The sequence below is a fragment of the Crocodylus siamensis genome, chromosome 15 (genome assembly GCF_052110815.1).
Source record: "Crocodylus siamensis isolate JL-2025a chromosome 15, ASM5211081v1, whole genome shotgun sequence".
In the NCBI taxonomy this organism is placed as follows: Eukaryota; Metazoa; Chordata; order Crocodylia; family Crocodylidae; genus Crocodylus; species Crocodylus siamensis.
In genome coordinates this window covers 7,338,528-7,482,706 of record NC_143409.1, presented here as the reverse complement: position 1 = coordinate 7,482,706, position 144,179 = coordinate 7,338,528, and the positions used below count along the sequence as shown (strand labels likewise).

Here is a 144,179-nt window from a genome sequence, read left to right as displayed (position 1 = left end):
AGTCCAGCCCCATGCTCAAGGCAGCAGCATCCCTGACTAAATAAGCAGCATCCAACAAGGTGTCTCTTAATTAATTAATTAATTTTTTGCAACCAAGAGTTTAACCTGGTATTTTCTTCTCTTGGAAATCAAGATCAACATATTCAAGGAAGAGCTGGCTGCTAAGGCAAATACAATCCTGTCTCAAGGATCTTCTGCTTAGGAATAACAACAAGTCACAGTAAGGGGGCAAGTTTGACTAACATCCACTGTGTGCATGCACACATAGGTACTACATTAGGAGGGTTGGGATCCCGAGTTAACCAGTCACAATTTGGTGTCACTAGTAGGATCCCCAATTCCTTTGGTACAGAAAGAAAAGGAACTTTCAACCATTTGCTTAAAAGGGTCAAGTCTACATTTAAAACAGACGTAAAGAATTGATTAGCCTAGTCTCAAGATGTAAAAGATGGCTTTTCCCCATCTAATGTTGGCAGGTTTTGGAAATGTAATTAAGATGTTTTTAAAATGCAGTTGAATTAAAAAAAAAGAAAGAGGAAGAGGCAAAGCAGTTTTGTGGGGCATTTCTCTCTGCAACCCTGACTGTACAGCATCGTGCTGTGCATGAAGGTCACGATGTGAGGTTAACGGAGAAACAAAAGTGAAAACTTCCCAAGAAGAGAGAAGCAAAGCTAAACAACACACAAGTGCACTCCCGTCTTCACTTAAGCAACCTCAGGGGGCTTCTGGAAACAAGAAGGTGGTTTATTTTTTTAAGATGTATTGACTTAACCTTCACTGGCTTTTTCTGACTCCATCATGCTTGTCTGAGTTTTGATGCTGCAGCAGTTTTCCACCCATTTCTTAAGCAGCTTCGCCAAATGCCTGATGGCCCCAGAGCACGGAGGTGAACGCACAGAGCAATGAGCCTTTGTGCCCTTGGTTTGCTCCACCTGCCTATCAAGCTGCTCATGGTGAGAAGTGAAGCAGGTCCAACATGCATGCAACTCGTTACAGCTCGGAGCTGGGCTTTCCAAGGACCAGGCTTCATCAGTAAAGTATTGCTGAAGAGGTGACTGCCAATCGAGGTTCACTGAATACCCTACTTAAAAAGGAGCCACTGCAGGAAAAAAAGGTGCAGGGCATGCAAGTGCAAGTGCAGAGGTGCGATTTTGCGGTGGTGGCGGGTGCTCCTACACGCCAACGGAACAGCACCTGCCACCTCCCTGGGCACGGACCCGCCGCCCGTCAGCTACCTTGCAGTGGCCCTTTTCACATGCACAGCTCCAGATGACTCCCCAAACGCACCGAAATCCTGAGGCTCAGTTTAACTCCAGAGATTTTTTTGCACCTTGTCCCCACTCCTCATGGCAGTTTCTTTGGCACCTAGCTGGGAGAGAAGTAAGGCAGGTAAAGAAACTCAGCAACTTGAAGGATCAGCCCTATTATCATCCTTCATCCAAAAGACATTGGGATTTTTCCTGCCCTGTCTATACCCATTTTTTGCCCCGATTGCTTTACAGCTCTACTATCTGCCCAGTCCCAAGGGCAATACGGGTTTGCTCTGCCCTGGTATCAAGGGAGGGAGTGGTGGGAGGGACAGCAGCACACAAGCCGGTGACAAAGTGAAGCATAAATAAAGTCATGGGGGAAAAACGGCCCGAAGGGATCTCGGGAGCCCATCTAGCCAAACCCCCCTACTGAAGACAGGATCATCCTTGTTCGGTCAAGGGGTTGACTAACCTGCTCTTAAAAGCTTTGAAGGATGGACTCCACCACCTCTCCAGTGCTTTATAAGATCTTCTCAAGATCCTACCTGCATCTCCTTTGTTGCACTTTAAGACTTATTTCCCATCACACCCCTACAGACACAGCAAACAGGCGGTCATCTCCTCTTTATACCCATCGGGTATTAGAAGACTTAGCAAATAGGGAAACTTTTGCTGAAAGGATAATTACTCCAACTGAAATATGGCCAGAATGCAGCAAAAAGCACCGTGACTCTTGGGAAAGTGCCCATGACCCTCCACAGTCTATGGGCCAGGACCTCGTCTTCATGACTCAGCTACAGGACAGGAGCAGGATGCTTATCATCCAAAAAGCACCACCACTTCACTGCAGGAAACTGGCTCAGCGGAGAGTCAGACTGCCACACCGCGAGTAACTAGCACAGCTTCCTCCTACAGCACCAGGATTTGCCTTGAAGGCCTCCCAGCCAACTAGCGACTAGGCCTGATTTATAAGAGCCAAGTCAGAAGAGGAGACGCATTAAGTGTACGCTTCATGGGGACGTGCAGCCGTGTTTACGGATACACCATCAGACCGAGAATCAGAAGAGTATTGCTGGCTCTGCTACTGACCTGCTGCTTGACCTTGGGCCAGTCACTTTGCCCTTCTGAGCTTCCTTTTCCTGTCCCACTCCTTCTCTACACCAAGTAATTGGATTGAAAAATGGGACTGAAAGCTGCATGGGGCAGAGCCAGAGCCTGGTCAGGGCCACTGGGAGCTTAAATAATCTTGCATTAAATCCTAGGGAAGAGAGCTCTCTAGACACGAGTCGAAAGTGACCTGTGAGGATCCGAGGCAAATAATAAAGCACATTAATAGCTTGCTTTAGTATTGCAACGTGAAATTATTCTCAAGAAATGGTAATACAGGCTTCCAGGTTCATCTTAATGGGTCTTTGTAAAGAACCGTTTTAGGACTGCTTGCCTGGCAATAGCTTGGCCAAGCTAGCATCCCTCTTGCTGAGACTGCAAGATCTTAAAGCGATTACACCAAACCCAGAGTCCCAGCAATGCAAACAAGAACGGCATCTGGTCCCTACGATCGCATGTCTGCTGCCACCTCGTCTGCGCCAAGGTCGTACGGGTAGAATGGAAAGCTTGAGCTGCGCTGCGCAAGCCAGCCGAGAAGCCAGCTCGTCTCCCTTTGCTTAGTGCTGCAGAGCCAGCACGGCTACGTAAAATATAGTGTAATAGTTATTTTAATCCCTAATGTAAGCAGATATGTTGGATTACACAGGCAGCAGGTCGGCTGAGAAAGAGGCTGCCAATTCATGTAGCAGCTTTCCAGAGCCAACTTCAACTTTACGACACCCCTGCCAGGGCAAAGTTATTAGTCCCACTTCACAAATAAGGAAATTGTGACAGAGGGAGAGGTTAACGTCCAAATTTTCAGGATGGCCTCCAATTTAGAGTACCTCGAATCTGCGGAGTGCCCAACTTCAGACACCAACAGCTTCATTTTACAAAGTGCAGTGATCTCAAACCAGCACGGGCATCTTTATGCTGATACACGGGGTTGGCCAAAGTCATGGGAGCTGTCACTCCTCGTATGCATCTTACTTGGCAGCTGCCCCACATTTGCTTCCTGCGCCTTGACTGGAGATCTTCTAAAAGTCAGTATGCCCAGTAATTGCCTCTCCACCCATGCTTGGTTTTAATTACGGGCAGTAGAGATAGGACGCAGGGTGCAGAAGGGCAGGGGTCGTGGGCCTGCTTCTGCACTTACAGCCTGCAGCAACCCAGTGAGCTCAGGGTGAGCTAGCAAGGGCTCTACCTCCAGCCCTGAAAGTAGGAAGGGCTTCTGGGTTTAGGCTGTACTGCTGTTGGGGGTCTTTAAGGGCTTTCATGCCCGTACACACCAGCTGTATACATTGAGAGTGGCCCTGATACCACCCTTAAGTAGGGTGACCACATGTCCCAGTTCGGCTGGGACACTCCTGGACTCCGTAGCCACTTGATCAAAAATCCCTTTCTGGAGCCTGGCAGAGAGGTGGAGCGGCATGGCACGCCGGGCAAGCGGGCAGGCAGGCTTGGGAGTCTTGGGAATAAAGGTCCCGTGGGAGCTGAAGTCATGGGGCATTGGCAGAGCTGGGAACAGGATCCCACTCCCAGCCTGGCGCTTCCCAGCAGCTCCGGTGACAAAGTGCAGAGATAGAGCATTGTTCTTCATCTGTTGAGCGATACCCAGGAGCCTCCCAGGAACCTTCCTTCCCAGATGGACAACAGGAGCACCATCAACGTCCTCAAGAAAAGGGCCTCGTCACCACACGTCTTATTTTGTTGGCAGCTGCCGGGTTAGATTTTATTACGCTTTGATGCAAACTAACACTAACTTCTACCAGGAGCCAGAAGATGTAGTAGAACAAAACCTTGGGAGAAGGAAGAGCGCTCCAGCTGATGCGCCTCTTCTGCATCTGTCCGCTCAAGAGCAAAAAAAAGTACAGCCACCCCCTGCACAGCAAGCTACAACTACTGCCTCGGAGCCAGGAGGGGCCAGCAACGATATCCTCTCTGCAGTGAATGGAGAAAGAAGGTTCCCAAACCAGCAGCAGGTTGATCTCGACCAGCGTGACCAGAGTCCCTGCTCGGAAAGCCAGCATTTCAGAGAGACCAATGAAACGCTGAGTGCAAGTAAAGAATATTCCCGTGAGAAAAAGGTCTGCGTGATCTGGTGAGGGATAAGGCAAGTATTTGCAAACATTTTAATTCAATTACACGTTCTGCGCTGCCCTTTGTTAAATCCTCTCTCTAATACTTCAACAGATACTTCCTAATAAGGACCAACACAGGTTGCATTACATCTCACTATTTTTAGTGCGCACGTTTTGGCCATATCAACTGTTATTCCAGGCCAAGTCAAACCTGCAGAGAAAACATGGCAGGGAGACAAAGATTAAATATGGGGAAATGCAACATGACTTGCGTTACATTTGGAATTTATACCTGTTGAGGGAATATGTTCCCTTCATCCGATACCTGCAAACTAGCACCTGGCGCAACGACCACCAGCCTTGAACCACTGGCAAACCCGGCTGGCTGAAAATACCGAAGGAGACTAAAAATACTGACGTTCCTACGCTTTCCCAGCTTGCTTCTCTCAGTGCAGCACTTTGACATTAGAAGAAATCTATAGCTCAGATTAACTGACAAGAGAGGCTCCCAGTTAGGGGGTAATTTATGGGGTCTCTGTCACAAATATGAAATAACGCCTTCTTCCCCCTCCAAAAGACACCCTGCGCTTTTTCATGCGCCCAAGCATGTATTTTATGTCAGGGCCAGTATGTAAAGGGAGCGTCATACATCACCAGAGACCTTTGGAAAAGTTATTAGAGAACTTCACATTTCCCAAAGAAACAGAACATTTTATAACATGGTTAAGAAGGGATGGCTTTGCTTTCATAATGCGGTTTCATTTGTCCTTTTCATATTGATACTTCCCCCCACTAAGAAACAGAAGAAACCCTTTCCCCAAAGATTTGGGGTTTTTGATGATGTATTGAGACTGGTCTTCAGCTAGCACAGGCTGGTGTCACTGCCTCCAGCCCCAGCTCGGGACTCTCACCCCCCAGCCCTGTCCCCCTGCCCACACTCCCTATTTACTAAGGAGCCTCCATGGGGTCTTGAGTGATTCAGAAGGGAAGAGACTATTCTGCACTAACCCCCTAGTTAGTGCAGGGCGCAGATCTAGGGGTCATGGCCAGGGCCCAAGTTTAACATAACAGCGTATGTGAAGCAGACTAAGAATGCTTCAGCGTACACACATTTTCATGTATGCATATTAAACCCCATTAGAAACGTCTCCCCTCAAATGCAGCTGCTCCTCCCAGGCCTTTGAGAAGGAAGCGCCTGAACTTGCCTAGAAGAGCATCACCTTTAGGAAACAGAGCACTTCCCTGTAGAGGCCTCCGGGCCACCGACGCAGCCCATGGTACGCAGATGAGAATGGATGAAGCATGCTACCTAGTAGTGTGGAGCCACCATGCTCTTATACAAACCTGCCTTCCCTTCTCTCTCCCCTCTGAGAGCAAAGCATCCAAGAGTCTCTTTGGGGGACTTCTGTTGACTTAACAGAGGCTCGCGTTTGTGCCCAAGCAGGAACTTGCCCTATGCCTTGGATAATTTCTTCTTTCTTCAACCCCTTGCAGGGTGGTCCCAAAGAGGACGGAGCTGGACTGCTCTCAGTGGTGGCGGGTGACAGCACAAGGAGCAACGGGCTCAAGTTGCAGCAAGGGAAGTTTAGGTCAGATATTAGGAAAAACTCTCTCATTAGGAGAGAAGTAAAGCATTTGAACAGGTTACCCAGAGGGTTGGTGGGATCTCCATTCTTGGAGGTTTTCAAGACCCCAGCCAAAGCTTTGTCTAGCCGGATAATCTAGTCGGAGACAGTCCTGCTTTGAGCAGGGGTCGGGCTGGGCGTGACCTCCTGAGCTCCCTTCCAGCCTTCCCGTGCTAGGATTCTGCTGGGGAGAAGGCGATCTAAACACGCATGACTAAAAACAGCTGCTCATCCAAGCTGGGAGGACCAGTCCCTGCCACTGAAGCACCTCCAAAAAGGTGAGAAACACCAGCTGTAAGTATTGAATCTCCAGATCAACAGGGACTAAGGGCATCTCAGGCCAGTAGGAAGCACAACCCGGTCCGTACCTCTTTAAAGCCCACTAGCACAAAGCTTGCGGGCTCCCAGCAAAGGAGCAGGTCTTTGGGAAGGACAGGGCCTACTGCCAGCACAAAACCCCAAAACTGGGGCACTCCACTACTTTTATCTACTTATTTTACTTTATTTTGTTGTAACTTCTGTTTGTGCTGGTTAAGGGCCTAGGAATGTATGGACACAATCAGCAGCTGGGATTTAACCATCTCAGCATTTGCCACTTTACATTTTTTTTAGAAAAGAATCCAATTTGCTCCAATTCCCTTTTATGGACCATTGAATTTCAGTCTTTCCCTAGGAAATACTGTAAGTACAAGGTCTGGGCAGAACAGAAGAAAAAATAGCTAAGAATGGGTAAATATATTTTTCTTTTTTTTTAAAACAGATTTTAAAAAAGCATCATTTTTTTTCAATGCACACAAAAATGAGCATGAAGGCATAAACTAGAGTTCCCCAGTACATGTGCATATATAACATATAAAGTGTGCAAAAACATGGTCTTAAATGCTTGCAGCCTCTGACTTCTCATGCCAAGTTTCAGCCTGGGTGAGATGTGACAGCCAAGTTACAAACCACTGAAAACTGGGGTTTCTATTGCAAATTCGAGCAAGCCTTTAGCTTCTGCGGTACCGGGGGCTGCCACTGTAACAGGGCCTTTTATTCCCATGAGACATCTTGGGAACAAGACCCCAGATTACCATTTGCCATGCCGTTTCTGTACGAACAGACCTTTTGCGTGTCAGAGCAGATTAATTTTTCCTATTTCTAAACTCCTTGTGCACAAACTTAATCCAAACCAGACAGGAGTCAATTAGGTCATTAACGTGCTAAGCCTATTAACAGCCATGACTTACATTTCTTCCTTCCAACAATGAAAAACATTCAGGGGTCTGCTTGTAAGCAGAAAGGCCCATGAGCTGGTCCATTATTTTATTACACCACCACTTGTTGCCGGGGCTGCTTGATCCAGCTGGATTTCTACATGGGGAAGCGGGTGCTGTTTTGCAGGTTTGCAGCCTTGGTCCCTTCACATCCCAGACGCTCACACCTTCGCCAGAAGAGGAAGGCAATCTGGTGATTAATGCACAGAACCGCAATTCAGCTCATTTGGGTTTTGTTCCCAGCTCTGCAACAGACTCCCTGTGTGATGCTGGGTGGGCCAGTCGCACAAAAGAAGCCACTGACTCAATGGGAGCCTTTCCTTTGACTTCAGAAGACTTTGGCTTGGGCTTTTAGTCATTGTCTCTAGCTGTAAAACGACTAACTTGCCAGGGCGGGTGAGAGGATGAATTCCCTCGTGGACTGCACAAGGCACAGACATGAAAGTGCTGTGAAAACCCTGTAACAAAGGGCCCGACGCCACAAGTTTCTCATCTTCCTCAGCTTCAAAGTAGCAGAGCTGACCATGCAGGATTGGCCTTATGTTTCATGCTTCGCTTCCCCAAATTGGAAGAACCGAGAAGTGAAAACAATGCGCAATTTAGGTGCAGCGTGCAACACAGTGAAACCTGGCTACGTTTGCTGACCAGTGCATATCGTGGTTTAGAGGAAAGCAGTAAGTACCAGAGGCACAGTCATGGTCCCAAGCCCGATGCAACCCAAATCAATACTCCACCGGCCCCCCAGAAGCGTCTGATGTCTGAAACCACACAAGAGATCAACAAATGCATTACTAAGAGCTCCAAAAGACAGGAGAAAGCAAGGTCTCGTCCCCCAAGACTCATTTTAAATGGAGGTCTACCATCAAGCAGCAAATAGTGCCAAGAAGAGTGAATTCAAATTAGTGTGCAAGAGCAAGCTGACTACCAAGGGAAGGTGTTGGATCCTTTACCTAAGGGATGCACAAAATGTAGGGGCAACATCACCGCAACCCGGGACCTTCCGACTGCTGCTGTCATCCCTACAGCTGGATGGATCGATGACCATGCCCACCGCTGTCATGATCTCCATGAATTCAAACAGATGGGGCAGGGGACGGGGGGTGGACACACACCAGGCACACTGTGCAGCCTGGCAGGCAAGGCTTTGCACAGCATGAGGCAGACCTGCGCGTGTTAAACTCTATGGACCAGATCCCTTGGGGACGTAAATCAACACCGCCCCACTGCAGTCCATGTTGTGCCAGCTCCGCCAGCTGAAAACCTGGCCTCCATCTTACAGATGGAAGAGGACAGGATGCAGTTGCTGAATGCATGTTCAGACAGCCACCGGGACCTCTGATAAAGGAGAAGACACGCTCGTACCAAGCAGCTGTTTTACTATGAACATCAAACAAAACAAAACAAAACAAAAAACAAAACGAAAAAAAGGGGGGGAAAAAAAGAGTGGGACCAGCTGCATTTTTTCAGCATTTCAAGCTGTTAAGCACTGAAAGGCTGAGAAGATTTGCAGCAGCTCATAGGCACAAGCCCTCCAAGCAGATGAATTTACTGATGCTTTTGATCTTTTATTCCTCTGTGGCACTGGAATTACTAGGGGGAGGGTTGGGGGAAGAGAAGGAGAAGATATCAGTAGACAGGGAAATGTTACCTAAAGAACAGAAGTGCCATTGTTGGAGGGAGCTTCTTTTTCTCCTGTTTTATTGGAAGTTGGGCCTTCTTGCCTATAAAATTACACCTGCATCTGTCATCCCTTTTTGGTTTGAAGGGATTGTTTTAGTGATGTCCCACTTCAGAACTTCCTAGTGACACGAGCATCCTCTTTCTCCCCTCAGTCCTGCATCCAGGTGTACAGAGATGCCAAAGACAGTACTGAGGCTCAGAGGGTGAACTCAGAATTTGAACCTCTTTGACTTAAGGGACATTCAGAGTCAACTTCCGTGCGTTAGGATTTCTCTCTCCAGGGGTCAGCTTCCAAATCACCACCCTGGATTTGGACTGGGCTCACGGCCAACCTGAAACTACAGACTCGGCCAGGTGCAACACATGCCTCCCACCAGAAAGTCCAATTACACACTCAAAGGACATAGTCCTACACAGTCCTTTTTCTCCGCTACAAACAGGATCTCTGGACCTGCAGAACAGCTTTGTGGCATCTTCAGTCATAAAGGTATGACCAAGACACATGTGTGTATACGAAGGCCTGGTCTTTTTGCCACTGACCACAGCAGTAAAGCTCCCACGGACTTCAATACTACAGGCTCAGCCCTTTCACAACAGCACAGTATAAAATGCCTTTAATGAGGCTCTCAAAGCACTGCAGAAGCATTAAAGATCTGAACACCCAGGTAATGCATGCAAATAACAACACTTAACGATTTATGGGAAAGCAAATTGAAGACATTTTTTAATTCTCAGTGCTGGAGCTGGGCACAAAACTCCTGCTTCACAGCATGCAGCTATGACCACCGCACGCCTTCTCTCACTCACACTGCTCCAAGAAACCCATTTCAGCACAGGTTCGTCAGCCCATTTTTCATTTCTCTCTGCTCACAAAGCCAAATCCATGGCCATGCCTCATCCATGACTACCTCCACTTGCCCTACTGCCCGAATCAACTGGATCACACGTGAACAAAGGAACGTGGCAGAACCGCCGGCACCACCATAACCACACGTGTGTTACGAGAGGTCGCTCGTGCATCTCAGACTCACCGGACACAACTCTGCAGTGTTCATCGGGACCCTGCAACCTCCCGGGAGGGCTGGATTTTGAGGACCGTTTGCGCCGGATGAAGTGCTCTTTCCCGCTGAACGAGGTTTCCGAGATATTAACCGGTTGTATTAGCAAGTGTTCTGATCCAACCTGGACGTAGCCGATCTGTCCGCAAAGGAGAGAGAGACAAAGCATTACTTGCTTTGAAACCTAAACCATTTATCTTTTCATGATTTATCAATTTGGTGTGTGTGTGTGTGGTGGGGGGGGGAGTGGAGGAACTTAATCCCACATCATTACGCAAGTCCACATGCTCACTCATTACATTCGGCCTAAAAGACCCACTGAATATTGTAGTCCGAGAAAGAAAGAGAGAGCTCCACCCCTTATTCATGTCACTATTCATTATTTCTCTTACAATTTTACCTGGAAGGCCTGCCGCACTAGGCACTGTACAGATCTAGAAAGACAGCTTATGCATTTTTTGCAGGAGGAACTATGGCTAACGCCGGGCTGAAAAGTGGGTTCCTTTGGCAACAGCTGGAGCAGGTACTTGCATTTTTTCTTGTACATGGAGAATCCTGGCAGAAGTATAAACTCTTACGTTTTTGGAGACTCTTCTGGTCTCCCCAAAGCAGGTGGAAACTCTACCGCCATCTGAAAACTGGAAAGGCACATGGAAAAACACACCGAGCAACCAAACAATGCCGGAATAACCATTGTGGGGTCCAGGACCTACATTTTTAAGTACTAAGGGTGTCAAAGATTAAAAAAAGACTAGGATGGATCATCCTGGGATAAACAAGCTCATTCAAAAGAGCTAGGAAATCCAACTGATTCACCTAAGCATATGTGAGACCAGACCAGGTCTTGCACCATGCTGTGATATACCAGGGGAAGATTTTTTTAAGGACCATAAGACAAGAAAATCACAATGATGGGGAGAAACATCATTACCAAGTATGGGCTGGAGAGTGAGCTAAGAGCTAGGAAACTCGGTTGAATTGCAAAAAAAGAAAGAACGAGGAGTAGAAAGGACGTGCTACACACATACATCCCGACTATCAGCAACTCACTTCCACTAAACCTGCAAGCTAAGCCCATGGCATGGAGATCTTTATTTTTTTTACTTTTAGTAACTACATTTGCCCAAGGAACAAACATACGTTAGTTTTTCTGTATTGTGTTTTCTCTCTCTTTTTTAAAATCAGAAAATAGCTGGAAGCTTAGACAAGTACCAAACCCCAAAATGAATCCCCAGGCCTGACCACCCAGAAGGGAAAAAAAAAAAAAAAAAGAGATGCTTTCCCCATATGGATTTCCCTACTCCCAAAACTAAAAGGTCACTGCTTACACAATGAAGTCTTTTTGAATCCTATGAGTTTCAGGGGCTCCGAGGCACGAGGTAAGATGATGTCCACTGCTGAAAAGGTGAGTGTCTACATCTCATTTGCATGAAGACTTCAGATACCCACATGAGATGCTTTAAGTTCTGGTTTCATACTGCTTCCAGATAGGAAACAGCATGAGGAAGCTGTGAATACATCTGAATATTTTGAACCAGCCATAACCCCCCAGACAAGTGACAATAACTCCCATTCTGACAGCATTTTATGGAGGAAATGAAAGTACCACCACTAGGTGGAGATCCAAGGTCTCTATTTCAATAGAAATTGAGCCAAGACCAACCAAGACATTTTACTGAACAAATAAAGCTGTCTTCAAGTGCATGGTCAACCGGGTAGTTCAGGTTTTTCTCCCACGTTTCAAGTTCCATCCCTGATTAACTCATCAAGGACATTAGGACACTGGAAAAAGAGGGAACGTGGACGGAAGAGGCCAGGATGACTGAAGTTTGTTATATGCAGCACAGTGTAGCTATAGTTTGGGAAGATTCACAAAAGGAGACAGTAGGACCCACCCCAGCCTAGCACGTATTTCATATCTATCGACTTCTACCACATCTCTGAACCATGCTAAGCCCCTCTACAAGACGGCACTGCACTCTCAGTCACGGCGAGCCCCAAGCCTGGGCTTTAGAAAAAGTCTTGTTCACAAAATGCCACTAGTAGAAAAGTTTCCATGGCTATTTTTAAATTTCAGTGAAAGCAGCTATTCTGGTTGGCCCAAAACTATCTTCTGCATTGTTACTGAGCGGGGTTAGCCAGCTGGTAAGCACGGAGACGTGAGGATGCCTGCAACCAGACGAAAGCCTGGCAGTCCCGTTCCCAAAGCCAGAAGCAGAATAAAGGGGGAGATGCTGTGTCCTGAGAGGTGCAACGCAGAGCTTCCAGCACAGGGGAAGGAGAGATCGTCACTTCCTCTTATCTTTGTGACTCCAAGCTCTGAAGAAAAGCTCACAGGTGGCCTTGGGGACCCCAAATAAACAACAGCATCTCCCATACCAAGGGCATTTTTTTTCTTGGCTGAATCCAGGGCTTTTTAGAGCTCATTAGCACTGTTCCTACCCTCTTATGGGTGTAAAGAGGGCAGAGTGGGAGCGAGGACGTCACCCAAATCCTTCAGGATCTTTCCATTTGAATAAACCGCAGTAGGGTGGTAAGCAAGTCAGAAAACAGGAGTTTGGAAAATAAGGTTTTATCATAATATGCACCAAAATGAATGAAATCACTGTGCCTATCTCCACTGTACTGACCTGTAACCTAAAACCAGCCCTTAAAAGTGCTAGCCAATTAAAGGCATGATGCAACTTCTACTGCAGTCCATTAGACAGCTTCCATTGCTTCAGTGAGAGCTAGACGCTGCCTTTAGTTGGATCCCCAAAGGGATCCGTTCACCTCTTCATCCAGGTCATGTGTATATAATACTTTCCTGCCTAGTGCAGGGAGGCTGGACCCGATGATCTTGCAAGGTCCCTTCCAGCTCCTTACAATCTACAAATACTTACTGGATGGCTACTGAGAAAGCATGACCTGACTTCTTCCGTGTGTTTTACACCAGATGGGCGGCGATCCAAATGAAGACTGCATGTACACGCAAATCCTGTACTGATATGATATATAATGCACATTACAAATATGCTGGGAATCCTGCATTTCCACACTCAGCACCAGACCTTTGTTTGCTCTGCAACTCAGGCCATCTCAGAGTCGGTCCACTATCTTTACTCAGAGGACTTGCAGGAAAAGCAGATTGTTCTCATCTCTAATGTCTAGGTGTTGTAAACGATTATGGAAGGGATCAGAGAGCCAAAAACTGAACCTCCCCAAAACAGGATGCTTTGAAAATCCTGGCCTTTAAACCCTCCTGGTTGTCTCAAATCAGACCTGCCCAAACCACAAGATTGGGGTGATAAAGGCAGCATCCCCACTCCAAAAGTGTGCTAGCAGGCTAAGGTGAGCGGCATCTGCAAAACGCATAAAGCATCTCAGATGGCACGTGCTACTCATGTGCAAGAACAGTCCTCCGGGACGCCTACCAAGGTCTCGCAACTTGCTCTGCCCTGGACTTTCTAAAGAACCGGGTCTCCTATCTCCAGTTAGAAGCTGGGTCTCATTTTTGGAAATACCAAATGCTTTGGTGCTTTCTTCTGGCCTCCGCCAGGATGTTCTCACTTGCATCCATTCCTTGTTCCAACCTTCCAGCTGGGAGGTATTTCCAACCTCCTTTTTCTAATATAGGTTTTAATCATGTAGGAGGAGAACGGTAAATCTGGTGCCATAGTACTAAAAGCCATGCCAGTGCTCCCGAGACAGTGCCAGCCATTCTCTCTGGCGCCAAAAATATGTAAGAGGTGGTTGGTTTCATCACCCCCCACCCATTATCCCAATGTTCTGGCATCACACACAGAAATCATATTTAAACCATCGGAGAGGCCTAATATTTCCCATTTGTTTTGGAACTGCAAAACCTCTTTCCTCCCAATCCATGGAGGGAAAGAGTCCTATGTCTCTACCCAGGAAAAGTGAGGGTCTAACCCTACCAGCTAACTGCCCTGGTAGGTTTACAGAGTTAGACTGGCCCCCAACTTTACTAGGGACGGGCACTGAAGCCTGCAGGGTTCAACTACAGCCGTTCTGATCTACTGACCCGAGTCCTCTCCGACTGGGCGCATCATTTTGTTTTTCGACAAGTGCTTTTTTTCACGGGGACTAACCGAACCAAGCCTGGCACCGCATCGTCCTGAGAACAAGGCATCAATCAGCCCCCGAGTAAAGCTGCAGGGAACTTCCCTTAGCCTCGTTTATCCCAAAGAAGAGATGTTCACGGGTGAAAGGAGGCTGGCTTGGGGTTACACGAGTCAAACACAGCACAAAGGCACTGGTATTTCCAAGTCCCCAGTGGATTTTTTTTTTTTTAAATCATTCCAATTAAATTAAGTACTCAGGGTCCGTCAGGGACAAAGGTTATTGGGGGGGTACTCCCTAACAATTTGGGGTACTCCCTAACTCCCTTTGATCTTCACTTTGCTGATCTCCTGAAAAAACAGATGCAACAGCATAAGACAAGTTGTCGTTACATCGAAGACCAGCACAGGCGGGTGTGCAAGAACACCAGAAGACATTGGCCAGCGGCCTTCAAAAAACGCAGGAGGCATGAGAGCAACTGGGCACGAGGAAATTCAGCACGGGGGCTTTTTCTGCAACTAGGGAAATGTCTAAATATTCTGCAAACTGGCAGCTATGACTCTACCTTGCCTTTTACAGCGAGCACGACAGGACATCACCACCGACAGAAGCACGCCGTGCAGCTAGCAGGAAAGTTGGAATTATTTCAGCTTCAAAAGGCAAGCCACCAAGCTGCCGAGCCAATAAAAATAAAAATAAAAAACCATCCCTCGTTTACTCCTCTACCACAGCAGCTATGGCAGCCGCTTCTTTCGGCTCCTCCTGCATCCAGCGTTGTTTGTCTTCCATTTGTAAGAACGTGGCAGCAAAAGATGGCATTTTCTACCCCGGTTAAAGCGTTCCCGCGTGCGCTCCCGGCTTTCTGAATTTCCAGCGAGCGACGCGCTAAGCGATCGCCCACGGGAGAGGAAGTCGGCTAACGCTCTGATCTACACGGCTGCCAGTGGGAGCCCAACATCTTTCAGGAGTCTCTACATCAACCTGCTCGTCACCAGGGCCGTATTTATGTGGTATTTAGGGAGAGGTTCGTCTTGCGCTCGCCCCCAGGGACTGCAACAGAAGTGCTAGCGCTCGCGCAGCATCGCTTTTCACCACCTTTTTTACCATCTAGCCTTGCCCCACGCAGTCCTGTCTGGTTGCCAAAGCCCGTGGCCAATCCAGCCTACAGAGCCGTTTGCTCTGGCCTGTGGACATGGGGTTGCAGCAGCGGTTGCTTTCCCTGTGCTGCCCTGGGAGAGGTGGTGGCAGGGGATCCACATCCGTCTCCCAGTTGCCTCTGACCCCAACCGGGCCAGTCAGGCTTGTCGCTTAAATAAGGTTGCCACGCACTGTGCTACCCCAGACCCATCGCTGCCTGTTTCTGGTAGCGCTGTACCCGTGCCGACTGTCTGGCTGCAACAACCCCAGCTCTCCTTCTCGCTGTGGCTCTGCCCTGCACTAATACAAGCCAGCATTTCCACCGTCCAACCCTTTCAGTAAGGCAGCGGTGTTGATATTATCTGTAAAAAGGGAGCTAAAAGCAAACGGGGTGACCTGTAAAGGGTTTATTTCCAAAAAAATATATCTTAAATCTCTTATGAGCTGTCACCCGAACCAGGAGGAACAAAGCTGCCGACTCCTTAACAATATTTTCCTCGCTCCAACCAGATGCCTAACAAACAGGTCAACAGACATCGAGAGGAAGGAAGCAAGTGGTCGGATGTCCAAGCACCTATTTTGCCTTTGGCGGTGTTAACATCCATTTAATGCCCTGCACGCAGACAGGAGGGAGGAATGCTCTGTAGGCATTTTGGATCGAGAGCAGCAAAAGAAGAAAGAAAACACCCAAAACCCAGAGTTTCGAACATCTGACAAATGCCGGGCTTTCCCCTAAATACCTATTTAACCAAAACTGGTAATGAACAGCCAAGAAAGACTTGCCATCTCTCTTCAGCTCTCACCCTGTGAAGCCTGAATTTCCGTAAGTCTCCAGTCACCGGAGCTGGCAATACCTGAATATGCATAGATATAAAACTTTGCATTGGGGGGGGGAAACAAACCAAGCAAAGACAAAAGCATCCTTTGTTCAAGAAATCCTTTGGGGCCTTTCTGTGTAATACAGAAGAACAAAAAGGGCCCGAGGGCTGTCACCCCCAACCCGCCCCGACCCCTTTGCGGGACAGCTTCAATTCAGGTCTCACTCCTGATCGCGCTCCAGGTCCGAGGGGCTGCGACGCCGCTGCAAATCCGAGCGCTCCCCAAGAGAGCGGGCGCTGCCGCTGTCCTTTTTGTCTCCCTCCCGCAGAGGCCCTGCACGAACAGGGCCAAGCACACGTGTGCACACACCCGCAACCGTGCAAAGCTTAACTTTATAGACGCGCTCAGCCCCAATCAGCTCCTCTCCGCAGCAAAGAAGCATAGCGGCGCTCCGAGCTTGGCAAAAGACAACTCTGGAAACCCCGGGACTCGTATTTTCTTGCTCCCTCTGAGAGCAGAGGGTCTCTAGAGGTCAGTTGAGGAGGGGTGCCGACGGGCACTTCCGCCGCGGCACGGGGACCCCAGCCAGACCTAACCCCGGATGGAGCCACCTCTCTCACCTTCCCTTTCCTCAAGATCCCGACTCTGCTACCCGCTGGTGTCACCGAGGCGGAGATCGGCTGGGAGACTTTCAGAGCTGGCCCTGCTTCCCAACCCCGACATCACCGACTGTCCCAAGACGGTCACTCCCAAACCTCCTCTCTGCAGTTATCGAGGCTAAAAGAGGGCAAAGGCAGGAAGGGTCAACGTCCTCCTGCTTACAGGGACAGTTTTCTGCCATCAGCTTTGCCCAGCGTCCAGGCGTTGTGGCCATCGCCACCTCAGATCTACCAAGGTAAAAGCAAGGGGAAGACAAATGATCTTCCCCATCTCCACAACTGCAGTCTTTTAACTCGAGGATCGCAGCTCAGATTGACCAAGACTGAAGCCCACCCAGCTCGTTGCAGGATCAAGCACTCTTAACTCTTCATCTAAGTAGCCTGAACAAAAGCGCACCTGATTGAATTGCCATTTCCACACAGCCCAGATGGATGCTCTGTTGTCCTCCTTTGTCCCCACTGGCCAAAGCTTGTTTGCATCCATCTGGAGAAGAATGACCAATGCAAATGCCCCAAAGCACAGCTTTTGTGCTGCGTGTGCGTGGGCCCTCCTCTCCTCTCCGTTGATGATGGAGGACAATGCTGACAAACTTTCAAGGCTTCCCAGGTTTAATTTATTCCTTAAAGGGTAACCTCCATCACCTCCAACAATGGGGACCTCATTGCTCTCATCCGACTAGCCTTTGTACTGTCCATCATTGGCCTCCATCGATCTGTCCTGCTCAAAGGAAGCTGTATAAAGTCCAGCTGAATGCAAAGGCGCTAGAAGCATGGTGTGGAAAGCAAGATAAATGACAATGCAGAGAGGGAAACACCCTGCCTCTTCCGCTCTGTTCAGAAGAGCCGTCTGCTTTAAACGAGAGAGAGTTCAAAGCCACAGCCTCCAAATCCCAGCATCGCCCAGGGAGAAGTTATTCTGAATTCAAATCTCTGCATCTTCCCCTGTGACTCTGGATTTCAGGCTGGATTCTTCACCAGAAGATGGAGACATGCATATAAGCCCCAGAGGCCACTCCAAACGTCTCTTGACACCCAAAACCCTACATCTTCAGCCCATCTCTAGACATAAGCATTTAAAGTGGCCAAAAATTCAAGATACCTAGGACCATGAGACACCTTCAGCAGGGCGCTGCATACCTGGTATGATGTCCCCAAAGGCGTGACATTTGCATCGGGAAGCATCTCCTTTCTGCTGCTCAGAGTGACGCTGTCAGAAACCCGAAGGGGCAACGGGGGGGCTCAATATACAGAATGAAATACTTGAAGCCCCACCAGTTAAAGCTACTGGAGAGAATTAGTGACTGAAAAAACCCAGCATCAGTGGACACCTGGAGCCGTCAGCTGCATCCAGCACTCACAGGCACAGCAGAGGAAACGGTGGCTACCTTGCATGGTAGAGGAAAGGGGTAGTTACCTTGCTAGTGGCAAGGCTGGCTGGCTTTTTAATCACATCGAAACATGAAAGATCGCACTCCCCAACACTATTCTTACGAAGGATGGTCTTGCCTCCACCAAGGAGTCAGCCTGAATTAAGGAACAACTTCCCCAGCTAACTACCAGACAGGTTAGATCAGGCCCAGGGCACTTGGCTCCTGTCCATGCTTTAAAATCTGCCGTCTGCACAGTACAACTGCAAAACAGTTGGTCTCGCGGTGTACATGCCCCAGGCCTGCCAAGCCCCAGACCGTAACAAGCTTCAGGAACGTGGTTAAGCAAACAGGTCCGTGCTGCAAGTTCAAGGGTGTAGAGGTCCAAAGACACAAGACTTCGTACGAACCTGACTGGACCGGAGGTGAGCCACCCTGAAATACGGAGCAACCTCCACTAGCTCAGCTACAAGAGGCAGGCAGATAATATTCTCAAGAGCATTTATACTTCTGTGATCAGGGGTCTTAAAAAACCCAACAAAATACGAGCCTGTGTAAGGTAGGCTGCAAAAGAGCCCGGCTAGGAGAAAATGTCCGAGCGCAGCTATAACTCCGATTTTCCGCCACCGTGACGGGGACTTTATTGTCATTCGAATCCAGCTCCCCCAAACCATGCTGGATTCACCTTGCACATGTTTTACAGCCTAGTTATCAAACAGCACCACTGAAGTGAGCAGCGGGCAACTGGTTGGTGTTACAACCACTCTGGGCATCAGTTCTTTTTAACAGAGGTTGCGAGCGTCCACTTGCAAGCCCCACCAGGTACGCCAGCGCCGGCACCGTGCAGGAAGTCCCCCGCTGCTGCACTGCTATTAATAGGGGGAGTTCAAACTGGCTTAGCAGATGCATGGCAAACAGGGCCAGGGAGGTGATGCTTCCCCTCTTTGCGGCACTGGTCAGGCCGCAGCTGGAGTACTGCGTCCAGGTCTGAGCGCCACACTTCAGGAGGGATGTGGACAGCATGGAGAGGGTCCAGAGGCAGCCACTCGCATGGTCAAGGGCCTGCAGGCAAGGTCCTACAAGGAGAGATGGAGGGACCTAGATCTCTTCAGCCTCTGCAAGAGAAGGCTGAGAGGCATCTTGTGGCTGCCTATAAATTCATCAGAGAAGGGCAGCAGGGACTAGGAGATGCTCTATTTACTAGGGCACCCCTGGAGGAACTAGGAACAAGGGCCACACACTGATGGAGAGCAGATTTAGGTTGGACATTAGAAAGAACTTCACAGTGGCCAGAATCTGGACTGGGCTCCCCAGGGAGGCGGTGCTCACCCCTACCGTGGGCGTCTTTAAGAGGAGACTGGCCAAGCACCTGGCTGGGGTTGTCTGACCCCAGCCCCCCTTCCTGCCCAGGGCAGGGGGTGGGATTTGATGAGGTCCCTTCTGACCCTAACATCTATGAATCGATGGCTGTCAAGGTTTCTTCCACCAACCCATTTATCTCCCCACAAAGGGGATCCAAGTAGTCTCTGTCCTTGTTACCAACCCTAATGGCGATGCCTAGATGCTGAATTACAAGCCCTGATTTTTCTACTGCAGACCAGGCCTAGGTGGTGGCTTGAAAATATGATGCCTTCCGTATCACTAGACTATGGGTTTTAGCCAGGAGTTAAGACTTCAGCTCACTGCAGGACCCCAGCCAGCACTTCCAGCACAACCACTTCAAGCAAGTCCCTGCGCCACAGGCATCACGGGAGCTGCACTTATTTATGAATCTTCACGACTGGACTCAGCCATCAAGTCTGGTCCCTAGCCCTCAGAGGCAATCAATAATCAGAGGGATACCCCTAAACCACCGCTGCAAACCCTCACCCCCAGCTACAAGGAGCGATATATAAAACAGCAAGGACACCCCATAACATGCCACATGTAAAAGTCAGGGAAACAAGGGCACTGCAATGATAGGGAAGGAGTTACTTAAGACTCAGACGATCCCAGGAAAGGGAACCACGCCGCAGGTCTGTGCCAGTTGGACAAAGGGGAAAAACACCTTCCTGACTGCAGATGTGGTGATCGGTCTGACCCTAAGCAGAAGAGCAGGGTCCTCTGGGTTTCCAGTAGCAGCCCAAACAACAAAGCACCCTGATCCAAAACCACCCAGCCTTCACTGCGGTCAGCATCCCAGTGCCTGCGAAAGGCGAACTCCCCCCTGCCTCTCCAAAGCCAGGAGCATTCACAAGGGGCAGAAAAATTCCTTCCTTCCCACGACTGACAACCAGCAAAGACCCGAGGCTCGGGATTACCCGCTGTCTCCCAAACTAGAGCCACCTTTATGCCCTAAACCTGGGGTCTGCAATCATCGGACGCTATGTCACGCCGACAGAGGCGTCAGAACTCCCCGTCTCATTATTTCTTGCGATGACACCTCACGTCTCGAGACATCGTCCCTTCTGCAAACTGATCCAGTTTGATGTGAATGTACCTCATGATATAATTTAAAACAAATGTAGTTATATCGATGCAAAGACTTGTACGGACATTATTTAAATAGACGCAAAGCTGGCTGGTCACCTTCGCTTAAACTACTCGGGCACAGCTTCGAGAATACAAAATCAAACTGCCCCTAAACTGAAACGAGCATCTACAGCAGGGGTGGGCAAAACGCAGCCTGCCAGGATATTCTAGCCAGTCCACGGGGCCCCTAAAAAGTTTAGAAAATTAATATATATCTGCCCTTGGCTACCTGTCATGTGGCCCTTGATGGCTTGCCAAAACTCAGTAAGCGGCCCTCCGCCCAAAATAATTGCCCGCCCCTGGTTTACACAGAGATCCAAGTCAATTTAAGTGAACCAGGTGGAGCCTGAATCAGCACAGCTTCTACACGAAGAAGCCTTACTGTCACGGTCTGCAGTTAACGCATCTCCATGTCACAAGTGTCTTTATTCATTCACGCGTGCAAGGTGCTTTACAACCTAGTTATCAAACAGCATCTTCAGAGCTAGCAGCAGGCAACTTAATGCCTGTTGGGCCTTTTCTCCATCCAGAAAGGAGAAACTAGGTGCAAAGTCAAGTCACAGATTTACTGGCATGACGACCTGGCCTGCACCATTCCCAGGACCAAATTCAAATGCAGCATAAGAGCACCTCATACATCAAGGATTAGCTTCGGGGTAGAGGAGGGTCTGGCAGAGACACCACAGGTCAAGCTACAAGGGGGGGGCATGGCGAAAGGGACCTTACGATGGGTGTCTACTACAGACCACCCAACCAGGGGGAAGATCTGGACCAGGACTTCTCCAGTCAGCTTATGGAGGTTGTTAGGTCAAGGGATGTTATTGTCATGGGTGACCTAAGCTACCCAGCCATTTGCAGGGAGGAGTAGACAGCCAGGTCTGACCGCTCGCCTAGGTCCTGGCTGTGTTACAGGACCTTCACCTTATCCAGGAAGTGCACAGCCCCACTAGGGGTAACACCTTGCTGGACCTGCTCCTGGCTACTGGGGATGGCCTGGTGAGGGGACTGCAGGTCCTTGACCACCTGGGCAATAGCAATCATCGCCTGCTGGATTTCACTATCCAACACACGGCATCAAGGGCTCACACCAAGGCTAAAGCCCTTGACTTCAGAAGGGCCAACTTCAATGCACTTAGGAGACTAGTGGGGGAGGCACTGACGGCCCAGAGGGTAGAGGAGATGGGAGTCCACGAGGGATGGTCATACCTTAACAAGGCGATCCTCCAGGCCCAAGGGATAACAGTCCCTGAGAGAAGCAAGGGGGGGGTAAGAGTGCTCAGCAAGGGCATTCAGCAATGCCTGAGGACTACAAGGGGGGCGTACAACCAGTGGGAGGGAGGAGCTGTCACCAAGGAGGAGTACTCCTCCTCTCCCGGGAGCGCAGGAGGGTATCAGGAAGGCCAAGGCAGAGACGGAGCTCAGGCTGGCGTCCAGGATTAAGGACAACAAAAAGTCCTTTGTCAAGTACATCGGGAGCAAGAAGAGGGCACCAGGCTATGCAGGGCCCCTGCAAGATGCAAACGATAATCTTGTGGCTATGCCAGACAAGAAAGCTGATATTTTTAACAGGGACCGGGATATCCCACCTACCAGAGCTATCTCAGGGATAGCTCTGTCAGACCTTCAGTCAGCGCAGACATAGTTAGGGATTTCTGGAAGGGCTGGACATTTTTAAATCTGCAGGTCCAGATGCCCTCCACCCAAGGGGGTTGAGGGACCTGGCAGGGGTCAGGGTGGGGCCCTTGACCCAGCTGCATGAGCATTCGAGGTCATCTGGCCAGGTGCTGAAGCACTGGAAACTGGCTAATGTAGTCCCAATTTTCAAGAAAGGGAGGAAGGAGGACCCAAGTAACTATAGGCCTCGGTGCTCAGGAAGATCTTGGAGAGAATCGTCAAGGAGCACATCTGTGGGGGGCCTGCAGGGGAGATCAGCCTCAGGGGCAACCAGCATGGGCTCATCAAGGGCAGGTCCTGCCTGACCAACCTGGTTGCCTTTTATGACTAAGTAACTAAATCCTTGGATGATGGTGTCCCCGTGGATGTAGTCTTTCTAGACTTTAAGAAGGCCTGCAGCACTGCCTCTCACCCCATCGTCATCAGTAAATTAAGCGACTGTGGCATTGATGCCTGCACAGCTGGATGTGTAAAAAATTGGCTGATGGGGCGCACCCAGAGAGTAGCGGTGGACGGGTCGTACTCAACCTGGTGAGACGTGAGCAGTGGGGTCCCCCAGGGCTCGGTCCTCGGGCCCGCACTGTTTAGCATCTCCATCAGCGACTTGGACAAGGGGGTGGAAAGCACGCCGTCCAAGTTTGCTGAGGACACTAAGGTGTGGGGCAAGGTGGACACAGCTGAAGGGAGAGAGAGGCTGCAAGCAGATTAGGAAAACTACAGAAGTGTGCAGATGAGAATAGGACGGGGTTCAACGTAGACAAATGCAGAGTGCTGCACCTTGGGAGAAGGAATCCACACCATCCATGCAGGCTGGGGAGCTCCCCTCTTGAAAGCACAGAGACGGAAAGGGATCTTGGAGTCATTACTGACTCCAAGATGAACATGAGTTGCCAATGCCAGACCGCAGCCAGCAAGGCCGGCCAGACCTTGTCATGCATCCAAAGGCGCATCTGAAGCCGGTCCAGAGAGGTGATGGCCAGTCCCTCTATGCAACTTTGGTCAGGCCGCAGCTGGAGTACTGCGTCCAGTACTGGGCGCTACACTTCAAGAGGGATGTGGCCAGCCTGGAGAGGGGTCAGAGAAGGGCCACCCGCTCTTGGTGACAGGGCAGCAGGACAGGCCCTACAAGGAGAGACTGAGGGACCTGAACCCGTTCAGTCTCAGCAAGAGGAGGCTGAGTGGGGACCTGGTGGCTGCCTACAAACTCCTCAGGGGAGATCAACAGCAAATAGGTAGAGCCCTTTTCTCCCCAGCACCACCTGGGGTGACGAGGAACAATGGTAATAAGCTGATGGAGAATAGGTTTAGGTGATCTGTTCAGGTCCCTCCCGACCCTAGCGACTATGAAAGTATAAGTATATGCCGCTCCAATTGTAATCCCGATTACTGGTGTTTTAGGGCTTGCTTATGCTGGGATTATTCACCGGGTAAGAACTGCTTTCAAAAACCAAATGTATTCTCAGCACCCAATGATCCTTAAGTCCAAATGCATCAATTGGGTGGCGATTTAGAAAGCAGAGGGGAAAAAAAATGATGCCCTAGGAATATTCTGACTAATGCTGGCATCGTTACGGAACTAGACTAGTTAGTCTTTGTTCTTTTCCAACTCTTCCACCGGGAATACGGCCAGCCTGTTTTCCTCCCTCTTCCCCCTGCTCGCACAATTAATACGGTGCCTACAACTACATTCCTCTCAAACAAACAAACCAGTCTTCCTCTCTGCCCATTTGTACTTTTTAGCTATGCTAGACTAGGTAGCTTTAAAAGCCTCGCACTCCATGAATGGGATTAACAAAGCATGCTTAGTGGCAAAAGTGCAGAGCTGTCAGTGATTTAAAGCTACAGCTAGAGATATCACTTTTAAGCTTCAAGGAGCCCGTGGTGGTGAACAGCTCAATTTACAGTGTCAATCAAACTGGCTAACGTTCAAGAGCTTAGATGCTTGGGGGGGGGGGGGGATTTTTGGGGGGGAGGGAAGAGGAGAGGGCTGTAACCTGAAGCACAGTGCCCTCAGATGGGTCTGTGGGACGGAAACGAACCCCGTGCAAGCGTGGGCTGCCTGTAGCTGCTTACTCCCTCCTGAGACCCCTCCTGAGCTCAACAGGCAAAAGCTCCCGCTCCAGATTGCTGCAGCTTTCCGAGGCTGCCAACGTGACCTGAAACCCGGCGAAGTGCCCCAAACCCCACAATAACCAACACCGCATGATGACCTGGTCATGAAATTAGCCAGCTCCCATTAACGAGCATTCTCCGCATGATCAGGAAGGTGGGATCCTCCGACCTCCGATGCCAACTACTTCCCAGGCAGCTCTGTCTGCTGCAGCACTGGCACCCCTCTCCGCTCCCCGACAGGCTCCATCTCTCCCTCTGCTCAAGAGGCCCCGGGCCGGTGTCCAGCTCAGAGTGCACGCGTGGCACCGTGCCCTGCCATTGTCCCACAAACCCACAGGCAAACGTTTAATTCTTAGGTGGAGAAATCCTGCCACCCAACGTGCAAAGCACGTCTCGGTGCCACGAGGTCCGTTCTGCCAGGGGCTGCCCTGACCTCGCGAGGCTGTCGGGTGCTTCGGAGCCGCCGTCCCAAGGTGAAGACCAGACAGACTGGCCAGAAAAGGGCAGAGGGAAAACAATAAAGAAACTCAGAGGCTGCAAGAGGAGCCGGGGCGAACGGCAGACGGGCCGTGCGGGCTCGCAGGGGGCAGGACAAGTCCCGGATGGAGCTCATCATACCCAGCAGCAAGAGCACCGAGGCGGCACAGCGGCTGGAGCGGAGGTTGCGGCCCAGCCCCGCGCTCAGCGCGCTGCCCTTCGCCCCCTCCCCGCAGCCCGGGGCCCCGCCGCAGGTGCGCGCAGCGCGGCGGGCCGGCTCCTCCCGCCCGGGCCCCTCCGGGGGCTGGCCGGACCAGCGGGCCAGCGGGAGCCAGGGCCACCTCCCCGGCGGGGTGCCCCACGAGGGGGCTGCGCCTGCCCCCCGCCCGCCCCCGGGACGAGGCAGGGCAGTACCAGCCCGGCGCAGGTGCTGAGGGAGGCGAAGGAGTCGGTGCGGTTCAGCACGCGGCCCGTGTAGAAGCAGCCGCGCGGCGCCGGGGGGCGGCTGCGGGCCGGGCCGGGCTCGCCCCACTCCTCCACGGCGAAGCCGGGGGCCAGGAAGCGCGGGTCCCGCCGGAGGTGCACGTAGAGCTCCGAGCCGGCGGTGGGCAGCCGCAGCAGCAGCACGGCCTCCTCCTCCTCCTCCTCCTCGCTCCGGGGCAGGGGCAGGGGCAGGGGCAGGGCACGCGGGCTGCTCCGCCGCGCCGCGCCCGCCGGCTCCAGCAGGTGGATCTTCTCCAGCCCCACGCGCTCGGGGACCGCCACGTCCAGCTCCGCGCCGCCGGCTGCAGGGCACAAGGACCCGGGCTCAGCCCCCGCTGCCCCCCAGCCCCAGCCCCAGCCCCCTCGCACCAGTGGGGCAGCTGCCCTCGCCCCCCCCCGCCGCCGCCGCCGCCCTCACGGCACCAGGGGCAGTTGCCCCGGTGGCCCCCCACAGCACCTTCCCCCTAGCGCCGGGGGCAATTGTCCCAGCACAGGGGCAGCTCTCCCAGCCCCCCGTAGCCGGCCCCCCAGCCTCCCCTCAGGGCAGCGCTACCTGCGCCGGCGGCCGGCGGCCGGAGCAGCAGCAGGAGCAGGAGGAGGAGGCGGCGGGCGCGCTGCATGGTGCGGAGCGGGGCCGAGCCTGCACCCGGCCGCCCTCGCAGCCGCTGGAAAAATTAATTAGCGGCGCGGACAGCCCCAACGTGGTGGGAGCCCCGCCCCGCCGCGCCGCGCCGCGCCCCGCCCCGCCCGCCCATTGGCCCCGGGCGGCGCCTCCCGCCCGCCCATTGGCCGCCGCGCGGGTAAATAGCTAGGTTGTCAGGGGCGGCAGGTCCACGTGGTGGGCGCGCAGCGCGCGGGGCAGGCGCCAGGGGGCGCCCGCGGCTCCCCCTTGCCGTCGCTTCCCTGCTGCTGTTCCCCCGGGGCGGGGCGGGGCGGGGCAAGAGGCTGGCGGGGGGGGGGGCAGGTTTGTCGGGATGCCCACGGCGACGGTGCGGGGTTTTCCTCCCGGGAGCTGGAGCCAGGCGGCCCGCGTCGTCGGCGTGGTCAGACACGCGTGGCGGGGAGCGGGGTGCGGGCAAGAGGCTTCCTTCCTCCTGCCTGCTCCCGCGGGGAAACGGCCTTGGAAAAAGGCACAGCCGCAGCCGCTCGAGGCGTCGCTTCGGCGCAGGCGCGACGTGTATTTTTCGGGGAGCCCCGAGAGGACGGGCGTGCGGGAAGCTTCGGGGGACAGACTCGGCCCCTCTGTTCCCCGCGGCAGCCTGGACAAAAAGGACTCGGGCCTCGCCGGCCGTCTCCTGAGCTGCCGGCAGAGAAGCTCCCCGGGCACGCGGGGGCTGCCACTTCGCCCCGACTCTCCACCAGCGGTCCTGCTCCTCTGTGACACTTCATGCACGTGCTTTTCTCCAACACGGGGGGATTCGAGTGGCTCCGCGGGACCCCCGTGGCTTAATGGTTATTTCACGTGTTCCTGAACGACTACCTGTATCGTATGCCCCCCCATCTAAAATCTGAATCGTCAGTTGAGGTCTCAGTTCGTTACCGAAAAAGAACTTGGTCAGGAATAAAAAGCAGACAAAACTGTGCCGTACCTCATTTTGCACGTTGGTGCCAATGCTCTTGTTATTAAAAGAGCCGGGGAGCAAAATCGCCTACTGAGAGACGGAAGCGAATCTTCTTCTGTGACGCCTAGGAGACCTCAGTAGTTTTATGAAGGTCCCGTTTCTACTGGATGCTCCAAAGAAATCGTCAGGATTCGCCACTTCACGGACACAATCTTAGAAGAATTCAAAGCCTGAGCCATGAAAATGTGTGACGTACTCGTCCAAGATTTACAGCAGCACGTACAGCCGTGACAATAGCCCGGAGTTGTGCCACTGGCGATGTCTGTACCAAAGGGCAAACTGGTAGAATTAAATTAAATTAAAACAACTTCTGTCATTTTCCCCCTAATAGAGTTAAAAAGCAAACAAACCTTGGTGGGGTGAAGGTGGGGAAATGGCTGTTTGTCGGTGGAGGAATGGACAACGCAAGGACCCGAGTGAAGCGTGTGAGAAGGCGACGCAGGAGGAAGGGACGATAAGGAAACGAAGGTTAAGAGAGATGGTGAAGGGAGGGGATTACCCACCTGCCAGGTGTACTCGTGAATCGGAGCAAAACCAACCTGAAAACAAATTCAGGGAAGAAACAAGGCATGATCCCGACCTCGAAGCTTGGCCCTATTCCCAAATTAAGCCCTAGGTATCCCTCTTCAATGCCGGCTATTACAGCACCTGATGGAGCGATGGGTTCATGAAAGCTCGTGCTAGATATACTTTTATTCGGTCTCTAAAGGTGTGTATATATCCCGTCTTCCGACTAGCTTCAGACTAACACGGTGAACTACCTCTCTCGGCTGCAACCTACACCCCTCTCTCCACCCGCCCTCGCCATTACAAGGACCGTCACTCCCCCGCCCCCCGTAACCGGTGAAGTTTCCTTTTCTCTCCATATAGGTCTTTGCATCTCAAAGCGGGCAGGGTTGCGAGCACATTCACGCACAAACAGGCCAGCTTACGTGCTTACCTAATAAAGGGAGAGGGTCCAGAAAGCTGGGGGCAGGATGCAAATGGGTCCGGCCTTCGTTTGAATACAGATGACCTCGTCATTAAAGCCTGAAAACCGGAGAAGGGCCAAATATGACGGCATTTGGGGTTGCTCTCGTCTCGCCTCCACTCGAGGTGCAATAAGAGGCATTAAGAAGAAACACGTTGCTAGACACGTAGTTGTGTGAAACCCGGGGGAGACCAGGTCTGCTCATCTCATCCCAGCCACGTCTCGGATCTTAAAATGCCCCTGCCCGGAGAGAAGTGGAGGCATGCTGCTCCCTCCACGCCCCGTGGGCTCCCGGCTCGGGAGGCTCTGCTACCCGCACACCTCTATTCTCCACCGTCTCAGCCAGGGTGGCTGCAATCATTCGGACCTAGACTTCCTATTCAGGTCCCTTGGTTTCCCACCATCTGGTGACCACTCAGGGACCTAAGTGAGGCAAGCTGGTGCTCTCAAACCCCTTTGCACTAGAGAAGCATCCATGTGTAAAAGCCGGCGTGCCTGGTTGCTGCCTCAGCAAAATTGTAATTGCAAGTGAACTACCCTCTACCCTGGCTGTCCTTGAAGCAGGGTGTTACTGTGTGAAGTTGAAGTTCCCCCCCCGCCATGCAGATAGCTCTGGCTGGAAAAATCAGCGGACAAACTAGGGCTCTCTCTCTTCAAGGCTGTTCATCCAGGGTCTTTCTTTGCACTAACCTTGGTTAAAACTTTTTGTTTTTAGGAAAGCATAATCTCCCTTAATTAAAGGCAAGCGTAAGGCAGCACCAGGGAATGGGAATTCAAGAATGAAACAAACCCCTTGGCTTCGGTCGGATCGGCTCACGTCACCGCTAAGGGAGCGCCAGACTGTTTTCTAGGGGCAACCCATAATTACGCGGTAAAGGAACCAGTCTGTCAGGGAAAGTCCTTCAAGAGTTGGAGGGGGGGCAGAAGGTTGAGGAGATGCCAAAAAAAATCAAGGCAAGGTCTATAATTTTCTATTTCCTCTATAAATTCAAAGCAAACTCCGACAGTGAGGTCCTAACAAGGGTGTCATTTGCTCCGTGTATCCCTCTGAAATCACTGTGCTAATTAGATAATGAGGTAACAGATCAGGATTGATAGGGCATTTTACCTCTGTCCTCACCCAAAGACCTGTAGAAAGATTAATAAAATCCTACCAGTAAAATATATAATAACCCCTTTTACACACCGGAAAACTGAGTCACTGGCAGGTTAATGGCCTGCGTTTCAGGGATGGTGAGTACCTCCAAGGCATCCAAGGGAATGGGCAGATTTGCTGCTGAAGTTTAGGTGTCTCCTACCCCAGACAACTATGGAGCTGGTAGCAGCAGTGGGACTTTAAATTGGGAGCCCCGTCTCCTCCTCTTCTGCTTGGCCCTGGGGCATAATTACCCATAAAAGAAGGTGAGTGTCAAGCCATAGACGTATAGTACTTGCCGCTGACGGTGATGCCAGGGGTCCCCCTCCGGCCCAGCAGGCATGTTGCGGCGTGATGTACTATGCCATGTGCCGGAGCAAGGGAATGGGCATGCTGATCCCAGGGAAGCCCTGTCCCGACACGAAAACTGGCTGCTTCACCTGACGTCACGCACTCCTTTGCCCAAGCTACTCCAGCGTGTTCACAGACCTTCGGGACAGACCCAGGTCCAGTCTCAAATGGGTGGTTCAGATACACATTGGAGCAATTGAGACGCACCAGCTTTGTCCTCACTGTCCTTTCGGCTTCTGGGTCCAGTCTGCCCCGAAACCAGAGACAGGCCCCAAAGGCCAAGGGCCCGGCTCAGGACCCGCTCGTGCAGGGGCAGGTTCGGGGCCTGCAGCTGCTGCTTGCTGTTTTCTTGCAGGGGGCGAACCAACCCCTCGGACCCAAACACACCCAGCACCTCTGGATAGCCCAGACGTTGGGTGGATCCAGCGCTACCCTGGTTCGAGGAGTGGGATTCAGGGGACCCCGCTTTGCATTGCTCTGCACAGGGTCGAGCTGTCCTTCCACCCCCACTTTGGCCGGGGGGGCCGGGAAGGTGCGTGCAAGCCAGGTCAGGTCACCAGCTGGGCTTGTGGCGCCTCTTGGCGTTATCCTCCCTCAGTTAGAAATGGAGGGGTGAGCCCTCCCGGGGAAACCCATGGGAAGGGAACAGCCCTGCATGCAGCAGCGGTCTCAGCGCGTGAGAAACACAGAGCTGGAGTGAGACGAGGCGTCTCCTCCCACCATAGTGCAGCGGTGGCCTTCTGGGACGTCTCAGGTAGAAATAGTTCAAGGGTTGAGGGGAAGCTGGGGGCCTTGGTCTGGGCCCCAGCATTTCCCCTTGCCCCCTCCCTCCGCACAGGGCTCCCCTTGTTTCCCAACTGGCCCAAGCAGAGCTCGGCCTTGCAGCTCGCAGGAAACAAACTTGGGCTTGACTCCTTGCCATTCTGAACGTACAACGGGGAAGCCAAGTTTCATGGCCATTACCGTGCAGTTAATAACCCTTTGGAGACTGCAGACATGTGTTATATCCATCTTCCCCAGCCGCCGTTCGGCTCTCGGCCTGGAAAGTGCCAGCAGGTGAAGGGTTAACTTGGCTGTTCCCCAAAAGTCTCCTGATTTCCAGTCCCCCCCCTCGCAGGAAACCTCCCTGTCATGTTCTGCAGGGGACCGTCTGGGTGCGGGAGCCACGGCTCTGCTCGAGCGGGGCACACGCTGCCTTCCTCCCATTGCTTCCTGCCGGATACTGGAGTTGTCAGCGACTGGGGGGTGCCTCAGTTTCCCTTTTCTTATACTGCCCTTAGCCCCACTGCAGAGGAGCTGGGCAGGAGAATGGTGCTGATGCTCCTGCTCTGCCAAAGGAAAAATCCCCAGCGAGGGATATTTTAAGGACAGAGAGTGACCGAGGGCCTTGGGTTTCCATGTCTCTCACCAGAGACATCGCCTCTCGCAGGGCAGCTGTCCTTAGTACCACAGCAGGGCTGTGGCTCTAGGTGCATCCTGCACTAGCGGAGAACAGTCCCTGCCTCTGCACAGCCCCTCTATTAATTTGGCCCCAAAGGTGTGTACTAGGATCTCCACTTTACAGATGGGGAAGCCCAGGAGCAGAGAGCGCGCACGATTCATCCGGGGTCACCTGGCAAGTCACTGCAGCCCCAGGAAGAGAAAGCAGATGCTCTGTCCAAGAGCCCGCCAGCCCTGCAGCAGGCAGCTCCATCCTAGGGACATAGGACCTTCAGCTCCCAAAACAGCTAACAAAAGTCCTGCATGTCCCTGGGCTGCTCAGGCTCCCCGACCGTGCGCGGTCAGCTGCTGTCCACACTAGGAAAGCCTCCAGCCACTTTCCCAATCTCAGCTCCCACAGGCAGCCATGTCGCTGGGGGGGAGAGCAGTGTGAGAGACTGTGCTGGTGCCCTGCAAGCAGCCCCTCAGAGCTGCCTTGGAGCATCCCCATACTCAGATCACCCATTCCTGGGGGCTGCCTGATCCCTCCCACCCCTAAACCTTGCTTTGCAGTCTCCGCAAGCCCCTGCATACCCAGAGTCCTGGGAGTGGAGCAGGAGCCTGGCTCAGGGACAGCGAGAGGACAGTCAGAGGCTCGGCTCAGCAACGGAGAAGGACCCCGTGCTTCGCTCTGCCCAGAGGGCTGGGGGATGTAGGAGGAGGCTGGGTCTGTGCGTCTCCACAGGCCTACAGCTTCTTCTGTCTGCTGTGAAAGAGCTAACCAAGGGAATGGCTGGCTGGGAACCCTCTTGATGATGTTTTCCTATTTCTTTAATACCTTTCCTCTGAGCCTGTTCGCCTCCCTTCTCCGCGTCTTGGCTAGCTAGCCTTGTAAAGCAAACAGGAAAAGAGCTCCGTACACCCAGAAGGAGGGATTCGAGTGGGCTGGGACAGCTGGCCAGAGGCTTTGTGAGTGCCGAGGCGGGCCGTGGGAGCCAGGGGTTGGGAGCTGGCTGGGCCAGGTGACACAGCCAAGTTTGGAGCAACAGTTTTGTGTTGACAAGGAGTGAGAGAGAGAGAGAGCAAGACAGTGCCCTTCTTCTCCTGAGCCATCCCAGCCCCGGGGACCTCCCTGCTCTCTGCACAACAGGGTGCTGCTGGCAGATGCACGCGCGGGCCCCAGGGAGCAGCACATGCAAAGGGAGGAAGGCTTCATCAGGAGACCACAGCAGTTACCTTCAACTTTTGTCATGTCCCCTGTGGAGGATGGAGCAGGTCTGAGCCCCGCAAATCCCAGAAGACCGGTGGAGACGCAGTGAATGCACGAAATGCCCCTGGTGTCCATCCCAAGGCTTTTGCAGCTGGGCCATACCATCTCCCCTCATCGTCCTGCTGGGGTCCTGGGGCCAGACATTGCCCCCAGGGTCCCTCAGAGGAAGGAGCTACATGATCAGTGTGTGTGACCTTGCCAATGAAACGGAAACCTTTACTAGATCCTCTCTCTTCCCATTTTCTTCCTATGACTCAGTGAGGCAGAAAATTCCACTCACGCTTTCACAGACGGATCAATACCTGTGAGCGGGGTGGGAGACCCAGGCGCACACCTCCAGCACACTCTCATGGGCACAATCTCACAGACTGATATGGAGAATGTGCTCTGAATTCAATGGACTGCAGTTACAAATGCTCATTATTTTAAGCTAAATTTTAGACTGTCTCTATTGCATTGTTCTTGGAATAGCAGCTAAACATCCTGCGTTTATGCAGGAAACTGGAGCACTAGTAGATAATAATAAAAAAAAAACAAAAACCCAAACCTGGCCACTAATACATTATGGACAAATTCTGCTACCCACCAGAGTGATATAAATCAGGAGCAGCTGTGATGGAGTAATGCAACTTTACGCTGCCACACCAGGCAACAGAGTCTGGTCTTTACTCTGTGATCTGCAGAGGTCACGGAGACTTCTCTGCAGACTAAACCCCCGGGAATCATGAAACTAAATCAGCAATACAAACCTATTCAGCATTACCGGCATATTGTCTTCTTCAAGATTTTTATTCCATGCAGGGTTGGAGCTTTTTATTCTGGAATCACAATACCAAGATTTCCTTTGGGACCTAAGGGACAGAAGAAAAGTAACTCTGAGTCATTATTCATCTCCTTCAACTTGAGGGCCTGCCAGAAGACCACGTATTTCTGAGCATAATCTAGAGCATTCTTTAGGATGCTCTACAGTGGCGTGTCTACACATGCGTTTACACCGGCTTAAATTTACTGTGCAGTAAATTACTACACAGTAAGTGAGAATACTGGTGTCTACATGTGCAGGCATTAAAGCACATTAATGCTGTGTGTGGACTGATTTAGGACTAAAGTTAGTCCCAAGTCAGTCCACCCACGCGCACACACACACACACACACACACACACACACACAGAGTGTTACTGCTCAGTAAGGCATCTACATGTGCATTACTGTGCAGTAAATAATCAGGTGTAAATTTGATAGCTGCACGATGCAAGTATCAAATTTACACGCGAGTCAGCATAAGTCACCATATTTGCTGTGCAGTAGGAGTGTGTGTGTGCAGACAGGCGCCTGTACTGTGCAGTAATTTTGGCTACTGAGCAGTAAATGCACATGTGTAGACGTGCCCAGTATATAGCAGGAAGGGGCCTGTGAGGCAGGTAGTGCCTTCAGGCCACCTCCCTTCAGCCTGTTGTGAAATGTTCCATCCCCCGGAGGGATAAAGGGAGCTGCAAGAAGGTGGTACAGAGACCCTTGGAGAATTCATTACTACAGAAGAATCAGAGCTTGATGTGTTTGAATGGTGCTTTGGTTGCTTTGAGATGTCTGAGAAATACCCAGTGGTCGGACCTGACCAGAAGAAGAGACCCAGGGCTCTAGTCCAGAAGAGACCCTCCTGGAATCTGAAACGTGTTCAACCGTGACTAAACACCAGTACGTCCTCTCACTCCATGGAAGACCAACACCATCGTTATTAGTCAGGCCAGGCAGTGACCTAGGAATAGGAATAGCCCACTGTCCTGACATCTAGATACGTTTCTTCAACAGAGGTGGCAATTCACTTTGGCTTTGTGCATCCAACCAAGTCATTTGTTCTACCCAGAGGGCAAGAGAGACCCATCATCTATGTGTGAGACAGAAAGACCCCATTCAGGCCTGGTAGTTGGAAGCCAAAAAGGGAAGGGCTAGGAGATGTATTTCAATCCCACCTGATGACAGGAAGGCATCTTTCCTGAACTAGCCGTGAACTGGAAAGAAGAGAATTGCAAAAATGGCTACAGTCCAATGTGAAGTTTGCGTTGAAGCGGTTAGCCCAGAACAAGGAGTCTGTCCCCACTGGACAGGTCCTGCCAAATTTTGCTGGGGACAAAACCAGCACAGTTCTTCAAACACATCTGGACTGAACATGGTGCTTATAATGAAAGGTGCTTCTATCCCCGCTGGAAGGGGTGAAGCTCCCAGAGCTTGCAAGCATTTCTGTTCAAGCCCAGAGGGAAGAGATGGGAAGAGGGAGGTAGTAGCCCTTATCGACAGAGGCTTTTAAGGAGAAATAGGGAAGATAAGGGGGAGTGGGAGAGTAGAAAGGCCTGTCAAACTGTGCAGCAGAAAACCATGCCAACGAGGGGCAGGGAGATTTCCACCCATACACATCCCTGCGAGGGGATTAAACAGGGAGATGTTTCATCTTGCCATGAAAGGAAATTCATTCCAAGCTGTCTATAATGGAGCTGAGCGTACCAAATGAGATCTGTTTAGGACAGGATTAGAGGAGCTGCTTATGCCAATACATCCCCCCTTCCTCGGGACTCTGGAGGAGGGTGTAGGAAGACACAGTCTATTTGCTTGGTGTGATAGAGTGGATTTAGCCAGACTTAACAGATGTTGCACAGGACCGAAGTTGAACTGTTCTTCTGTGCAGCCAGACTGTAGATTCACCTCATAGACCCTAATAGACCCCATCTCTGCTCTGTGCCTCCCCAAGAAAGCCCCCTCCTCTGTCCCTTCCCTGTCTGTGCCAGCAGCTCTCTATGACTCTCTGGTTTCAGACTGGTCTCTCTCCACTGGACCCATCCCCATGGGGTCTAGGTGCCACATACACGGCCCTTCCCAGCATCGGGGGGATGCTGATGGACAGGAGTCTGGAGAAAAGACATCATCCATGTCCAGTGTCCTTGTACCCCAGCACTGGGAAGAGGGGGGTGGGATTTGACCCAGCAGAGGCTAATGTATGTAGAAGGGTGTCCTGCCAGCATGCACCCAGTGCTTATTTTCTTACTCAAAGGCATAGCGTCTGGATCCCTGAACACCTGGGTTGCCTGACCATAATAGTCCACCTGTCAGGGCTGAGCACACTCAGTCTGCATTTGAAGTGAAGCCCCATAACTGATAATCTCTGCTGAAATCTCTCAGCAGATGCTCCTGATACAGTACACATCTGCATGGAAATGTACTGTTGGAAACATCCCCAGTTCCTGAGCTTTGCCTTTAAATTGGTAGCAATACAAAATGCAAACCTCATTCCATTTCTTTTCCTTCCATCTTTTCCTTATACTTTCCCGGACAGCCTAGGACCTATGTAGTCCAACTGCCAGGGTGAAGTACCAGAACAGCTCTTTGTGTCCTATTGCTATTTGTATTATAACACCTTTGAGATGCCCATCAAGTCTGTTGCCTCATTGTGATAGACAGGGACAGAAAACTCCCTGCCTGAAGAGCTTGCACTTTAAACGCGCCAGCCAGGTTATAAGGATATGAGAGATCAAAATGCTTGCACGAGGTCAGACGTGTTGGGAACGAGAGGCAGAAGAAGGAGACTGGTCTCCTCCACAGCTCGGGCATACAGGTGACTTGGCCGAAGAACTTTGTAGCTCGCTACGGCATGATCCTGCCTGACACCTTGCTACCAGGCCAGACCTCCATGCGACTTCAGTAGTCACTAAAGCATGTCTGGAGTGCATCAAAGGGCAAATAAACTGTTTTAAACTTAGAAATGTAACAGCTCTCCTTAGACATATGTTTTTCCCCTTTTAATTTGGTATTACAGTATATCTGCTCCCAGCATAGCTTCAGGTCTGAGCTGATAACTTTGCCCATAAGGACCCTGATTCCACAGGGTGTGGTTCAGAGCGGTCCTTGCCAGTTGTAAACACCTCTCCCCAGTCACCTCCAAGCAAATATCGATTTGTCGTGAAAAGAAAATAAATCAAGTTGTGTGGACAAAGCAGCTGTTGTAATCCAGGTGTTTGGGGGCAGCAATGTCACTCTGCTGCCATCTGCTGGGGTCGGGAAGCAATAGTTAGTAGGCAACCGTTGGGTCTCCGGATCATGGTGCACCACTGTAAGAGGTCTCGTCAGATGCCTGATCGACCCGTTTGTGGCTGGCAAGCCCGAGTCGAGAGCGACATGGCTAGTTACAAGTTTCACGCATCCGTGTGTCGTCCAACTTGGAGTCCAGATTTACAGCACGCTGCTTCCTTCGTTCTTGCTTTGCTCCCATCCTCTGGATCAAAGCCACGGTGGTGAGCTGCACCCAGGGCCGGACGTTCCCTCCAGATCGGAGGGATTCTGCGCATGGAGCAATAACCACCCTAGCTAAAGTCTCTTCTCTGTTAGCCACAGGGCCAGAATTGAAGCAGAGAGAGTTAGTTAGCTCTGTTAGTCTGACGTCCAACAGAAGGCAGGCTAGATCGGCACCTTATAGCCTAACTAAAATATAGATGCCCAACTTTCATAACCCCAAGCTGACTCCATCAGCTGCTCTGCCAGAACAGGCACAGCACAGTGTATAAAATGGAGAGAGTGATTTCCACTGCAAGTGTGCCCATTCACAGCAGCTGATGAGGTGAGCTCGGGCTCACAAAAGCCCACGCTGTACATTCCTGATGTAGTTATTCTGTGAGTCAACACAGCTCCGTTTGACCACGAGTCCTGGCCGCCTGGATGAGGCTGCAGGGCTTATCAGCAACGCCCTGACGTGGATGTGGGATGATGACACTGAGCACAGTGCAGATTCCCACCATCCATTCCTACAGGTTTTGGATTTCCCTCCCCACCATTCCCACTGCCATCCATGCAGGCAGGGAGATGAGCTCGTGATCGGCCCGCGCTTTTCACTTCCAGTGTTTATGCATCTAGAATAGGAAGGGGCAGGATTCGACCCATCTCAAGTGAAGGGGGTTTGTGCCCGAAAGCTTGCAATTAAAGAATTTTTTTTTTTTTTTTGCAAAAAATCTTGTTAGTCTAATAAAAGATCTCATCTCTACTACGAGTCCTGGTTGCGTCTTGCAGCTCTCATGCTCGATGAGTCATGCTGGTCACGGACAGCCTGCGCTCACAGGCCCAGTGGCCGTGCTAAGAGAAAGGCCTCGGGAGACGGAAGTGCTTGGCCTCCGGGGGCTGTTGGTGACTTGCTGTCTGGTGGGGAGGGCTGGAGAGGAAAGGCACTTCTGCTCCCATTCATGTCTGCCGGAATCGCCCCTCCTTGCGGTAGCATCCGCTGCCAGAATCTCTCACAAGCTCAGGACAGTCGGTGAGATTCCTTGGCAGGGTAAACTCCCACTGGCCACCCCTTGCACTCACATTACTGGACGGCCCAGTTAGCCAGCAGCAATACAGCTCTGAGTAGATGTAGGGAACTCCTCCACAGTCCTGGAAAACCTGCTGCACCTTCTTCCTTCATGCAATCCCCAGCAGATTCGTCCTCTGCAGCTGCTCAAGCCAAGGATGACGTCAAAACCAATCCCAGTAACAGGCCCTTGGCCTGAAGCCTCCATACCCCAATGAGGCTCCAAATATTATGTTTTTAAGCAACGATGTAATGCTGCAGTGCGTACGCCAGTGTGTCTGTGGGGCTGTAGCGGCTTCTGAGCACACCCATGTTGAAAGGTGGGCTAAAGGGATACCCAGACGATGAAAGTATTAACCTCCGGCCTGGCCATGAGGCTAAGTGTGCAAAGGCAGGAGATGTGGTTGTTTCTTTCAGAGATTTCAGAGAAATCACTGGGCTCCTTCATTGCTAGTGCTAGTCCGGGACCCCTGGAGAAGCCTCTGAACCAGCAGGGGAAGGGAAATGGCTCACGAGTGGCACAAACTCTGGGTCCAGGCCAGACCAGCACCAGGAAGGGTGGGAGAGGGAGGAAGGGGAGTGGGTGGACAGAATAGTTGCTCAGTCTGGGGAGCATGGGGAGCTCAGTCTGAGGAGGAGGGAGAAGGACTGGCAGAGGGAGCTGTTTGAGTGGACCCACTACAGCACTGTCCCTGGCACTGACCCGACTACCTGCGGCCTCTCCGCTCAAGCGGAGGTCGAAGTCTGAAGGCCAGTAACCTGCAGAGGGATTTAGGAGTGGCAGCACGATGAGCTGTGACAGTCTCTGCAGCACTTCGAAACCACCCACAGGGCTGGGAAACGGTGGGTGCATTCTGCAGCCCTGGATCCACTGGGCAGCAGTGATCGCTACCTAGGTGCAGATTTATGGAGGTGCCAAGCTGGTGGTCATCGTGCCTCGCTCCTTTAGGCTGACCAGTGGCCAGAAAGAGCCCTAACAGGACTGAAGCAATACGTAAGACCCTGTCCACATTCTGATTTTTTATACTGCTTTTGCAGTCATGCAAAAATTTACACCTGAAACAACGGTCTGGAGACCGCTCCCTCCACCAAGCCCAGTAGTATTCCACTGCAGCGGGGAGATTTACCTCTTGCACTTCAAAGCCAACCCTGCTAGGATTTATACTTGTTATTCCACTTCACATTTTCAACTTTGAAAGGATGATGGGGTCTCCTCCACATGCTTTATGGGGTAACAAAACTCCAGCAGAACAGGGATGTTTCCAGCTGAGTAAATAGAAGATATTTTCATAAATCCGGGGACTATTGGAACATCAACAACGTTATCCTATGTGGATTGTTATGACTTGGTATTTGCTAAGTCATATGTTGAAGCTTAGGCCTGCCTTTCAGCCTTGTCCTCTAATAAGCTCGCAACTTCATGTAATCCCACAGAGGGAACTTCAGTTAAATAAACTCTCCGAGCCCTCCTTGGAGTCCCACACAAACAGCTCGGGTGAAGATTAGGTTGCCTTTGATCATATTCATTTCCTTGATTGGGAATCCCATTCTTTGACACAGGATTAATGTCAGGCCTTTACTTCCTCCCCATACTTCAGATCTTGACACACGCCGATGACAGGATGGAAAGGAAAAGTATTTTTTTTTCCTGCAGGTGTCCTCGCTTTCTGGCCAGCGGATTTCAGTTCTCCAAGCTGTCAAGCTGTAATGCTTGGTGGCGTCTTTCCTGCTCCCTTGTGACCTACAGGGATAGACTGGCCTTTAGCAATCAGGATGTTTCCCTTGCCATGTGTGCGAACACTGGTGCGACCCAACAATTTGGGCAGAGAGCTGCGCTAGGGCTGGGATAGCCGACAGGGCTGCGCAGCCGTGCTGATAACCAACGTGTCCAGGAGTCATCAAGCGATGTGACAGGGAGGCAGAGCTGACACTGGGCATGCAGAAAAGCTACTGCTTGGTTCAGCTCTGGATGTCTTGCATAGTCTGGGTCAAAGCCCCTCAGCAGCAGGCAGAGGAAATGCAGAGAGGGAACGAGCATGGACAGGAGCACCCAGGGGGATGGTCATCTGGGTTGAAAAACAGGCTCTTGGGAAGACAATGCTTCATGTTTCAAAGCATGTGCCAGGCTCCTGCTCGTTAGGGGACCAGATCACAAGGCCTGGGGTGGAGAGGGTATGGACCAGTGATCCCGCTTCTGCCTTTTGTGACATTTCTTGCATCTTCCTTTGAAATCTCCATGGTCTGCAGAGCACCGTTAGCAGTGCAACACTGGTGCCTTACTAGGAACCACTAATTAATGCTTGCAAGCTGCTCTACGATGTTTGCCTGGAGGAAGTTAATAAGTACCCTGTCTCCCATTAGAAATCATGTTCTTTAACCAGAACCACTTCCCAGTGCCTCATCCTACTCCACGCACGTGTGTCTGAAAACTAAGCCAGCCGTGACATTTCTACAGCATCTCTTCTCGTGATCACCCAAAGCTGAAGCATCAGCAGAGTACACTCATTCAGTTCACAGAGAGTTTGCTGGTGGTGCTATTAAAGAAGGGAGCTCTTCTCGGACCGAGACGATCCTTGCTGAGCCGGCTTAGAGGATTTGACTTCAAACAGAAGAGGATAAAAAACAAACTCAAATAGGAGAAGGAAGAAAACCATGGAGGAAGGAAAAGATATCTTCAGCATTATCAAGCCTAAGAATCACCAGAAAGATTTAGTAGGGTTGGAGAGCTGCTCTAACAGTGATGGTCCGGGAAACACACGAGGCAGGGGTATTTTCAGAGATATCTTTTATTGAATAAGAAAGTAGTTTTAGCTCTCTCCAAAGTGCTTAGCACTTCTCTAATGGCTCCTGCTGTTCTCCAGACATGCCCAGGTCTCCTAGACCCCAGTGAGCATGTTGCTCTCTGCGGTGGCCACCTTCTCTTCATCGTTCCAACAGTTCCTCTGCTCAGTTTCCCCCCCATGCTAACAGGTTTATGAAGGAGAGAAACAGCAGAGATCCAGGTGAGCTTTGCCACATCAGAAGCTGACATGCAGCAAGGTGATGGAGGGCTTAGGGATAAAGTAACCTTCAGATTTGGACAAAGCAACTGAAATCAAAGATTGCCAACAGACAGCAGTCTTCACGTTGTAGATCTCAAGATGGAAGTTTGGTCTCGGGTGGAGATGTTGCTGTTAAAATTGTATCCAACTGTACAATATTCATAGCCATGGTTGAGGGCATAAGGTCTAACTAGTTAATCGTGCCCCAATGGTGCCCAGAACTCCTAATGAGGTTGAGGCTCCGTTGTGCTGAATCCTGTAAAAGACAAAGCAGGAGACTCTATGCCATAAAGTACTTACAATCTTGATGCACACAACAGGCAGAGAATTATTAGGGGTGCACTGATAGAGAATTTTTGGGCTGATACCGATGGCCAATTTTTAAGGAGCCATATTGGCTGATACCGATCCGATTGCTAAGATGCAGCCCGGCAGCTTGGAGACCAGTGTTGGGCTGTAAGTCTGTTGGGGGAGAAGGGGTGGGGACAGGGAAGGGGCATGAGAGGGGCAGATTGAGGCTCCTGCAATCAGGGAGGGAGTGGGGATGGGGCAGGCAGTGTACAGCTGGGGGGGGGGTGCAGGACGGAGCTGCAATAAACTTGTCTGGGGGGTAATTGGGGGGGGCACTCCTGCCACTACATGCACCCAGGAGAGGGTGGGGGGGGGCATGTACCCCCAGATCTGCACATGGGTTGAGGGTGGGCTGCAACTGCAGGCTGGGGCCAGGGCAGCACTGGTCTCTTCCCAGCAGTGTCTTGGGCTGGGTTGTGCTGGGGCAGGTGGTGGCAGCACTGGGAGTGGGACTATGCGGGGAGGGGCTGCAGCAACCCCAAAATTTGCCATAGTGCCCCCCAGCCTCCCTCCCAGCTCCACTGCCACCTGCCCCAGCCCCAGCCCCAGCCCCTTCCCCCACAACAGACTTACCAGCTGGATGCTGCTGGGCTGTGCTCCTGGCTGCCTGCATGCTGTGCAGCAGCTGAGCGCACGCATGGGGGCATATATCAGTGACATTATCGACCACATCAGCCAAAAAAAGCTGATTGCTGATACTGTCAATTTTCTTTATAATCAGTGCCAATCCAATATCGTACCTCTAAGAATGATAGAAACTCATGAGAGATTATCCACGGCCACAAGACAGGATAGTAGAGTGGTGATGGGGAGGTTGCTTAGAACTCAGGAAATGTGCACCCGATGCCCTCCTCTGTGCAAAACTTTCTGTGCAAGTTATTAAGTTCCCCATCTATGAAACAGGAATGGCACTGCCCTACCACTGCACATGTTGTAAAATGTTCAGATACTATAATAATAGGGAGGAGAGATAAGGGGTAGAAAAAGGCATGGAGGTATATAAATACCTAAGGATGTCAGAAGACAGATTCTTTTTCAAAGACTGAACATAATGAAACAACAAGGCAATATTTCTCATAACCTAGAAACTGAAATCAGAGAGTTCTTCAAATCCACAATTCTCAAAGAACCCGCCGTGTTTCTAATAAAACTTGTTAACGAGCTATGCCTATAAAGCAGATTTCTCTTTAGATTTCCCAGATGGTCTCAGTAAAGATAGTCAGATGCACCTCTTTCGTTGAGTCAGACCACTTATTTTACCTGCAAATAAAAGGACAGGCACAAGCTCCAACAGAATAGATGGCATATAGATGCCATCACAGCCTGTTACCCCGTCGTAGATGGAAAGACTGCACAGATGTCAGAAATGGACCCTGACCAGCCACCATTTAAGAGCAGCTTGTAAAAGGGGAGGTAGCGGGGGAGCTAATTCTCTTCCATGCACTAATATCACCAGAAGATCTGAACGTCAGCTCCGCCAAAACTTAATTAGCATCAATAAATACATTTCATGTGCCCTGGAGCTCATCAACAGCAAGCAGCAGCTGCCTGCTTCAGTCAAGTGAAAGCAAGTCCAGTCACATGCTGTATGTGTATTGGGGAGCAGCAGATGTGTGCCAAGCATGTGTGTAAGTGGCATCAGACATCCTGTGCGATGTGCACAGCTGTGTCCTCTCCCCAGTTCAGCTCTCTCACGCGGTATTTTGTCATATACAACTGACCGCATCAGCTCATCCCAGTAACACTTTGAAGGCACCAGGGTCATGTGCGCAGGAGGGCCTTGAAGAAGCCCCACAGGGGAAACTGAGCTGGGAATCTAGAAGAAAATGGGGTCTGAGTGGGGGTCACTGTCAATGAGAGCAATAAAAAAAAAAAAAATCAATCAAGGAAGACCTCAGTGATGGATACTGGCACAAGTGCTCTTTTTTGTAGCCATGTCTGTACGGTGGAGGGTAGCAGAACGGACCACGGACTGGGGAACCCTCCTGACCCAGGCTGGGTCGTAGCCTTACCCAAGTGGATCCAGGAGTGACCACAGCTTTCAAGGAAACCTAGCAAGCAAGGTGTGTTAGCAAGGTTTCCGAAGTGCCTAGTGGTGGCTAATTCTGCTCCCACCTGAGCCAATGGGAAAATTCCCAACAGCTTTGCTGGGAGCAGAGTGAAGCCACCACTAAATGTTCATGAAAATCCTCCTATAGATGCTGAGTGCCCAGGCAACAGCCAAGCCAGGCTGCTAAAGATGGGGGCCCTTTCTTATATTAAATGACCTGGGCTTAACAGGCCTAGCTTATCATGGGAGGAGGGTGACAGGTTCAGCAATTTCAAAACAGGACAGAAGAAGAGCCACCGTATAGGACTTGCTCCATGGTTCCTCTGTAGAGTTTTGGGTGACTAACTCGTCAGGTTGTCCCTTGCTTTGTTCACATCCAGGTTATGTTCCTATCCTCAGAGCCAGCATTCATTTCTGTCAGCCATCTGTCTGTTGTTCTAAGAGCCCACAGCTGGGGAAAGGTGCCTGTGGAGACCATGTTTTTCTTTCAAAATCAGCAAAATGTGTTCCCCTCTTTCACAGTTTGCAACTTGCTCGTAGCCAAAACTCACACGTTCCCATTCATTTGTTTTCTAGCTTTCTTGACTGTTAGTCATCGCTTTTCCAAAAACGAATGCCCTGAAAGAATCTGCCTCAGCTCATCGCTTGAGTTGCCAGGTCTCATTTCCCATTTGCTTGCAAAGAACCAGCTTGTTTGAAGGGAAGGCTGCAGGGAGCCCGCGTGATCTTTCTGGTTGTGGGGAGAGAACAAATAAGAACGATACCGCCATAATTCTTCCAATTTTGGTGGAACACAGGGAATGGCATGAGCTGATGATCCGTCTCTGCAATTTATCTGAAGTCTGACAAACCATAAGATCACTTTGTCCCTTAAAACAGCAAATAACTGTAGTCTCTCAGATAACACTGCGGTAAATCATTACATTTTTGGTGGCAGCCACTCTAGTGACTGTAAACACTCCTATACGAAGAAGCTCACTACATAGTGACTATAATGCTTAGATGTGGTGTTGTAGGTCTCAAGTACATGTAGCATCATAAGTGGTCCTTATATCAGGCACAACGAAAGCTAAAGTATGAAAGGGAGATGTGGAGAGGAGCCTAGATATGAAACTGGACAAGTGTGTTGGATGGGATGGTATTTGCAGGGACTCCTAGTTGTCTTATGCCAGGCCGGGACTGAGAGATGCAGGGTGGCAAGGCCTGGTGAAGCAGTTGGAAGAAGATGTTGGATGAAGGCAGAAGTCTGCCATGAAGTTCCCAGCCCCAAGGGAACGTGCTGGATTGTTAGGCACTTTTCCATAGACACAGAGAGGTTGCTGATAAACAGGAGTGCGGTCTCAGAGAACAGGCAGCGTTGTCGTACTTTGTGGTCTTTAAGGTTGTATCACAGAGAACAGATCTCGTTCCTTCCTCTTTGTAGCAACCTCTTGTATGTTTAAAGACTATTGTAACAGCATAGAGGAATGGCAGGGTCTCCCTTCTTCCTAACCCTCAAGTCATGTTGTGAGCCTTTGTATGGAGAATCGTTCAGTGCTTTCCCCCGAGGCCCCTGCCCAACCCAGGAGTTCTCAGTCCCACCAAACTGTACCACCGACCAGCATGCCACTCCGTAGCAAAGCTGCCGTCTCCTTTTAGTGCCAAAGAAGTTGAGCTGGCTTGGTCCCTCCCTGCTCTACTGAGTTCTTACTCAGGGCTATGCTAAGCATTGAGGGCTAGTTGGGTACTTGATATTAAGTTCATAACACTACTCAAAGTCCACATTCCTTACCGCCTTTGCAGGCATCTCTGTTCCTATTTGCAGCAGTCACATCTCCAGCTTCTTCCCAGGAACCTCATTCCCCATCAGGAACTGTAGTGTCCAGCTCTGGTCCAGATGCTTCCTTTAACTTCTTAGCTGGAATGGACTCTCCCCTTCCCGGTTCACAGTGCTTATAACCCAATGGTGAGTAGAGCCAGCAGCCAGCAGGCAGCTGAATCTTAAAGTGACCTCCCCTACATGTCGCTTGAGGCTCTCTCTCCCACACTTCCCATGTGTTGGATTTGCAAACCCCACCACGATATTCCACTACGGGGTTTGCTCTTTTCCGGCAACATCACTTTGGTAGCTAAGGTTCAGATTTGTGGTCCACTCTACCCCAACCTCTTCCCATATCGCAGCTACCCAGCAAATACAAGATTCCCTGTCTTGTATTTGCAAATATTCGCCTACTAAAATCTAAGAGTTTGTAGTACACCTTTTTGCATTGCATCCTCTTCATTTCAGACCATTTCCCAAATGTGTTGAGCTCATTTTGAATATAGTCCTGTCCCCCAACTCTGTATCACCTGCAAATTTGATACATCTACTTTCTGTTCCATCATCCAAGTCAGTAATGAAAGTATTGAATGGTGCCAGACCCAAAACAAATATTTTGGACACCCTCTCAAGAGCACTTGGCAAGATATGCAGTCGAGAGCCTTAAATCAGGCAAATTTCCCACGGCCTTTGACCAACTCCAATGGAGTTTCAACCAAGTTCACCTGCATTGTAAATTCAAGCTTAAATTTCATCAACTATTCAAAGGATCACTTCTCTGAAGACCCTATCATTCTTTCTTCTCTTTTATGAATTTCTCTTTTCATGGTAGGAACACTTTCTGGAATCAAAATTTAAAAGATATGTATTGTCTATCTCCCAGAACCAATCAGCATCTTGCAGAAGATATTACTGTCTCCATTGCTCTTATAAAGGAGTATATACAACCTGTTTTAGGGTTTTTTTTATTCACAGCGGGCTGAGAAAAGCCAAATTTTGCCTCATTTAAATGTTTATAGTTAAACATCTTCAAGCAGCAATGGGCCTGAAAAAATCTTGCCAGCTGCCTCTGGGGATTAAAGAAGTCCTTGGAGTTAGAATAAATCTATATTGCAGTATTTGATAAAACAATACAGTGCAACTTCCTGCACTCTCTGCAGCATTATCTGCTGCATTACCTTCTATTTCCAAGCAGTGCTGCCTGCTTGGTGAGCCCAGAAAGCAGTGCTGGCTCTCCCAACCATGAGTGTATTTTCTTGCATACTTCCAGCGTTTTATCAAAACGTGCTATGCCAGATTCCTTTCCTGGTGTCATTGTATTAATTTATTTATAGTAAAGCATCATCCATTGCACATGGCACTGTACAAAAAAAATCAAATACAGTACAGTTTAAATCAGTCAAAGGTCAGAGGCAGACACCTGCATATTTCCACCTCATACGAGCACACTCCCATCACTTACGACAACTACACAAAACACATTCTGCTTCACACCCCAGGTCCCCAGCATTGTTTCCCAGCCCAGGAAATCCTCCAGCCCTTTATCACGCCTCCCCTCTTCCAGAAGAAACTGGAGCAAATAGGTCCTGAGATTCAGATGAGGGGGGAAGACGACAGGTTTCAAAGGCAAAGGTCACTAACTCAGGCCACTCTGCTGATGACTGTTCTTGTCTTTGCCAGACGATGGAGTGCATCAGATGACCTTGCCGCCTGCCAGATCTCTTGAGCAGACGCTCCCTTCAAAAGCTGAAGCCCAAATCATTTTGGCCTTGATGGATCAAACACAGCTGAAACCTCATTTGAAAAGTGGCCTGCAGCCAGCAGTTGTAAAGGGCTCACTCTGTGCAAGGCCTCATTAGCCATGTAAGCTGTTGAATTCTGCACTTTTTGATAAACTTACAAGAATTAGCCTGGATGCCTGTTGCCGGGAAATCGTCCCCTATGCCCCACCAATGAGGACGCCACTTCTATAATCAGGCATCAGCCCAGAGTGGCTGGAGTTAAAGAAACCTAAGGAATCTAGGGCCTGATGGAAGATGGGTGTTGGCTGTTTCTTCTTCACTAGTACTTTCTTTAACCCTCCCTTCCCCCCACTCAAAAAACCCCAAAACCAAAAGATTTAAGATAGGCAAAGGCTGCAGTGATTGTCTGCATGAGATAATGCCAACTTGAGTATATCCCATGCACAAGGTAGTGCTGCGATGAGCTCTTTGAACTAACTAGTTAGTCCTGTTGAAAAGTAACACCATGTTTACCCAGCTATTGTGCTTTCAGTGCCCAGGGTAACTTAGAATCACTGAGCGGGAAGGGACCTAGACAGACATCGAGTCCGACCCCCCGCCATGGGCAGGAAGGAGCACTGGGGGTGGGACGGGTCATAAGACCCCAGCCAGGTGCCTGTCCAGTCTCCTCTTGAAGATCTCCAGGGCAGGTGAGAGCACCACCTCTCTGGGAAGCCTGTTCCAGGCTCTGGCCACCCTTACAGTGAAGTCGTTCTTCCTAATATCTAACCTAAACCTCGCCTCCCTCAGCTTGTGGCCATTGTTCCTGGTGACTCCAAGGGGGGCCCTGGGGAACAGACTTTCCCCGAGTCCCTGCTGGTGGCCCCCGATAAGGTTGTAGGCAGCCACAAGATCCCCCCTCAGTCTCCTCTTGAGGAGACTGAAGAGATTCAGGTCCCTCAGCCTCTCCTCATAGGGCTGGCCATGGAGGCCCCCAACCATACGAGTGGCCCAACTTGTTCAGAGCTAACTTGGGTATTTATGCACAACACCGCCTTGTGCTATGTAGACGCAGCCTTTGAGCGGGGGGTTTAAACTCCTTGCTTCTTTAAGTGAAGCAGATGATTCATAGAAGCACCAACAGCTCCAGTGACTCAATACTAGCTTGGACCAGCCATCAAGAAGTATGCTGTGATTCATGGGTAGCAGGCACTGCTAAATGCTTGAACTCAAATAAGATGATTAACATGCCTGTTAATGCATCCTGATGCCATATCTCTCTTAGACAAAGCAATTCTGATTTTTAGTAGAACTCATATTAACTCCACACTTCCAAACTTATGTGGAAAGAGCATTAAAGGCTTTTGGGAAAACTGTCCTATTTATGCCAGACTTGAAAACTATGTTAGAGCCAATTAGACTTCACTTGCTCTAAGAGCACTGAAATCCTTGAGCATTTTAAGAGTGGAATGATTAGCACATTTGAGATATGTTTTTCACACACTAATATGCAGTGACTCAAGAAAGTAGGCCATTAACGCATTTTGTCTTATTAAGCAAATCTCTCACTGCCACCCGCTTTACACTGGGCTTCTTTCCAGGTTTAGTAACTAGCAATAAATCAATCTTGGACTCTCATAGGGTGTTGACTTTCTTTTCTGTACTGTAGGTTGGGTTTGGGACATGACAAGTGATACCGCAGGATGTGATGCAGGTGTGGGTCTAATGAGTGTTGTTGTTCAGGTAGCAACTCTTCCTTAGCCCACAGTTGTTTTTGCTGCCATTTTTCACATGCTCCTCTTCAATATCAGAGAGGGAGTCTTCCTCTTCTTCATCGCTCCGGTCATCTTTCACGTGCTAGACAGAAGAAAACACAGTGAATGCATACTAATATCTATGATTACATTTGCTGTCAAACTAGGAGATTACATTGGTCAGTGCAGTAAAGGTACATTTTTCAAGAGACAAAGAGGCATGAACAAGAAATGATCTGGATTTTTAGATCTTTGAGGTGGCTTGAAAAATACCAGCTAATAATTTTTAGAATTTAGCAAGTGCACTTATCATTCCTGCTGAGTGCATAGACAGTACATGAATACATCAGAGAATGAGATCATATCTACTTGCAAATTCAGCACCATCTCCCCGGAGACATGACCATCCTCCTTCTATACTCATCCAAAAAAGCCTGTGTGAAAGAGGACAAGCAAATGGGAACCAGAACATCTGGAAATGCTATATAAAATGTCGGAGCTGTTGGGCAAAATTGTTCCACTCCACAAAAAAGGTGGTTGCTGACTTGTCTTATAATCACAGAACAATAAAACGTAAGACTGGAAGGGATCTTAAGAGGTCATCAACTTCATTCTCCTGTCCCAAGGCAGGGTAAGCTCAACCTAAACTATTCCTGGAAGATATCTATCCAGCCGGTCATAAAAAATTAGGAATGACAGGCAGCCAGCTGTCTGTTCATCCTAACGGATCCAAAAACACTTCACAAAGCAAATGCTGCCTGAGAAGGTACCTGTGGTGCAGCCTTGGCCATGTCATTTGACCACTTACTGCACTGGATTCCCCATTTGGAAAGCGGTACTAATAATCCCAGGGTGTTGCAAGGATTGATGGGCCAATGAGAGAAATGTTGAAGGAATCCCAGGGTGTTGTAAGCATGAGCTGGTCAAATGAGGGAAATGTGACGTGTATGTGCAAAGCATTAAGAATACTGTTAGCAAAGATGCAGGAGTTAAGAAGTTGCCTGTTGCTGTTGGGTGAAAGGTACTCTGGTTTCAAAATTACTGTTTGTACTTCAACAGCTAGGGTTAACCTAGTTCTCAAAAATTTGGGAATCATGGAATATCCACTTACACTTATTACCTTGCCACTTGAAAGAGGACCCCCTGCCACCCAGCTCCTGTCTTGTGCAAATTAGCTAATGTCACGTTCATTGCAAGAAAAATTCAAAAGCATCTGAAGTAAAACTAGAATTAAAAACCTTGTGAGGAGGGCAAAGGTGGTACACTTTAGCTCAGGAGGGAACAGCAAGGACAGCAAGCTCTTTAGGAGCAAATGTCAGTCATTTTTCCTGCTCAAAGACTCAAAAACATGACAGCTACTAGCTAACAGCCCTTCCCAGCTTAGAACAGTTGCCCTGTGTCCACCTAAATGTATTAGTGAAAATTAGGAAGCAAGCAGGCAAAGAACACCTGAGTCTAGTGCCAATTGGATGATATTTGGCATATTACACAAATTGTACCCTTTTTTCCATTTTTGTCCTCCTCCAGTCTCATGCCCCAGCAGCCTTATCTGGGGGTCTTCTCGGGCTGCAGCGATCCTGCCACTTGGAGCCTGGCCGGCAGCTGCAGTGTGGCTCTGGCCAGCCAGACCCAACTTTTGAGCACGGCACAATGCCCCCGTGTGTGCCACTCCACCTTTTTTTTGCACGGACCCCTGGATATCCAGGGGTCAACTCGCCCTTCCCTCCCCGGCATTGCTCCCTTGCAGCATGGAGAACAGCTGAACATGCTGTATGTGACACCGCGGACGTGTCTGCGGTGCCACATACTGCATGGACGTGCTCATCTGGACATGGCCGTTGTGGCTTTGAGTGTTCAAAGAGTCCTTATATATTGCTTCCAATGAAATAATTTGGGAAATATCATCCTGGGCCTCTCTCTTGAGGTCTCCCATTTCTTTTCTCTCTGCTTTGAAGCTACCTTTCTTAGAGCAAGGATATTTGGACTCCATTCATAGATCCCCATCATTATCAGTCTCGTCCAAGGACTGCCTGGGCCACAGAGACTGACTCCCTTCTGGCTCCAGAGGTGATCTCTTTGGATCAGAGACAAGAAGCATTATGAAAAAAAACTTGTGCTATTCTTCCTTGATCAGTGAATAAGCCAAGGATTTCAACCCCAAGGTTGTTAGTCTGGTACCTTTCATTAGCACTAAATTCATACATAAAAATAAGCGACAGCTAGAGCAGTAACTGCTTTGATTGCAGTCTCACATCCCCTTAATATATTAAGTTTCAATGAAAACATATAGGACTAGAAAGAAAATTAAAGCCTAAATTTTACTGGCCTCATCACAAAGTATAAACTTCCTGGGGCTCTTCTTTGTCTTTTCCCTGATAACATGTAAAGGGTATCAAAACAAACAAATCTCACTGTAAATACTGGAGAATAAACTTGGCACGTCATCAGTTAGAGGAAAGGAAGGGGAACCTTTCCCACACACAATTTATGAGGTCCCATCGCATTCAGATCACCTCTGTTACTTCCTGCTAGTGTCGGGGTTTGGTCCAAAGCAGAAACGTTCTCCAGGTTCATCTTCCTTTTTTTTTTTTGCCATGGGAAATCTTTAGGAAACAAAGACAACCCCAAATCAAAATGGCAGGGCCTAACGTGACATGGAATGAAGTCACTGGGCAGCATCCTGTGGACTTTTAATGGGCCTTGAACCACGCTCATAAAGCTGAATGCAAATGGAGAACGTGCTTCTGTGAAAACCTGCTTTTCTGCCAAGCCAGAACAGAAGTCCACCTAGGCCTTGCTTCCGCCAAGCATTTCAGCATACACTTAATTCTGAACGTCCACTCATGCCCGTGGAAGCCAATGACTTAAATGGAGATGTAAACTTAGGCATATCATTTGCTGAAGAGATGGACTGATGAATCAAGGCCTTGATCCATCAAGTCCTGCATGTCTTGCAGTCAGCCACTCCCCGTGGGGTAACCACCTTTTCACAATGCAAAAGCAGGACACACGCCCCCTTGGACGAGCTGCCTGTGGCTCTGCCCCACTCCCTGGCCAGGCCCCATGGCTGCGCGTTCCCACCCTGGCCCCAAGCCGCATGCTGGCTAGACAACACCCCCAGCCCCAGCCACCAACCCTGCCCCACTCCCTCCCTCACCTCTATCTGCCCTCTGTCACCAGTGCTCCTCTTCCCCGCTAGATTAATCAGCTGGGGGAGCTGCTGTCCACCTCTGCCTGGGGCTGTGTTCCTGACCATGTGCGTTTGTGCACACGCACACATGCAGATAGCGCCTGCTGTGTCCCACTCCCCTCAGCCCCACACAGCCCTTTGCAGGCGGGAACCTGCCAGCCTGCAAGGGGAAACCTGCAGTTTCCCACAGTTTTCTCACGGTGAGCAGAAAACCAGGATCCCTGCACATACTGGGACAATAGTTGACTGTGTGCAGGGGAATCCAGGATAAACGCTGTCCTGGAGTCATTCAGCTCGGGACCCAGACTTGATGTAATGGAGGTCACCCTAACGCCCCAACATAATTGACCATGGGGTTCTTGCCATCATTTTAATATTTCTTTAAGAAAAAACACCGGTATTTGCTGTTGGTTGGGATCTGGTAGCCAAAAATATGTCCATGTATGCAGTGCTGAGCCTTGGGTCCTTCTAGGATGGTTTCAGTAAGGTGGCCAAGGCCACAGCATTGCACTACAGTACAACATGGCAACATACAACATTCTGGGTGATCTGAAAACAGGTTTTAAAAAATCTGATAATCAAATAAAAGACATGCTTAAAAAAAGGACTGGGTGGTCATCTACTATTTGCGTGACCTCCCCCACCCCAGCTGAGAGCCTCATGCTTTTGAATTATCTAGGTATGCAATCTTTTAGATTAGGTTTTATGAACCAAAGTCTTGTCTTTGGTGCTTGGATGTTAATGAACCCCTGACACTTCATTTATCCTCATGTTTACAAGTTACTTTTCCTTCCCCCTGCTCCATTACTGATGTCATATTAATGGTAAAGCAACAGTGTATAGCTGATCTACTTTGCTTCAGAAGGTAAGGCAGGTACCAGGGGTTTTGCCAACATTTTTATATACATGACTTCCTTCCTCTAGGGACGAGAGTGTGATTTGGCATTTGAAGCCTAGAACTGAGAGTCAAGAGATACGTTTGGTTCCCAGCTCTGCTCCTGACTTGCTCTGTGGCAGCTCTGTGCTCTGACTTGCTCTCTTGGACACAACATTTTCCTTCTTGTAAGCCGTATCCTGCAGCCCACAAGGAGGGTGACAAGGACCTACAGCAGTCACAAAGATGCTTACTGAGCTCAAGCTATCCATGTTTCCTAAATGCTTAGATAAGTGACACTTCACCAGGGTGCTATGGCCATGTTAGGTGTGAAAATGCCACTACAATGGTTCACAAGTTAATTCCAGAGATTTCAAATAGGAACCCAGAGTGTCCAAACCATTTTGAGCTGTTGTGGTCTTTCTGAACAAAAGAATTGCTCTGTTTTTTTTCCCTAGTCAAGAATGAGTGAAAGCTAAGAGCTGGCATTTTCTGAGGGATACCTGGAGTTTAGAAGGACAAGAACCATTAGCTTAGGTATAAAGCCCCTATCTACACTAAAATTGAAAGGTTGGTAAGCATCATCAGCACCATCATCATCCAAAAAAGATGCAAATGCCGCAGGATTTCGGACTGGTGGCTGCAAACGTTCTTTGCCATCCTGGAGCATAACAGTGGTTACAGGGTGAATCTGTTTGGTTCTGGAAAAGTTTATTTTTGAAGGCTTGAGGGCTTTCAAACAGAAACAAACTGCAGAGACTTAAACTTTTATGGCAACACTGAACTAGACAGAACATTCTCCGTCTTTAAAAAAACCCCCACAAATAATTTAGAGAAAGTCTGGGCTTCTGGGTTGACTAGTTGGGTAGGCGGTAGTGCTGTGCAAAGCTTCAGATCACGATTCGGATTTGGAGATGATTCGGATGCCAAATCTACACATCTGAATGGAACTGCTAGAAGCTTTAGGCTTTCCAAATTGATTCAAAGCTTCTGAATTGATTCGGCCATAGGGTAGAATGGGGAATCAAAGAAATATTTATAACTTTGCTGTTTTTTGGCTTATTTGCATGAAACTGGCAGGAGTGGTAGCCTCTGCTGAGGGCATGACGCCTGCCACATTCCAAGGTGATAGGTGTAGGAGTTTCTGGGAAACTGCACCTCAAACTGCCGACAAGCAAAACTCATGACATATGTGACACTGAGTGTGTGTTAAGGTGCTGGGGGGTGAAAACTGCAGGCCTGCTAGGCCCTGCTGCAGCCACAAAGCCTGCCAGCCATCGAGGAGATTGGTGCAGGGGGAGTCTGGGTTCTGGGGCCCTGCACCTCTGGCTGCAGGCAGGCAAAACTCGTGTCATGGGTGCTTGTGGGGACTGTGTGTGTGTGTAGGTGTGCCCTTCCTGGTGCTGGGGCCCCCGCACAACATGGCAGTGTGCCCCTGTGAGGCCTCCTCTTCCCCTATAGCCTTGGTCCAGTCCACCAGGGTCAATGATGGCAGGTCAAAATAACTTAGCTGCTTCAACACCTCTAGCAGCAGCAGCAGCAAAGGTACCCAGATGGAGCTGTCCCAGAGCCTTTCTTTTTATAAAGGAATTGACAGCAAGAAGGAAAAATGTTGTGTTGGATATATGTTACTCACGGCGTGTGATGGCTTATCTTGTGTTATGTTTATTATGAAAAAAAACTAAATAGTTAGAAAAATAGCTCTTAGGAAGCTTTCAGGTTGAAAAACCCTTTGTCAGGCTAAGAAGTACCTGCCGTTGGTCCTGGATGGAAGGAATAGTAAAGAAGCCAGCAGCTGGCCTGGTACGCAATGCAGGCAAGAAAGCCAGTCAGTGAAAATGAAAATGGAGGCGTTGGGGTGAGGGATGGCTGGGGTGCAAGGGTGGGGTGGAGGGAAGGGGGATTTGGCAGTGCAGGTGAAGTGCAGAGGTGCCTGGGGAGTCAGTTGTCCGAGTTTTGCCTGCCTGCGGCCAGAAGTGCAGGGCTGCAGAACCCAGACTGCCCCTCCCCGCGCCTTAACACACACACGCAGTATCACCTATGTCATAAATTGTGCTTGGCAGCAGTTTGAGGTGCACTTTCCCAGAAACCCATGCACCTATCTCCCTGAAACATGGCAAGCTTTGTGGCCTCAGCAGGGGCTACCACCCCTGCAAGTTTCATCTGAATCAGCCAAAAAACAACAAAGTTATAGATAGTTCATTGATTCCCCATTATACCCTATTGCCAAAATCGCTGAATCTTTTCTGAATCTATTTGGCTGAATTGAATCAGAAGAGTGATTCAGATCTCCGAATCGAATTGGAAAAATCCGAATCAAATAGTTGCCTAGTCACACAGGCCTAGTAGGCAGTTGGGAAGGCAGTGGAAGTTATGCTAGGACAAAACTTGTCAGTAATAACTTCCTCTGTAACTAGAAAGCGGAACAAGTCCGCGCACATAAATTATTTACAATAAACCATCATGAAGCTATTAGAAGAGCATGGGTTAAGGTCAAGCTTCTTTTAACTCTGACCCTGCAAGGATGATAAGCAACAAGACACTTCCAGGGTTTTCACTGCTTTGGTTCCAAGGTATTTTTTCTGACCCCAGCATATCACATATTATATTTGTGTTTTCCAGCTCAAAAGAATAATGCCTCCATTTTTACTACTTGTGCACTGGGATTGATAAATAGTACTATCAGATATAACCAGCTGGCAAATTGTAGGTACGAGACCAGCTTTAATTCATTAAGCTTTTATGGCATCAGCTGAATTTCCTATACTGGTTTTTGGGGAACAGACCTCATGGACATGTGTTGTTATACTCTGAATGACTAACCAATTTAATCTTTCTAAATGGGTGACTGCTTTCAAGTTTATGAGAAGCAACATTAATGCTATAAAGCCTGCAAGAGAGTCATTTGTAATGAGGCCAAAACTGCACATTTTTATAATCTTTCCTTCTGCTTAACCCTCCATCTCCTGTTCAACCTGGGTTGTGTTTTTTTCTTTAAGTTAAATGAACCATATTTATCATACCGTTTTCCTTTCTTACCTTTTTACCGCTCTAATTTGTATAATTCAAACTGTTAGCACCTACCCCTACTACCAGGACAGTACCAAAAAGAGTGAACCAAATCGGTTTACTCTATAACCACTACTGCTCTTCAACATGGAGCAGACATCTAATGCTACCAGATTTGAAATGGCTTAACTGCATTGCCTTCAATGCGGTCACCCGCTATGCATCAAGGCAGGATGGACTTTGTTCATTGAACACAAAGGCAGCAACGGCCTCCCCCACATTCTTCCATTTCAAAAGAGCGGTGTTTCAGAAATTCATGGAGTTCAAGGGAGAAAGAGCCAGCAGGTCATCTAGTCTGACCTCTCAAAGAACATCAGGTGTAGAATTTCATCTAGTTTTGCCTAGAATGAGCTCAAGATTTTGTGTTCCAGCTTCCAGAAAGCTATCCAGCTTTATTTTAAAGACTTTCAAATAAAATCCCACAGATTTCTACGGCTAATTCATCTGCTGTTGTAAATGGGTGAAACCAGCAGAGAACCTGGCCCAAAGGGGCCAAGCGTGGGCCATAATAAAGGACCAGAAAGCTGTTTGTCTCAAATGTCTCGGTAAGCTCCCAGTTCTACATATCCTCTGCTAAATTTAAGGAGAACAGTATGATAATATTAGGACAAAAATTACAGCTGCTTGTGGGTGACAGTGCAGCGAACCTTTTATCCCTAAAAGTTCTTGTGCTGGAATGGATTGAGAGCGACAGCCTGTTTCTTAGTGCCTGAATGCAAGTGGAGTAGTACCTACTTCAGCGAGGGGAAGGTCACAGAATGGACATCTCCTCGTGCAATCCAGCACGCATGCAAATAGCTGCAAAACTTTGTGGGGAATGACAGGCTCTATCTGTTCTAACGCGGAGCTGCCTGTGCTGCGGGCGCACCTGCCCTGTGCCAACGCTTAGCTTCCAAAGGCATTGAGCTCCCCGGTGTTGCTATCCACTGGAGCACCCTTCTCTCCTGCCCTCTTCAGCTTTGCCTGAGGATGTAGTGAGCAAGGATGGTATTGCAGAAGCCAGACAGGCAATGCCAAGACAGCAAGGCAAAATAAATACTATAGGAACATATGATACTGTAACAACATGCTATTGTATAGCCACACAAAATATTACAACAGAGCTTTAGCAACAGGCCTTCCAGGCTTTTACTTTTCTAAGAGTGTGTATTGGGAAAAATGCGCCCTTCACCCAAAAGGGCAGGTTCTAAATTGAACCGCATTGCAAACTCTCAAACCCCTCCTTTTAAAGAGTAAGCTGTTCCCGAAGTGCAGACTTGAAACACGAACTTTCATGGGGATAACATGGGGAGGAGGGGAAAACCCTGAGCAGTCTTAGCAACCTTTCGAGACAAAGTTCTGGTGACTCGCACGGCTCAGACGTGATGAGTATACAGACATCCGCAGGAAGATAACCATTAGCGCACATCAAGTTCCAACGCCAGCTTCTCTCAGATGCAACCTTGAAAAGACATTATTTCTACACGGGAGTTGAGTTAAGGCTCATTTGGCAAAAGTGAAGGTGACAGGTCCAAGGATGTGTCTACGCTTATAAGTCTCACCAGTTCCACGATGACATTGAGGAATTTTAGGGGGTATGATTTTTTTTTAAAGCCAAAATAGTCATGTTAAAGGCCCCAAGTGCGGCTGCAGTTATTCTGGAATAAAAGGTGCCTTCACATAAAACAGACGACCTTTCAACTTGAAGTTAAGTCAACCCAAGCATTTTGATGTTGTGTAGGTGCATCTACCCTGGGGGAAGGTGTTGTTTATACTCCTTTTTAAAATCTACCCATGTAATTAAAATGACTCAATTCCTGTGTGTGGGCAAGGTCTGAAACCAAGCCTGAAGAACTCCTGGCCTGATGGCAATCTTTCTAAAGACTTCTTTTACAACGTGCATATTAAGTTGCCTTTGGCCAGAGAGAATTGGCACTGGGGCCGCTACCAGAACAAGTCACAGCTTGCGAGTCCAGGTAGGCATATTTACCAACAAGACGCAGCATACAAGCCCTACATATGCACACGAGCTTTCTGGGATAAGGCTGGTGGCTTCCAAGGCTTCCCCTACATTATGGAGCTTCTGCTGCTACACCTCTGCCAGTGCAGGTATGTTGGCATAGTGCCCATGGTGTAATGGAGATGTATATTGGGGTTCTTGTGCCAGTTTAGTGACTCCACTGCCCTGAACACCACACATGAAGCAAGAACCGCCTTCTGCCAGCACAGCTACATCCACCCCAGGGATTCTGCCAACACAGCCATCTATGCAGGCTAGCTTGCATACCCCAGCAGACCTTTGCAGCATAGACTAGATGCAAGACACACGTATGCCACTAATAGGCGCACAAAGTATTTAAAAGGGATATTACTCAATTCATAGAGATTGTTTCTAGACATTTAAAATAAGAATGGGACAATTAAATAATATAAAGAACAAACATTCGAGATTTGGAAAACTTTCCCATGAGTCTCTAAACCGTGCCGTGTCTGAAAGTATGAAAATGTTCATTTAAGCTCCCAGCATCAATCAAGATTCTGCTCCCCTACTGCGAACATTGACATTCGGTTGTCAGGCCCAGACTCCGCTATCCCAGAGAGGACACCACAAAACTGCCCTGCTCAATAATTACAGACTAAATACCAGCCACTGCTGGTAGAAGCAGAGTCCACATTACATATATCAGTATGTATTATATTAATAGAATATGACCAACATAAGACCAATTGACATGTCTCCCACGCCACTGCTGGATGCCTATATAACAGGGGCGGGCAATTATTTTGGGCAGAGGGCTGCTTACTGAGTTTTGGCAAGCTATTGAGAGCTGCATGACAGGTAGCCAGGGGCAGGTAAATATTAATTTTCTAAAGTTTTTAGGGGCCCCATGGGCTGGATAGAATGGCCTGGTGGGCTGCAACCAGCCTGCGGGCCACATTTTGTCCACCCCGCTACATAAATTTTAGCCCATTCATTCTTCAGCTACTGATCAAAAGCTTGATATTCTAGATACAGGCAACAGGTCATTATTTAATATGTTCATCCTAAAAAATACCAATTATAGGGCCTTGCATCTGAGAAGCGTCAGAGTTGTACATGAGCGCATTGTTGGAATTCAAACATGCACAAGAAAACACTTAAGTTTCTGTTGCATATATGAGATCTAGAAATGTGACCTTGTGTTGTGATTCAGTCTCACCTCTCTTTTTCTAGCATGTCAGAGGTACAGAAGAATCTCAGGTATACCCAACAGAGTTGGTATTCTGGGGGAAATAAAATTTACAACCCATGATTCATTGGGCTTTTGCGCTAAATACAGATGCACAAGGAAGGAAAAAGAAGTCAATTTAAAGCAGTAGAAACTGTAATCTGCGCTGCATAGTTTCTAAATTTATGGTATTTAGGTTTTTTGGAACCATAATCTTCTATGGGCATTTTTATGTGTGCTCCGAGGATGGGGGAGCTGTGCTTTAATTAAAGCAGCTCCAAGAGCTGCCCTAATTAAAGCACTGCCGTGTCTTGTGTATCAGCACCTTCACAATTAAAGATGGTGGCGGGGGCACTTGAACCAACGCTTGTTTGATGAGCTTTAGTTCAAGCGCTCCTGTTGCCATTTTTAAGCATGGAGCGCTGATACACAGGATGCAGGAGGCTGCTGGAGCGTATTAATTGCCAGGCTCCAGCAGACTCAATTAATCAAGTTTGCTCCAACGTGATGGAATTCCAGTGCATTGGAGCAGCCTCCGTGCTTGTGTACAGGCGCACGAAAGTTTCTTGACTTTCAAACATTTGCTTTATAATAATTAATAAGAACCATCTCAGTGTCAAATGTTTATCTTTTGCGATAACCATAAGGTACTAAATCAGGTTTGTTCAAATTATGAGATACATATTAGCAACCTCTACCCTACATTGAGCATTTTTACATTTCAAAATCTAAATATATATTGACTGTGTTTTGAGTTTCTAATATGAAGGACAATAAAATCTATAGTCTCTACACATACCAAAATCCCTTATAGTACAAAGATGAAAGCTATTAGTCAGAACAAAGCCATTGATTCAAAGTCAGGAAAAGGATAATGAAAAGACAATCCAAATAGACAGAAGGGGTAGCTTTCCAACAAAGAGTTCCATCTAGTTGATAAAACTTTGAATTCAACATGTATAATTTAATCAGTGCAACTCAGCTAACATATGACTTAATATGACGTTAGCCTCCACAAGAATGTAAGCAGAGTACGTTTGGCTTCAAGCAAATTACTCTAAACTTCCAGCATGGAAGATTTTATTAGAAAAAATGTTTTCTTTTTAACATCATTCATGCTAATTGATACAACTCATTTTAATCCTCAAATGGAATAAGGACTGTAGACTTTCTTTCTTTCTTTGTTTTCAAAGCAAGATCCAGAAAATTTATACAAATTGTGCTCAGCATCTTGTAACCATAAAATCTTTCATTGATTTTTTCCCCCTCTCTGTAATACTTATTCCTAAAAATCCAAACAGGATTTGAGAGCACAAAGTTAAAAAAAAAAGTTAAACAAATAATTACGCAAAAGACGATGCTAACATTTTGAAAAAGATAACTTGACAAAATCAAATGGGATTTTAAGCGTCATTCTAACATTAAGCCCTAGATTTAACTTAGACTGATACTTTATCAAACATCACTTGTTTTACCGCTCTGCATAACACATCTGTAACTGGAACTATATTGCTTGGTTGCACAGAAGAACCAAATCATCATTTACAGTTAATCAGGTACTCTGTGGTTTCAATAAAGTCTGCAAGTTCTATTGCCGAAATCCACCAACTTAACCTTGCACTCAAGTGTATGTAGCTTTACAATAATGTCAAAAGCCCAGGAGGTACCGAGTGAGTCATAATGTCCCACTGCTTTTTGAATTATTCCAATTTTAAATCCACACTTGGCAAAGAAACAAAGAACAATATAAAAAGCATTTGATGCTGTTTTGTAAAGTGAACTTTTTTTTACCCTAGGACAAAACTTACACTAAGCCAAAGGGTTCAATGTTATGAACCTTTATCAGAACATGCACTCTTAGTCCTGGTTAAGAGTGCTTCCTTAGATACAAGAGAGATTATGAGGCATGTATTCTTTCTTTACTTCACTGTGTACAGCACTGTAGTTCAGTTGGGTACATGAAACAGCATTGCTGGTTATTAATAGTATTTACAAGGCCCTGGTATTAATATTCACTAGCCTAACTCTGTGATGCCCAAGGCATATGCTCAAGAGAAGGGTAGGAAAAGTGCTTCAGGGATGTCTTACAAAAATGCAACATCAATGTCAACTCCTGGGAGACTATCAACTCAGGGCCGCCCCAAATGGAGGGAGAGTCTGCTGCAGTACTTTGAAACCTCAAAACAACAACAGGAGATGGAAAAACGGGAGCAGCAGGAACAGCGTCTCACAGACCAAGTCATGAATCCAGTACCGCCCACCCCACACAGAAACACGTCTGAGCTGCTGTCGAGTCCGTCGATCCTGGATAGGCCTCACAAGCCATCTTCAGACACACAGATAAGACAATCATGCAAGGCAAATCATCCTCAACTGTGAGGAATTGCTCAAGAAGAGATCTGTGATGTGTATCTACTTATTTTCATGAAAAATGTGTTTTTACTATACGCGTTTTTAGGAAGTTTATAGTTCTGGTTTCATAGAAAGGCTTTGTTTTTTTGTTTTTGTTTTTTTAAAACACAAGAAGGGAGGACAGATGTAATTAAAAAATTGTCCCCCTGCCCAAGGTGCCCACATAACATGACTACATTTGCAAGAGCCACCTTTGTATAGTTTCATAGTTTCACAGTTTCTAGGGTCGGAAGGGACCTGAGTAGATCATTTAATCCGACCCCCTGCCATGGCAGGAAAGAGTACTGGGGTCAAATGACCCCAGCGAGGTGTTCATCTAGCCTCCTCTTAAAGCCCCCCAGAGTAGGGGCCAGCACCACTTCGCTTGGAAGCTGGTTCCAGACCCTAGCCACCCTGACCGTGAAGTCGCGCCTCCTGATGTCTAGCCTGAATCTCCCCTCTGCCAGCTTGTGACCACTATTTCTAGTCACTCCTGGTCATGCTTGGGGGAACAGGGACTCCCCCAGTGCCTGCCGGTCCCCTCTGACTAGTTTGTAACAGGCCACTAGATCCCCCTCAGCCTTCTCCTGTGGAGGCTGAACAGGTTCAGGTCCTGCCGCCTCTCCTCATAGGGCCTGCCCTGCTGCCCCCGATCATGCGAGTGGCCGCCTCGGGACCCTCTCCATGCTGCCCACATCCCTCCTGAAGTGCGGCGCCCAGAACTGGACGCAGTACTCCAGCTGCAGCCTGACCAGTGCCGCATAGAGGGGGAGGATCACCCCCCTGCCCTCCTTGAGATGCATCTGTGGATGCATGACAAGGTGCGGTTGGCCTTCTTGACCGCGTCCCCCCACACTGCCGCCCCATGTTCATCTTGGAGTCAATGATGACCCCCAGATCCTTTTCCACCTCTGCACTGATGAGAAGGGAGGTCCCCAGCCTGTAGGTATGGTGCCGGTTCTTCCTCCCCAGGTGCAGCACCTTGCACTTGTCGGTGTTGAATCCCATCCTATTCTCAACTGCCCACCCCTATAACCTGTCTAGATGTGATTGTATTGCATTCTTCACAACTTAGCTGCAATGCTATAATGCAATTGCCCTCATCTTTGATGATGAGCCAGCAGAGATCACAGGTCCCACTGTATATTTTTACTTGAGATGAGACCAGAACCATGTTGATCAACATACAGCTCAGCCCATTCCAAGGAGTGACCTCTCTGCTAGTTATATGGCCTGTATCAATGATAAGGATAACTCAAGGTCACACAGAGCTGGCCTGTGGACTATACTGAGAACACCTCTGGTTACAGACCTGCTACATCAAATAACATGGATACAGTGAGCAGCTTTCCTAATTAATACAAGGGACTTAATGTATCTATGTCTTATCATTCTCTGGACCCCATGCATTTTAGCATGGCTCTAAGTTTTGTACCTATTATTAGGGCTGTGTGAAACTTTGGTCCCCGATACAATTCGGCAGAGATTTGGCCTGATTCGGTGGCCAAATTGAATCAGAGGACCCTTTAATCTCCCCGAATCAAATTGGAACCCTCCAAACCTATTTGGATAGATTTGGAGATTCGGACACAGACACAGTTTTAAATGGTTTTTTTATATATCTCTAGGTAGCAAGTGGCTCATGAATGCTGCGATGCTAGGGAGGATGGAGCGTTCTACATAAGCACAGGAGGCTCCCCAGCGCGCTCGGCTGCAGACCCAGAAGTGGAGCAAGCAATTCCAGTCCGCTACCAGGTCTGCTGGAGAGTGCGCGGGGGGCTCCTCTGCACCCCTCCAGCTCGGCAACTGGCGCCTCCTGCGTCTGAGGGGGCACCCGGGGTCCCCCCATAGCTGACTGCTGAGCCAAAGAGGTATGGGGGGGGGGGGGAAGCGTCTCCCGGCAGACCCAAAAGTGGACTGGAAGTACTTCTGATCCACTTCTGGGTTCGCTGCCGAGCAGGTGGAGGCCCCCCGCACACCCCGGTGGGACGCTCCATCTGCCCCAGCATCACAGCGTCCATGAGCCATGCTGGTACCTCAAGGTACGTAGAGAAAACATTTCGAACTGCATCTATGTCCGAATCATTGATTCTCTGAATCAGCATCGAATCTTCAGATTCAGATTTGGCTGAATCAAATCAGGGACAGCGATGCAAATCAACTAATTAAATCATTGTCCCCCAATTTGGGCCAAATCCAAATCGAATAGGGCCGGCTTCGCACACCCCTACTGATTATCCAAAGCAGAAACACCACTTTAAAACCCAAAGGGGATACAAAGGTAGGGAGGGAAATATCTGCATCTTCCAGCAGAAGATTCACTGTAAGAGACAAAAATGTGATACTACAGATGAATGTCTGCGTCTATCCCATTAGTACCAGTATTTCTATGATTCTATATTTCTATGATTCTACTTATGAGATCTACTATATCTATATATTTTTCTAATCACCCAATAACTCGAGCTTTATAGGAAGGATTTTTCAAAACTACCTAAGGACTATGGGTTGCGCAAGTCTCATTGAAAGTGAATATTCTCCCCTCCATCCAGTAAGGACCACATCTCATTATACAATAAGTACTCCAGCATCTGATAACACAGCCTCATGTACAATCAGACACTGCACCAGTAGCTCCCCCATCGTGACCAATTGTCAGCAACAAATATTGACAAAAATCCTACATATGCAAAACAAATGCTGCACGTTAAGGAAAGGTTTGGTAAACTTGCTTAAAAGGTCTGAGCCTGCCTGGGCAAGTCACCAGACCAGTGTCTAGGTGGAGGGGTCAGCTCATTTCCTACCCTTGTCCCATGCAGCAGGAGTTACATAACATTACATTTACTTCTCAATCCTGCCCATGGAAATAATTTTACTCTGGTTTAAATAAGAGATAGGAAAATTCTTTTTTGCAATTCAAAATTAAATTAAATGTACTAGTGTTCATCAGATTGTTTTTTATCCCGTTTAACAGAAAACAGCCATGATGGGAATCCACTTGAAAATATATGCGAATAACCTCTGCTGTGAACTGGAAAATATACATCCCCAAATGCCTTCCTTTTTTTTGCCAATTATAAACTGAAGAATTTAAAGAGATGGCTATAATTTGATATGAAAGGTTTTGCCTAATTAGTATTTAATATGTACTGGAAGTTGTATATGATATATATGATCTCTACTGAACAGAACATTTCATAAATAGTCTACAAAAAGATTAAATAACAAGTACCTAACAAGAGCAGCCAGAACAACTGCCAGCAAGGATGAAAGCACAAGCAATACTGGGGGGGAAGACAGGCAAATCATGGAATTGGAAAATGTAATGTTTCATCAAAATCTGTCCCTAATCTGGGTTGGCAATTTTACCCTAAAGAGAATTCTTTTAGATTAGGGAATTATCAAAAAAGTTGTCTTGTGCTATGGGATGGAAGGACAAGGGGAAGCTTTGAGGAAAGAGTTCAATGCAGGGGGCAATGAATCTGGAAGACTTGGGTCCAGCAGACATGGGGAAGAGGAACCTGCCTGCCCATCCATGCTGCCACTGCCCCCATCGCTAGATGAATCCAGCCTCCATGCAGCCTGTCTGAGGTGGGCAGAAACACCTCTGGTGCTTCCTCCACCCCTGGGAAGAGAAAAGATTTGACAGAACAAGGGGCAATGGTCTCAAATTTGCAGCCAGGGAAGTCAAGGTTGGATATTAGGAAAAAACGCTCTCACTAGGAAGGTGGTGAAGCACTGGAACAGGCTACCCAGAGAGGTGGTGGAAGCTCTACCCTTGGAAGTTTTTAAGACCTAGCTAGATAAAGCCTTGGCTGGTATGATCTAGCTGGGGATGCTCCTGCTTTGAGCAGGGGCTTGAACTAGATGTGACCTCCTGAGGTCGCTTCCAACCCTCATTTTCTATGCTTCAAAGATGTGCCTCTGAGCACAGAGGAGAAGGCGGGGGGGTTGTATTTTTACGTGCCTTAGGGACTTAAAAAAATCCCTGGAGTGTGGTCCAATCCAAAAATGTGTGTGTGGGGGAAGGGGGTGCAACTGTGCCACTGCACCCCTCCTAGATCTGCCTCTTGCCAAACGGATGTCCTCTTGTGACAGAGGATGCAGAAAAGGCTGAAGTGCTCAATGCCTTCTTCACCTCAGCCCTCACAGGCAAGGGCAGCTCCCAGACCACTGCACTGGGCAGCACAGTTTGGGGAGGGGGGGGAGAGCCAACGGTGGTAAAAGAGCAGGTTAGGGACTGTTTAGAAAACCTGGACACATACAAGTCCATGGGGCCAGATGGGATGCACCCATGGGTGCTGAGGGAGTTGGCTGATGAGATTGCAGAGCCATTGGCCATCATCTTTGAAAATTCACGGTGATCAGGAGAAGTCCTGGATGATTGAAAAGGGCAAACATAGCGCCCATGTTTAAGAAAGGGAAGAAGGAGGATCCAGGGAACTACAGACCAGTCAGCCTCACCTCAGTCCCTGGAAAAAATCATGAAGCAGATCCTGAAGCAATCTATTTCTAAGCACTTGGAGGAGAAGGAGGTGATTAGGAAAAGTCAGAATGGATTCACCAAGGGCAAGTCATGCCTGACTGACCTGACTGCCTTCTATGATGACTGGTTCTGTGGATGTGACATACCTTGATTTTAGCAAGGCTTTTGATATGGTCTCCCACAACATTTTCCCAGGCAAGCTAAGGAAGTATGGGCTGAATGAATGGGTTGTAAGGGGGGGGATAGAAAAATGGCTGGAGCATCGGGCTCAGAGGGTAGTAAATCAGTGGCTCGAAGTCTAGTTGGCAGCCAGTATAAGGTGGAGTGCCCCAGGGCTTGGTGCTGGGGCCGGTTTTGTTCAATGTCTTCATCAATGACCTCATGGGCAACTAGTGCCTCTGGAGTCAGGGGAGGTGGGGGGAAGGGGAGGCACCAGATCATTGACAGGGGATGAGGGGGGTCTCCCAGTGGCCTATCACTGATGGGGTGGGGGGGTCCCCCCTGTGGCTGATCACCAAAATGCCGAACCACCAGTGTCAGAACTGGAAGTGCACTTCCTGTTTGGCGGCTGGTGCTTCCAATGGGTGCACAGCCATTCTCAAGGGGTGCACGTGTGCCCATGTTAGCCCCTACGTGTTGCCAACGAATGACCTGGAAGATGGCATAGAGTGCACCCTCAGCAAGTTTGCAGATGGCACCAAGCTGGGGGAAGTAGCAGATATGCTGGAGGGTAGGGCTAGGATTCAGAGAGATCTCAACAATTTCATAGACATTAAGGCTGGAAGGAACCTTGGGAGATCGAGTCCAGCCCTCTGCCCAATGGCAGGAAGTCAGCTGGGGTCAAAGGATCCCAGCGAGATAAGTGTGCAAACGATTCTTAAAGAAGTCCAGAGTAGGTGTTTGCACCACCTCTGGAAGGAGCATATTCCAGGCCTTGGGAGCTCGGACAGTGAATAAGATTTTCCTTATGTCCAGCCTAAAATGGCCTTAGAGGAGTTTTTGACTGTCGGTCCTTGTTATGCCTTGGGGCACTCTGGTGAACAGATGTTCCCCCCCAGATCTTGATGCACACCCCTGATATACTTATAGGCTGCCACCAGGTCTCCCCTGAGCCTACGTTTATCCAGACTGAAGAATCTCATGACTATCAGCCACTCTTCATAACAAATTGGAGGATTGAGCCAAAAGGGTCTCATAAGGTTCATTAAAGACAAGTGCAAAGTCCTGCACTTAGGACAGAAAAACCCCATGCACCGGGACAGGCTGGGGGCTGACTGCCTGGGCAGCAGCTCTGCAGAAAAGGACCTGGGGGTGATGGTGGACAATAAGATGGATGTGACCCAGCAGTGTATCCTTGTTGCAGAGAAGGCTAACAGCATACTGGGCTGCGTCAGAAGGAGTGCTGCCCGAAGATCAGGGGAAGTGACTATTCCCTAGTCTTTGGCAGTGGTGAGGCCACATCTGGAGTCCTGTGTTCAGTTTTGGGTCCCCCGCTATAGAAAGGACGTGGACAAATTGGAGTGGGTCCAGCTGAGGGCAACAAAAATAGTGAGGGGGCTGGAGGACATGGCTTCTGAGGAAAGGTTGAGGGAACTGGGCTTATTTAGTTTAGAGAAGTGGAGACTATGGGGGGACTTAACAGCAGCCTTAACTACCTGAAGTGGGGTTCGAAAGAGGATGGAGCCGGACTGTTCTCAGTGGTGACAGATTTCATAGATTTCATAGACATTAGGGCTGGAAGGGACCTCGGGAGATCATCGAGTCTAGCCCCCTGCCCAAAGGGCAGGAAGTCAGCTGGGGTCATAGGATCCCAGCAAGATAAGCATCCAATTTACTCTTGAAGGTGTTCAGTGTAGGTGCTTGAACCACCTCCGCTGGCAGACTGTTCCAGACCTTGGGGGCTCGGACAGGAAAGAAATTCTTCCTTATGTCCAGCCTGAAACGGTCTTGCAGGAGTTTGTGACCGTTCGACCTCGTCATCCCTTGGGGCGCTCTGGTGAACAACCGTTCCCCCAGATCCTGGTGGTCACCCCTGATAAACTTATAGGTGGCCATCAGATCACCCCTGAGCCTGCGCTTTTCCAGGCTAAAGAGTCCCATGGCTCTCAGCCTGTCATCATAAGATCTGTTTTCCTGACCTCTGATCATGCACATGGCTCTCCTCTGGACTCTCTCAAGCTTCTCCACATCCTTTTTGAATTGTGGAGCCCAAAACTGGCCGCAGTACTCCAGCTGCAGCCTCACCAAGGCCGAGTACAAGGGGAGAATGATGTCCCGGGATTTGCTCGAGAAGCATCTATGGATACAAGCCAGTGTTTTGGTCGCTTTACTAGCCGCAGCATCGCATTGCAGGCTCATGTTCATCTTGTGGTCAATGATTCATAGATTCATAGATGCTAGGGTCGGAAGGGACCTCAATAGATCATCGAGTCCGACCCCCTGCATAAGCAGGAAAGAGTGCTGGGCCTACATTACCCCAGCTAGATACACATCCAACCTTCTCTTGAAGACCCCCAGGGTAGGGGAGAGCACCACCTCCCTTGGGAGCCCGTTCCAGACCTTGGCCACTCGAACTGTGAAGAAGTTCCTCCTAATATCCAATCTAAATCTGCTCTCCTCTAGCTTGTGGCCATTATTTCTTGTAACCCCCGGGGGCGCCTTGGTGAATAAATACTCACCAATTCCCTTCTGTGCCCCCCTGACGAACTTATAGGCAGCCACCAGGTCGCCTCTCAACCTTCTCTTGCGGAGGCTGAAAAGGTCGAGTTTCTCTAATCTCTCCTCGTAGGGCTTGGCCTGCAGGCCCTTAACCATACGAGTGGCCCTTCTCTGGACCCTCTCCAGGTTATCCGCATCCTTCGTGAAGTGCGGCGCCCAGAATTGCACGCAGTACTCCAGCTGCGGTCTGACCAGCGCCCGATAGAGGGGAAGTATCACCTCCTTGGACCTATTTGTCATGCATCTGCTGATGCACGATAAAGTGCCATTGGCTTTTCTGATGGTTTCGTCACACTGCCGACTCATGTTCATCTTGGAGTCCACTAGGACTCCAAGATCCCTTTCCACTTCCGTGCCACCCAGCAGGTCATTTCCTAGGCTGTAGGTGTGCTGGACATTTTTCCTCCCTAGATGCAGCACTTTGCATTTCTCCTTGTTGAACTGCATTCTGTTGTTTTCTGCCCACTTGTCTAACCTGTCCAGGTCTGCTTGCAGCTGCTCCCTGCCCTCCGGCGTGTCCACTTCGCCCCATAGCTTAGTGTCATCTGCAAACTTGGACAGAGTACATTTCACCCCCTCGTCCAAGTCGCTGATGAAGACATTAAAGAGTATTGGTCCAAGGACCGAGCCCTGCGGGACCCCACTGCCCACACCCTTCCAGGTCGAAACTGACCCATCCACCACGACTCTCTGGGTGCGACCCTCCAGCCAATTCTCCACCCACCGGACTGTGCAGTCATCCAAGTCACAGCCCCTTAACTTGTTCACCAGTATGGGGTGGGATACCATATCAAAGGCCTTCCTGAAGTCCAAGTATACGACATCCACCCCTCCTCCTGCGTCGAGGCGTTTTGTGACCTGGTCATAAAAAGAGACTAGATTGGTCAGGCACGATCTACCTGCCACGAACCCGTGCTGGTTTCCCCTCAGCATAATTTGTCCTGCCGGGCTCTCACAAATGTGAGCCTTGATGATTTTCTCAAAGATTTTGCCAAGGATGGAGGTGAGACTAACTGGCCTATAGTTGCCCGGGTCCTCCTTCCTCCCCTTCTTGAAAATGGGAACCACATTGGCCCTTTTCCAGTCCTCCGGGACTTGACCCGTGCGCCACGAGCGTTCAAATATTCCCGCCAGTGGCTCTGCAATGATGTCGGCCAGTGCCTTCAGTACCCTCGGATGGAGCTCATCCGGGCCTGCCGACTTAAAGGCATCCAGTTCCTCCAAGTGACCCTGCACCACCTCAGGGTCCACGCATGAAAGTCTGGTGCCTTGCTGCTGCCTCCCTACACTCCCAGGGAGAGACTTGTCGTGCCTCTCGCTTAGGAACACTGAGGCGAAGAACTCGTTGAGGAGTTCAGCCTTGTCCCCTCTGTCCGTCACCAATTGTTTCTGCCCATTTAGCAGGGGTCCTATTCCTCCCTGGGCCTTCCTTTTACTCCCTATATATCTAAAAAACAATTTCTTATTGTCTTTTACTTGGGTTGCCATCCTCAGCTCCATGGTAGCTTTGGCCTGTCTAACTGCCTCCCTACAAGCACGAGCAGAAGAGGTATATTCCTCTTTGGTGATCTCTCCCTGTTTCCACTTTTTATGTGCTCCCCTTTTGGCCCTTAGTCTGCCCTGGATTTCTCTGGTCAGCCAGGGAAGCCTCCTGGCCCCTTTCCCTCTTTTACCTCGCACGGGGATCGTCTCGCTTTGTGCTCGAAGGATAGCTTCCTTAAGGCACAGCCACCCTTCTTGGGCTCCCATCATTTCAGAACTACTACTCTGCAGTGCATCCTTCACTAATCGCCTGAGTTTGCTGAAATCAGCTTTCCTAAAGTCCAGCACGTTCACCCTACTGGTTACCTTACCCACTCGACGCCTTATGTTGAATTGTACTTTTAGGTGATCACTGTCCCCCAGATGGCTACCGATCTGTAGGTCCCCTACTATGTCATCCCCCGTTGCCAATACCAGATCCAGTAAGGCATTCCCCCTAGTGGGACCATGTACCTCCTAGTGGGACCATGATGACCCCCAAGTCTCTTTCTTCTGTAGTGCTAACCAACGTAGCACTGCCAAGCCTATAAGGGTGCTGCAGGTTTTTCCTCCCAAGGTGGAGATCCTTGCATTTTTCGGTGTTAAACACCATCAGGCTCTCGTCTGCCCATTTGCTGAGCTTGTCCAGGTCAGCCTGGATCACTCGCCTGTCCTCTGGCGTGGATGCTTTGCCCCAAAGTTTGGTGTCATCGGCGAACTTGGCCAGTCCACTCCTGACTCCAATGTCCACATCGTTAATGAAGATGTTGAACAGTATGGGTCCCAGGACAGAGCCTTGAGGGACCCCACTGGTCACAGGGCACCACAATGAGTGACTGCCATCAATCACAACCCTCTGGGTCCGACCACGGAGCCAGTTTCCCAGCCAGCGGATCGTGGTGGAGCCAAGGCCACAACTGGCCAGTTTGGCCAAGAGGTGATCATGGGATACCAGATCAAAAGCTTTTTTGAAGTCAAGATATATGACATCAACCTCTTCTCCCTTGTCCAGGTGATAGGTCACCTTGTCATAGAAGGAAATGAGATTGGTCAAACAAGACCTACCCGCAACAAACCCGTGCTGGCTGTCCCTTAGAATGTTAGCCTGGGGCAGTCCCTCAAGGATGGCCTCCTTAATAAACTGTTCTAAGATCTTCCCCAGGATGGAAGTCAGGCTAATGGGCCTGTAGTTAGCCGGATCCACTCTCCCCACTTTCTTGAAGATCGGCACCACACTGGCCTTCTTCCAGTCTTCGGGCACTACACCAGAGCGCCAGGAGTTTTCAAAGATCCATGCCAGGGGCTGGGCTATGATGCTCGCCAGCTCCTTGAGTACCCTGGGGTGCAGGTTGTCAGGGCCGGCTGGCTTGAAGGTATCCAGCTTCTCAAGGTGTTCCTTCACAAGGTCAGCATTGATGGACGGTAGGGGATCCCCCTCACCCAGATTTCCCTGTCCCATAGCAGGCATGGGCATCCCATGGGACTGATGAAAGACTGACGCAAAGTACCTATTTAATAGGTTGGCTTTTTCCTGGGCGTCAGTTGTCAGTTGCCCCATCTGGTTTAGCAGGGGTCCAACATTGCCCTTGCTTTTCCTCCGGCTCCCCACATATCTGAAAAAGGACTTTTTGTTGTCCTTGATGCCTGAAGCTAGTTGGAGTTCAGTTGCAGCCTTGGCTTTCCTGGTTTGCTCCCTGCAGGACCGGACCAGCGCGGAGTAATCCCCCTTGGAGGTGAATCCCGTCCTCCATCCTTTGTAGGCTTTCCTTTTTAGCCGCAGCAGGTCCGCTAGGTCCCTGGAGAGCTAGGGGGGCTGCTGTGCCTTCTTGCTGCCTTTCCTCCGTGTTGGGATAGATTTAGCTTGTGCACTGAGGATCGCTTCCTTGAGAAGCAACCACTCTTCTTGAACTCCCATCTCCCTGGGGTCATGATCCCTGAGGGCCTGACCGACTAGCCTCTTGAGCTTGTCAAAGTCTGCTTTTCTGAAGTCAAGGACTTCTGTGTTGCTGACTGACTTGCCAGCTTTACGGCGGATGGTGAAGGTGATCAGCTCGTGGTTGCTGTCACCCAGCTTCCCATCGATCACTAGGTCACCGATTAGGTCGTCCCCCGTAGCCAGTACCAGGTCGAGCAGCACTTTGCCTCTCGTTGGCCCATAGACTTCTTGATGACAGAACAAGAAGCAATGGGCTCGAGCTGCAGCAAGCAAAGTTTAGGTTAGATATTAGAAAGAATTTTCTCACTAAGAGGCTAGTAAAACACTGGAACAGGTCACCCAGAGAGGTGGTGGAATCGCCATCCTTGGAGATTTTCAAAACCTGGCTGGGCAAAGCTTTGACTGGGATGATCTAGATGAGGGTGGTCTTGCTTTGAGCAGGGGGTTGGACTAGATGCGACCTCCTGAGGTCCCTCCCAACCCTAAATGTTCGATGATTCTATGAAATTCCTGGCAATTATGTGGGTGAGCAAAGAGCCAGCCTTAGGGGTGGGCGATGTGGGTGACCACCCAGGGTGCTGCAGTCAGGTGGGTTCCACACACACATCTGAGCAACCTGCACTCATGGCAGTGCTCTCCCCCTGGCCCACCTGATCCCTGGCCCAGGCTGAAGAAACGGTGCCCAGCCCACCCCCTGCCTCCGACCACTGCTCAGGAGGAGATGGGCCAGAGAGTATGGGTGCCTACCTGCCTGGTGCACCATGCCACTCTGCTTCCCCATTGAATCAAGACCTGGTTGCCTCTGGCTGCAGCAGTGCTGCCTACTTGGTGGGGAAGGGGAGGCAGCAAAGTACAAGTTTGCCCAGGAAACAAGTTCGCCCATTTTCCCTAAGGCTGGCTCTGGGTGGGCACTTGATACTCTTTCTTACTGATCCATAAAGCAGGTGAAGTAATAATAGACCTTCTCTTCCCCAAGCCACAGCAAGCACCAGGGCATCAACTCAGCTCCTGTTTTGACTCCAAGCCCTAATAAAGGAATGACAGCAGAGCTACCTAGTGTGTGTAAGATGCCCCCATCTCTCTCTCACGCCTTTTATTCTAGCTACTGGCCAGCAAGCCATTTCTTTACATGTTCCTCTGACTCTCTCCTTTGCAGATAAACTTTGCAAGCCCAGTGTTGTCAAGTCTCATGATTTTTGGCGTTTTTCTTAAAGTCTATGCTTTGGGAAAGCTAAGAACTTAGCTCTTTCTTTTATCTATATTTATATACAGAGATAAAAGACAGAGCTAAGTTTTTTGCATTCCTGAAGCATAGACTTTAAGAACTAGGCTCGTTGGGGGAAGGGGAAGACGAGGGAAGAGGAAGCCTTGGACAGCTAAACCAAGCAGCACTCACAAGTACAGCCCAGCCTAGACCGATGAACGGAACATATACCCAGCTAAGCAACAGGGGCAGGGCAATGCTGAGATTAGGGGGCCAGTGCACACATCCACAGGAGGCTTCAAATGCCTCTACACAAATGTTCGTAGTATGCGAAACAAGCAGGAGGAACTCACCCTCCTGCTAGCTGACACCAACCCAGACATCGTGGGGCTCACTGAAATGTGGTGGGATCCAACGCATGACTGGGTGGTGAATATCAAGGGCTATTGGCTGTACAGGAGGGACAGGACAGGAAGGAAAGGTGGGGCTATGACACTCTACATTAAGGAGGAATACACATCCTCCCCAGGTAGCCCAGAGTCAGAGGAGGGGCACATGGAAGTGCTCTGGGTTAGGATACAAGGGGGTTGAGGGGAAAGAGACTTAACGGTGGGGGTCTACTACAGACCTCCTGACCACGGGGAAGAGCTAGACCAGGAATGCTTCAGTCAGCTCACGGAGGTAGTTAGGTACAAGGATGTGGTCATCATGGGTGACATGAACTTTCTAGACATCTGCTGGGAAGAGCAGCCAGCCAGGTCTGACTGCACACGTAGGTCCCTAGCCCAAATGCAGGACCTCCATCTAAACCAGGATGTGCACAGCCCCACCAGGGGAGACGCCTTGTTGGACCTGGTGCTGGCCATGGGTGAACACCTGGTGCGGGGGCTGCGGGGGCTCGACCACCTGGGCGACAGCGATCATCGGCTGCTGGGATTCACCATCCAGTGCAAGGTGGCAAAGGCCGGCAGCAAGGCAGCAGCCCTAGATTTCAGGAGGGCCGACTTCAGTGAGCTAAGGAGGATGGTCAGGGAAGCACCGAGGTCCTGGAGGGGAGGGGAGCCAGGTGTCCAAAGAGAGTGGTCACTCCTTAAGGACACGATCCTCCAAGCCCAAAGGGAGGTAATCCCGACATGGATCAAAGGGGGCAGGAGGGCGCAAAAGCCCCCATGGCTCACCAAAAGCATCTGGGAACGTCTCCTAGCTAAAAGGGAGGCGCACACCCAATGGCAGGGAGGAGCCATCACCAGGGAGGACTACACTGCGGTTGCTTGGGGCTGAAGGGGGGCGGTCAGGAAGACCAAGGCAGAGATGGGCCTGGGACTAGCCTCCCGGATTAAGGACAACAAGAAGTCCTTCTTTAAATACATAGGGGGCAAAAAGGAGGTACTGGGTAACGTGGAGCCTCTGCTAGACACGCTAGGAAATTTCGTCGTCACACCAGACGACAAAGCCAATATATTTAACGACTTCTTTGCCTCCATTTTCCTGAGCAGGGACCAGATCAGCCCCCCACCGGGTCCCCCTCAGGCCCCTGGGGAAGCTCACCCAGGCCCAGGGTCAGGGAGGATCTAGTCAGGGAATTTCTGGAGGGACTGGATGTATTTAAATCAGCTGGTCCGGACGATCTCCACCCACGAGTGCTGAGGGAATTAGCTGCGGTCAGTGCGGGACCCCTGGCCCGGCTGTACGAGCACTCGTGGTGCTCTGGTGTGGTGCCAGAGGACTGGAAGAGGCCAACGTGGTTCCCATCTTCAAAAAGGGGAGGAAGGAGGACCCAGGAAACTATAAGCCAGTTAGTCTTGCCTTGGTCCTGGAGAAGCTTTTTGAGAGAATTATCCTGGCACACATCCACGAGGGGCCAGCAGGGGAGGTCATGCTTAGGGGCAGCCAACACGGGTTCATTAGTGGCAGGTCCTGTCAGACCAACCTGGTGGCTTTCTACAACCAGGTCACCAAATCCTTAGACGCAGGGGTAGCAGTGGACACAGTTTTCCTGGACTTTTGGAAGGCCTTCGACACTGTCTCTCACCCCATTCTCATTAAGAAACTGAGGGCTGTGGTGTTGACACCCACACAGTCAATTGGGTCGCCAACTGGCCAGAGGGCCACACCCAGAGAGCGGTGGTGGACGGGTCGTGTTCGACCTGGAGGGACGTGGGCAGTGGGGTCCCCCAGGGCTCGGTCCTCGGGCCCGCACTGTTCAACATCTTCATCAGAGACGGACGAGGGGGTAAAAAGCACCTGTTCAAATCTGCCGATGACACTAAGATGTGGGGGGATGTGGGCACGCTAGAAGGGAGCAATACGCTACAGTCGGACCTAGACAGGCCTGGGTGGATGAGAACAGGATGGGATTCAACACTGACAAGTGCAAGGTGCTGCACATGGGGAGGAAGAACCGGCACCATACCTACAGGCTGGGGACCTCCCTTCTCGTCAGTGCAGAGGCAGAAAAGGATCTTGGAGTCATCATTGATGCCAAGATGAACGTGGGCCGGCAGTGTGGGGACGCGGTCAGGGAGGCCAACCACACCTTGTCATGCATCCACAGATGCACCTCGAGCAGGTCCAGGGAGGTGATCCTCCCCCTCTGTGCGGCACTGGTCAGGCCGCAGCTGGAGTACTGCGTCCAGTTCTGGGCGCCGCACTTCAGGAGGGATGTGGACAGCCTGGAGAGGGTCCAGAGGAGGCCACCCGCACGATCAGGGGGCAGTGAGGCAGGTCCTACGAGGAAAGGCGATGGGACCTGAACCTGTTCAGCCTCCACAAGAGAAGGCTGAGGGGGGATCTTGTGGCCTGTTACAAACTAGTCAGGGGGGATCAGCAGGCATTGGGGGAGTCACTGTTCCCCCGAGCACCACCAGGAGTGACCAGGAATAACGGTCACAAGCTGGCAGAGGGTAGGTTTAGGCTAGACATCAGGAGGCGCGACTTCATGGTCAGGGCGGCTAGGGTCTGGAACCAACTTCCAAGTGAAGTGGTGCTGGCGCCTACCCTGGGGGTCTTTAAGACAAGGTTAGACAATCACCTTGCCGGGGTCATTTGACCCCAGTACTCTTTCCTGCCGTGGCAGGGGGTCGGACTTGATGATCTGCTTGGGTCCCTTCCGACCCGACCAACTACGAAACTATGAAACTACACCAAAAATCATGAGTTGGCAATACTGTAATCCCAGGAAAAAGCAAGACATATAGCTAGGTTTTGAGGCTTAGCTGGATTACTGTAGCAGATTGGGAAATACACAGGTAGACTAAAAGGGAGGGAAAATAAAGCTCAACAGGAATTAATTTAGGTACTTATTTCCCATGACTGGGGTGTGCCAGCCATGTTTTTTGTGACTGGCTAGCTAGCTTCCATCTCCACACTGTAAAGAAGAAACAGCTATGTCCCAAAGGCTCTCTCTTTGAACGGGTTTGGAAAGCTCCCAGGTAAAGTGGAGCTGACTTGTACCTGAAGTCTGGCCTTCCTCCCTAACAAAGGAAAATTCTCATCTGATCTTGTTCTCTTAATAAAGCACCCTGATTTGGAAATAAAAGATCCATCTGTTAATAACTGACAAACCCTACTTCTCCACATACATTTTAGGATAATAAAAGGGAAACAATGCTAATCTGACTCAGATTTCTGCTCATGCATAACCTTCTTCCATGAGAACTCCAAATTCTAAAACCAATATCAGTGAACGCTCATCCTTGTGAATTCAGAAAGCAATCCTTAAAATGTCCAGTGAACCTCCTAAGTTAACAGGCTCATCATGATGCTGTAGCTAATCCAGATGGTCATTATCCTTCAAAATAAATTATTACTTTAAATAGGACTTAATTATAGCAAGGCAAAATTCAAATCCATTATGGTCAATTATGTTAGCGTCAATACTCTGATTGCAAAAAAGTCACAGGGTTAACCAGCTTCATTGTATTTAAACATAAACCAACCTATTTTGTCTGTGCAAAGACGACAAAAAACCTATTTCACTTGAGATCTACTGCAGCTGAAAAGCTGATGGCACAGAAAACAATAACTCTTTTTTAAAGAGTATCTCTGAATCTAACAATATTTGAGAGACAGAACTCTTTTTTACAAACCATGGACCAAATTCTTGTCTATGTATAATGCTATGCAGCTCTGTGAACTTCACTTGAACTGTGCCATTTCACCCTTGCAAAGAATAAGAGATGATCAAAAAATAAATAAATCAGCATTTTTATTTTGTGGGAAATTCTGACATTAAGTAGGTAGGTAGTTTTTTGGGTTTTTTTGTTTTGGTTTTTTTTACAATGAACTGAAATTAAGTGTTCCACAGAAATAAAAGGTTCTTTTCACAAAAATGTCTCATGTAATAAAAAAATTAAGCGGAATAAATTGTAAGGATGCATTTCAGATGTGTGGCAGGCAAAAGGTAAGAAGTCCAGAAGTCCAGATGGATCTGCATACAGTCAGTCTGAATATGACCAAAGGAGGCTATCGGAAGCAAAAGGCACTAGTCTCAAGTGCTCTCTAAAAGACAGTTCAAATCTTCACAAGGTGTTAGTGATTCTGTAAAGATTCACTTTTGCCATAACTTAGTGGAAGAAAAAAAGCAGATGAAAAGAAAAATATAAGAGCCTACTACATCTCTTGACAAATTGTTGGTGAGCATAAACATTGGGCATCCTTTAAAGAAAAAACAGAAAAAAAACAAGAGAACAAGAATAAGAAGGGCGGGGGGGGGGGTGGTCTGTGCCCTGAAGGATTGACAGGGTAAGGCCTTACCCACAAACCCACATTCAACCTCCTGTATTCTACCAGTATACAATCCTACCAGTGGTAATTCAAGTTATCAGCCTATCTTATTATCCATAAAGAAAGAAGAATAATGTAGACTGGTATGAATTGCTTCTGTGTGGTTTATCAGGGCATGTCTGCACTGCTAAGGGACTGTGTTGTAGAGTACCACCGGCAGGCCTGGTCGCTATACACGACATCCCAAAACAAGCACAATATAGCCCCCCATGTGCCCCTTTTACACATGCAGATAAAGCTGCAACTGGATCCAATGTGTAATCCTCACAATCACACGTTAGAGCCAATCACGCCTTATTGGCAGTGCAGAGGGAGCCGGATCCTGGGCAGGAGGAAGCAGGGAGGGGGCTCTCGCAGCAGCTGCGATCATCAGGGTTCAGAGGCTCCATGCTGGGCCCCATGCACCAATACATCTGAGAGCGCCGTCAACTAATGGGGGTCCCAACCTCAGGGGAGCCCCTGCTACACATGCAAATTGAAGCTTGATAGCAACCAGCTATAAAGTTAGTAAGTCAGTTTGAGGTCTAACTTTATAGCTGGTTGGAGCTTTTTATCATGTGATAGCTACTTGACAGGTGCATCCGGTCTTAAGCTAATTGTGCAATTAACCAGTTAATTGCATGATACCTGTAGCATGTTGAGGGGTCCATGGAGACCGTAAGCTTATCGCACTGGTTCTCAAATCAGGGAGCCAAAGCACTCTGGGGTGCCATGAGACCCTTTCAAAGGCTTATCTGGTAAACCTAACACAGGCAGAGACATCCCATCCTGTCACTGCTGCTTCCCAAGCTGGATCCACACGTGCCTCCAGCAAACAGGAGGTGCAGGAGGCAGTTCTTTCTGACCACGGCAATAGCAGTTTGGAGAGACAGCCAGCTGAGGTCCACTGATCTATGGTTTTATCGCCAGGCTGCTGCACCACCACTACTGCATTAGGTTTATCCGATTCAGGGGTGGGCTCCTGCCAGTATTAGGTTTTATCTGATAAAATAGTTAAGCTGAGACAGTTCTACAGCAGGTCTAAGCCAGGGATCTGCTAAAGTCAGAAAGTTACGGAGGGAGCCTCGAGTTAAAAAAGCCTGAGAACCACTGACTTATTGGCATGAGTCCGGCACCACTCCAATGCAGCTCCATTACATCCATTTCAGCATAGGACACAAGGATTTCATAGACATCAGGGCTGGAAGGGACCTCGGAAGATGGAGTCCAGCGCCCCGCCCAAAGGGCAGGAAGTCAGCTGGGGTCATAGGATCCCAGCAAGATAAGCATCCATTTGCTCTTGAAGGTGTTCAATGTAGGTGCTTGAACCACCTCCGGTGGCAGACTGTTCCAGACCTTGGGGGCTCGGAAGAAATGCTTCCTTATGTCCAGCCTGAAATGGACTTGCAGTAGTTTATGACCATTCGACCTCATCATCCCTTGGGGAGCTCTGGTGAACAAACGTTCCCCCAGGTACTGGTGGTCATCACCCCGATAAACTTATAGGTGGCCACCAGATCACCCCTGAGCCTGTGCTTTTCCAAGCTAAAGAGTCCCATGGCTCTCAGTCTGTTGTCGTAAGGTCTCTTTTCCTGACCTCTGATCATGCGCGTGGCTCTTCTCTGCACTCTCTCAAGCTTCTCCACGTCCTTTTTGAATTGTGGAGCCCAAAACGGGATGCAGTACTCCAGCTGCAGCCTCACCAAGGCCGAGTACAGGGGGAGAATGACGTCCCGGGATTTGCTTGAGAAGCATCTATGGATGCAAGCCAGCGTTTTGGTGGCTTTACTAGCTGCAGCATCGCATTGCAGGCTCATGTTCATCTTGGGGTCAATGATGACCCCCAAGTCTCTTTCTACCGTAGTGCTAGCCAGCGTAACACTGCCGAGCCTAATAGGATGCTGCAGGTTTTTCTTCCCAACGTGGAGAACCTTGCATTTTTTGGTGTTAAACCATAAGGTTCTCGTCCACCCATTTGCTGAGCCTGTCCAGGTCAGCCTGGATCACCCGCCTGTCTTCTGGTGTGGATGCTTTGCCCGAAAGTTTGGTGTCATCAGTGAACTTGGCCGGTCTGCTTCTGACTCCAATGTCCACGTCATTAATGAATATGTTGAACAATATGCCACGCGCATGATCAGAGGTCAGGAAAACAGATCTTACGACGACAGGCTGAGAGCCATGGGGCTCTTTAGCCTGGAAAAGCACAGGCTCAGGGGTGATCTGGTGGCCACCTATAAGTTTATCAGGGGTGAACACCAGGATCTGGGGGAACGTTTGTTCACCAGAGCGCCCCAAGGGATGACGAGGACGAACGGTCACAAACTCCTGCAAGACCGCTTCAGGCTGGACATAAGGAAGAATTTCTTTACCGTCCGAGCCCCCAAGGTCTGGAACAGCCTGCCAGCGGAGGTGGTTCAAGCGCCTACATTGAACACCTTCAAGAGTAAATTGGATGCTTATCTTGCTGGGATCCTATGACCCCAGCTGACTTCCTGCCCTTTGGGCAGGGGGCTAGACTCAATGATCTCCCGAGGTCCCTTCCAGCCCTAATGTCTATGAAATCTATGAAATCTATGAAATATGGGTCCAAGGACAGAGCCTTGGGGGACCCCATTGGTCACAGGGCACCGTGACAATTGACTTCAGTCAACTACCACCCCCTGGGTCCGACCATGGAGCCAATTTCCCAGCCAGTGGATCATGGTGGACCCAAGGCCACAATTGGCCAGTTTCACCAAGAGGTGGGATACCAGATCAAAGGCTTTTTTGAAGTCAAGATATACGACATCAATCTCTTCTCCCTTGTCCAGGTGATAGGTCACCTGGTCATAGAAGGAAATGAGATTGGTCAAGCGAGACTTACCTGCAACAAACCCGTGCTGGCTGTCCCTTAGGATGTTGGCATCAGCCAGTCCATTAAGGATGGCCTCTTTAATAAACTTTTCTAAGATCTTCCCTGGGATAGAGGTCAGGCTGATGCGCCTATAGTTTGCCGGTTCCACTTTCCTCCCTTTCTTGAAGATCGGCACCACGTTGGCCTTCTTCCAGTCTTTGGGCATTACACCAGAGTGCCAGGAGCTCTTGAAGACCCGTGCCAGGTGCTGGGCTATGATGCTCGCCAGCTCCTTGAGTACCCTGGGGTGCAGATTGTCAGGGCCGGCTGACTTGAAGGTATCCAGCCTCTCAAGGTGTTCCTCCACGAGGTCAGCATTTATGGAGGTCAGGGGATCTCCCTCACCTGGACCTCCCTGTCCCGTAGCGGGCATGGGCGTCCCATGGGACTGATGAAAGACTGATGCAAAGTACCCATTTAATAGGTTGGCTTTTCCTGGGTGTCAGTTGTCAGTTGCCCTATCTGGTTCAGCAGGGGTCTAATGTTGCCCTTGCTTTTCCTCCGGCTCCCTACATATCTGAAAAATATGAGGAGCAAGGCTTCCAGGTTTTGCTAAAGTGCTTTCCTCTACTTCAGCCCATAGGCAGGGCAGACACCCCTCCCCACCCTTTACATCCATGCTATGGGGTTATACAAGTATCAGTGTATTGGTTAAAAATAGAAAACCCTCACTCCCCCCACCCCACAACTAACTGACCAAGTCACCCTGGTACTAGAGGTGTGCAAAGCTGACAAAAAATACAGAGGGCAAAGTGCAAGCACTGTTCGGGGTGGAGTTATCCTAGCAAGTGTTTCACAACCCTTATTTCAACTCTGACGTATTGGTTTAACTGAAGCCATGCCCAGACACTCTTACTCATTCCCAGTGCAATCACTCCCACTGTTCCCATGGGATTTTTGACTGGGTGAAGCATAAGCAAGCACTGAGAAAGGGTATGGCTCAAGATGCTCCAGCTTCAAATAGCAGAGACAAATATAACCTCCCACTGTTTCAGGACATCAAGGGAACACTGCAAATGTGGCAGTAGTGCAATTTAGTCATGGGAGTCATATGACAGGTTTTAAAGGCCAACTTCCATATGCAAGATACAGCTCTGAAAACCTCTGGCACACCAATTAGCACAGTATGCTTTACGTGCCAACAAGGACCAAGGGTAAGGGTCCACTGTGAACCCCAATCTGGATTAAGATCTTTGCAAGGTTCGAACACAACATTTTGGAAATAAAGGGAGCGATAAGGGTCTTGAAACCCATTTTTCTATTACATTAAGGACCTGATCTGCAGTCCATTGAAAAAAATGGAAAGGCTCCCTTTGTCTTCTGCTCTGAGAGGCTTTGTATAAGGCCTTTTAAAGCCAGCTGAGTCACCTGGATTCCTTACCCAGGGTCTGCAAGCAATGTGTTTTGTTCAAGCTTTAAAGCACTATTGTCTCAAGACCCAAACACACTGTGCAATGGTTTTAAAATATACTTTACATCTTAATTTGCCATAACAACGTGGCTGTAAGTTGCTGTCACTCGCTCTCTCTTTCTGACCCTGGAAATAAAATGTTTAATCTCCCCAGGACTTTCCAGAAGAGATATTTTAAGTCAATGCATATGTACATACTTCTCCATATGTTTTTATAATTTGCCCAAAATATTCTCATATGTGCAGACATGATGACTAGACATGTTTCAGTGGTGCTTGAAACCTGATATAAGTGGGTAATTTAACCATGTAATTTGGACAGTATTACAGAAACACACTCTGCTTCCTAGCAACAAGTCCTTGGCCATCAAGAAGGCAGGCAGCAGCTCCTCATTTCAATTCCCTAACTTGAAAAGAAATAGTGCTGGATAAAGAAGGGTTTTTCCCTACGCAGAAGTGACCCAAGATGGATGGTTACGGGGCTACCCTTCAGGCTTTTATTCAGGTGAGGAGTCCTTTCCATGCTCAAATAGTGGCACAGCAGCCAAGTGAGAAAGGGGCCCGATCCAATTTTATCTTATTTAGATACCTAATGTTTTCCTAAAACAGAAATAAAGTGTGCAAGAAATGCAACTGTTCTGCTCAATTCAGTTCTCACCCATAGGAATGAGAGATACGAGATATGCACCAGACCCTGCTTTGGTCAGGCTGCAGCAGAACAGCTGTAAGCATTGCTGAACTGGCCCCTGGGGATTCCTCCTCCCCCACAGGTCCTGGGGTGATGGAGACCAGCTGCTGGGGCTTCTAGTGCTCACTGGGCCACCATCTCAGAGGGCTTGCTGGGACCATAGGACTTGGTATCAGTCTCTATACACCTGTCTGAGCAAAAGAAGTATGGCTCAGTGGTTAGGGCACTTGCTGGAGACTCAGAGGACCTGGTGCGGGTTCCCTGCCCCACACCAGGCTTCACAAATGCCCCTTGGCAAATCACTTAGTCTCTCCATTGTTCATGTTCCTATTTGTAAAAGCACTACTCTCAGTGTCACGAGGACAAGGTATATATAAAGCGGTAAGCTTTTCAGATACTATGGTATGGGCAGGGGGGGCACAAGGACCTAAGACAAGTAGAATCATAGAAAATGAGGGTTGGGAGGAACCTCAGGAGGTCATCCAGTCCTCAAAGCAGGAGGACCCCCAACTAAATCATCCCACCCAAAGCTTTGTCTAGCCAGGTCTTAAAAACCTCCAAGGATGGAGATTCTACAACCTCTCAGGTAACCTGTTCCAGTGTTTTACTACCCTCCTAGTTGAGAAAGTTTTTCCTAATATCTAACTTAAACTTCCTTTGCTGCAACTTGAGACCATTGCTCCTTGTTCTGTCATCTGCCACCCTAGTCTAGCTCCATCTTCTTTGGAACCACCCTTCAGATAGTTGAAGGTTTGCTATTAAATCCCCCTTCAGTCTTCTCTTCTCCAAACTGATTTATTTAGTCAGTCTCACTAAGTTATGTCCCCTAGCCCCTTTCTCACTCCCAACCATTTTTTGTTGCCCTCTGCTGGACTCTCTCCAATTTGCCCACATCCTTTCTGTAGTGGGGGGTCCAAAACTGGACACAGGACTCCAGATGTGGCCTCACCAGTGCTGAAGAGAGGGGAAGAATCGTTTCCATTGATTTTTGGGCAACAGACCTACCAATGCAGCCCAGGATGCCATTAGCCTTCTCTGCAACAAAGACACACTGCTGGCTCATATTCAACTTATTGTCCACTGCAACCTCCAGGTCCTTTTCCGCAGAGCTGCTGCCCAGCCGGTTGGTCTCCAGCCAGTACCAGTGAATGGGATTGTTCCATCCTAAGTGCAGGACTTTGTACTTGTCTTTACCAAACTTCCTGGGATTTGTTTTGGTCCACTCCTCTGATTTGTCAAGGTCTCTCTGAATCTTAGCCCAACTTCCAGCATATGTACTACTCCCCCCAGGTTGGTGTCATCTGCAGACTGGCTGAGGGTGCACTCTGTGCCATCTTCCAGGCAGATTTTTTGCTCCTTGGAGGTGGTGACAGGTTAGCTACTAGAAAATTTTCAATGCTGTTCCACTGACTCATGGCACAGGACCTGCAAAACAACTGCCTCACAACCCGGCTGTGCTGAGCACTTTGGCAGCTGATGTGGCTCTGTGTCATTAAACAATATCAATGTCTTCCTCCCAATTCAAAAATGACTTTGTTTTTTCATTCAAAGCACTGAACTGTTGTTTCAAGAAAAAATGTCAAAAATGGACTGTTTTCTGAATGAATTCCCTTAGTCCTGGGCTCAGGAACAAAACCTAAAATGAGGGCAACGGTTTTCTGGTATTCCACTGAAGCAGCAACTGCTATTTGCACGGAGTATGTGTGTAATAAATACATTGGTATAAAAATGCTGTCTTGAAAGCACCATTCTTTTAAAATCCAGCTTTACAGCTTTGGACGTGCAGGCTGACTTCACAGCCAAGTTTGCCACCGCTATGGAAAACAGGCTCCACATACAAGCCAGCTGAAGTCATCCATGCTGAAAAGGACCAGGACTGCTGCTGCTGCTACCACTGGAAAAATGGAATTGGAAACAACTTTTTCACAGCGCTGTATAAGGAATCACAAGTCCATGCTGAGAATGCAAGCTTGATGCCTTTCCATTTCTTATTGATGACTAATTCAAGGTCACTTTTATCTCGGACTAAATCAGTTCTGCCCCCTACAAAGACATACCTCCTGGAAAGCCTGGGGTATTGCACTATGTACTATATGGAAACCTGCACTGCCACTGCGGTTTCTGAGCATGTGGTTGTAGTGCACTCATGGTACCAGTCAGGAAAGATGGGGAACTGCTTACCCAGCTGAGGAAGGAGGAGGAGATTTCTCCCTTTGATTTCAGGAGAAAACAGTTGGGTGAATAAAGGCACAGAGCACTGTTATTTCAACCCCTGCATATAACAAACACTGAACATTCAGGGCTGTATGGTGGTCGACTCAACTCTGCATTTGTTATAGCCCATGTTTAGCTATCTATAAACACGTTTTGTGCAGAATCCCCTTCCAGAGATCTACGAGTTTGTGATTTCCAAGGAATTTGTTTTCTGCATTTTTCTGTATTAAACATTGGCTTCTATTTATACTCCTTGTTTTCCTGATTAATGCCAAGATCTACCTCCTCGGCAGACTTCAAAGCAGACTCCAAACTTCACAAGCTCCTTACGCTCTATTTATTAATTCCTCTAACTATGAAGACATTTAACCAAGTTATCATTATATGTGTGGGCGCATCTGTATCCTACATAAAGAGGAGAACACAGGACAGAGTGGGCTTTCCACGTTAAGGTCGTTGGTCCAATCGTACAGAAACGACCACTCCAATCTGTTTACGTATTTCAATCCTGCTGGTTGAAATGCTGTTATTTTCCTCGCTCGTTTGCGATCCATATTTAAAAAATTGAGCTCATCTCCCCCCAAAATGCAGTTCAACTGACATCTCACCATACTGGATCAGCATTCTCAGATGAGAGGAAAGAGTGACAAAGGAGCCCTACCCATGACCGAGGCTTTGTCCACACTTACTCTGGTGGCAGAAGTTGCAGCAGTAGATAGGAGCTACCACCAGGAAGCTGTGGGAGGAACATCTCCAAGTACCTTCTGCTAGCCAGGGGGCTGCAGCAGGCTCCTTAATCCATTGGCAAGGCGCGAGTAATTTTGCTGACGGAAGTAGGTTTCTTCTGGTGCAGAGGAGCTTTGGGGGCAGACGCTGTCAGAACAGTATTGCTGGATCAGAGATTAGGCTGCACAAGCAAGCTAGCATGCTAAGAACCATGAACTTAAACAGACCTCAGAAAAGTACTGCCCTCTCTCAGACTCTCCTCTTACTAAGAGTGACAGAAACCAAAGGCAAGGCATCACTCAGTACAGAACCAGCAATCACTGCTTGGTAAGAGAGATCAGGAGAAACCTAGCGGTTTTCAAATCCAACCAGGAACGACTGCCCAGCTAGTGAGACGGAGGAGCCACTAAACGTGAAAGATGCTCGGGTTTTCAATACAAGAAAAAAAAAAATGTGAAAAAATGTTCTTAAAATTCCCTCCAACCTTGCCCTTGCTAAAAACTATGAAGGAAAACTAAACATCAATGTAGGAGGAGGGAGAGAAACCACAAACAGACCCAGTCTGTGGGCCACCTGCCATCATTTAGGAACGAACAATAGTGCCGTACGACACATGGCATAGAAACATATGGTAAAGACCTACCACAAGCAAACAACTTTGGATCCTCTGTCCTGCCAATAAACTGAATCAATTATGGGATCTCTTAGCAATCCCTTTACATCAGTTAACCGGTGACCTCAGAGCAAACAGATCTGGCATACGGGAGCAAGTCTAGTGACTACATACTGTTCTTGTTCAATACTGCAAGATACAGAAATAGAGGAATATGAAAACTAAACTTATTAGCTACTGCAAGAAGATGCTGGCTCTTTGCAGGAAATGTTTGTGCTGGTTTGTTATGGAGAGTTCTCCATATGCCAGACCAAAACAATAGATGTGACATCTATGAATGTAGTTGGATGTCAGACAGGATACATGCCTATTTGTCAGCAATGAGAAATTTCTAGGGAAGGTATTTTATTCTTCCCTTGTTTACATAATGCCAATATCCAGAATAGCTATTGGAGCCTGACTCAAAACAGAAATCTTTCCATCAAAGTCAGTGGGCAGAGGATCTGGTCATTATAGAAGAGATGGGGTTCATGCCAAAGGAAAACCAATGTTGCGTGTACCAAGGTTTTGGTTAGCTTTTTCTGGGGTGTAAGTTGTCATAATTGTCAATTTTTATTCTCAGACAAATAATAGCAAGATAAAATGGAATGAGATATTCCCCTTCTCCTAAAATAATCTGCACCATTAACAGCTTGAGAGAACTGAACTCACTGGCCCTTTCAGTTTCCTAGTTTCAATCCTTAGAAGAAACAGTATTTTCAAGACCGCAGCATGAACTTCCTCTACACTTCCAGAATGTTAAAGGCAGTTTCTGTAAATTACCAGGTCAAATACCACAGGAGCCATTCTTTGAAGTCATTTTTGCAAAGTGCTGATTTTGCTCCCCTTAATTAAGCTACTCTGAATACATTGCACCCTTTATAACAGTCCACCTGGAAATACTGCTGCATAAGGCATTTAAAAAGAAGTTGGCTATTAACAAAGAAGTCTCTGCAGGTGTTTCAGACAGGAATCTCCCATATGTAGGCGGGGTAGTTTATAATTTTATATGGCTCACTGGACTCGTGCTGGTCATCTGCCTAGAGGTGACCTTCATTCACTGTGAACTCTATAACGAAACTCCAAGACAGAAGCTAATGTCCAAAGGGTTTCAGTGCGCTATACAACTACAATCTTAGTCACAGGTGAGAATAAAATGTGGGTTTTGAATTGGGAGAGGCCCAACTACAGGAGGCTTCGGTATTTAATTTCAGAAGTGTATAAATCAATGAACTGCAGCATTCAGTCATTACCATTACACACTCATTCTCTGGCTCTGGAGCTGAAATATATTAGTAGCAGACTATATGTTATTGGTTTATCTGTCTTTCTCTCTCTCAAGGAAGGATATTGAAGTAGAGGTGCACTGGTATATTGGTTGCATATCGGATCTGCCCAGTAAAAGGAAAACTAACATTATTGGCACCTGACTTTTTTTTTGGCCAGTGGAGCTGATAATGTCATCAATAAATGCCAGGTGCACTGGTGACAGGGAGCTGCTCTCCACGTTGCCAGGCTGCATTCCTGTAAATCAACTATTGGATTGGTATTAGCCGATATGGCTCGTTAATAAATGGCCATTGGTATCAGCCAAGAAAATCTATGCACCCCTAATATTAAAAACTGCAAGTAGAGAAAGAGGAAATGTCTGAGGAAACAGCAGAACTTGTTTCCCATCATGAGCAGTTCAACTGTTATGATTATGTTCTTTGTCACTAGCTTTCTTATCTCTCGATGTCACCTTTAAGTATTTGATTCATTAAATCACAAAAAATTAGGGTTGGAAGGGCCCTCAGGAGGTCATCCAGTCCAACCTCCTGCTCAAAGCGGGACCATCCCCAAAGCCAAGGCTTTGTCTAGCCACGTGGTAAAAACCTCCAAGGACAGACATTCCACCACCTCTCTGGGTAACCTGTTCCAGTGCTTTACTACCCACCTTGTGAGAGTTTGTCCTAATACCTAACCAACTCCCCTTGTTGCAACTTGAGACCATTGCTTCTTGCACTGTCATCTGCTACCACTGAATGCAGTCTGGCTCCGTCCTCTGTGGGACCCACCTTCAGGTAGTTGAAGACTGCTATTAAATCCTCAGTCTTCCTTGCCAGACTGAATAAGCCCCGGTCCCTCAGCCTCTCCTCAGAAGTCATGTGCCCCAGCCCCCAAACTATTTTTTTTTTGCCCTTTGCTGGACTCCAATTTGTCCACATCCTTTCTGTAGTGGAGAGCCCAACACTGAACACAATACTCCAGATGTGGCCTCACCTGTGCTGAAGGGGAAACTAACAGCAAACCGGGCTGCATTAGTAGGAGTGTTGCCCAAAGATCAACAGAATTGATTAGTTTTCTCTGCAACAAGGGCACTGTTTGCTCATATTCAGCTTATTGTCCACTGTATCCCCAGGTCCTTTTCTGCAGAGCTGCTGCTTAGCCAGTTGGCTTTCAGCCAATACCAGTGCATGAGATTGCTTTGTCCTAAGTGCATAACTGTGTACTTGTCCTTACCAAACTTCGTGAGATTTGTTTTGGTCCAATCCTCCAGTTTGTTGAGGTATCTCCGAATGCTAGCACTTACCTCTACTCCTCCCAGCTTGGTGTCATCTGCAAACTTCCTGAGGGTGCATGCCATCCCGTCTTCCAGATTGTTAATGAAGATATCGAACAAAACCTGCCCTAGGACCAACCACTGGGGCACTCCACTTGACACCAGCTGCCAACTAGACATTAAGCCAGATTTGAACCTGATGACACTACCAGTTTTCTATTCACCTTACAGTCCATTCATCCAGCCTGTATTTCCTCAGCTTGCTTGCAAGAATGTTATGGGAGACTGTATCAAAGCCTTACTGAAGTCAAAGTATATAACATCCCGTGCTCTCCTTGCATCCACAAAGCCAGTCATTTTGTCATAGAAGGCAATCAGGTTGGTCAGGAATAACTGCCCTTACTGAGTCCAGGCTGACTGGTCCTAATCACCTTCTTTCCCATTCCTCACCTTTCCTCTCAGTCTTTCCAGTACCAGCCCACTCCACTTTGTAGGCCAAGTGACAATTGTTTCCTAGGTGTCCAATATTCACTAAACTGCACTGTAAGGTCCAATATTGACTAAGCTGTGCTAAGGTGCAGCTTAATTGCCATTATTACAGTGTAATAAGCCACTAGTTTCCCCAAGAACGCAGAACTGGATGATCCCAAATTCTTATTAAAATCTGGCCATAATATTACAGTGAAAGCTTGAGGGTGCCCAGGACAATTGAAAACCTTCAGGTTTTTGGTGGGTTTTCTTCTTTTCATTTTTGGTACCAAACAAGTGTGGCCCTAAGAGTTCAAGGAAAATGTAAAGATCAAAGTGTAAATTTGTCAAAGATACAGTGCAGTTTTTGGATTTTCACACATGTTTTGGCATATACCAAAATTGCTTACCCCTACGAAAATGAATTTTTTCAATACGTCGAGAATTAAGTTGCCCCAGTAAAGATGTAGGCCCTGCAGGGCCAGTAGCTGTCCATTGATGAGGAAATATGCTAGGACTGGAGTTGTGGAGTAATAAAGGGGCAGAATGATTGTACCACGCAGGATCCTGAAAAACAAATAGCATTGCTATGAAAGAGGAACCCACTCCAAGTACCAGCTGTACTATTTATAATTTTTCATTCTAAGTCAAGTTAGCTAAATCACCTGGCTATTTCCTGAACATAGACAAAAAAACCTCTGAAGAGACTAGGAATTTCATCAACAGATCTCAGCTCTACTGAAATATGCATCTTGCTATTAAAAGACAGTTTAGAAGCCAAGGAATTTTAGCTTTGAATGAAAATGGTCTGAAAAGGTTTAGAAATGTTCTATTATTTCCGTATGTGGGGTTTTGTATAGTAGGGTTGTTATAGCCTCATGCCAAAAGCTCGTCTAAAAATCTTTCCTAACTACAGGCATACCTTGTTTTATTGTGCTTCGCTTTATTGCGCTTCGCAGATATTGCGTTTTTTACAAATTGAAGGTTTGTGGCAACCCTGCGTCGAGCAAGTCTATGAGTGCCATTTTCCAACAGCATTTGCTCACTTCGCATTTTTTAGCAATAAAGTATTTTTTAATTAAGGTATGTACATTTTTTTTTTAGACATAATGCTATTGCACACTTAATAGACTACAGTATAGTGTAAACATAACTTTTATATGCACTGGGAAACCAAAAAATTTGTGTGACTTGCTTTATTGCGATACTCGCTTTATTGCGGTGGTCTGGAACCTAACCCGCAATATCTCTGAGGTATGCCTGTATACAATTGGTCCAAACAAGAGATATCACCAAAATGCCCAAGTGACAGCAACCCCACCTTATTCTGACACACTAGCTTTTCAGCAGAAAATACATACTTCTAAATAATATTACATTTAAATTATTGTAACATCTTTAAGTAACTCTAGGTCATCACTCAGATGGTCATTATTTCAGATTTAATTGGGTGTAATTTTAAAGAGTGGATTTACTTGAAGCTAAAAAATTATGATTTAAACAACAAAAACCAATCACTATTTTTATCCTACCAAATCTCTAGATGGCTAAGCATCATACTGTAGTAATAGTTGGCTCCTGAATCCATACAACAGAGGGTTCCTTCCAATTTTTCATTCAAACTTCAACCAACTTTTTGGTGGAAAGAGAACGACCTGAGAAGTGCAACTAAAACAAGTATCACTTACCAAAGGGGGAAAAGGATGATTCGTGTGATAAAAAACATCACAGAAAAGATGAGGAAGAGGACATTGCAGGTTTTCTCCCACCGGGCATAATTAAACATTTTGGCTGCCTAAATTGAAAACAAAAATCAACCCCACATATAAAACAAATCTCAAGCTTTTGAAATAGTTCCTCTTTACATTCTCATAAGTGTGGCTGACATCTAGATTAGAGATAAGTCCCCCTCCCCGCTCTGGACAAACATACCTACCATTTTAATATCATTTAAATAAAATAGGAACAAAATATTATCTGTGTCTATGTAGCTCCTTTCATCTTAAAGAAAGGAATTTGTGTCAAAGACCTAAAAAACAACTCTCTGATTAGGAAACAAAGTTAGTGGTTCACAATGTAGTCCAAGAATTCGTTTCCTTAGACTTGCAACAGGTTCAAAGAGGCTACAGAGAAAGATAACAGAAGAGCTGTGGGCCCTGCCTTCACAATCCAGCTATGGGCATGAGAAAAAAGTAAGACGAGGTAAGCTAAGATGTGAACCTGTGATAACGGCCTCTGTGCACACATTTACCCTGGGGGAAATGCAAGCTTGTCCCACTTTCCTTAAGGGATAAACTACCTTGCACTTACCACAACAGAAGAGTGTGCATCCTGGCAGTTACTGCAGAGGAATTGTGCTATTTGTTTCTATTCTAGGTTATCTCGTGGTAACTTGTCTGTATGCTCATGCTCTCAGGATCATCCTGAAGTTATTCATAATTAGCCAGCATTTGGCATGGCTGCACCAGTGCTGCCCCCTCAGAGGCAAAGGGAAGGCAGCTAATGTAATCCACAGAGAACAGGTCTCCATTACCCTTTCGTGTTTTTAGCCCTGGAAATCCCTGGCTCAGTCTTTGCAGGGGTGGCCAGTGCAGTGGTCATCAACTGCAGCCCTCTCCGGTTGTGACTAAACTCTATACGGCCTTTGTACATGCTACAAAATTGGCCTTCAAAGCGGCTTAAATGCCCTTTTGCACCACTTTAATGGCATTGCTGTTTACACTGTCAGCAGTGTATTGCACGTTAAATGACTTTGGGATGTAGCAAAATAAAACACCTCCGAGGTGCTTCAGTTTGCTACCTTACAGCTGCGGAGGGAAGCACTGTGCCCCATGCAGCTCATGGGCTGCGCAGGCAGCCCATGCAGGCAGCCCGTGCAGGCAGGCTCCACTGAAGGGGGAAAAAAGCAATGAGCCTGATTTTTTTTTTCTCTCCCCGCAGCCTGCCTGCCTGAGTTGTACAGGGGCCCAGTGCTTTCTTCCACGGCTGCAGGGGGGGGCAGGTGCCCGAGGGTGGGTGCTGCCCCTGATGCAGAAGGAAGTACCAGCCCCCCTGCAGCTCAGGGATCATTCGGTCTGCCGGCAGCTTGCCCTCCCCACCCCACCACTGGAGAGGCAGGTAAAGATTGGGTCTGACCCTTGTGTACACACCACAGGGGTTTACTACAGTTTAATTCTTCCTAAATTGAAGCGGTGTTTTAAAAAAAACCCACTGCTTCAATTTAGGGAGAATTAAACCGAAGTAAACCCCCATGGCATGTACAAGCAGCCGTAGACTGCTCATTCTCTACACTCAAGAAACAACGCTGATAGAGCGGCATCAGCTGTTAACCACTCCGGACTGAATCATGACTGAGCCCATCATGGACAAGGCTTCGAATGCTGCATTCAAATCTCAGTCACGACGGCATAAACCCAGAGAGTCCACGGAGGTAAGACCCACTTTGCATGCGACTGTGCTCTACGAGAAGCTTCCTCTTGTACAACATGCTCAGCAGGGCACGCCACATGGACAGGGCTTTAAGGTTCAGCCTTCCTCAGCTGCAAATGCTGAAAAAGCAAAAAAAGTCTGGACCTATGCTCTTGCATGCCAAGCCAGACTAAAGCTCTTGCAATTTGCTTCTCACTTCAAAACTGCCCACAAAAAAAAAAGCAAATGCTAAGCAAGGGACACGCTGAATTTCTAGTTCCAGGTTCATACTGCAGAACTTCTCTTCTCACCCACTTTCATATGTCTAAACAATTCCCTGACAAGATGTCAGATGAGATGATGCCTAGTCTATGAATTTATGAAAACAGGTCTCCTCTAGAGTCTGATAGAAAGGGAATCTGCAGAGATGACAGCAAAGATTTCTAAAAAACCCGTTACTGAATACAACCTGGGCAATGCGCAATAAGTGTTTGCAGACTTACCTCGAGCCAGAAGTCTGCAATATCATGTATGATCAACACCAGCGTCCCAATACGAAGGTAATTGGCACACCATGAGAAGCCCATCAAACCAATGGCAGCCAGATGGTGAATGACATGGGCTATAAAATCCTATTAATCAAATGAAGACGTGTGACTTAGGAGCAAAACAACAACAACAACAGCCACCCCTCTCCTGTCAAAACAGACATTTAAAAAAAAGAAAGCAGAGCTGTGGCTGCAAGGCTGGAGGTCACACCTGGAGTCTGTGGGCCTATAATGGACTTGCTTTGCGAGTGCAAGCAATGGAGTGATGCTGCCCTCTCGTGGCTGACCCATGGAGAGATGGTAGGGCCAGGCATTAGCAGCTACGGGAGATTTTCTAGAGCTCGAGGAGCAGTTTTGAAGCAGAAGGACCAAGATTCTGATTTCAGACCATATGTGCACAATTTATATTATTATATCTCTACTTCCATAAGCAGGGGTTTAATATAAGGGAGAGAGATGCTTCTTGCTATAAACACCCATAAAGAAACAGGTGCGAGAGCCTAGCTATGGTGCATACAGAGTATTATAGAGATGAGATTTATTCCAAGCTGTACATGCAGATTATTGTGGTTATACCCCCCCACACACGTACACACCATCATCATTGGAGCGGAGGAAGTGGATGGGGCAAGCCCATCAACTGCTTGCTATTTTCAATAAATAGTTTCCAACTTGAAGGATTAAGCTCTGACTACTTTAGCACCCAACTGCTTGCCAGTACAGTGTTTTTCCTTGATTGAAGGTACTGAAATCCTAAAAGAACCAGAGATTATAGCTCACAATCATAAATACTTGCCTTCCTTTTGTTGTCCATACCAAGGGTACACAACAGTGAACAGTAAAAACTTATTTCAACCATATAGTACCAATACTGGGATGGCAGCAAGGACTACAAAGAAGAAAATAACCATTATTATTCTAGAACACACAGCAAAAGGTAAGTGGCAAAGTAAAATGACTCTAGTTCTTAAACTACTACTGCCAGCTGAGGCTGCTCTGCCCCGGCTCAACATGCTGCGGTCCCGGGCACACGTTAAAGCAGTATGCCCAGGAGCAATAAACTCTGGCATGAACTGCACTGGAGTTTATTGCTGTGTGTTAATTGCATGTGTAGATGCGCCTCTTCATTTGCAAAGGTCACCAGCATTTTCTCACAAACCTATGGAAATAAATGAAGTCTGCTATTTTTATTAACATTTCGGTGCAGCCATGAACTTGATAACTGAATCTTAAGCAGCTTAATTTATAGTAAAATCTTAGGCATGCAGCCAAAAGGTGAAACAAACCCCAAAAGGGCTGGGGAGAGGTTAATGGGAACCTAAACACCCAGTTGTTCCTGAGATTGCTCCTGCTTGGATCACCTTGTCTGCATGCTTACCTGAAGACATTTCAAGGCCCCTTTAAAAAGGGACTGAAAATGCTCAGATGGGAGAATCCCAATTAAGGATAGAGCTTAGCTGTAAGCAATGGGTAGGCTTTGGCCTTCTCTCCTCTTCGAAAAAGGCCCAGGGAAGTAGGCCAGTAGGTGATAACACTGCCAGAAATTAAAAGCCTGAAGGCTTGTCCAGGAGGGACTAGTAACAGTAGCCAGAAGTAGGCAGCAGATACCATAGCTGAGGCTTTAATTTTATTTATTTATTTATTTTAGTTTACTGGAAAGGGATTGTTATTGCGGGAACCCAAAAGAAACCCAGAGTCTTTTTTCTCCAAAAGGAGAGAGAAACTGGAGAGAAGTTCATACATGGTGATCAGGAAAAGTTATGGGCAGGATGGTATTTGCCTGGGACTTTATTCCTACACATGTTGGAATCCTGTAGATAACTGGCATTGTGAAAGGGGTAGGATGGGAGTAGGGCTGTGCAAAGCTTCAGGTGCCAATTTGACTCAGAGGAGATTCGGACCAGTTCAGTGGCCGAATCTCTGAATCTGAATAGAATCAGGGGACCAATTAAAAGGTCCAAATCGATTCAAAGCTCTTCGAACCGATTCGGAAAAGATTTGGAGAGCTTCAGTGATTCGGGCAGTCCCCGCCTGTTGCAGCAGGGAGCTGGACCTGGACTCCTGCTGGTAAGTAGGGGGCAGGGGAGGGGACCATGGGGGACCCCTGCCAGGCCCCATCTCCTGCCTGCTCCCCCAGCCCCCCTCCTGAACCCCCACCCGCTCCCCCAGCCTCCCCCATAGCTGCCCCATCCGGCACCAACTCCTGGCACTTTAAAAAAAAGCCCCCACTCACGAGGTGCTGCCAGGCAGGGGGGTAATCCCCCCCGCCCCACACTGCATGGAGGGCTGTTACAAGCTCCCTGACCCCCACCTGCTCTCCTAGCCCCCCATGGCTGCCCTATTCATCCCAGCTCCTGGTCCTTTAAGAAAAAAACAAAAACACCCCCTCCCTCAACTTCTGCAGTGGCCTCATGGCTTCTAGGGGCAATGAGGGGCAGCAGGAATCGCCCCCTGCCCCCGCTCCGCATCAACTGGTGAGTTTTTTTGTTGTTTTTTTTTTAAAGGGCAGAGCTGGGGCAGGCGGGGGGACTGGAAGAACAGGGAGGAAATTAGGGGGCTCATGGCAGAGCCCCCCATAGAGCACAGGGCAGTGGGGGGCAGCAGGGATCACTGGCCCTCCCCCCCTGCGCTACCTGGTGAGTCGGGGCTTTTTTTCCCAAAGTGCCAGGAGCTGGGGCAGGTGGGGCAGCCATTGCTGGGGCTAGGAAAGCAAGCGGGGGATGGGCCTGGGCAATTTGGAGATTCGGCAGCAGCTGACTCTCTGAATCAGATTCAGCCAAATCGATTTGGGACAGGGATTCGAATCACCGAATCAAGTCGCTGTCCCCTGAATCCGCTGAATCCGAAGTGAATACTAGCCACTTCACACAGGCCTAGATGGAAGGCAACTTGCTGGGAGGTCTGAATTGCAGAATAAGCTGCCCAAAGCAGAGCTCTGAGCAGCATTTGGCTGAGTGCTAGAGTCTGTAACACAATGTTTCTGTCTGGCCTTCTCCGGAAGGGCGTACTGGAGAAGGAGATACTTCTGCAGACTATTTCTTCCATGGTAAGTAGCAAGAATACTAAGTTGATCAGCGATTACCTGATATGGGTAGTTGACCCACGTTTGCCAGATGTCATAAAACCAAGGTTTCTGGGGAAAAGAACCAGACAAAAAATGAACAACTGAGCACTAGTTTGTGTCCTCAGCTTAAAAGCCCCTATATTGTAAAAAACGATGCTACAGGGTGAAACAGGTTTTTCGACTGCAGTCTTACACTACATTTCTTCCATAACAACCCTCCCCCTAAAGCGATCCTATCTCTCAGGTTTAATGAGCTACTCATGGTGTGTTGGCAACATCTTGGGACACCTAAACATTTCACTTTTCCATATCAATCAAAGTTTTTGGGTGTAGTCTTTCCATTACTGCAGTTGCTCAAAGTGCACTGCTATGATGATTCAAGCTTTTTTTGTACCTGGTAAACATTTTCAGTCTCAGGGTTCAGCCTGATGAAAGGTGCCAATAGCGTTCATTCGGAGCAAGAGAACAGATTTGACTGCATCTATGTTCATCAGTCTTTCCTCTTCATTCTGAACACCAACCGGGTGTTTCAGTAGTTACAAGGGAAAAATCCTTCACTCCACAGAATATTACTCCACATATTGCTGGGATGTTGGAAGCTGGAAGTAACCAGGCCAATCACGCAAAAATAGTGAACTGCTTTAGGATTATATTGCAGTCACACAAATTTTGCTATAAAGCCTCCAGATTTTTTATTAGGAAAAACAGTCTCACATGATATATTCCTTTATGGGTACAAATTAGAAAAGCAGCTTGTAATTGGGTAACATTTTTACAATTTTCATATGTTGATGTTGCCTGACAAACAAGTTCTGAAAAACTTTGTATCTTTACATATATTCAGCATTTCCAACAATGTATTGAGAAAAAAAAATCTCAAATTTAAAACAAAATCTGGATGAGCACAGTAAACTGTCATTTAGATTACAGCACTGTAAATTATCTGTATCCAAGACTAGCTGAAGTCAATAAGAGTCTTTCCATGGACTTTAAAAGCTTTTGAAAAAGGCCTTTATTTTGTATGTAAGCAAACAAAACAATTTTAAAAAAATGCATTAGAACAGAAAATATCCCCCAAATAAATAAATTAAACTTACATCATATAGAAATATAAATCCAGCAATGGATGATGAGAGATAAAACATAAATCGCCAGCTACAAAATTGAAATGAAATAAGAACAAACAGTTATTCTGCATTTGCAATTGTCATCATTAAATACAATTGTGGCAGCGAATACAGCCTGCACATAAATATACAAAGTTATCCTTATCCTTTACTCTGTGGGTATCTATTAGCTACTGTCTGCATATTTTAATAATCATTTAATATGCAAATTTTGATAGTTAGGTAGCAGACAAGTCATTAACCAAAGCACAGGGTTTTACATAATCTCTAAATTATTATAGGATAGACATTTCTCAGTTGTGATTATCTACAGCATTCTCTCTCATCTGACTGGCTCACTCCAGGACAACGTTGGCAAAATGAATATACGTAGTAAATAGCCATTCAGTGTCCAATTTACACATGCACACTATAGGTTGGTAGGATCACCTATTAATAAAGCTGCCCAACATGTTCCATTGCACAGATTTTTTTACACTGTAAATCTGAAGCTCTGGCCAGGTTTGCCAGTATTTGGCTGAGATGTGATGTCAGGTCTGGTGGCAGTTGTGTGGTACTTACTAGTGGCTGCAAAACAAATTTCACAAAAAATTAGGGAGGAGGCAGTGGTTTTGGTTTACTGATCTAAAGTTTCAAAATAAAGCTTATTATATGGATGGAAAAACATTAAACAGTGCCCACAGACAAATAGTGCCCAACCTTTCTGCTCTCCCATACCCCAGGCCAGATGGGCAGTGCCAGGTCCATCTGCATGCTGGATCTGGACAGCGGTCCTGATCTGGTGTGTAAAGTGAGTGATCAAGCTAGGGCTTGATCTGGCCACGTGGGGCCCGGAAATTTGGCAGCGGTGGGGAGGGTAGCAACTGCTCCCCCTTGCCATCAAATTTCCCGAGCCATGGCCAGATGCAATGGCTTCATGGGCTAAATTTGGCCTGTGGGCCTGGGGGTTGAGCACCTCTACCATAAGCCACTATGAACTGAAGCCATGTTGCTGCTTAGCAATCAATATGAAGACATGAAATGCAGCCAGCCCAGTAGTGTTGTAACATCTCATGAGCTGTGGGAGATAGCATCTTGGGACCGGGTGGGGCACAAGACTGAATTTAAAAATGTTCCTGCTCCCATTTCACAAGATGCTGGAAACACTGCACATACTCCTAGACCTTTTTCTACAGGCCCTGGCCCAATCCAGCACTCGCCTCTTCCTAGAGCAATTATTGCTGGCAACCAGAAAACATCTGATTTTCAGTTATCAAGATGTTCCTTGTTTACAAGGTGTTATGTGAGGAGGTTCGAAAAGAGCTGGAGAATAACCAGAAAGTAAATGTTGACTTGCTGAGAAAGGCGAGATGAGAATCCTGAAAGCTGCCTTTACTAGAGCGGGTACGTAGAGAACTGTGGTCTTTGCTAACACTAATTGACACGAATTAATACCCGAGATGATGACCACTGTAACTTGTCTTGACAAAGGAAACTCCACCGCACTGCACTGTTCTGCTCTAGCTCAAGGCCATTGGAAAAATAGAAGGTGTTCAGGCCTTACCCAGCATTTTAAAATGGCGGAAAAATGGGGAGGAGAGAAGAGGAGAAGCTAAATGGACCAGTCTGAATAGTCTGCAGCAGAAGCTGAGAAAGCAATGCTAGAAGTGCTGGGAACACCCCAGTAGCAATAGGCAATCTGAGCTCTTCATCGAAAACAGATCTTACGATGACAGGCTGAGAGCCATGGGGCTCTTAGCCTGGAAAAGCGCAGGCTCAGGGGTGATCTGATGGCCACCTATAAGTTTATCAGGGGTGACCACCAGGATCTGGGGGAACGGTTGTTCACCAGAGCGCCCCAAGGGATGACGAGGTCGAACGGTCACAAACTCCTGCAAGACCGTTTCAGGCTGGACATAAGGAAGAATTTCTTTACTGTCCGAGCCCCCAAGGTCTGGAACAGTCTGCCAGCGGAGGTGGTTCAAGCACCTACATTGAACACCTTCAAGAGTAAATTGGATGCTTATCTTGCTGGGATCCTATGACCCCAGCTGACTTCCTGCCCCTGGGGCAGGGGGCTAGACTCGATGATCTCCCGAGGTCCCTTCCAGCCCTAATGTCTATGAAATCTATGAAATCTATGAAATCCCACCACAGCATCTTTCAGCAAATGATACAAGTGCTCATTAACTTTTACAAACAAAGTTTTGCAGCTTTGTGATGGAGTTGCTACTGTCACCAACCAACTGGAGTGAGCCCAGCAACAAAAAAGGATCAGGGGTCTAGGAAATGTGATTTATGAGGAAAAACTGAAAGAACAGAGATTATTTAGTCTGCAGAAAAGATGGAGAAGTGATTTGATAACAGTCTTCAAGTACATAAAGGGTGGTTATAAGGAGGTGGCAATAAATTAATTTTCTCTGGCCGTGTGGGACAAGAAATAGCAGTCCTGAATTGCAACAAGGGAGATTTACTGAGAAAGATCTTCCTTATATCCAATCTATGAGCGTGGTTACGCTCTGAAACAGTTTAGAGAGACTGTGGGATCTACGCCCTTGGAAGTTAAGAGCAGATTAGACAAAGACTTGGACGGGATGGTTTAGATAGGGACAAGCCCACCTGCAGCAGGGGACTGGATTGGATAGCCTCTTGAAGAGCCTTCCAGCCCTATTTCCCCTGCAGACAGGTAACATTTAAGCAGCACTGAAACAAACTGAATGAGTTAGAGTGAGGACTAGAACTAAACAGCATGTGTAGACGAAACAAGGGGCATGTGTGAACGACACTTTAAAGCGGGCTAAATGCTTTGGCACCACTTTAATGATGCCGGTGTTTGCACGCCTCGGCAGTGTATTGCACATCAATTCCAGCTGCTGTAGGAAATTCAGTGGCATCATGTGCCTTAAAATGACTCCTCCGAGGACTTTTAGTTTGCTGCCCCTACAGCTGCGGAGCGAAGCACCGGGCTCTGTGCAGCTCCATGGCTCTGCAGGAAGCCCATGGAGGCAGTCTGGTAGCAGCCTGGGAAAGCCGCTCCGCCCAAGAAAAGCGGCGAGCCTGATCTTGCTTCCGCATCCTGGAGCCTGCCTGCATGCCCGAGCTGTGTGGGGGCCCGGTGCTTCCCTCCGCAGTTGTGGTGCCGCCCAGGACCGCCCGAGCCAGATGCCTGTGGGCGAGTGCCACCAGGGAGGGGGCACTGCTGCTGCAGAGGGAAGCACCAGCCCCTGCCCCCGCAGCCCAGGGACAGCTCCACCCGCTGGCAGCTTGCCTTCCCCTCCCCACCAGAGAGGCGGGTAAATCAGTGGGGGGGGTGCACGACACAGGTGTTTAATCAGCCCTAAATTGAAGCAGTGTTTTTTCAAAAACCCACCGCTACAATTTAGGGCCCGTTTCATCTACGCTTGCCCCATGACAGACTCCCCAGGCACTAACCATTAGACATGAGGGAAGCCATGACTGCACTGGATGATCAGACTCTAGGACCTGACGCTGTGCTGGTAGTGTACTCTCTGGTAAAACTCAATGGCATTGCCCTGGCTTTACACCTATACAAGTGAGAGGAGAATAAGGACTGTTATGTTTTCAGTGGCCTCATTAAACATGTGGTAAGATCACAGCTGTGCAGCTAGGCATGGTCAGTTTGGCAAAGGGTTCGCATATATTTCCTCTTCTGTCCCATCCCATTTTCATACCATCTCCTCGGGCTTGGTCCTGCAAGGTGTTGAGGGCCCAGTACTTGACCTTGTGAAGCACATAGTCACGTGAAGTAGGCCCACTGGAATTACACCTACGCTTTAAGTTAAGCATGTGCTTAAGTGCTTTCTGCTATCAGGACGAGAACATACAGCACCTTGCAAGATCAAACCAAGAGATTACGTTTATGCACATATTGGCTTCAAACGGGAGTGTGTATGTGTGCAGGGCTGCAGAATCAAGGCTTTAGTCTGTAGTCCGCTGAGTTTCACTGTGAATTTGGATTTCACCAAAAACACAAAACTCGTCCAAATTCAAACTTTGTTTGAGTCGCATTTCAATCTGCTCTGAACCCAGCAACCTGAGAGAGAGAGGGGCCAGCCACAGCTTCAGGAACCTGTTCCATGCAGCTGATGCTAACAATAGAGGACAGCAGCTTTCCCACACAACTTAGCAAATGGATTTTAATCAGACCAGGAAGTTTTATGCAAAGGATTTTTAATGTTGCCTAAGAGCAGTAATACCTTATGTATGGTTTAGACTTGGCTCAGCCAAATTTCCCCATAAATATGCTGATGGAGATTTCAGACTTTTAAAACATGTCAATGCTTGGAACCTCGCCTATAAAAAGGGCACAATGATGTTCCCAGTTTGCTGCCTTGGGAACGTGATTCAATTAAAGTTTGTTGGCAAGCAGCACCACAAAAGGCAAGTAGCTGCAGAGGACACAGATCTAACATTGCTCACCTCCAGCACTGTCATCAAAGCTGTCAGACAAGTTTTAAGTTTAGAAGAATCTCCCTGGTGCTTAAGTAAAAGCACCATTCGAAAGTCTTGACCTTGCTTGTAAAATTAGGCATCTGATACCAAAACCCATGTCAGAGACTTAAAATGTACATGACAGGTTTGCCAAAGCATTTTGCTCCTCACAGTTATCCTTGTGGAGTATTTAATTTGTATTTTAACCAGTAGAGGCCAGCTATGCCTCTCCTGCTGGATGCATGCCCATGGAATCAAGCACATCAGCAGCCCTGTTTTGGCCTCATATTTATATGCACTGGAAATACATTACGATAGAATAATTTGTACAGGCTCCTGTCCTGTAGTTATGTTTTAAACTATGTTAGTCCCATGCTTCTAATAAGAGATAAATAACCTTCCCAAAGCTTCATATTCACATCCCGGTCCTACATCAAGAGTGATAAGTCTGCTGAGAAAGTAGTCCATCAATAGCATCATATTGTTCTCTTGCGTCTCCCTGCCCCTCCCTATCTGTCACTTCAGACTTACTTACATTCTTGTTTTCCATTTAAATTGCCTTGCCTCTTGCAGACAGAAACTAATTGTGTTGTTCTGTGTCTGTACAATGCCCAGCACGATGGGATCCTGCTCCATGGCAAGAAATTCTAGATGTTATAATATTACAAAAATGTATAAAGTCCATTATTGTTTCCGCTGCTTGTTTACAATTCCTAAACCCAGAAAGGGTTTTTAAGATGGCAGAACAAATACACACAGGAACAAGTAACAACAAGGCATTTGCTTTCTGAACACATCTTTGTAAACAAAAATATTAGATCATCCCATCTGGAAACAAATGAACAGAAGACCTCCACTTGCTCCCAAGCCACAAAAAAGTATTAGGAAAGCAACCCTTTTGTTTATTTTGTATTACATATTATGTAGCGATACATTATTTATAAAACACTTCAGTAAAGATTTAGTAACAAGACTGCTTTCCATTTAGTTGACCAATTTTAAATTAATTAAAATAGACAGGATTATTATACCTGAATTCATGACCATCCTTCTCAGAGTTTGAATGCTTGAATGTAAATATATGCATATATTGATCATGCAAGTATATATTAAAGGCACGTCATTTAGATGATTTAACTACATGGGAAGAGGCCAAAACATAATGTGACTTGTAACTACAAGGGGAAAAAGTTTCATCCCACACACCACAGAACACAGGAACTACAGCATTTTAAGACATTTCTCAAAAGTATCAAATGCTCCATATGATATCATGCTATCAGTTGCTAATGTGCCAAAACAACACTAAATCCTCCATGTCATCCCAGTGAATCCAGTGATGCCTGACGAGGAAACTTTGGGGCTTTATATAACACTTGCACAATGCTAATTATGATGTTGCTGTAAGTTGTTCACTAAATTGCCACAAAGTATGCCAACTTAGACACCGCTGGACAATCCTGGAGTGACACAAAATAAAAGGCATGGTGATTTCTTACGTTCTGTCAACAAACGGGCATGCGACCTGAAGTCACCTCACATCTCCATTTGTAAAAGATGGAGAATAATGTCTGTTTTCCTTTTATTTTTATTTTTTAAGAGTACACTGAGGTGGAGATGTGAAAACTATCGTAGCTCTTGCCAAAGATCTCCACAAACTGCTCAGATCATGTTTTGGAAACACATTAGGGATTTAAGGTGGTCAATTTGTCACAGCTTAAAGAAGGCAAGAAGCACTAAGCACCTGCCTTTTGAAAAAGTGGATCCCTTAAAGGAGAGTCTCCAGTTGTGCTCAGAAGCATCAGTCACTTTTGAAATATGTGGCCCCACAAGAACCAAAAGTTTTCCCTCCTTACCAGGACTCCTTAAATTTTTGCAGCGTCACTGGGATTTCAAGATTTCGCCGTCTCTTGAACCACTTTTGTACCAGGTGAACTGTCCAATTACACTTTTTGGCCAGGCACAGCATCTCTGACTGCAAGAGGAGAGGAGTGAGTCAGCAATCAGGAGCAACATGAACATCAGATACCGGCTCCTTGACTTAGCGTGCTACAGAACAACTTCCTGAAATAAGCTGTGCTGGCAAGAAAAAAAAATAAAGCAATCCGTCTACAGGCACCAACTTGTATGCTTAATTCTCGAAGAAAACATTTATCATTCACAGAGGCTGCTCCTCATTTATTCAACGTAAAAAAAGAATGCAAGGGTTTCGCTTCAAGGATTTGCTGTACAATTAAATATATTGATGTAAAATGATGCAAGGGTGAAATTGTGCTATTATCTTCGTGGTGGTTTCTGAAGACTCTTGACATTATCGTTCGTTTTTCAACTCTGCAGCATTTACTGCTGACAAGAAAGAGTTGAGTTGCTGTGGTACCATGTAAACCACTCCCTGCCATTCTGGGAGACACAGAGGGGATGTCCACACAGCAGCCCCACTCACCCCCCCTTGTTCTCATGCAGCAAACCCAGAAGTGTGACATGCAACAGAAAAGCAATAAAGAGTGGGTAAGCACAGCATACTTGAGAGCTGCCCATGCCACTAGGACCAGGGGTATAATGGAGATGTACCCAAAGCAGCTTTAGCTAACAAGAGTTTATTATACCCTTTTATAAAGTGAGGGGAGCCAGCCTTGTGGGTAACGCTTTGGCATGGATATCACGAGATCCGAGTTCTATTGGAGAGCTGGACCAAACTGTGGCGTGGTAAGGGGCATCTCACTTGATATCTCCATATGTACACAGAAGGAAAAGCAACAGAGAAATAAGGACACTTACAGAAGAGAGAAATCCATACAGATGAATATGCCTATCTTTACTGATAGCAGGCCAAAGATAAATGAACTTGTGGCAGAATCAGGAATAGAAAAAAAAGAAAGAAAAACAAATCAGACACCCCAATTAATAGTCTTTGGCTTCAACTCAGGGCCAGTTTTGGGGGTGAACCATCAGGACAAGCGCTCTGGACCGCAGAAGCTTCAGTTAGTGCAATGTGTGTGGGAGGAGAGAGTAGCCCACAGTGTATCCTTGGTTTGGGAGACTCAGAACTTTATTGAACTTAACTTTAAACTAGGAGAGACGTCTTGCTTTTAGGCAACAACCCAGTGACTGTGGAGCTGTTTACCATTAGCGGTGAGGAGAGCAAGCATTTCCCTCACTGCAGACCATCTCCCCCACCATTAGAAAGATTCATTTTCTGAGTTTGCAAATCTTGGCCTGTTTTCTCTTGTTCCTGTTCAAAAGCCAACAGATTTTTTTTTTGGTTCCCTGCACAGCCCATGATTACATATGTAATAATATAATCAACTGGAAGGTTTCCAGCTTAATGTTTTTTATATTAGTCCTTTAAAAACACAGTATAAGATTTCTTTTAACCAACAGATGTCCATTGGTGTTTTCTTCAACTACAGTGTCTTAAAGATTGAGCACTGATATTCACTGGAAAGAACACCGGCAACCTGACCTAGAATGTCACGCCAAGAAATTAAATTTGTATTTTGAATATCATATACCCTGTCAGCCTGGTAGCAAAATAACTCAAAGTGTATTCAATCATTTGTCCATCTCCTGGAACCCATCCCATGTCATCATCGTGGAGAGCAGACTGAAACACTGAGTTGGGACTTTACAAATCCCCCCAAACCCCAGTAAAAAGAAATGGGATCCTTACTTGGGATGGACGTCTTGTGCAGCTTCGGAAATAAGCCTCTAAAACAGAGTTGGGCTGAGGCTTCACCTGTCTTACATTCTTTATATCTAAAGCTTTGGCTAGTGGCAGGGCAATGTATCTGAAAAGACACAGCAGAAAAAACACACGGTGATGACACATAGTCAACTTGTCCTTGGGGATGCTGGGAATTCCATCAGCAACATTTTGACCTGTTACAGAAAACATGAAATACTTCTGTGCCATTTGCAGGAGAGCTGCCTTAGTTACAAATAATGGCCACCCAGCTCAGGAAGGAATAGTCGGCATGTTGTTGCTTGCACAAAAGCTAAATATATGGTTTTGTCATTATAACATACACCAGAAATGCTGGATTTTGCAAAGGAACGTTCTGAACTTTTCCACCCTGTCATATTTCAGAGGCAGGTTGGGCTGGGCATGGCATGGGGAGAGGGAATAATTGTGAGACGTGAATACAGAAGAGCCCTCACCACACCAGCTCAAAGTGCAGGGGAGTAACTGGGAAGCACTGCTTACCTAGGCCAGGGACAGGAAGGGGAACGTTGATACTCTCCCATAACCACCTCGGAGTGACAGCCAACGAAGAACACTGCATGCAAGGAAGTTCCCCAGCAGCCACTGAGTTGACGGGAAAATGGCAAAGCACGGGAAAATGGCACAAACGGGGTTGGCAGGTGGGGCTATCTGCTTGCACCTATGGCATACGCTGCCAACACTCAGCTAGGTTACTTCAATTATTTTGAAAGGAGATGCCTCATACCTACCCAGGTGCCTTGCATGTCATCATAAAAAGGGCTTATTATTTAGAAAAAAGTAGCCAGTCCTTTCTATTGAAACTCAGATACATAACATGACAGCTGTCCTGTGTGGCTAATTAAGCACGTGCACCATTTCATAACAGCACTGCAGCGAGGCACAGTTGGGCAAGGGTTTGCCCAGGAAAATAGGAGATGCAGTGAGTGGTTATAAACATCAGATCCAAATTATTTTTGATTTGGAACAAGGACGATCTTATCTAGGACTTTCTTAACTTTGTCCAGCTTACAACATACCCAATATCCCCTTCTGCCCTGAAATAATTATCAAAACATGCTATGAGCATATTTTTTAAAGAAACTAAAAAAGTCAAGCAAAAATAAATAACAACACTAAAATGCCTAAAATGTCCCCTAGACAGAGCCAAATGCAATCTGGCCTGTAGGACACCAGCTGCAGCAACAATTTCAGCCTTCAGAGCCAGATTTAAGAAAACAGCATCATAACGAGATCTGTGCAAAATGTTCACGTGGTGTTTTGAGACGCCTCCAGCAGCCCCAGGTTCTCTAATGTTTTGCACACATGGGATACATCAACCTCACACAAATGACAAAGGCTCAGGGAGATGTCCCTGAGGGAAGGGAGCGGTGGGTTGAGAAAGCAAACCCCTCTGCCAGTCCACCAGAAACATGAAAAACACTGGAATTTTTTGGGGTCTGTTTGTTCAATGTGAGAGGAAGCTGCAAGTTTTAGGAAACCATCAAACACCAAAAATGACAGGAACCAAGGGCAGTAGGACCCAGGGGAAGCCCTGGCAGGCTCCCACAACAGCAGGGCCTGCCGGGCCCCTCCCCACCAGCCGCTTGGCTGTCCCAGTGGCACTGTAAGGGGGAAGGGGAGAAAGGGCAGGGAAGCAGCCTGGGGAAAAGCAGCCCAGGGAAGAGCTGAGCGCCGGCGAGGGTGTGTGTGGGGGGCGGAAGTGGCCCCTCGCCTACCCTGTGGCCGGTGCCCCACTTGCAGCCCATCTGGGGTTGCCTGTACCTGCTCCAGACAGCCCCTCGTGGGCTGCAAGCAGCTACAGCAAGGAGCGCTGGCCACAGGCTTTTCCTCACCCTCTGTGCTCAGCTTTTCCCCGTGCTCCTTCCCAATGTGGAGGAAAGTGCCCTGTGGTCAGTGTCCTGTGGCCTCCCCCGCCCTGTGGCCAACGCTCCCTGCTTCAGCCACTCGCAGCCCACGCGGGGCTCTCTGAAGCAGGCACAGGCAGCCCCAGGCGGGCTGGGAGTGGCACTGGGCACGGGGTGAGGAGGAGCCCATTCCCTCCCCCCCCCCCCACACACACTCAGCACCACCTTGTAACCTGCCCCCACTGCCAGCCTGGGCCCTGCGCAGCTCTGGGCTTGCCCACCGGGACTGTGCATGGCAACAGCAGCTGCAGCCCCCCTGCTTGCCACGCTGGGCAGGGTTTGCTACTGCCGCTTGTGAGCTGCCAAGCTCATGCTCTGGGCAGGCAGCAGCAGCCAACACTGCCTGGTGGGGGGGGCCACAGCTGCTGCTGCTAACGGGCGAGCCCAGAGCTGGGTTACAGGCTGGTGCTGAGCATGGGGAACAGTGGCCCCTTGCTTGCCCCGTGGCCAGCTCCCTGCGCTGTAGCGGTTTGCAGACCTCCTGGGGCTGCCTGTGCCTTCTCCAAACAGCCTCACGTGGGCTGCAAGTGCCTGCAGCAGGGAGTGCCGGCCATGGGGTGGGTGAGCAGCCGCTCCTCCCCTGTGCTCAGCACCAGCTTCTTCCCTGCCAGCAAGCAGGGGGTCAAAGCTGTGCACTGTCCCCCACCTGTACCACAGGGCTGGGGGGCACTGGGAGTGAGCAGGTGCAGGAGCCAGCAGGAGCATGGGGCCCGCACTAGTGTCCCGGGGCCAGCACCAGTGTGACCCAGAGCACAGCATCAGGAATACAGGGTCCTGGCCGGCAGGGCTCTATGAAGCTTGGCCAGCTCCCCCCTCTCCCTGCTGGTGCAGCCCAGCCCGGCTCCACAGACCCTTGCCACCCTGCATCCTGATTTGGGCCCCACTGGTGCTGGCCCTGGGACATTGGTCCCAAGATGGTGACCAGGGGTCAGGGCACCTGTCAAGGGGCGGGGTACCCATCAAGGGGTGGGGCTACCCATGCCACCCTCAACAGCCTGCCAAAACTGGGTATGCAGCCCTCTGCCCAAAATAATTGCCCACCCCTGACCTACAGGGATCCCTCCCTCGTAAATTGGTCTGTCCATGGAAATGTAGCAGAGCAGGGTAGGTGCTCTAGATTTCACTAGTGACTATATCCCTATGTATTCATTCCACTAGTATCACCTCCTATGTTACCTGAACTATCCCACTCTGGCATCTGATCAGCTAATCTATCATTATGAAATCATTTACATGTGTGTCTAGACACATTGTAGCTTGCTAATAGCCTGAAAGTTGAGGGGAGGAAACAAAAATAAAATTACATACATACAGTTTCATAGTTGTTAGGGCTCTTACTTTTCAGTGAAGAATCGGATAATCAGCAAAACAAGTGTGATGGGTATACAAGCATATAACTGATGTGGCTTTGGAAAGGTGTAGCCATCACGGTCTTCAAAATCTGCCCATGTGACATTGGCAGGCATCCAGATGGTTTCCCACCAGAACCAGCTCTTGAGTGTCTTGAATATATATGCCATGCTAAGCAGGAAGAAAGATAACTATAAATTATTCCAGAACACTGCAAAACACCCTTTATATTAATAGCACATAGTATATGAAATATTTTTTTTAGAGTATCTTGTTAGTGGTTAAAAAAATAAAGTGATAAAAGGCCAGCTCTGAGTATTACTCAGTGTAGTTCCACTGGCTTCAGTGGCTACATCCTGATTTACAGTGATGGAGACTTGGCCCTCTTCATGTGCCAGAGGCAGCGGTAATTGCTTGTTCAAGGTAGGCACAGGAAAAACTTCACTCAAGTCTCAGTCTCTTCCCAGATCCAGATGTTTAGGCTTTTGGAAGGCAGAGATAGAAGATGACATTTGGGTAAGACGAGACTCCATGAATAAGAATGTAGGACTAGACTGGACTGAACCTTGGGGCACTGTTGCACAGGTCACTTAGCATGTTTTTAGATCACATTACCATGCCATATTAACATTTTCTGCGTAGAAAGTGTTCTAGGTAGGTACTGCTTACTACAATCTCTAAGCACAACATGAGACATGGTGTGAAACCTCCATGTAGTGTAACGCCTGGAGCTGACTATCAGCTGATTGTCAGTCCTATCACTGGCACTGCACCAGAGCTGATTGCTAGTCCCAGACATAGTTCAAGACCCCAGGGCAGTGCGGGGGTTGGAACTGACTACCAGCAAGCTGTGCTGGTATTATCCCCATGGAGCAGTCAGATAACAACATACTACAATTGGCAAATATTATCCCCCTGAAAAGTCCTCATTTTGCTACAGTATGATTGCACTTTGCACATTTTACTGGTTGAATTTCTGACACTTATGTTTTAAGTGTAGTTAACACAGCCTAAGTTTAACATGCGACATGGCCCTTAGGCTGGGGCTGGTATTTTTTGGCCCCTTCTATTAACTTTTTAAAATAGCCCTTGGGGGAGAACTCTTGCTGACTTCCCATTTTTATGACTTGTTTCACTAGTTTATAGTCATGATGAACCGAATGTCTCGTACAGAATACACCCAATGGACTTGATCATATGTGGAATACTGTCCATCTAAAACTAACTACAAGGGAAAAAAGGATGAAAGTGAGCATAGGGTAACCCATTGTTGGGGCACTATTGTTTTGGTGTCAAATTGGTCATGCTCTGAAGGTTAGCATTAAAAGACTTGGTGCTCATTCTGAAAATGGTACCAATAAAGCTCATCGTACAGAGCCTCACGGATAGAACTGCGAGGGAACAGCAATGACTGCGTCACAGGAGACTGGGTTTTTGAAATTTCATTCTGTTCCCAATTGGGAGACAAATATTAACATTTGGAATTTCCCATAAAAAGGGGAGGATCAGCTCAAACAATATGCTTCACTTTGATAAAAAACTCAAATATTTTGTTTCCAATACTTTAGTTATATATTCCGCATCTATAAAGTTTTGTCATATGAAATGAACTTATGAAATGAGAAATTAAAAAAAAAAAACGAAAGCTCAAACGTGTCAAAAACACGAAACAAATCACTTTATGTTTCACCATGACATTTCATTTTAAGTAGACATATTCTACTTAAGTAGTCAGGGATACCTGTCTGAAATGTACTGAATCAGCTTATTCTGATGGAAAACATTTCCACTTGAAAAGTTGACCAACTCCACCCATGAAGCATAGACATTCCTGCTCATGGGGACAACCTTCAGTGGTAAGTGCATGCAAGACAGAGTACTAATAATTAACCACCTTATTTGCATGCTGAGAATTGCATATTGCTGCATCTCTCAGACTCACCATTCTCTCCCATTCCCAACCCCTGTTTACCCAATACAGGTGCTGAGAAAGGATAAGAAAATTCATTTCATGCAGCACAAAGGATGACCCCTAATGTTTCATAGTTTCATAGTTTCTAGGGTCGGAAGGGACCTGAGCAGATCATTTAGTCCGACCCCCTGCCATGGCAGGAAAGAGTGCTGGGGTCAAATGACCCCAGCAAGATGTGCATCTAACCTCCTCTTAAATACCCCCAGGGCAGGAGCCAGCACCACTTCTCTTGGAAGTTGGGTCCAGACCCTAGCTGCCCTGACCGTGAAGTCGCGCCTCCTGATGTCTAACCTAAACCTACCCTCTGCCAGCTTGTGACCGTTATTCCTGGTCACTCCTGGCGGTGCTCGGGGGAACAGGGACTTCCCCAGTGCCTGCTGATCCCCCCTGACTAGTTTATAACAGGCCACCAGACCCCCCCTCAGCCTTCTCTTGTGGAGGCTGAACAGGTTCAGGTCCCGTAGCCTCTCCTTATAGGGCCTGCCCTGCTGCCCCCCGATCATACGAGTGGCCTCCTCTGGACCCTCTCCATGCTGTCCACGTCCCTCCTGAAGTGCGGCGCCCAGAACTGGACGCGGTACTCCAGCTGCGGCCTGACCAGTGCTGCATAGAGGGGGAGGATCACCTCCCTGGACCTGCTTGAGGTGCATCGTGGATGCATGACAAGGTGCGGTTGGCCTTCCTGACTGCCTCCCCACACTGCCGGCCCATGTTCATCTTGGAGTCAGTGATGACCCCCAGATCCCTTTCCGCCTCCATGCTGACAAGAGGGGAGTTCCCTAACCTGTAGGTATGGTGCCGGTTGTTCCTCCCCAGGTGCATCACCTTGCACTTGTCTGTGTTGAAACCCATCCTATTCTCATCTGCCCACCCTTGTAACTTGTCTAGGTCTGATTGTAGCCTGTTGCATCCTTCCAGTGTGCCCACATTCCCCCACATCTTAGTGTTTCAGTTTTGTTTGCAACTCGCTCTGGATTCTTACCCATGTCCTGCTGGACTGTATCCCAGGGCAGGCACCCCGGGGGGACCAGCTCCAAGTGGAGCACCCAGGTCCATCCACATCTCCTTCACTAAGCCCAGGCTGACATGAGCATGTCCTGGATTCTCACCTCCCCTTCGCAGCTTACCCACTCAGACTTTTCAGGTTTAGACCTCAGTCCATTTCCTATGCATTTACATAGCAGTTGGGATTGAAACATTCATAATTTAGCCATTTAATTTTTTTTAATGCCAAAAAGGTACAATAAAAATCCACCAAATGGATTGTCTGTGCGTGTGTGTATTTAAGAAAGTGCATAAATAAATACATAAAATCACCATTGTTCTTGAGCAGAGACCTCAGATGCCAAGTTTAAGCCTAAAGCAATTTTTTACTGCTGAATTATAAACTCCTGGAAGTAGGGATTTATAATGGGACAGCTAACAGCCCTTTAACTACAGCTAGCAGGCGCCATGATAATGAAGTACGGCTTTAAAAACATGACATTTTGGGTCAGACAAAGGCTTACAGACATCCAGCCCTACAAGACCATGACAGGAGACTCTATTATATAGTCATTTTTCCCCCCCACTTTTTTTTTCTTTTTTTTTTTAAACCACCCTGTGAATTGCAAACCCATTAGAAGCTGTAACAGTTTACCATGCACAATAGAAAAAAAAAGTCTGTTGTAACACAATGGAAGAAAACCACTCGAGGTCAACCGTGGTGCAATGCAGCATTGTTAAATCTAAACCCAGCATACTGAAATATTAGAAATGGCCACAGCAGACTCTTCTATTAGATCTTTGGGATTTTAAACAACTCATCCTTCCAGTGCTGCTTGCTAATACTAGTGCTACCACAGTATTATTATCGACTTGACCTCTCTAGATCCCAGCAATTCATCCCTTTTCAACAAGCACTTAAGCACGTGCTTACATGCTCTGCTAAATTAGGATCTAGGGGACTGACACAAAGCCCACATTTCAATACAGACACCAAGCATCAGCAGCAAAGCACAATCATAAACAAAGAAATGTTAGGCTGGAAAAGGACCGGGATCTCAAACCTCCTGCACTGAACCAGGACCATGCATACCTAGTGTCTAACCCAGGGGCAATCAATTATTTCAGGCAGAGGGCCACTTACTGAGTTTTGGCAAGCCATCAAGGGCCGCATGACAGGCAGCCATGGGCAGATATATATTCATTTTCTACATTTTTTTTAGGGGCCCTGCAGGCCAGATAGAATGGCTTGGTGGGTCACATGCAGCCCATGGGCTGCATTTTGCCCACCTCTGGTCTAACCTGCTCTTAAATACCACCAGTGATGGGGATTTTGCAACCTCCCTATATAGGTCATCTCACTCTTAAATTCCTGGAGTTGGAAAGATGTTCCTAATATCTAACCTAGGTCTTCTTTGCTGTTGCAATTTAAACTGATTTCATCTTGTCTGCTGTCAGCTGGAGAACAAGCAATCCTCCTTATAATAACCTTCTGTAGGCTGGAGGATGGCTTTTGCCTCTTACCTCAGACTTCTTGGTCTAGGTTAAGCAAACCCAACTGCTCTAGAAGGGGGTTTCTAGAGCATGGAGAAAGAGGATCCCTTGAGAAAGGATCTCTCCCAATCAGACTGCATGCAGATGTGAGCTCATTAAGAAGGAGGACTGTTCTGGCCACCTGGGTAGGCATGGTAAATGGCTTCCTGAGACACGTCTAGCTGTGAGTACATCCCCATTTGGTAGACTAAGACTGAACTGACAGAGGGCAAGTCTCCTTAGCCACCCCCCCAATCCTGACGCCATGACTGGCAAAATAAGTTTTGCTCACCTGATTCGGCTTGGGGATATCAGGAACCAGCAATCTGATAGATGGTTGAGGAGTAGCCCCACATGGCCGAGACATGCTGAGGGTTGGCATGTTTCAGCCTTTGGGGCCATTCTCTAGCCAGCTGCACTGCTTAATTGTGAAAACAATGGACAGGGCTTGTTCTGCTGGGAGCAGTCCTAGGGTTAGTGGGAAGTCACGTAGACTGTCTAGAGAGACTGAACTCTCCTCCCAGTCCAGGTCAGATTTTAGGTGTTTTGCCACAACAATGTCATGGCAAACTTGCTCCGCAGTGCTTACACCACATGCGGTTTGCAGGAGAGAAGTCACTTTCCAGGGCTGGCATGGTTTACAGGCACCAACCTCAAAACATGTACCACCACCACTCCTTTCAAGCAACTTCGGCCATCCAGATTTTTTTAATCCCATAACGTTACAGGTCAGTGGTTCCTAAATGTTTTGGGCCAACAGACCACTGGCAACCCTCAATGTTTTTAAGCCACGAGCCGTTAGCATGAAACTTATAATTGGAAGGGCAACCTATGGATCTGCTGTGGACTATTTCCCAGTCTCATGGTCCACCAGAGTTATTGAACTGTTATTATAGACCCAATCTAGTGGCACCTGTCATATCCCAGGAAATCAGAGATGCTAGTAAAGCCTACCATAATTCCACTTAGTCTGGCCTGCACTAATCAAGTCAGCACACTCCCAATCCTGACATTTTCTGGCTGCTTTGGTTAAGCAGCTTTCCCAAACAGGTGAGTCTCAGACTGACACCCAATCTGCATCGTTGTCAAAAAAATGTGCTACTAGACGACATTTCTTAGGGTCAGATTCTGCTCCCACTTATATAGGTGTAAAATTGAAGACACTCCATTGTCTTCTCGTGGCATTAGTCACAGCAGCCTAAGTCCAATGAAACAGTCACTGGACTCAGCAGAGTTTCCCTGGATTTACACCAGTAGAACCAACATAAAAATTACTGGATTCCAGAGAAACTTTACTTTTTTTTGCTTGCCTGAAGTTCTTACGAGGCAGATTTTGCCCCCATCGTCATCCCAAACAGACTGCCCCGACTCAGAGCGGGCTGTGGCATGACACTTGAAAGGTGGGTCTCCTGCTTGCTCAGAGTACTCGACTTCCTTTCTTTACCGTGCTTGGCATCCAACCAGGCAGCTTTACATGATTGGTTTGGACTTCAGTTGTGCTCAACATACAATACTTTGCTGAACCACGAAACAAGCACCTGTATTTTCCTCTTGGGTTTAAGTCTAAGCAACAGCACTTTCTTCAGTACAGGACGATCTCCCCTGACGTGAACTGCAGCTCTGCTACTGACTTTGAGATCAGGCTGTGCAAGGACCTTAAACTGAAACGTGATTCAGGAAACTGGAAAGTCCCCTTGAATCCTAGAAACAGATGCATTCAACTGAGAAACCTACTCCATTCCTTCAAAAAGGACTTCTTGTGTCTGTGTTTTAAATGACCTGCTGCAAGGCAGAAAAATCAGGACCAAGGTAAGAAGCACAAAACACATGCAGCTGGGAAATGCCACTGTTTTTAAGAGATCTCTTTCTTGGACTTCAGCTCCCAATGAGGCTCACGAGGCTCAAGGACTTGATGATCTCACGAGGTCCCTTCTGTGAATCTGTGAGGTATTCCGTTAAAACCTTGTACTTGATTATGCTAGTCAGATACGGAGGCCAGGTTTTGATTTGGCAAAACTTTACCGTTTGAATTTTGCAAACCAAAAAAGGCAGCAGCTGTCAGGAACAGGGATCCATTTCCTATGGGTCTTGGGGCAGGGAAAGTTTGGCTGGACAGCTCCAATTATCTCCTCTTTCTACTAAAACCAGAAAAGTTCACAACTACTGCCAGGCAACAGCTAAATCAGATGGAGGGACTGATGATATAGTCTTCAAACGAAATTTGTGGGGAAGGAGGATTAAGTGTGCCTTTCCCTAGTTTTTCACAAAGGAAAAAAACCAAACAATGTTGTGCTGTACTGATGGTGAAAGATGCCATTATTTTTCTGTGTCCATGACCATGAGGCATGATACTGCTGGCAAAACAAAAAGAAGAGATTCAGCAGTGGTCAAGGGTGATAAAAACTAGGAGTGTTAGCTTATATGGCAAGACTGGTAAAGCAACTTAGGGTAGGACTGAAGTCTCCCAAGTGCTTTAAGAAATAGTGAAGCTCTACCAAGCTATTCAGCATCAGCACTAAGCACCAGGGGTGAATCAATTTTAGCATCCATGCTACTGAAGCTCATCCCCAAACACAGGGTTTCCTTCATAAAGCCACACAATGGATGTGCATCTCATTAGGCTTAACAACAAATTTGTCCTGCTCTGAGTTAGCAACCTTTACTCTGGGAACTTCAGTTAACACCACCTTAGAACAGATACGGCCCAGCTGCTGGCCAGCGCCTTCTTAGCCCTGGGACTGTGCCGGGAACTGTACAGAAGTTCAATTTGATTGGTCTCGCCAAACTGGAGCCAAGTTAGACTACCTTGGAATAGAATCATAGAACATGAGGGTTGGAAGGGACCTCAGGAGGTCACATCTAGTCCAACCCCCTGCTCAAAGCAGGACCAGCCCCACCTAGATCATCCCAGCCAAAGCTTTGTCCAGCTGCGTCTTAAAATCTTCCAAGGGTGGAGATTCCACAACTTCTCTGGGTAAACTGCTCCAGTGTTTTACCACCCTCCTAGTAAAGTACATTTAACTTAGATTGGGTTGGCCATTTTAGACTGATCCAACTGTCCTGAACTTCTGTAAAGTTCACACATAGATCCACCTAAAGAGTGTAAGGTCTGCACCTGGGGCAACTAAGTTAGATTCGGTGGCCATTTTTAATGTGGTATAACCTCCCCCAATCTCCCTGAATGTCTGTATGCAGTTGAAGAGCTTGGATAAAAAACAATCTGCAAGGTAGCAAGAATAATACAACCTCCTGCTCTATTCAGGGCAGCAGGAGCAATACCCAAAGTAGGCATGCTGTAATAAACAAGTAAAGGTTCTAAACAGACATTTTAAGAAAAGCCAGAAAATATTCAGGGTTATTAGTGCTGTACCTAATTAGTGACTGGGTAGTATCAGCACAACAGGCACAATCAGTGCCACACTATTCAACCTTTGAATACTAATAAACTGATTTATGCACCTGTGATACATAGTAATGTGCAGCTCTACGAAAGGATTTCTACAGTGTAGTAGTGCCTGGGACAGTAGGGTACTTAAATTGCTCCAGGAAGTCTTTTCCATTGTTTTAGTCCTGAGCTGGATCTATTATAGCTTGAAGCTACAGTTTACCAGTTTCAATGGCGCTAAGATATTCTCAGTCTCAGATATTCTGGGTCTTCAAATAAGTAAGCTTTCTGCAAGGGTCTTCACATAAATAGCATTCTAATTAAAGGGATGCTACTCCCCCCAATTCACACATTTCAGCTTTAATACAGTTATCTATTTATCATACGGTGAATATGGCCCATGAGAAAGAATGGAAAACAAATGGTCTCACCAGTAACGTTCTTCCTGAAAACTACAGCAACCTTCATATGTAGGCCAAACTCCCGGTTGCCTTCCATCACCCTCTTAAGAGCATAATACAGTAAAATAACTGGACCTGTGAAGTCCCAAAAAACAGTTTTGGGGACTTCCCTGAATTCCAAGCAGTGTCCGACAACACTTGACCCCGGGCAAGGATTCCAAAGCCAGGTCTGTCTGGAGAGGAAGCCCAGTGCTTCTATCAGCAACAGGAGTACTAAAAGTACTACAACTTCTAAAGAAACTTCACTTTGCACTGAGCATGCTCAGAAGCTTAACATGGGCATTAGTGCAGTTCCTCCGACGCTGTTACCTTTGCCCTGAAAATTAAAGCCTCATTCACTATTAGCCACATGATGTGTATTAGACACCCTGGAGCACAAAGCCTTTCTTGCTTAGTTCATAGATTTCATAGACATTAGGGCTGGAAGGGACCTCGGGAGATCATCGAGTCCAGCCCCCTGCCCAAAAGGCAGGAAGTCAGCTGGGGTCATAGGATCCCAGCAAGATAAGCATCCAATTTGCTCTTGCAGGCGTTCAGTGTAGGTGCTTGAACCACCTCCGAGGGCAGGCTGTTCCAGACCTTGGGGGCTCGGACAGGAAAGAAATTCTTCCTTATGTCCAGCCCGAAACGGTCTTGCAGGATATAAGTTCAGAGTCCTGTTGCCCAAAAGGGATCATGCAAGAAGGTATAAGGGTCTGGAAGAGTTTAGCAAGGTCAACAAATCTTCATCTCAATTCCACTAGCATTTTGCAGCTGCTAATTTAGAAGAGTGGTTCTTGCAGGTGAAGCAGTCATTAGGGGAAACTCCAGCCTCCAAGGCCTACTTTTGCACATTCAGCTACGAGGCTCTAAAATTCAGTGGGAACATCATGTACCCTGACAGCTTCAAGGAGAACTAAAATGTCTTTTCCCTTGATAAAGATCTGGGCCCCACCTAATTTCTGGTCAAGAGCTACAGGTATTTGGAAATTATGGGCAGCCCTTGCCAGATTGAACCCAGTGCTTGTTGAAAATGATGCCTGTTCTTGGGCTGCACCTAATATGAAACAAGCAGCAGCATTCCAAATACTAGTGAATCCATGAGTCATGCCTTTCAAAATGACAAGACTGGATTTAAAAAATAAATAAAATAAAATATTGAAGACTATTAAAAATAAAAATACATTTTGTGTTCTTCAATTTTGCAACAAGTCTTTCTGAATCATGCTTTCAAGTTATTCAGTAAAACAGAGATTTTCCATAGTCAGCAACTTATGGCTCTAAGAAAACCACCATATAAATGAGTTGCATAATTAAAACTTGTGAGTGGGTAGGACAGTAACAGCTTTACACTCCCAGGAGGCCCTCCTGATATCAAGTCTTTGTTTCACAAGCCCCATAGGGTTTATTTTTCTTTTAAAGGTAAAAGATCAGTAAGGACTATCAGCACTGGAAACTACTGCGCAATCTGTGCTTTAAAGACTTACTCCTGTACCATTCCAGCAAGTTTCCTAACATATTAACAAAGTAATTTAAAATGCAAATGAATAGTTCTGGGCAGAGGTAACTTCAGCACATGAAAAGGCAAAAAAGAATTGCTACCTGGGTATGCCTATCACCTCTTATGCTGCAACTGTCCCATCTGCATACACCTAGGGTTGATTTAACCTGGAATGAAACCGCATTAAAGGTACAATGGCAACACTATGTTCATATCACCAAAGTAAAGTTACAGCCAACAGCTACCCGACATCAGGGTGTCTGCAAGTGTTGGTCCCAATCCCTGCATTTATTCAGCGTTTGGCTGTATGAGATTTGCTCCCCCTTCACCATTGGTTAATTTTACTGCAACATCTTTTTATCAAATGGTAATAAACTCCCTTGCTTATCATTTGTGTTAGAAATGTAGCTCCACAACCAAAAAATGGCATTGAACAAATCCACTGTCAAGACCCCCAGTTCTGTGCGTCAGTCCAGATGCCTGGTTTGATTCTGATGTCTGGCACTATCATAGGTATACATGGGTTATCTTTTTTGGCTGATAAGGATGTATTTTACCAGGAAATGCATTCTAACACAGAGAAATGGCTAGATATTGGACTCTTCCTGCCCCGTGATCATCTCTGCCCACAATAAATATTGCACTCTGGGCCCCAACATGGAAAGCGAGAATACAGAACTGGTTACAGCATAAGATCAAAAGCAGCTTTATTTGCTGCATCTGTTATGATGCAACACTACTCTAAAGACACACAAGAGCTCTGGGGCCCTAAACTTCAAATATACTCACTTATGCCTATAACGTCTTGATAGTAGCATCATGGGTTTGGAAATTTGGAGGCAGGGGAGCAGTGACAATATTAATTGCCATGTCTACTGCACCACTGAATCCACTGTTGGCCACTTCCCCACCTCCACTTTCTGTCCAAAATACCTGAATGGATTTATTCAGACTCTCCAAAACAATTTACCTTTGGGCCTAGGCAAATCATGGACACTTTTAATAGGCCCACAACTTTTGAAGACAGGGAGAGTCTAATAAAATCTGGAGTTACAACCTTAATTATAGCATATGCCACTGAGTGAATCCCATTGTGTGTGTTCTATAATAAAACAATCAAATAAGAGGTAATATGATAGAATATGATACCGTATTAACACTGCCACTGCTCCCCTGCCACCAGATTTCTGGACCTATAGGGATCTATATATGTCTCAGATATAATGCACACCCCAGTTTCCATCAGCTGGTTCTGGAGAAAAAGGTGCTGGTTACAGGTGAGAAAAATATGGCATTTTACTATTCTTTCATATTACCTATGATAACACAGGGAGGGAGGGAACAAAAGTCAACTTTCTTACAGTAGGACAATAGAACAAGCTGTCCAGGGAAGTTGTAGCATATCTTTCACTTTTAAGAACAGCCCATTTAAGCATTTGTCTAGGATGGTTTGGCAATAGTGAACCCTACATTTGTGCAGTGTTGCACTAAATGATCTCCAAGGACCCTTTCAACCCTGTGGGCACCCATACACGTGGCCCATGCCTGCTCCGACGTGTTCTAATTAGAACGCATTGGAGCAGACGTGATTAATCGGAGCAGCCTCAGCATCACATGTATTCAGTGTCCCTGCGCTTTAAAATAGTGGTGGGGTTCCTTTAATTAAAAGCTCATCGAACGAGCTTTAGTTAAAGAGCCACTACCATTTTGAAGTGTGAGGATGCTGAATACACAAGACTCTCTTGGGAGCCACTCTAATTAAAGTGCCCCCACGATGGAGCATGTGTGAAGATGCCCTCCGATTCCTAAATGGCTCCCAGCTCTGACTGGAAGGGCTGATGGGCCAAATGCCAGGAGAGGGCTTGGATCCAGCAATGTTATGCTGGGACTGAAATACAGGCAGTCCTTGACTTATGGAGTTTCATAGATTTCATAGACATTAGGGCTGGAAGGGACCCCGGAGGATCATTGAGTCCAGCCTCCTGCCCCAGGGGCAGGAAGTTCAGCAGGGATCATAGGATCCCAGCAAGATAAGCATCCAAATGTGTCTTGAAGGCATTCAAAGCCAGACCTTTGGGGCTCAGACAGTGAAGAAGTTCTTTCTTATGTCCAGCCTGAATCGGTCACAAAACATTAATCATTTTTCCTTTATTCCATTTGGGGCCAGTCTACTTTGTTACTGTGTGACCCCCTGATTCCAAGGTTTCGTGAAGTTGCGTCAGCAGCTCGTGCGCGCATGAATCGGGTGACAAATTTGGGCAGTTAAACTTGTCAGGCGGGATGCCCTCTCCCCCTTCTTGTGCATGACGGATGCAGCGAGCGAACTCTTGGGCGGGTGTCGGGTTCACCGCGCTGTCAGGTTTCACTTGCGCCAGAGACAAGTTCCCGACTTCATCTCTGGGCCGAAAGGTGACTCCATTTTGGTTCATAACGCATCCGAAGGAGCCTGGCGCCAATTGAATGGCCCACTCCTTGCCCCCTTTGTCTCCGGCGAGAGACACATACCTGGTAATCAACGGGTTAGCGAGACCGTCCACTTGGTGGTAAGCGATGTGCGCCCACAGATGGTTTGAGTTCGCACAATCACGGTCTCCAGCGCGCCACGGGCAGTAGCGTATTAACTCTGACTCCATTTTGCCTCCCCGAGATCCTGTTCGTGACACCATGTCGCACCTCGAAGACCGGTGTACCCTTGACCTGTGAGCTTTGGTCGGCACAACCGGCTTGGCGCGAAAGGGATCAGTGATCTGACAGGTGGGTGTTAGCGACAAGTAGGAGTCAGGTGACTTAAAGCGTACTGGTTAATAGAGTTTATTTTACTTACGCTACTGATGGTTGCAGCGTAGGCAGAAGAGTTGATTTGTTCAGTTACAGCATGCAGATATCATGTTACCTAGCATTTACAAGGTGGGTAAGAGACTTGCTTGTTACAGGTTCTGAGCGATTCACACAAGTTGCTATAGACTACCGAGAGCTCTTGATAAGGAAGAAAACGAGTCGGCAAAAAGATGATTACGCCGAGATAAAGACTGGAGGCAGGGAGATGTTTGTAAGAGGCCAATTTACAAACTGTGTGTGTTTATGGAGAGTTCTCCCCTTTGGGTGGAAGTTCTTTCAAAGTTATACTCGGCAAGGTGGTTAATTACTACACGCCAGGCATGAATAATTAACAGGCTGGCAATCGTGCTTTCTTTGTTTGCTTAGGTTTCAGAAAAGGGGGGTTATTTTTTGCTTGGGTGGTACCGGTCCTGTTTGGTCACAGGAGGGCGAGCATAGCACATTATTTAATTTTATAATTTCATTAAAGTCAGTCAATTTGGTATTTCGTTACCATGGGTACGATATCTTTTTTGACATCATAGCACTGAGTTGTATACAATCCAAGGTTAGCTACTCTCTCGTATGGGAGCTCAAGTGATTTAAAATGAGGCACAGACAGGGGTGTGTATATGCAGCACTGTTAATACAGAAGGATAGACTACAATTACAGAGTTTGTTGTGTTAGCCTCTGACCTGTTTGGCATCGGCATCCGAAATCAAAGACTTTGATCTTTGACAGGAAGCTGCGGGTTTTTCCTCCCAAGGTGGAGAGCCTTGCATTTTTCGGTGTTGAACACCATCAGGTTCTCGTCCGCCCATTTCATGAGTCTATCCAGATCTGCCTGGATCACCCTCCTATCCTCAGGTGTGGATGCTTTACCCCAGAGTATAGTGTTGTTGGCGAACTTGGCCAGTCTGCTTCTGACACCAACATCCACATCATTAATGAAGATGTTAAACAATGTAGGCCCTAGGACAGAGCCTTGGGGGTTACAGCACACCAAGACGATCAGCTCCCATCAACCACCCCCCTCTGGGTGCTACCGCAGAGCCAGTTCCCCAGACAGCAGATCGTGGTGATGTCAAGGCTGCAGTTAGTCAGTTTTGCCAAGAGGTGATCCTGGGATACCAGATTGAAGGCTTTTTTAAAGTCGAGGTATACGACGTCGATCTCTTCTCCCTTGTCCAGGTGATAGGTCACCTGGTCATAAAAGGAAATGCGATTGGTCAAGCAAGACCTACCCGCAACAAACCCATGCTGGGTATCCCTCAGGATATTGCCATCAGCTAGTCTGTTAAGGATGGCCTCCTTGATAATCTTTTCCCAAGGCCTTCCCCAGGATAGAGGTCAGGCTGATGGGCCTGTAGTTTGCTGGATCTACTTTCCTCCCTTTCTTGAAGATTGGCACCACATTGGCCTTCTTCCAATCATCAGGCACTTCACCAGAGAGCCAAGAACTCTCCAAGATCCGTGACAGGGGCTGGGCTATGATGCTCGCCAGCTACCTGAGTACCCTTGGGTGTAACCCATCAGGGCCGGCTGACTTGAAGGTGTCCAGGCTGTTGGTGTTCCTTCATGAGGTCAGCTTCGATGGAGGGCAAGGAGTCTCCCTCGCCCAGGCCTCCCTGACCCACAGTGGGCAGGGCCGTCCCATGGAACTGGTGAAAAACTGACGCAAAGTACCCATTTAGCAAGTTTGCTTTCTCCTGGGCATCAGTTGCCCATTGCCCAATCTGGTTCAGCAGGGTCCAATGTTGCCCCTTGCTTTTCCTCTGGCTCCCCCCATATCTAAAAAAGGACTTTGTATTGTCCTTGATATTTGTAGCTAGCTGGAATTCAGTCGCAGCCTTGGCTTTCCTGGTTTGCTCTCTGCAAGTCCAGACCAGAGCAGAGTATTCCTCCCTGGTGGCAGTTCCAGCTCCATCCTTTGCAGGTCTTCCTTTTAAGACGCAGGATGTCCGCCAGTTCCCTGGAGAGGCAAGGGGGCTGCTGTGCCCTTTTGCTGCCTTTCTCCGAGACGGGATGGACTTTGCTTGTGCATCCAGGATTGCTCCTTTGAGGAGCAACCACTCGTCCTGAACGCCCCTCTCCATTGGGTTGTGGCCTTTTAGGGCCTCTCTGACAAGCTTCCTTCACTTGTCAAAGTCAGCTTTCCTGAAGTCGAGGACTTTTGTATTACTGACTTGCCAGCTTTATGGCAGATGGTGAAGGTGATCAATTCATGATCACTGTCACCCAGCTTCCCCTCGATTGTTAGGTTGCTGATTAGGTCATCCCTGGTTGCCAGTATGAGGTTGAGCAGCGCTTTACCTCTTGTCGACCTGCAGACTTCCTGCATCAGATAGAGGTCATCCACATACTAGAGAGCTTTGTGACCACTCGGATTTGGCCGAGTGCTCCTCCCACGAGATGTCTGGGTAGTTAAAGTCTCCCATGACAACCATACACTGGGATCATGTGGCCTCAGCCAATCCCCTGGTGAACTCCTGGTCAAGGTCTTGACTCTGGGTAGGGGGTCTGTAGTAGACCCCCACCACAGTATCCCCTGCGCCGTGTTCCCCATGGATTTTAACCCAGAGGGTCTCAAGTCATCCACCCTGGGTGCCAATGTCGGCTTGCAGGAACGCGTAGCTATCCTTGACATAGAGAGCTACACCCCCGCCCCTTTTGTCCACTCAATCCTTCCTGTACAGGGTATAGCTGTCTATACCCGTGGTCCAGTCATGGGCAGAGTCCCACCAGGTCTCCGTTATCCCAATGATATTGTAGTTATTCACATTTAGCAGGAGAACAAGTTACCCCTGTTTATTCCCCAGGCTCCTGGCATTTGTGTATAGACACACAAGTGTCCCCTTAGGGGCCTTGCCTTGCCTACATTTTGTTCCAGGGCTGGGGCTGGGGTGGGATCCCTTATGTGCCTTGGCCTGCTGGCTTTGCAAGGGCCACTCAGTGGGCCAGCAGTAGCAGTGGTCCCCCCATCCCCCGGGGGGCTAAGTTTAAAGCCCGGTGGAGTGGGTCAGCCAGTCTACCCGAGAAGAGCCTCCTCCCCAATGGAGAGAGGTGGAAGCCATCCCTTCCCAACAGCTCACTGCCTCTCTCTCCAAAGAGTGGGCTGTGGTCATGGAAGCCAAAGCCTTCCCGATGACACCAGTGCTGCAGTCTTTGTCTGACTACCTGGATCCTCCTCTCCCTCCTCAGCCCATAGCCTGAGACTGGGAGGATCAAAGAAAACACCATTTGTGCCCCCAGACCTTTTAGTCCCGCACCCAAATCTCTGTAGCACCTCATGACCCGGTTAGAAGTGCTCTGAGCCGTGTCATTGGTGCCCACATAGATGAGGAGCATGGGATAGTGGTCTGTGGGCTGGAGGAGCTTAGGGATCTTCTCCGCAATGTTTTGGATGTGGGCCCCCGGGAAGCAGCACTTGTGGTGCTCCACCATTTACACCCATTTTATTACTTACAGTGCTGGATCCCCGCACTTATGGCACTACAGGGAACTATACAATGAGAAAAAGAGGGCAACAAAACAAATATCCCTGGGTCAGCTTCTCAAAAAGCTGTCAAGTGGCCCTAAGTCTCCCCAAAATCTCCCCAAAGAAGACCTTCTGAATTCCATGACCCTGATGGTGTTCCTTCATCTTCCGATTAAATAAAATTTTATGCGATTAGTTACTGTATTGCCCTGTTTAATTGATTTATATATAGTATACTTTAAAAAGCTTTGTACTGGTACAGTGTATATCATTTATAGTTGATTAAATAGGTGATTTAAATATGGTGTTTATGATCATTTCTATAAAAAGCTGGGCATCAGGCCCTTGGTCAGGAATGTAACCCCCTATTATAACATTGTTTCTATGAGAAAAATCAGATTCGACTTAAATTACGTTGACTTACAACACCTTTTCCAGGAACATAACCACCATAAGTGCAGGGACTGCCTGTATGTCAACTCAGTGGCAACTAGAGGTAATGTAAGGGTTCCCCTTCCAGTGGCAACAGGCTCCCTTCTTACGACTCTCTAATTAAGCATATAGAGTCATAGAAAATTAGGGTTGGAAGGGTCCTCACCAGGTCATCTAGTCCAACCCCTTGTTCAAAGCAGAAGCATCTCCAACTAGATCATCCCAGCCAAAACTTTGTCTAGCCGGGTTTTGAAAACCTCCAAGGATGGATGGAGGTACCACCACCCCTCTGGGTAACCTGTTCCAGTGCTTTAGTACTTTCCTAGCGAGAACATTCTTCCTAATACCTAACTTCAATTTCCCTTGCTGCAATGTGAGATGGTTGCTCCTTGTTCTGTCATCTGCCACCACTGAGAACAGTCTGGCTCCATCCTCTTTTGCAACCCCCCTTCAGGCAGCTGAAGGCTGCTATGTCATAGATTTCATAGACATTAGGGCTGGAAGGGACCTTGGAAGATCGAGTCCAGCCCATACTCCCTGCAACATTGCAGCTGGTATGCAAAAGGTGAAGGAGTGACATACTCCTGGCAGGTAGCTGTTGACTGTAACCTTATTTTGGCATGGTCCTTTAGTGATGGGAGCATAGTAAAGCCATTGCACCTTTAATGCGGTTTCATTCCAGGTTAAATCAACCCTAGGAGTATGCAGATGGAACAGTTACAGCATAAGAGGTGACAGGCACACCCAGGTAGCAATTCTCCTTTGCCTTTTCATGTGCTGAAGTTACCTCTGCCCAGAACTATTGATTGCATTTTAAATTACTTGGTAACAGGTGCAGTAGGAAAGTAATTCTTTCCTTCCATGTCTGTCTGCCTTCTCCTGACCATCGTCTTGCCCTTTATTTCTCTCTTTGCTCTGCCTGGGCTGATTTATTTCTCTTACAAGTTCCATGGCCAGGAAGTGCATCACTACCACTCCTTAAGGGCTCACAAATACCCAGTGCCGGTTACACAAGGTTCTATAAAATGATTCTTCATCATCACCTGAAGAATAATTGTTAAATATTAAAACATGGGTGTAGGCAGTGATACTCCTCCATGCGTCAGCAACCCATGATGACTGCTCAGACTCACCTGCTGCCTTCTACCACTTCTCACAACAGCATCAGGACCAAGACCAAGTCTCCTCTGCACCTTCGTCCTCAGACTCACGCTTGCCACTTGCTCTCACCCAACATCCCTCCTGTCCGTGGCAAAATCAGCAGGGGAGACTCCATGTGCCTGGCATGGCATGCCAGCTGCTTTGTTGCAACAGCCGACTCCTCGCTCTTGCCACTACCTAGGTCTAAAGGCTGAGGGTCAAATCTTCTGCTGATGAGAATCAGTCTTATAAAAGATGCTGGACAAATATACACTAACTGAGAATCTGGCAAAGGCTAATAAATTACAATTTTTTTTTAAATTAAAAAAAAAAAGTAATTTTTTCAGAGAGGAAACACGTGCATGTTACCTCAGCAAGAACTCCTCCTACTCATATGCAGAGTGTGATATTATCATTTCCCTGAAAGAACCAGTTTTGGTCACTCACTTCAAGCCTGGAAAACGTCCTCCATATCTTTGGGCAAAACAGCCCATTTTGTTCTGAGACATCTCATAATCTGATGCTACACTGACTCCTAAAGAAAATAACTTTTTCACAATTTAACCCCCGACCCAACTACAGCCACTATTTTCACCGTACTCAGATGCAAGAGTTTTATTAATACATAAACACAAATTCTGTGTTGTTCTTTTAAATTCTTTTCCCTAGTACAAAGAATGCATAGTTCACTTCCGCAACTTAAGAATTTGGCAAAATGTTTCAAAAGTGTTTTGTGGAATGAAAACGTTGCAGGGAAAGCAGGAGTAGCACCAAAAACCACTACTGCACTCCTAAGCCCCTCATTTTAAACAAAAAACATCCCCAAATGCACGAACCATATCAGTCATAAAATATCATAGGTTTCAAATACGAGCTTGCTAACACTTGTCCCAAGTACCCGACTTGTTTAAACACTGTCCTAAGTTGACAGAATTACTGCTACTCTTCTATATAAAAGGTGACAACGTTAAGAGTACACATTGACAGTTACGATCCCAGCCCCGTACAACGTGAAAACAGAAAGCGTCCTACCTTTGCAATGTTTCAGGCAAACAGCATTTAAGTGTACTAGCGAAGTTATATACATAGGCTATACTCTGAGAGGGAAAACACGCCCCATTTGCAAAACACTTACAATTTCTTCAGAGATCCACCCAGCAAAGCTGCTAATCAAGATTCTGCCTCAAGTCAATCCTGATGTCAGACTGCATGGAGTGGACTCATTCAGTAGTCCTGCCAAACGTCATCGTTATAGCTGGTTTCAACATAGTTAATGGAGAAACATTATGTACCATTCAACAGTGTGTACTGGGTTATAAAGATGCTCTCATCCAATTGCTTAGTCCTTAAAATATGAGAACACCGCATCTGCTGGGTATAAAAGAAAATGTGAACTACACAACTCTGTGTTCGCACAAAGGCATTGTTTACAGACTTCTGCAGATTCTGGAGTGGACTTAAAAATAAAAATTGGGTAAATTCTCTGATCATAGAAGAGAATGCGAGAGCTTGGTCTTGATACTTTCGAAAAAGGTGCCATTTCTTTGGACAGTATAAGCCAATAGATCTATGCCAATTTATACAAGCTGAATATCTCTCCCTGCATATCTGAAGATCATATAAAAGTGTCATTTGCTTCAAATCAGCCTTCAAATAAATCTCAAGCACCATAATTACGGTGCTTGAGAATATTTGATGTTCTGCCTGAAGACCATTCTTCACCACCTCCCTCAAGAGACTGTCTGGAACTGCTGAGTCCCCACAAATTCTTAATGTCTCCTTTTCCTGGGGTTGTTAGGAAGGGATAGCTACTGGAGCTCCTTCTGTTCTCCTGGTTCTGCAAGTGGCCAGGAAACAGTAAGCTATGCCATAGTGCAATGAAGGGAGGTATGATCCAGCCCAAAACCTTGATTCAAATCCAAAATTTCCCTGAAGGCCAGGGTTGTTTGGATGGAAGGGTTTGATTATAGTTACACGTCCTACATTTTTCTAGTAACGCGTCCTTTATCTTCTGTGTATTTTAGGTCTTCAGTCCTATATTAAAGTAGAGTGTGTACTCATTAAACTGAAGCAGAACAATTGTTCAACTTGAAGGACTGCTTTGGGAAGGTAACATTACCATTTTGCTGGGCCATTCTAATTACTGCTGCATTTTCCCATGTCTGAATAGCGATGAGCCAGATCACACAGGAATGCTTTCCCAACTAGAGAACCTGGAGCAAGTTGATTCATGTATTGCTTGGTTAATATGCTGCCTTTTACTTACTGAGGTAGGTGGCAGAAATGCCCATCTCTGATATCTTGAATTTACAGTTTCTTCCCAGTTGCACTCAATTGCCAAAAAGGCTTTGGTTCGACTGGAACAAATTCACACTTTTGAACATAATAAAATGTTCTAAAGCTTTAGAGACCTGTTATGAGCACTGCTTAGGTACTACCTACGACAATCCTGGGACTCTAATACAGAATCAAATTAAAAGAAGAAATTATACCCCCCAAAAAATCAAGCTAACCCCTGACAGACTAAAGCCACCCACTGCCTTTCCAATTCACATTGCATCTTGCCTTCCATAGTAGGGCTGTGCAAAGCTTCGGTCCCTGATTTGATTCAGCAGAGATTTGACCTGATTCGGTGGCCAAATCTCCGAATGGAATCAGAGGACCCTTTACTCTCTCCAAACCAATTTGGAGAGATTTGGAAATTTGGACAGAGACAGCTTTAAATGTTTTTTCTCTAGGTAGCAGGTGGCTCATGAGTGCTGTGATGCTGGGGTACATGTACTGTCCCACAGAATCGCAGGGGGGCCCCCAGCAGACCCAGAAGTGGACCAGAAGTACTTCCAGTCCACTTCTGGGTGTGCCGCTGAGCATGTGGAGGGCCCCACACACTCCTGTGGGACACTCCATGCGCCCCAGAATTGCAGTCATCACAAGCTGTGCTGGTACCTCAAGGTATGTAGAAAAAACTTTTAAAGCTGTGTCTATGTCCTTATCACTGATTCTCCGAATCAGTATTGAATCTTCAGATTCTGATTCAGCCAGATCGAATCAGGGATAGTGATCCAAATCAACAAATCAAATCACTGTCCCCGATTCAGGCCGAATCTGAATTAAAGAGCATCTTTAGTAGGGGGATCTCAATCCTCAATACCCAAGAAAAATAAAACAACCATCTTGTTTTATGCACTAAACATAGCCTAGTCATCTGTGACTGACCACAGCAACACATCCAGGGTCACTACATCAAGGCAATTTTTAACTGATAATCTACAAACTTTTTACTGACAAACAAACCTTTTTTTATGTGCAACCCTTTTATATGTGTTTTATAAGTGTAACCCTTCTGCCAGACCCTGGACAAAGGCTGGGTTCAAACCACACTAAAAAATTTTGGGAAATTATCATAAAAAAGTCTTAGGTTGACAATCCTAATTGACTGCGGCAGTACATCATACTGCCTCCACATCCTGCACATGCTGCCCTCCCCAGCCCACCACCAGCCCCAGTGCCCCTGGCATCCCAGCATGGACCCTCAAAGAAAGCCCACTGTCTGCCTATGTGCCACCCAGCAGTACTGCAGGCAGATGGGGCAGCACCAGCACATGGCTGGGGTCGTGGAAGCTGCCATAGCACCCTGAGGAAGCTCTCAAAATGTAACTGGTTTGAAAATTAACATTCTTCAGTAGAGAACAAATATACCCAACTTTTCCCATTGAAATGTCAATGGAAGACACAAGACAAACAAACAAGCAAAAAATCAGCAATTTCTTTTCATTTTCCAACTAGGTGTATTTACCCGATTCAGTGAACCAATTCCTGATTATGAAGTTTTTACCTCATAGTTCCTATGTGGTTACAGAGCCTCACAGAGAAGTATTCCTGGAAGGGACCTCCAGAGGTCATCTGCTCCAACCCCCTTGCTGAGCACAGGACCACTGCTATCCAAACCACCTTATACGATCCATAATCTAAAAATTCTACATATGGCTACTGTCGACCCTCACACAACACAGACCAAACACCCTAACCTTCCACAAGTAAAGTAGGAGAACTATGACAGCCAATGTCCTGCTTCTATGAAAAGTTATCAATTTATGTTCAAGAGATCCTGGGTAGAGGGCCACAGCCCATGCTACAAAGGAAAGCAACCCCATTCCCCAAACACACACACACACAGTCCATACCAATCTGACCATGGGGTAAAATTCCTTCCGGACCCCAAGCTCAGGCTCATCTGCTGTCTTCTACCACTTCTTCCATAACAGCATCAGGAACAAAACTAAGTCTCCTGTACACCTGTGTCCATACCCCAAACAGTGGATGGGCAAGATCCTCTAGCCAGCAACCTCCAGCTTTGGTCCCAGCAAGAGGATTGGCACATCCCAGTCAAAGTCCCCAGCCTTGGCTGTAGTCAACACCTGATGCCTCTGAGGGAGGCTTAAAAACACCTTGACACATGTAGCAGAAAGGTGGGGTGGGAGCAACCGGCAAAGTCCAGAAGCCTGGGAAATGCCTATAGTAGAATAGAGGCATAGGTACACCTACATCATCCCCAACCAGTGTGTCCAACTTCTTCAATGCTTCCAGTGATGGAGAGTCTACAACTTCCTTAGGCAGTGGAATAGACTGCCTGTTATCACAGTGAAGTTTTCCAGATTACACTCACTTTGCTGCAACTTCGAGTCATTGGTCCACAAGGCCATCCCTAGGTGGGGAGCAAATCAGGGCAACTGCCCCGGGCCCCACGCTTTGAAGGGCCCCGTGGAGCTGGGCAGAGTGGCTGCAGCCCCTCCTGCAGGGCCTGCCTAGTGCTGGTGACTCTGTGCTGCTGCTGCTGGCTTTGCGTCCAGCACCTTTTCCCTTCCTTCCCACTGCTACTAGCTTCTTTGCACCTGGGCCCCACACAGGCCAATTTGTCCCAGGTCCTGCACCCTGCTAAGGTCATCTCTGTTGCTCCACATCCTCTCTACAGCAAGAAAGAAAAGGTGCTTTCCCTCTTCATGGCAGCAATTCAAGTATCTGAAGACTGCTATCATGTACCCTCTCTTAAGCATCTTTTCTGTAAGCTGAACATGCCTAGATCTTTCTGCCTCTCCCTACATGACTTGCTTTCCAAGTCCTTTGTTGCCCACCTCTGGATCCTCTCCGGATAACTCACAAACACCCATCTCCCATTCGGAATGGTTCCCATTCTGGTCTGCCATCTCTTACCTGCTGAGCTGGGGTAGACTAAGGTAACCGTATTTCCAGTTTCAAAAAAGAAGACACCTATTGGGATGGAGGGCCTCCTCCCCCACCCCAAAAGGTGTCCTCTTTTTTGGAAACTGGAAAAATGGTAACCCTAGCTTACCCCAAATCAGGAGGTAAGAGATGGCAGGGAACAATCCCGAATGGGAGATAGGTGTTTCTGAGTTCTCTCCCCTAGTAAGTGAACTGGTGGACTATTAAAGACCAACTGAGAAAAGAAACTGACAGCATGACATTCATAGTTTCATAGTTGGTCGGGTCGGAAGGGACCTGAGCAGATCATCAAGTCCAACCCCCTGCCATGGCAGGAAAGAGTACTGGGGTTAAACAACCCTGGCGAAGTCTTCATCCAGCCTCCTTTTAAAGACCCCCAGGGTAGGAGCCTGCACCACTTCTCTTGGAAGTTGGTTCCAGATCCTAGCCGCCCTGACCGTGAAGTCATGCCTCCTGACGTCTAGCCAAATCTCCCCTCTGCCAGCTTGTGACCATTATTTCTTGTCACTCCTGGTAGTGCTCGGTGGAACAGGGACTCCCCTAATGCCTGCTGGTCCCCCCGACCAGTTTGTAAACGGCCACTAGATCCCCCCTCAGCCTTCTCTTGTGGAGGCTGAACAGGTTCAGGTCCCGTCACCTCTCCTCGTAGGGCCTGCCCTGCTGCCTCCTGACCATGCGAGTGGCCTCCTCTGGACCCTCTCCATGTTGTCCACGTCCCTCCTGAAGTGCGGCGCCCAGAACTGGACGCAGTACTCCAGCTGTGACCTGACCAGTGCCGCATAGAGGGGGAGGATCACCTCCCTGGACCTGCTCGAGATGCATCTGTGGATGCACGACAAGGTATGGTTGGCCTTCCTGACCGCGTCCCCACACTGCCGGCCCATGTCCATCTTGGAGTCAATGATGACTCCAAGATCCTTTTCTGCCTCTGCACTGCCGAGAAGGGAGTTCCCCAGCCTGTAGGTATGGTGCTGATTCCTGCTGCCCAAGGGCATCACCTTGCACTTGTCAGTGTTGAAACCCATCCTGTTCTCATCCACCCACCCCTGTAACCTGTCTAGGTCGGATTGCAGGCTATTCCTCCCTTCTGGCATGCCCACTTCTGCTCACATTTTAGTGTCATCTGTGAATTTGAACAGGGGGCTTTTTATACCCTCATCCAAGTCACTGATGGAGATGTTGAACAGCGGAGGTCTGTGGACTGAGCCCTGGGGGACCCCACTGCCCACATCCCTCCAGGTCGAAAATGACCCGTCCATCACCACTCTCTGGATGCAGCCCTCCAGCCAATTAGTGACTCATTTGACTGTGTAGGTGTCAATGCCACAGTCCCCTAGTTTTTTAATGAGAATGGGGTGACAGTGTAGAAGGTCCAGAAAAACTATGTCCACTGATACCCCTGTGTCTAAGGATTTTGTGACCTGGTTCTAGAAAGCCACCAGGTTGGTCTGACAGGACCTTCCCCAAAAGAACCCATGTTGGTTGCCCCTAAGCATAATCTCCCCTGCTGGCCTGTCGTGAACATGCGCCAGGATAGCTCTCTCAAAAAGCTTACCCAGGATCGAGGTAAGACTAAATGGCCTATAGGTTTCCTGGGTCCTCCTTCCTCCCTTTTTTGAAAATGGCAACCACATTGGCTCTTTTCCAGTCCTCTGGCACCACACCAGAGTACCATGATTGCTCGTAAAGCTGTGCTAGGGGTCCCGCTATGACCTCTGTCAATTCCCTCAGCACTCAGCGGTGGAGATCGTCAGGACCTGCTGATTTAAATATGTCCAGTCCCTCCAGGAATTCCCTGACTAGGTTCTCACTGACCCTAGGCCTAGGTGTGCCTCCCTGGGGGAGGGGAAAGGGTGGGGAGGACAGGGACCCGATCCCTGCTCAGAAGAATGGAGGGAAAGAAATCGTTAAATAGGTTAGCTTTGTGATGACCAGATTTCCTAGTATGTCCTGCAGAGGCCCCACGTTATGCAGTACCTTCTTTTTGCCCCCTATGTATTTAAAAAAGGACTTCTTCTTGTCCTTGATCCAGGTAGCTAGTCCCAGTTCCATCTCCACCTTGGCGTTCCTGACTGCCCCCCTGCAACCCCAAGCAACAGAGGTATAGTCCTCCCTGGGGATGGCCCTTCCCTTCCATTGGGTGTATGCCTCCCTTTTAGCTAGGAGACATTCCCGGATAATTTTGATAAGCCATGGGGGCTTTTGCGCCCTCTTGCCCCCTTTCATCCACATTGGGATTACATCCTTTTGGGCTTGGAGGATCGTCTCCTTAAGGAATGACCACTCTTCCTGGACACCCAATTCCCTCACCCAACACCCAACCACTCTTCCTGGATACTCGACTCCCTGGACACCTGATTTGTAGGACTATATAAAAGATTCTGGTGGGAGACCCAGTGGCAGAGATGTGGACAAGTGTATAAGTGAAGAGACAGCCAGAAAATAGTAGAGCTTATAAACTATCTGCACCTTGGAGGGAGGGCTTTGAACTAAGGGAGAAATCAGGATGATTGAGAAGCTCCCAGGGGTAGTAGGAATAAGAACTGGAGGATCCTGAATCCTTAACATTACCAGAACGCACCAGGAATGGCAAGACAGGTTGCTTGGGGACCAACATTAACAGCCTCCAGATAAGAGATATGGGAATTTGTGCCTGTTATGTTGGGATAAAGATTAAGGGGGATCCCAAAAAAGACTGAGCACCCCACCCCCTCCCTTGCCTGTTTAGCTGTGAGAAAAAAAGTGGGGGACATGTGCTGTACTAGCAGGTAGGAGTGCTAGAGAGGGTTCAGACAGAGCTGGCTGTAGCTGTACAAAAACTGGATCTGGCACAAGATGCGGGTGGAACGAATGGAACAGAAATGGTGGGGACAGAGGTCAGAGACCTGCAAAAGCACAGGGCAGATGTGGCTCCCTGAACCTGCACCTATGGGGGAAGGCCACAGAAAGCTCACAAAGCCAGGATAAAACTTGCACATACAGGGGAACTCGCTTCAGGGATGGCACCCCTGAAAGCAAGGGACAGAGACAGGAAGGATGCAGAAGCCCAACCTCAGGTACAGTCTCAACCCAACAGACAGCCAAAAGAAGAAGGGGTAGTGGCAATCTCCGATATGATGGTGGTTAGGGAAGAGGCCAATCCATCCCAGAGGGGAGTTGTGGGATCAGGAAGAAGCTTGAGAAGAAAAACCTTCCACCACCTTGGGGTAGGCAAACAAACCCTTGGGGCAACCCTCACTAGGTATTAACCTAACCCCCCCCAGCCCTGGGTTATATCCCTGTAAGCTCCCCGAGTCTCACTGGTAATCCCCAAGGCAGCTCAGCAGTCCATCTGGCACCCCCTTGCAGCTTCCCTAGCCAGGAGCTCTTTCCCTTGCAGCTGGTAGGACCAGACTGCCTTGCTTTGGCTTGGTCAGGGCTCATATGCCCAGAACCCTGCCCCTCTCTGGTCAGGTGACTCTATGGGGTTGTCACAGGTACCCCTTGATTTGATTCCCTGCCTGGGCTCCATGGTAGCCCACCTGTGGCACTGCCTACTCTCCCCTACAGGGCTCCAGCTTGCAGTCCTACTGTGGAGCAACTAGCCCTGCAATAGGCTTCCTACTACTCATGCAGGCATGGTCCTGGTGTATAGTCACAGGTCCAGTTTACTCAGGCCAGCTCTCCCTGGGCCGTTTCTCCCTTAAAGTAGCAGAGAATCTGCAGCTCTGTTACAGTACCAAACTAAATTTTCAGATTCTAGGACTGCCAGCTGATGCACACAATGAAGTCTGTAGCAAAAGGAAAAATTATCCTAATTTTGAAAAACTTCTTTCTATTCAATGGCCAAACCAGGGTGGAGCAAACAGGGCAACCATTATGAGCACTGACTTGGAGAGTTTGGGAAGAGGGAGATGTGAAAAAAAGAGGCTTCTGCCTGCAGCTGCATGATCATGATCACATGACAGCTGGAAGTCACTGCTGCCCATGTGCCCGAGGCACCTAGCTGTGCCTATATGCTCCTGGTTCTAATAAACTGAGTCAGATGCTATTTACCTACTGACTGAAAAAACTGCATAGTGCCATAAAAGTTGGGACCAGAAGACTAACAATGGCCTAACTCATCTGGCATTTGATATAAATAGTAATTTACCATATGTCGCCCCTGAACCACATACCATTATTTCAAGTTAATTTCTAACTTGATTATGAGGGTCCTTTCTGGCTGTAGAACAATGGGTATAATAAAATTGAGCTGAACATAAAGAAATATTAGAGTAAAAGGATATAGTGGTACCAAAGGTCCTGGAGCTGGAGTGACTGGAGCTGAAAACCAAATCTCTTCTTGCCTTACCTTATGGACGTGACTCTACAAGTTTCCATGGAAGAGATGGGTAATTCTTAAAGCCAGCTGTATTCCCCCAGGATCATGTTTGCATGCTCTGACTCAGTCCCTTGTGGTTTGCAAGTTATGTGGCCCATCTCTTAGAAGTGATATTTAATACACTATTCTACTGCCACTCACTTAGAAATAATTATACTTTCATCCATGTATTCCTTCTTTTGAGATTTGCCAATGATAAAGAAACACGTATAACATCTGGTCTGAATGTTAAGAAACAAAATTACCCAAAGGAGTGAACAACAAGGTACTGCAAACCTAAATCAGAATCAGAATCAGAATCCTCTATATTATGGCACACAACACGCACTGATTTCAGCAGGTACCAAGCACCAAAATACTTTGAAAACTTTAGAACTTGTTCCCAAAAGAACAAGTATGCCAGTATTCATTTAAGGGACCAGTAATAGTAATGCTAAAATGAAAAATCCCATGCCACTAGAGGGGAAAGAAGTGAACTCTCTAGTGGCATGGGATGCCTTAACTCTTGCTTCTGATGAGTAAGTGCCTTTATGATGCAGAAATGTCATTGTGGCAGGAGTGCTACTATTGGAGCCTCTCCTGGTATGGCTCTGCCCTCCTGTAATGGGCCAACCACCTGCTTACTCTCCTGCCACGCCTTGATTTTATTTCATTAATAGATTGTTGTAATTAGCGGGAGGCTGCCCATTTCTATGTGCCCCGATGATGGCGCGCTATCTGCGGCTCCTTTACCTCCCCTACACCGCAGCCCAAGCCTCGCAGATGGTGCTGGTGTGATCTGACTTTGGCCCTGTTATGTCTCGGCCCTCCTTTTGCCCTCGGGGCTCCTCGCTGCCCCCCCCTTGAGTCTCCTCACCGCCTCTCTGCACTCTCGGGGCTCCTCTGCACTCTCGGGGCTCCTGGCCGCCCCTCTGCACTCTCGGGGCTAGGCCAATGCACCCCGCAACATACTGCGCTTTCTCCGGTGCCAGGAACCCCCACCCCGCTACTGGGGAGTCCCTATGAGGCCTCCTCCACCCCTAATAGCCTCACCCGGTCCTCCGGTTAAACAGTAAACACAAAACACAAAGCCCCCAGGCTATAACATAAAGCTAAACTGTCTGGTCAGACAACAGTTAATCCCTACCAGGCAAAAAATACTCCAGCTCATGGCAGTAACCCGCAGATACCCATGCAGCCAAACCTTGGCCTTCTCTCCGCACTGGCTGAGCTCCTCACTCCTTGGCTGTTAGCGGAGGAACTGCCACCCTAGCATCCTGCCTGGGTTTAAGAAGGGCTAAGCCCTGCCCCTTCCTGTCAGGGGGTTTCGCCAGTTGCCCCGGCAACCAGCACCTGTGTTGCCCTGGTGACTGGTGGCTGCGCCTGCCCCATCTCACCACTAGGGGGCTCTCTGGAGCCATCCCTGTTCTCAGGTGCAGGGCACTTAAGTGCTCTGCGACAGTCATTAAATGGTTTCAAGACTCAAGGATCTGATCCTGACTGACCTGGAAGCTACCCCAAATGGAGAAAAAGTCTGCTGCAAGGATCTCAGTACTCTGAAACCTTACAATGACAACAGGAGTTGGAAAAAAAAGAGCGGCAGAAACAGCATGTCACAGACCAAGCCAACAACCAGAGCTACCCAAACCACACAGAAACATGTACTCAAACTGCAACAGAGCCTGCCAATCCCAGATTGTCTTATCTGTGGGTCCGAGGATAGCTGATGAAGCCTATCATGGAAGACGATGATCTTCAATTATAAGCAAGTCTGATGATGATGGTATGCTATTTACAGCTTCCAACCCAGCTTTGATAATATAGCCTGCTGTTAAGGTTATTTGGTAGAGGAAGAGGCAAATGCTTACATAACCACCAGTGAGACAGAATCATAGATTTCATAGACATTAGGGCTGGAAGGGACCTCGGAAGATCATCGAGTCCAGCCCCCCGCCCAAAGGGCAGGAAGTCAGCTGGGGTCATAGGAAGATAAGCATCCAGTTTGCTCTCGAAGGTGTTCAATGTAGGTGCTTGAACCACCTCCGATGGCAGGCTGTTCCAGACCTTGGGGGCTCGGACAGTAAAGAATTTCTTCCTTATGTCCAGCCTGAAACGGTCTTGCAGGAGTTTGTGACCGTTCGACCTTGTCATCCCTTGGGGCGCTCTGGTGAACAAACATTCCCCCAGATCCTGGTGGTCACCCCTGAAGAACTTATAGGTGGCCACCAGATCACCACGAGCCTGCGCTTTTCCAGGCTAAACACCCCATGGCTCACAGCCTGTTGTCACAAGGTCTGTTTTCTGACCTCTGATCATGCTCGTGGCTCTTCCCTGGACTCTCTCAAGCTTCTCCACGTCCTTTTTGAATTGTGGAGCCCAAAACTGGACGCAGGACTCCAGCTGCGGCCTCACCAAGGCTGAGTACAAGGGGAGAATCACGTCCCGGGATTTGCTTGAGAAGCATCGATGGATGCAAGCCAGTGCTTTGGTTGCTTTACTAGCCGCAGCATCGCATTGCAGGCTCATGTTCATCTTGTGGTCAATGATGACCCCCAAGTCTCTTTCTTCTCTAGTGCTAGCCAGCGTAGCACTGCCGAGCCTAATAGGATGCTGCAGGTTTTTCCTCCCAAGGTGGAGAACCTTGCATTTTTTGGTGTTGAACACCATCAGGTTCTCATCTGCCCATTTGTTGAGCCTGTCCAGGTCAGCCTGGATCGCCCGCCTGTCTTCTGGCATGGATGCTTTTCCCCAAAGTTTGGTGTCATCGGCGAACTTGGCCAGTCCGCTCCTGACTCCAATGTCCACATCATTAATGAAGATGTTGAACAATATGGGTCAAAGACAGAGCCTTGGGGACCCCACTGGTCACAGGGCACCATGATGAGTGACTACCATCAATTACTACCCTCTGGGTCCAACCACAGAGCCAATTTCCCAGCCAGTGGATCATGGTGGACCCAAGGCCACAATTGGCCAGTTTTCCCAAGAAGTGATCATGGGATACCAGATAAAAGGCTTTTTTGATGTCAAGATATATGACATCGATCTCTTCTCCCTTGTCCAGGTGATAAGACACATGGTCGTAGAAGGAAATGAGATTTGGTCAAGCAAGACCTACCCGCAACAAACCCGTGCTGGCTATCCCTTAGGATGCTGGTGTCGGCCAGTCCATTAAGGATGGCCTCTTTAATAAGCTTTTCTAAGATCTTCCCTGGGAACCAAAATCAAAATCCTTTGGGGCAGAAAGAAACCATCCTTACCACATGCCCTTTGTGTTGTAGTTTTTTCTGCAGTCTTGAAACCACTCATTGCTTGGAATCCATCAGTTGTCAAATAATGAAGTAAACAGAGAGAGGGATTATAAACTAAAACATATCACTGGCATCATCTCCAGTCCAATCACCAGTTTCCATAAACTGTAACAATATTAATAATTGCAGGTATTTATTCAAACACAAGTTAAAACATTTTGTCATAGTTTCTCCTAAACAAAAAGGATACTTAAAAATTATCTGCAAACTCTCTTGCAGAGAAATAGGACAAGTATGAATGATTGTTATAAGTCAATATGCGTGCAATTGTCTTCAACTTGACACTAATGAATATTACAACAGTTGGAGTCGTGTAGGTAAAAGTAGTTACACGTTGATTAATTTCACAATCGTGTGATTTTTATCTGGGATCATTAATACTAAAAGTGCATATCTACTATGTAAGATAATAAGACACATTATTGGGATGTTGCAATAATTCCCTAATTAAATGTAAACCAAGGAAATTCAGACTACAGTTTAACCTTAAATGCACACATTAAGGTATGGAAATGCACAATACAAAGACCCAAACAACATCAAATCCAACCTGTAGCAAATCCTTAAAAAAACCCAAACTACTGTTACGATTAGTGCATAACAGAGTTTGTGATCTCAGACTAGATTAAACTGATATCCACATATTCATTCAATATTTTCATTCCTTTATGATGTCAGAAGAACAGCTAGAATTATTTGTTTGCTCTGTTTCCTACTTTACTATCTTCGGACATTTTTTAAGGTTAACATAAAACAGTATTGTGCTGGCATTGATTGGGACATCTATCACACATTTTACCCCAAATCAGAGATGTACCTACTCTCAGACTGAGAGCAACTGTTACTCTCAAATTACAGAAGGATTCTAATTTAACACTTGGAAATAGGCTCCAAGGTCGGACCCAGAGGAGTAGTTGATGGAAGCAAATCATGGCACTCTGTGACCAGTGGTGTCCCCCAAGGCTCTGTCCTTGGACCAGTCCTCTTTAACATCTTCATCAACGATGTGGACATTGGTGTCAGAAGCGCACTGGCTAAGCTCACCAATGACACTAAACTAGTGATCCAGACCCACTTGGATAAGCTTAGCAAGTGGGCAGATATAAACCTGAGGATGTTCAATCAGAAAAATGCATGATACTCCACCCGGGGGGGGGGGGGGCGTGCGTGTGACCGGCAGCACGCTTATAGGCTCGGCAGTGCTACTCTCGCTAGCACCACAGCTGAAAGAGACTTGGGGATCATGACTGACCACAAGATGAACATGAGCCACCAATGTGATGTCGCAGCTGGTAAAGCAAACAAAACTTTGGCTTGCATCCATAGATGCTTCTCAAGTAAACCTCAGGATGTCATCCTCCCGCTGTACTTGGCCTTGGTGAGGCCTTAGCTGGTGTACTGCATCAAGTTCTGGGATCCACAATTCAAGAGGGATGTGGAGAAGCTTGAGAGAGTCCAGAGGAGAGCCACGCGCGTGATCAGAGGGCAGGAGAACAGGCCTTATGATGAGAAGCTGAGAGCCATGGGGCTCTTTAGCCTGGAAAAGCGCAGGCTCAGGGGTGACCTGGTGGCTGCCTACATTAGGGGTGTGCATCAGGATCTTGGGGAACACCTGTTCACCAGAGCGCCCCAAGGGATAACAAGGACTAACGGTTATAAACTCCTCCATGACCGTTTCAGGCTGGACATAAAGAAAAACTTCTTTACTGTCCGAGCCCCCAAGGCCTGGAATAGACTCCCTCCAGAAGTGGTGCAGGCACCTACTCTAGACTCATTTAAGAAACGTTTGGACGTTTATCTTGCTGGGATCCTTTGACTCTAGCTGACTTCCTGCACCTGGGGCAGGGGGCTGGACCTGATGATCTTCAAGGTCCTTTCCAGCCCTTATGTTTCACAGATTCATAGACACTGTTGTTAATCTGAGATTGTCCAAGCATGTTTACATAATTATTAAAAACAACATGCAGAGAATGCTACAAATAAACACTAACAAGGCTATTACCCAGGATCAAGGGCAGATTCAGAAGGGCCCTAGTTGCGCGACCACAACCCCCCTCTCTAACTCTGGGGCAGGAGCAGCAGTTGGGGACATTTTTAAGTCCTCAAATAAAGTAAGAGTTCCGCGATCTGCCCCTTCCCCTTGGTGCTTAGGGCACATCCCCGCCTCCCTCACTCTTGGGAGGGTGGGGACACAGCAGCAGATGGGATCTCCTGTCCCCATCCCTGTCTACTCCCTCCAGGTGCAAGCCTGGGAGCAGGCACTGGGAGGGGGAACCCACCTGTTCACTACGGCTGTCCCAGGCTCAGCCAGCTCCCACACAGCCTTGCTGGAGCAGCTCTGGAGCTCCCCTTGCCCTCAGGACAGCAGGGACACAGTGGCAGGTTGCTGGAGGGAAGGAAAGTGCCTCTGAACAGGAGGGGAAGAGAGGTAATTCTTAAGTCTCTAAAGCAGATAAGAAAAAAGTTCCTGACTGCTGACCCCATTGGGTGGAGCACCACCCCATGTAGTGCTGGTCACTGCTCCCGCACCCCTCTTTGTAAAACGCTAGATTCACTTCTGCCCAGGTCCTATTTGCTCCCCCCTCCCCTATTTTTTTTTTTTTTAAATACAGTCAAGAGCATCACAAGGCAGTCAGAGCACAGTTATCAGTTTTCCCATGTTCTTACCTGGCCCATTCCTCTGCACACACCTTTCCCAGCTTCCCTGCCTTCCACATCCTGCTTGTGTGGATACAAGCAGACCCATGAATACACAAGAACACAGACATTTCCTATTCTTTGTTTCCCAAATTCCCCTGAACAGCGATTAGAAGTCTTTGCCCTTCTACACTCAATATATAGTAGATCTGGTGCAAACAATCATTTTTGAAAATGAACTGAGTATCAATGGACATTTTATTGTTCATACCTGAACATATGTTCCCCAAGAATGTCCCTTTTCATAAGCAAGCAGTATCATGAGTGGATTGGTGTCACAGAAGACAACAGTGGGGCTAGGACTTTCAGAAAATCCTCTTCCTGGTGCTATATACTGTTGAGATGCTTGGGGTGTTGCAACTAAAACAGTAGTGCAAACTTCATGATTGCTTACTCTGCTGCATAACAGACAAGCTTGTGAGGATATACATGTATGGTTCTTATTTTAGAGGGGAAATGTGCATATTTACAGATGCTTCCAAACCTATTCAGGTTAACACAGTCTCAATTTCTGCTTTATAAAGCACAACTTCTAATTTTTACAGCAGGCTCTGTAAACTGCCTGGTGAATTAGTCTATAGCATCTCTCTTCTAGAAAGTACCCATTAAAGTTAGGATTGGGAAATACTTAAATTTGCATCCACCCTATCTTTTTGCAAGACTCACCTTCAAGCAAAGCCAAGCATGGAAAATTTCAGCCTAGAAGTGGATGAAACTGCATCTGGAAAGAACAAGCAAAATGTCTGCAGCCATTTTTATTTTAGCAAGGATGAAAAGAACACAACAGAAAACATGACTTGTTTTCCTCATTACCAAACAATGTAGATTTTTTTTTAGGTATAAATAACAAATGTAAAAATAAAATGCAAACATTGCCATGTGCAAATCCCAAAGTGACAGGATGTCTCCAATTTTTCTTGCATTCCATAACAGCCTGAGAGCTTGAGCTTGTATTTACACAGCTTTCCGCCCAAATTATGAAACTAGTCTTAAGAAAGTAAAAAATGGCACCTGCCAGAGAAGAAATTAATCCTCCTGCACTCACCCTGTTTACCTTGTAAAGGTGTGAAAGATACTATACCTTTGCAATATTTAAAATAGTATTAAGCATAAGCCATTAGATAAAACCTGTATGAATGCAACAGTGAAGTTACTGACTCCTCTTTTGATTTTTAGCTGAGTTAAAACCAAGATCCAAAAAAAAGGACTGGACTGCCTAAAATAAGATGCATATGGAAGCTAGATCTCTAAGTAGGACCTGCCCAGGTAAGAGTTCAGGTATATACCAAGAGATCAGTTCTCTCTCAGGAAGGCGGGGTGCCCAGGGCTCCCTCGGGGAGATTAAGGTGTCTCTTCACTAATGCAAGAAGCATGGGGAACAAGCAGAAGGAGCTTGCTCTCCTGCTTGCAAGTAGTAGGGTCGACCTGGTTGGCCTAGTGGAGACATGGTGGGATGAAACATTTGACTGGGCAGTAGACTTAGAGGGCTATAGGTTGTTTAGAAGAGAGAGGAAGGGGAAAAGAGGTGGGGGGGGGTAGTGCAGTATGTTAGGGAACAGTACACCAGTTCTACCTTCCAAATGGGACCAGAGGAAGGCTTAACTGAGACCGTGTGGGTCAAACTTCAAGGAGGGCGGGGGGAGAGGGATCTGGTGGTAGGGGTTTACTGCAGGCCACCACATCAGGAGGAAGAGCTGGATCTGGAAGTCTCCAGGCAGCTGGGGTAGGCAGGGCGTGCAAGGGATGTTGTGGTCATGGGGGATGTGAATTACCTTGACATCAACTGGGAGGAGCAGTCGGCCAGGTCTGGCCACTCACGAAGGTTCCTGATGTGCATCCAGGACCTACACCTCACGCAGGAGGTACTCGTCCCCACGAGGGAAACGCCATACTGGATCTGGTGTTATCCTCTGGGGTGGCCTGGTGGGGGAGGTGGTAGTACAAGGGAGGCTGGGGGACAGTGATCATGAAATGATCCTGTTTGCTATTCAGAGAAAGGTGGGGAGGGTAACTAGCACAGCGCAAATGCTTGACTTTAGGAAAGCCAACTTGGATGTGCTGAGGGCAGTAGTCAGGGAGGCACTCGGAGCCCGGGGGTAGCTAGTACGGGGGTCCAGGAAAGGTGGTCCCTCCTCAAGGAGGCTGTCCTTGGGGCGCAGCAGGACGCATTTCCTCTGCACAGGAAGGCAAGAAAAGGGTCCAAGAAACCTTCATAGCTGAGCGTGGATATCCAGGCTGGCCTGAGGGCAAAGAAAAAAGCGTACTGGCG

General features: G+C 47.9%; 2 protein-coding genes across 3 annotated transcripts in view; both read right to left on the bottom strand.

Annotated features, from left to right (window-relative positions):
• Nucleotides 1–26,006, bottom strand: part of ADAMTS17 (ADAM metallopeptidase with thrombospondin type 1 motif 17) — a 274,992-nt gene extending 248,986 nt beyond the window's left edge. For both annotated transcript variants that reach the window (XM_090028144.1, XM_090028145.1), the window contains exons 1-3: nucleotides 25,891–26,006; nucleotides 25,269–25,639; nucleotides 10,010–10,175 (exon numbers count right to left, since the gene is read on the bottom strand). In XM_090028144.1, coding sequence (XP_089884270.1) covers nucleotides 10,010–10,175; nucleotides 25,269–25,639; nucleotides 25,891–25,957 — 604 coding nt within the window. In that variant the 5' untranslated portion in view covers nucleotides 25,958–26,006. The remainder of the gene's footprint in view (nucleotides 1–10,009; nucleotides 10,176–25,268; nucleotides 25,640–25,890) is intronic.
• Nucleotides 26,007–45,980: 19,974 nt separating this feature from the next.
• On the bottom strand, nucleotides 45,981–141,897 carry CERS3 (ceramide synthase 3). Its single transcript, XM_090028675.1, has 11 exons — nucleotides 141,493–141,897; nucleotides 108,625–108,807; nucleotides 105,329–105,446; nucleotides 103,515–103,633; nucleotides 97,198–97,255; nucleotides 96,119–96,169; nucleotides 93,833–93,925; nucleotides 92,992–93,120; nucleotides 90,769–90,875; nucleotides 89,491–89,647; nucleotides 45,981–48,248 (listed from the first exon to the last, which is right to left on the bottom strand). Exons 2-11 carry the CDS (start codon nucleotides 108,804–108,806, stop codon nucleotides 48,114–48,116), a joined length of 1,149 nt encoding a protein of 382 aa, XP_089884801.1. The 5' UTR covers nucleotide 108,807; nucleotides 141,493–141,897; the 3' UTR covers nucleotides 45,981–48,113.
• Nucleotides 141,898–144,179: the final 2,282 nt, after the last annotated feature.

Bases quoted from the DNA above. Each gene is read 5' to 3' on its own strand.
- CERS3 (XM_090028675.1), bottom strand. From the start codon at position 108,806: ATGGCATATATATTCAAGACACTCAAGAGCTGGTTCTGGTGGGAAACC. The intron at 97,256-103,514 runs GTAAGGAGGGAA...TCAATTTTGTAG, and splicing joins CAAAAATTTAAGGAGTCCTG to CTGGCGATTTATGTTTTATC. The intron at 89,648-90,768 runs GTAAGTGATACT...TTTGTTTTTCAG, and splicing joins ATCATCCTTTTCCCCCTTTG to GATCCTGCGTGGTACAATCA.